Below are 144179 nucleotides of genomic sequence, written 5' to 3' on the forward strand. Positions count from 1 at the left end.
GCTGGCCATGATGATCTCCCTCGCCTTGAGCCCTGAGGAATGGAGCCTGCTGTCCATGGATTAAAACTGTGAGCCCCAAAATAAACTTTTCCTTCTCTGCAGTTGTTCTGGTCAGGTCTTTAAATCACAGCAGTGAAAAAGCTGAGTAAAACACACCCAAATTGATGTACAGGTTCAACCACAATTCCTATCAGAATCTCAGGTCTATTTTTGCAGAAATTGAAGGGCTAATCCTAAAATTAAAATAGAATATCAGAAGATACAGAGTATTCAAAGCAAACTGAAAAAGAACAAAGTAGAAACACTAACACTTCCCAATTGCAAATCTTATAAAGCAATAGGGTTTTAGTCAACTCTTTCTTGCTGTAATCAAAATACCTGACATGAACCACTTAGAGAAGGGAAAGTTTATTGGCTCACAGTTTTTAGAGGTTTAGTCCATGGTGGGCCAACGCCATTACTTTGAGCCCAGGGTGAGGCACAACATTATGGTGGAAGTTCATGGTGGCAGAATACTTCTCCATATTTGGTGGCCAGGAAACAGGAAGAGAAAGGGTAAGGGGCTGTAGGGAAGATGAATACTTCCAGGGCATGCCCCAAGTGACCCACCTCCTCCAGCCATGCCCCACTTGCCTACAGTTACCATCAAGTTCATTTAAACGAGGACACACTGATTAGCTACATATCTCACAATTTAAACATTCACCTCCTGCACTAATCATGCCCATCTCACAATACAAAGTTCATCTCCAAGAGTCCTGACAGTTCCAGCAATACACAAAAGTCCAAGTCCAAAGTCTCATCTGAGACTCAAGGTAGAATCTTGACAGGGATCTCCTGTCAAAATCTAAAGCAAGTTACATATATTCCAAATACAATGAATGGCACAGAGTAAACACTCCCATTCCAAAAGGGAGGAAGAGAACACACAAAGAAAGAATGGGATCCATGCATGGCTGAAACCCAGACAGGCAAACCGTTCCTATGAATCTGCATATAGCATCTAGGACTTAGGGTGTTGAGATGTGCTCTCCAAAGGGCTCAAGCAGTACTGTTTAGCCTTGTCTGTGGCATCTTTCATGGTATATTTCAATCTGGATTTCTCTGAAGTCAGCAGTTTCAGCAGACTGTCCACATATCTCCTAATTCCTGGAATCTTCATTTCAGCTTCACATATCGCCCTCTCAGGGGCAGTCCACAGGGATTTGGACCCTGCTACACTTTCTACAGGCCTTCTTTTAAAATCTTAGTGGAAGCCTCCATGAGCCTTTAACTCCAGCATCCTGCATTCCTGCAGAATCAGCACTATGTGGATGGCACCAGGATCAACCACCAACTCAGGTAGTAGCTGGACCCCCCTTGGATCATAGCTGCAGTGCCCTCTGAGGGCTCAGGTGATTGAGTATGATGAAACTTCCTAGACCTCTCTATTCAACTCCATGATCTCTTCTCAAATGAATTTTCCATTCTACATCCTTGAACCTGCAGTGGGTGTGGTCCCACAAATTCCTGATATGCTTTTAAGCCATTTTTTTCTATCTGTGCAAAATACTTAGCATCTCTTTGGGGGCTGTAATCTCTTCAACAACCACATCTTTTTGGTTCCAGTTTTACATAGACTTTTCTGGTCAAATTGCAAGTTTTTCAAACCCTGTTTCAGCTCTGTTTTTCAATTCCTGATTGTCACAGTAAACCTGGCTAAAAGATGCCAGCAATATTCATACCACTGCCTGAATGCTGGGATGCCTTGAAATTGCTTCTGCCAGATTAGTTAGTTCATCATCTCTAAGTCCAGCTTTACACAAAGTTCCAGTACATGGACAAAACGTAGACAAGTTCTATGGCCAAATATGAGTGGCTTCTAGTCCAATTCCCCATAGAATCCTCATTCCACTCTGAAACTCCATGAGGACAGTCTTTACTGTCTTCATTCTAGTCTTTTGAGCTCTTACCAGAACCATCCATGAAGTTCCACTTACAACATTCTAAGACTTATGCAACCTTCGTTTCCAGACTTTTCCAAATCCTTCCTGTTAATCAGTTCCAGATTCTGAACCACATGGTCAGACTAGTCACAACAATCAACCCACTTCTTGGTACCAATTCCTGTGCTAGGCAGCTTTTTGTCACTGTGACCAAAATACCTGACACAAACAACGGTAAAGAATGAAAAGTATTTGGGCTCTTGGTTTTCAGAGGTTTAGTCCATGGTGGGCCAACTCCATTGCTTTGTGCCCAAGGTGAGGCAGAATATCATGGCAGTAGAACTGTTTCTGGTGGTGGAGGAGCACGGCACCATTCACGGTGGCTAAGAAGCAGGAGTACCACACACACAAAAAAAAGATAATTCCTTTCAGGGCATGGCCCAAGGTCATGCTCCTCCAGCTGTGTCCCACCTGCCTACGGTTAACACTGAGTCAGTCCATGCAAAACGGGATGGACTGATTAGGTTACATATCTCAAAAGCTAATAATTTAATCTCTGAATATTCCTGAACTGACACAGGAACTTTGGGGGAACACCTCATACCCAAACAATAACATTGGCTGAGTTTATTTCTAAGTATTTTATGCTCTTTCATGCGATATAAGTGGAATTTCTTTGGGGATTATTCACCAGTAACATACAACAACACAACTGACTTATGTTGACTTTATATCCAACAACATTACTGAATTCATTATTTTGTTCTGATATTTTTTGGATTCATTGGGATTTTCTACATTTAAGATAACATCATCTGTGAAAAGAGAGAACTTTTAAAAAAATTTTTCCATTTGGACACTTTTTATTTCTTTTTTTCTACCTCATTTTCCTGGCCAGAACTCCCAGTACCACGTTGAATAGCGGTGATAAAGTGGGCATCCTTGTCTTGTTCCTGATCTTAAGCTTTTAGGTTTTTATTATTGAGTATGAAGTTAGCTGTGGATTTTTCACATATGGCCTTTATCATGTAGAGAACATTCCTTTCTATTCCAAGTGTGAGTATTTTCATCATAGATTTTATCAACTACTTTAATTCAATCGAGATGAGCACATAGTATTTTTCCTTCATTCTATTAACGTGAAATGTTTATTAAAATGAATTATTTTTGTATGTTAAACTTCCCTGGTTCTGGAAAGAAACAGCTCTTGCTCATGGTATATAATAGGACTTAATATGCTTCAGAATTTGGCTTGATAGTGTTTTGTTGAGAATTTTTCATCTTCCAAGGTATATTGGCCTCCAGTTTTCTAGTAGAAGTCTTGTCCAGCTTTGGTATCAGTGCAACGTCAGCCTCATTGGTATAGTTGGAAGTTAAATGTCACCCAGATGCCCATGTGTTACACACTTTCCCCCCAGAGTGGTACTATTGGAGGTAGAACATTCCAGAAGTGGGGCCTATTTAAAGTTTTTTTAGGTCATTGGGGGAATGCCCTTGAGAGGGATCCAGGTCCCTTCCTCTTCCTCTTTTTTACTTTCTGGTTGTGAAGTAATTTTCTCCATCATGTGCAATCTGTCATTGCCATCCAGAGAGAAACACCAGAGACTTAAAACTATGAACCAAAATAACCTTTTCCTCTTTATAAATTGATTTTTATCAGGCATTTGTCATAGTAACAGAAAGCTGACCAACACTCATAGATGAATTAGAAAGTGTTCCCTCCTCTTTTTTAGGTATTTAAGGATTGGTGTAGGTTCATCTTTAAATATTTGGTATAGTTTACCAGTGAAGCCATCTAGTCTTGGGATTTTCTTTGTTGATAAGATTTTTTTTTAATTATTTTATTTTATGGTATAGGGGATTAAATTAAGAAGCGCTCTACTACTGAACTATATACCCAACCCTTTAATTTTTTGTTTTGAGACATGGTTTTGCTAAGTTGCCAAGACTGGCCTTGAACTTGTGATCCTCCTTCCTCATCCTTCTGAGTTGCTGGGATTGAGTTGCTGCCAGATTATGTGTCCCCATGACTGGCCAGGAGGCTTTTAGTTACTAGTTTAACCTCCTTACTTATTATAGGTCTGGTCTGATTTTTCTATTCCTTCTAGTGTCAATTTTAGTGACTAGTATAATTATAGGAATTTCCCTTTCAATGCTGATTACCCAACTTAATGGCATAAATTGTTCATAGCATTCTCTTATAATACAGTTTATTTCTACAAAACAGGTGGTAATGTTCCATTACCACTTCCATTTTTTCATTTTGATTATTTGAGTTCTATTTTCTTTGGCAACCTTCTCAATATTGTTGATGTTTTCAAAGAACCAACTTTTGGTTTCACTGATGGTCTCTGTTGTCTTTATTATCCTCTATTTAATTTATCTCTGCTCTAATAAGCATGATTCCTTTCAATTTTCTAGTTGTATTTAATGTACTCTTCTTTTTCCAGTTCTTTAAAATGTACAGTTAGATTATTAGAATGTTAATTTTCACTTTTTTGGTGAAAGTTCCAGTTCTCCTTCTAATAGTGATTGAAAGATACTTTGCATGATTTCAATTTTTAAATGTATCAAGATTTATTTTAGAGCCTAACACATGGTGTGCCCTGGAGAATGTTCTATATGAGCTTGAAAAAGAACACATGTATTCTGCTGCTGTGTTGGGTGCTCTGTAGGTATCTTTTAGGTCTAATTGGTTTAAATGGTTGTTCAATTCTTCTATTACACCCTTATTGATTTTCTGTCTGGATATCCTATCAATTTTGAAAATAGGATATTGAAGTATCCAACTATTATTGTACAACTATTTCTCCCATCAATTCTGTATATTTTGGGGTCACATGTTTTAGGTCTCTGTTGTTAGTTGTGTGCATAATTTTTCCTAGATTGACCTCTTTTTTTTAGAGTTTTATGTTTAGTATATAATATTCTTTTTTTGGTTGAGGGGATTTTTTTTTCTTTCAGAACACAAATATGTGATTGCACTGCCTTCAGATCTCCAAGATTTCTGATGAACATTCAGTTGTTAAATTATTTGTATGGGATGAGTGTCTCTCAACACTTTCAAAATTCTTTGAGTCTCAACAGTTTGGCCATGTGTCTTAATGTAGATCTCTTTCAATTTGTGCTTTGAATTCATTGAGCTTCTTGGATATATAGATTCATGTCCCCCATCAGATTTGGAGAGTTTTCGGCTATTATCTCTTCAAATAGTTTTTCTGTTCTTCTGTCATGGTCTCCTCTTTTACAACTCCTATGATGCACGTGACTTGGTGGTGTCCCATAAGTCCCTCAGACTCTGCTCATTTTTCTTTACTCATCTTCTGTTCTGCTTTCCAGACTGGATAATTTCAATTATCTTGTTTTCAGGTTCTCTGATCCATTTTGTTCTGCCTGCCCAAATCTGCTGTTGGAATAAATATTTCATGTCAGTTATTATACTTTTCAGTTCTGGATTTTCTGTTTGGTTCCTTTTTTGTAACTTCTCTCTTTTATATCTTCACTTGTTCATGCATCATTATTCTGCTTTATGTTAATTCTTTGTGTTTTCTTTTATTTCACTGAATATATTTAATGCAGTTGATTTAATTTCTTTTTCTAATAATTTCCATGTCTGGACTTTTTCAGAGATGGCTCAAATTATTATTTTTTTCCTGTAATGGTGCCATACTCTTCTGTTTTCTAGTATGTTTTGTAATTTTTTATTGAAAAAATGGACATCCGGGTATTATTGTATGTTAACTCCGGAAACCTGATTTTCCCAGAATTTTTTGCTTATTGAGGGTGGAGCCAAATAAGCATAACTTTTCCAAACTACTTTTTAAATTTTTTTGCAAAGTATGTATTTCTTGTTGTGTGTGGTGGTCTTGAAGTTTCTGTTTTGTTAGCTCTATAGTCAGTCAGCAACCTGAGGACAATTTCCCCAAATGCCTGGCTCCAACATTAAAAAAAAAAAAAATGGTGCAGAGGGTGGGGGTCATACCTCTTTAAATCTTCTGATAGATAGCACCAAAGTAGCCCATTGCCACCACTGCCAAGAGGAAACAAACAAATGTCCATGTCAGTTTCTCAGGGTAGCCAAAATGCACAAACCTAAAATTCTGGAGATCACCACTGCCTACCCTGGTATCAAACAGGTGTTCCAAGAATGCAGGCTGCTATCCCTGTACCAAGGAGGCACCCAGGAAAGCGGGTGGTAGTTAATTCATGCCTCTTCCTTCATGAGGCACCCCCTACAGGTTCTAAGTTTCTGAAGAGGTTCCAGTGTTCCCAAACAGTTGATTCCAATTGATCTTGCCAGATCAGTAGATGATTCAGAGCAGTGATCACCGTAGACTTTTGTGGAATTTTGCAAGCCATCATTCCTGCTTCATACATTCTTAAGTTATATAATTAGGTACATACCCACAAACACATCATAAAGGCATTTTGGTCAATGACAGACTGCATATGTGATGGAGGTTGCATATTCTACTACCCAGGGATGTCTTGTCCGTCTGTCTTAGATGTGCAAGTATGCTTTCTGATGTTCACGCAATGATGAAATCACCTAATGACACATTTCTCACAATGCATCCTCATTGTAAAGCAACACAGAACTGCTTAGGTTATTGATTTATTGATTAATTAACTTTTATCACTAAAGGATGCCCTTTTTTTTCCTCTCGTAATATTGTCTTGAAGTTCATTTCATCTGATATTAACATAGTCACACCAACTTTCTTACTGTTAATATTGGAGTCATGTATTTCTTGATTTCAACCTATTTCCACTTAATATGCATCTCTGGTAAACTGCTTCTTGAATGTCAATCTGAAAACCTTAGTCTTTTATTTAATTTATGATGTAATCATTGATATCTTTCAATCTAATGGCTACTAGTTAGCTATTTGATTTTTCTATTTATCTTCTCTAAACTTCTTTGTTCTTTTTCTTTTCCTGCCTTGAGTTGATTGAGCTTTATGTTTTGGGTTTGTTGTTGTTGTTATTTTAAAATTAGCATTGCATTCTACCTTTTCTGCTTTGGGGTAATTATCGTGTGTGTGTGCATTATGATTTAACCGTTCACACATAATTTAAGTATCTTACAATTCAAATTCCTTTATGCAATTGTCATATATTTGTTATAAACCCCACAATATACATATCATTTTTGCTTTATGCAATCAATGGTCTCTTTAAGAACTGAAGAAAAGAATAGTATATTTACCCATATATCTACTATTTTTAGGACTCTTCTTTCCTTCCTGTAGATATGAATTTAATTTTGGCATCAATTTCTTTTTATCCTAAAGAACATTTTGCATTTTTTTGTAGTGTCCATCTCCTGCAATGAATTCTGTAAGTATTTACTTGCCCCTGAAACAGTTCTATTTCACCTTCATATTTGAAGAATATTTTTCCTGCATATGGAAAACGATTAGCTTTTTTTTTTTCAGTATTTTAAAGATGCTATTACACTGTCATCTGTTCTCCATTTTTCCTAATGAAATGTCAATTATCGTTCTCATTGTTGTATCAGGTATTTTTTGTTTCCCCAGCTCCCACTTTTTAAGGCTGCCCGCCAGCCCACCCCGCCACCTGCTGTACTGGAGATTGAACCCAGGGGCCCTCTACCACTGAGCTATGTCCCCAGTCCTTTTTTATTTTGAGGCAGGGTCTAGCTAAGTTGCTTTTTTTCTTCTTGGTTTTGTGTCATACTGGTCTCAAACTTGCAATCCTCCTGCCTCAGGTTCATGAAGAGCTAGGGTCACAGGTGTGTGCCACCATGCCCAACGTTTTAAAGATGTTCTTTCTCTTTCAGCGTTTGGCTACAATGTGACTAGGTGTTTCTTCTTTATACTCATGCATATCCTGCTTTAAGGAGAAGGGGATGCTGGAGGTGTAACTCAGTGGTAGAAAAGATGGTTACATGGTTGAGGCCCTAATTTAACCCTAATGCTGGTGTGTGCGCGCACGTACACACACACACACACACACACACACACACAAAGAGGTGTTAATAAAGGCGATGAGAAACAGTTTTACAACTTTATTATTTATGCTCATAGTCCCCTGGGGAGAAACAGCATGCCAATGCAGGGCCACTCAGGGGAAGTGAGGGAATTGGCTGGGCATAGAGGAAATGTGTGCAGGATCCTTTTTTTTTTTTTTTTCAGGAGGGAGCGGTCTCTGGTCTCTGATCATCTACACCTGGCCACGGGATGGCCGGGGTGGATGGCAGGGTGAACACCCAGTATAGGAGGTGGCTGAGGGTGTGAACTTAACTGGTCCTCTGGCCTCTAGCCAGGGCCTCAAAACTGGGTCAAGACAGCATAAAAAAAATACAAACTATTACAGGGAGTTACCGAGATGCTTGGATTCCTAAGTTTGATACTTTAAATCTTAACTTTAAAAAAAAAAATGGCCATATTTCTCTAAATACATTTTTTTCTTCTGCCACATTTTCCCTCCTTTCCTGGGACTCTGGTTACATATTTGTTATATTTTCTCACAAGTTATTGAATCCCTGCTCATTAATTATTTTTAATCTTTTTAAAAATTCTTTGTTCTTCAATTTGGATAATTTCTATTAAACTGCCATCAAGTTTATCCATCTTTTTTTCTGTAGTGTTTTCTTTTTCTTTTTTCTTTTTTTTTGAGTTCAAAGCCAGCCTCAGCAACATAGGCCCTAAGCAACTCTGGCAAGACCCTTCTCTAATATATATAAAAAAAAAGGTGTGTGTGGAGGGGGGGATGAGGATGTGACTCGGATTGAACCCCCAAGTTCAATCCCTGGTACCCTCTCCCACAAAAAAAATTCTTAGTCAACAATTTCAACATTTTGGTTGTCTGTGTTTTGTTCTTTCTTTCTTCTTGATTTTGTGTCATACATTCTTGCTTCTTCTATCTACTGACTTATAATCATATACTGGAAATTCTGAATACATTGTAGACTTTGGATTCAGTCATTTTTTTCATAAAAGCTGTTTTAGCAGGCAGTTACTGGTGGATCATCCTGATATCAGCCTTAGAGTGGGTCTATTTATTTTGTCTCCAGTCCTAGGGCCTTAGAACCCAAGTTCTAAGATACGGTATTTAAGAATAAGTACACAGGAATAAAACAGAATATGCTGAAGGTCCACATCTGGGTTTTCAGTAAAAAGCCTGAAATATTTATCAAGTCCCTCTAACTTAATGGGATACAAATTCCCAACTTTTCCTCCCCCGTGCCCAGCACTTACTGGAATCTTGGCTTGGTTTTTCCAGCCTTCCCAGTGTTGCTTTCCACTGGACCTTTTAGAATCCTGCTGTTTGTGCCCAGTGAAGGCAGCTGAGGGCTCCAGGGGAACATGTAAGGCAAATTCTGGGAGTCTGGGGCTTCTCCTTCTGGGATTTCCCCCTTCAGCTTCCAGCTACTCAGCCAGCCCTGACCTACCTTGGTCCCTCATTTTATGTCCTATTTCCTGTGGGCTACAGGAGGTACATTACTTTAAATGGGAATTTTGCCCAATGTATTTCTCTTCTTTTGATAGTTGAAAATTCAAATGTGGTCTTTAGGATAGCCAGGCACAGTGGCACACGCCTGTAATCTTAGCAGCTTGGGAGGCTGAGGCAGGAGAATGGCGAGTTTAAAGCCAGTCCCAGCAAAAGTGAGACACTAAGCAACTAAATGAAATACAAAAAAAGGGCTGGGGGCTGGGAATCAGTGGTCAAGTGCCCCTGAATTCAATCCCTGGTACACCGCCGCCCCCACCTCCGAAAATTTTTCTTTTAAATTTTTTTCTTAGTTGTAGTTGGATAAAATACCTTTATTTTATTTATTTTTATGTGGTACTGAGGATCGAACCCTGCGCCTTGCCCGTGCTAGGCGCTCTACCGCTAAGCCATAACCCCAGCCCCAAATATTCTTGTGGACCTATACAAAGTAGGAGCTCAGAGAACTGGTAGAATAAACAAAGCCCATGCCACCCTCTGAAGAACTCAGCAAGAAGGCAAGGCCCAGCTATTTCTGATGCCACCTTGTCTTAAGGCTTGGCTCCCTCTCTACCAAAGTTGGAGCTGTCAGGGCGCTTGCCTGCTAGATTCTGCCTGGGGCAGCTCCTAGAGGTTTGGGGCCTGGGTGCTACCCAGAGAATCCATAGCGTTGGCTGCAACCAGAACCCAGCTCCGAAGTGAGACAAGACTTCAGGTAGAGTCCTCCATCCCATCACTTCCTGTGCAACTTCTTTCACATGAAGGAGTTTGACTTTATAGATTTGCCCTTCCTGGACATAAAAACTGAATGACTGGCCAAACAGTTTGAAAGAAGAGAGGAAAAAGTTTATTGTGTTGAGCAGACCTTATTTTCATTACAGTATCAGGAAATTCTTTCTCAATTCCCTTTGGATGCAGAGATTCTGCAGACATTTAAAACCCCAATGCTGTTCCCAAGCAAGGGGCAGGCAGCACCTGAGCATGATGTTGCATTTAAAGGAACAGGATTACAGCAAAGTAGCATGATTTAAAAAGATTTTTTAAAACTACATGATTTCTTTAAAAATTCTAAGCTTTACCTCCATTTTCCCTGTTTACCTTATTTCCATGGATAATTGGTGGGAAAACATGGTAGTTGATACTCTTTTGTTCCAAATTGTCAACCTTGGTAATTTGCCTTTTTGTTTTTGTTAAGAGGAATTGTGCCCATTTCTTTGGAAAATCTAAATTGTGACAAGTAAGGCAATGCATAAATACAGTTAACCCTTCCCCCATCTGGCCTCAGCACTGCTAAGGAATGGGAAAGCTCAGGAGAGGGCCTCTTGCTTGCAAAACATCACTGCAGAGTTTAAACTTTATGGACTACTTCTGGGAAGCATGCAGCTGCTTGAAGCTAATTTTGTGGTTTGTTCTGGTAAGTTCTTAGCATTCAGTGACACCCTGGGGGAGAGAAATCCTGTACTCAACTCACTGACTCACTACCACTATATGATACACAAGTGCTGTTTCTGTACTATGCGGAGGAATCACAAACCAAATAATGAGAAATGTGTATCCGCCAGATACTTTGAAATACCAGCAACAGCCTGAGCTAATGATGTCTAACTCGCCTGAATTAAATCAGATAATTACCAAAGTCCTCATTAAGATCTTTTTCTCACTACATTAAGGCAGAAAACATATGAATTTAAATAAAAAACCATTACCCTACAAAAGTAGGCATATGACAAGCTATATTTCAGTTGATTAACTCAGATTGTCCCCAAAATTCCCTCTAAAAATCAAGTACTTAAAACACTAATTATTAAAATTACATAACAATGGAATATATATTTAAATAACTTTGCACATAATACATCCTCCATTTTTTGTTATCAAGACAAAGTTCATCAGGTGGCTGGACATTTCCACTTGTATTTCCATGAAATTCTACCTAGAAAAATGAACCAGCTCTCATAACTCCTAAATTGAACTATTTTTTAACTTAGGTCAAATTAGGAAGAGCAATGAACAGCAATCTTAGAAAAGGACTGCTTTCATGTAAGTAAAATTTATTCATGGGGGAGATGGGAGTTAGGGAGTCACTTTTTTGTGGGTAGAATTCAGGTAGTGTCCAAATTAAGGTGTCAGAGAAGTATACTTCTTACCTAAATTAAACTTAGGATTTCTTTCCTCCCTATCACCTGGGCCAGTCTTTCAATAACTGACTTCCATCCCCAGCCCTCAGCCTTCATTCAGGGGCCCAGTCCCCCAAACCAGGTAAAAGTTATTCAAGCAGAGTTTTAACAAAACTCAGAACAGGACAGGATGTAAGAACAGAAGAGATTAAGCTCCATTTATGCAAATTGTTTCTTAATATACATAATTCATGTAATCTGCATCTCCCAGGAATCAAACACAATGCATAGGCCTATCAGATAGCTTAGATAGGCACACATCAGTATGTTCAACTTGAAATGCAACATTCTGACAGACTCACAGTCAATCTTATAGAAAACCAACATGCTATCACTGTCCATGTGGGTAAGTATTCAGAATATTTTTAACCAAACCCAGGAGTCCAGAGACTCTGATGGTGGCATGCCCCCCAGCCCAGAAGTAGGCAGTGATGTCAACCACATATCACTGTTCACAGAACATAAAAACAGGCTCACAGTCCTGCATGTCACATTATTTCATATTACTCTGCCAACTGATTCATAAAGGAAACTCTCTACTATGGCATGATGAAAAAGAAAGAAAAAACAAAACCATTACATACAAATGTTTTCTAAGAACAATGTGCTGTGATCAGTTCCCTGAAGCTTGAACATTCTGCACAATCAGCTCTTGCTTCTTGGAAAATAAAATTTCTTATCTGTTTTTTTAGTCACAGGATGCTTTCTCACAGTAGAGACAACAGCAAAGCTGATTAGGATCCCATTTTAGTGGCAACATCCTTTCCTGGAGCATTTGTTTAATTTGGAGAAGTGATTATGCCACATGCAGCCAGGAAAGAAACTGGCAGAAGGAAGGTCTAGACCACTCTAGAAGCTGGGCCTCACATAATCAGCATGAGTTATTAATAAGACAGATGTCAGGATGGTGACAAAAGAGAGGCAACGAATGACATTAGGACACACACCCTACAGAGAATACATTTTACTCTGTATCTTTCTTCCATGCAGAATAAGCATAAGACAGAGAGCTGGGAGAAGGCTGGCTGGTGGGAACAGCATTTAAAAGCATGTCCCAGTGACTGAAGCATTTCCTGCTCAACCTTCCAGACGACACAATGGGAAAATGCACATTTCTTCCCACAGTTGTAGACAGCAGCTGCAGCAGTCTCTCTGAAAGCTTAACTAAATGTGAAGATGACGCCTGGACAAATGTTTCTTGATTCCACTGATCCTATTCCTTCAGCTGCTCGGACCAGGCGAGAGGTGGGGCAGGGTGAAATCATGCCACAGCCTTCGTCACAGCAGCCACTCTGAGTGACCTTTCCAGTCTCAGACAAACTTATCTACCCAACTTTTAATGAAATAATGAAACCAGAGTCAAAAAAAGCTTCTCCAGACTGACTAGGAGGCTCCTAAGCTAACTTCTGCATTTGAAAACAGAAAAAATTAAGTTGCCTGTATTTGTGGTAAGATTGTGATTTTTTTAAAAAGACTGCCCGTCAGCGTGTTACCTGGCTTAGAAGGGTGAGGATGTGGCTATGCACTTGTGCCGACTCATTTTTAAAATTTCTTGGTGGTGCTGGGGCCTTGCTCGTGTTAGGCCAACACTCTACCACTGAGTTCCTTAGCCTTTTTCATATTTTAAAAAAGCAGGCAAAAGAGGAAAGAACAAGCCTGTGTGAACTGGTAGGCAGATGTGGTGCCCATCAATGCACAAACTGCTGAACTCCACGCCTGGGCAGAGATGGCACCTCACACCTGCTCAGGCCAACACCACATCCAGGAACCTAACGGCCCATCGGTTAGGAAAGGCTGCTCCCATGGGGCGACACTGAGCCACTGCAGTGAAGACACACAAAATAGACTAAAGGGCTGACAGTGCTTTGTGATGCAGTCAAATCATGTCAGAACTAGTGTGGACTCAGTCATTTTCTGGAAGTCGAAGGTAACCAAAAGATCTAAAGTAAAAGGGATATGGGACAGTGTAGAGAAAAATACAAGTTCTTAAGTCAGAATCCTTCCTGGACTTAGAAGCAGGAGCATTTTGGTAAGAAAAGTCCAAGCCAAATGTCCCCTGGGTCTGAGAGAAGAGTAAGCAGGAAAGGGCAAACAATACAGTGACCATCCTGAGGGAGCCCAAGCCCTCAGAGATGGATCACTAGAGGGACTTACTATGGCTGTGTCCAGTCAGGAAACTGATAACAGATGTTCTTTTAAGAAAGTGGGAGGAAAAAGTAAGGATTTTCAAAAGTACAAAAACTGTTTACAAAATAATTACCTAGAAAGTTCACTGGGATTGGGTAGAGAACAGGAATAATGTTTTCATTTCAAATTAGCCACGATACTACTGATGGTTTATAAAAGAGGATGGCCAATTTCTAGTCTTCCTCCCCCAACACACAGAGCCATTCTACTGTGCTATCTTCCCTATCATCTCCCCAACCCACACCCATCCAGCTCCCAGATTAATTTGCTTAGCCACTGCACCAAGCCAACCTTAAAGATACATGATTGTTGGATGGGTTTCAATTAAACAATGATGCTAACACTTGGGAAAACAATGTGGGGTTGGTAGGGTGTGGGGAGAAGGGGGCTAGGAAGGAACATGTTGGCATAAACCTCCAGGTATGTAGACCTTGGATAAGGCTTCTGCTGGCCTGAACCAGAACAGGTGGGCATATGCAGTGCAGCCTGAGCTACAGGTAAGCTGAGGTAAGGAAGAACATGGCATCTCTGCTGGTCTCCTTCCCATGACAGTACAGCATGTACGTGATCTTGGGTGTGGACACCAAAGGACTTATTTTCTTCCAGTTGCTGCTGCCATTTCTTCTTCTAGTGAGAAGATTGCTCTTTACAGAGTCCCAAAAGATCAGCCACTTGTCTTCCTCTGAGGTACAAATCCAATAGAGCCTTAACCCCCAAAATCCAGCATCCACTGGATGTCAAAGTCAAATGCTCAGAATCAAAAGGTGTGGCACACCTGCCCAGTCAATTACCAGCAGTTGTATAGACAGATCAGAAAAAACTAGCATTTAGTATAAAACTGTTTTTCAAATGATGTCATTTCTTAACTTCTCCAGAGATCATAATTCTTCATGTTTCTGATATTCTATAGAGAAGGAAAACAATGAAAAATAAAACAGATTATCCTCTAGTTATAAAAATACAGAGTGGGCATCTTTTATAACCTATGATTTGTACCCCCACCTCCACTGTATCTCTTTTTCTTTAATTTTAGGAGCCTTTAGTTTGATGTTTTTGAAAGCAAAATAAAATAAAGGACACTTTTATTTTTAAAAACATTGAAACTACCTGCAAACCCCATTCCAAATGAATTGTCTTCACAGTATAGCGTTAACTTTCAGTACATGAGCAGTGTTTTCAGTCAGCTACCTTCTTTTCCCACTTATTATCATATAAATATTTCCCTACATATCAGCGTAGCTCACTTTTGGATGTTTAAACAGTTTTTATTGCTTTTGGTTTACAAGTAATAATAAATTTCTTTATGAATATAATTTTTTCTTGTGCTGAATTATTTCTTTAAGATAGATTCTCAACCAAGAATCTGGGGGCACAGCACTGCTTTTTAACAAGGGTGTCCTAATACACAAAGCCTTGGGAAAGCACACACACAGTTCATCACCATCTTCCCCAACAAATGTGTCAATATGTCTACTTTTTACTAATGACAGACTACTTCAACTTGATTACTGTTTGCTAAAATCCACTTAGTATTTGTGTTCTTCTCTTATTGGAACAGTGTATTCACATTCTTTTTCCATTTGTCTATGGAAATCCTTGAGGTTTTATAAATGAATTTGAATTATTTTTATAATAACTATGTAACATTTCAGTGTCATAGTACAGTTTTCAGGATGTATAGGCAAATCATTCAGGTCCATGTTCTGCATTTGCTTTTATATATTAGTTTAAAGCAGAATAAATCTTAACTTCCCGAGCCTGGTTTATTAATATATTTTTTTTTTAAAGTCACTTTTGTATTCAAATGAATATTTTTCAAGTGACTACCATTCAATATAACAGGGAGAACATAGTATAAAGACTTAAGTCCTTTTTATCCTTAGCTTGAATTAAATAGAAACATTTCACCCCCACCTCCGAGAACTATTTAAAAAAATCCATTTCCATATGCCTATTTTAAATAAATAATATATTTTTCAAATCAAAACAATATTTTGTCTTGACCTAAGTTTGTTCATTCACTAGTGCCTAAACTAAAAAAAATGGGAATCTGAGAAGAGCTTCCCAAAATATCAGGCTTGGCTTCAATGGCACAAAACTCCTAAAGCTAAATAATAATCATGATTAAAGCATCTTTTTTCCCCCTCAACCAAAAGAAAGGAAAGAAAGGAGGAAGGAAGACAGGCAGGGAGGTGAGCAAATGAATTAATAAACATTGCTTAGAAGGCAAAATGAAAAATAGACATTGATTGATGGAAGGATTAAAGGGAGATTTATCTTTTCCTTTCATTCATCATTCTGTCATTTTTGCTTCAAATCAGAAACACAGAAGAGCACTTACCCAAAGCCAAATGTCTGCACTTACCTTCTTGGCTCTGATTTTTTGTCTTCCCCTTATATAGTATTCCTATTTCTTTCTCCTTCTGAAAACGGGTCTGTAGCTGTTTGATCTCTTGATCATAGTCCTGCCACTCTGGGACAATCCGCACAGCAGCCTCCAGCTTGGGCTCTTTGGTCATTGGATTATTACACTGTAAAAACCAACAAACACAATTCAGCTGAGTTGAAGAAAGGGTGCATTAATATACAGAATCCAAATAAGTCTCTATTCTTGGGTTAAAAGTCCTAACTGGACAAAATGAACAATACTGAGAATCTCAATGATATAGTCAGCAGAAGCAATATGGGAGTGGGCTATATAAAGCTGTAGTTACTTCTTCTATGAAGAAGTTGTGGAGAGCTGCCAGAAGGCAACAAAAGCAAAAGTCCAGTAGGAAAATTAAAAGGCACAGAAATGAGCCAGAAGACAAGAGTGACTCAGCAGTAGGTAAGTCCTGAAAACAGTCCCATCTGATGCTAGGGGAGTTAGCTTCCTGGGCGGGTGTAGAAGAACATCATAGACAGCTCACCAGATCAATGGTTTTTGCCCTTTTCTTAGAAGCATCATCACACCATGTTTCACACCAAAGCCATTCTTGAGGGAGGGATTTGATTGGCACCTGATGGATCATGTTATTGGGCAAATCCTGTTTGGTAAAGAAAATAAAACACAAGAATCTAAAGTTCTGGAGGAAATTTAAATAAATGCATTGCAAAGCAGTGATGTTAGCTGTTCACTATGCATCACATACCAATCATAAATGTTTAGAATTAAAGGGGTCCTCACCAAAAGACTAAGAGAAATTAAGGAATTTATTTATGGCATTTTTTTGAAACTTCAAAATCTAGAGAATCCATGAGCAACTGAAAACTGTACCCATAATAAACAAGAGAAAAATGCTGGCTTATACCCACACTTCCTTCTATGGAGGCGATAATAAGAAAAATACTCCTGCTCACTTTTGAAAGTGAGTATAGAGAGGTGGTTCTTAAAATTTATAGTTTTCAAAAAAGAGAAGCTTTTTTTTTGTGTTGAGCTCAGCTCCCAAAAAGACGAGGCCCACATTTTTCAAGTTTGTCACAATAAAAATGTTCCATTGCCCTAAGACTTACACAGAACAAAACACTGATGGAATAAAGTAAGGCTCTGGATTCAATCTTTAGCAGAAATGAAAAGAAAGGAAGAAGAAGGCACTTGAAGGCATGGGAGAGCTAAAGGGACACTAAGAATTATGGGGACACAGGAGAAAAGAGACCCACAGAGATAACTCTAGAACCTGGGGTTTTCCACTCAGGGCTACATAGTTTAATAAGGTTCCCTGAGGCTTTTAACAGCAACTCAGGCCTAAGGTAACAAATATTTATATATAAGGCCTGTGGTGGCTGAGGGGAGTTCTGGTGAGACCAGCTTTGGGCTGGTGTACTAAAGGAACACACCCTATGATTAGAGACAGAATCAGCTCCACTAGAGACTGTCTAACTTCAAATCATCAAAATCCTAAACCTGGATTAAAATCATCCTGGACAACTGTGCCCCCAAGTTTCTGACAGAATAAAACATAAATTCTGTTGAATGATACCATTAATCTAGACCTCAAATTATCTCCATAAATAATTGGGCAAAAACAATGACTGACACACTAAAAAAAAAAAAAAAAAAAAAGATATATGAGAGATGAGAACAGGAATGGCAGACAAGAAAATAAGATCCATGGTAGCTCCATAATTGATACACACCAGATATCACACAAAGACTTTAAAGATATTCACTATGTACAAGATTTAAAAATTTTAAAATGAGAATTTCAGCACAGAACTGAAAACAAAGATATCTAAATGAGAACACACAGCCAAAATATCATAACCAAAAACAAAGTTAAATAAATTAGACAGCAAATAACAAAAATGAAGCACAGAAAGAAAATAAGGGAATAGAAAAAAGGATGTTAGAGAAATTCAGAGTTCAATAACAGAAGTTTAGCTTATGTGTAACTAGAATGTTAGAAAGTAGAGAACAGGACAGGAGCATTACAAGGAACCCTAAGACCATGTAAGAAAAATCAAAGTGAAAAAGTAGGTATATATTGTAAGGAAATCTGCTGAAAGCCAATACAAATGTTAAACAGAGTCAGAAGAAAAACAAATAATCTCCAAAGGAAAAACAATTAGAGCAGTAAATAATGTATAACGGAAACATTTGAAAAAGATAATAGAAAGTAAATTGTATTTAAAGTTCTGAAATACTAAATAACTGCCAAGCTGCAATTTTAAAGTCAGTGAATGTTCTTCAAGAATAATTGCAGGGCTGGGGACTTAACTCAGTTGGTAGAGTGCTTGCCTTGCATGCACAAGACTTGGGTTCAATCCCCAGCACCACAAAAAAAAAAAAAAAAAGAATAAGTGAAAAAGAATGAAGCTGGATGGACCCTTACCTTGTATGATATATAAAATTAACCAAAAAATGTTTAAAAGACCTAACTGTAAGAACTAAAACCAAAAAAATCTTAGAAGAAAACACAGGGGAAATCTTCACGACACTGGACTTGGCAAGATTTTTTTAGATGTGACAGCAAAAACACAGTGGGGTTAGAGGTGGTAGGGATTAAACTAGGACTTAGCATATACTAAGCACTACCACTGAGCTACACCGCTAGCCATGCAACTCACAATTGATAATGGGTTAATATACAGAACATAAAGAACTCCAACTCAACAACAGCAAAATCAATTAAAAATGGGCAAGATACTTCAACAGATATTTCTCCAAAGATCATAAACAAATGGCTAACATAAATGGCACACAAAAAGACAACCAATATTTTTACCACTAGAGAAATAAAAATCAAAACTACAATAAGATCTCATTTTAGGATGATTTTGTTCACTGAAAACTTTAAAGAAAAAATAATGCTTTCAAAGACAATTTAAATTCATTCAATGAATGAAAACAGACTTTAGGTATTCAGGTAAAGTAAGCATTTTTCTACAGAAATTTTTATAATTTTAAAAGAAAAAGGTAATTGGATCATCAGAGTACAGCTTTGGCCCAAATATTTAATATTTGGGTGAAAAATCAGTGAATACTTTCAAACTTTGAAAGTTTGAACACTTCTCAGGAGAAGATAAAATACCTTTCTCTAAATTATTATAAACTGCTCTTATTACAGAAAAGTCAGTGATGTAATAGAAAATAATTTGTTTTTTATTTGTTTGTTTTTAGTTCTGTTCCTAGCAAAACAATGTAAGGCCTCTCACTAGACCCTGGACATGTATGGCTTGTTGTATAAGAAAAAAAATTAAACAAATAATCAAACAACAAAAAAAGATCTCATTTTATACCCAATAGGATGGCAATTATTTTTTTTAAAAAATTGGGTGGGGAAAGGGGTGGAGAATAAGAAGTTTTGGCAACTGTATGGAGAAAATGGAACATTTATTTGTACATTTCTGGTAAGAATGTAAAATAATGCAGCTACTGTAGAAAACATTTGGCAGTTCCTCAAGAAGTTAAACAGAGAACTACCAAATGATTCAGCAATTACACTTCTTGGTATATTCCCCAAATTGAAAGCAGAAATTCAAATAGATATTTGCATATCAATGTTCATTAACAGCCTTGTAGACAATATTCAGAGGTAGAAATAAGTCAATTATCTATGAATAGATGAATAAATAAACAAAATGTATACACATATACAAAAGAATATTATTCAGACTAAATAGAAAGGAAATTCTGACATGCTACACAACACAGAGGACATTTTGCAAAGCAAAATAATCCAGACAAAAAAAGACAAATGTTACATGATTCCACTCATATGAGGGACACAGAAGTAAGCAAATTCATAGAGACATAAAGTAGAAAAGAATTTACAGTGGCAGAGGGTTACAGACAAGAGGATTATTTAATGGCTACAGAATTTTAGTTTGGGAACATGAAAAAGTTCTAGAGATGAATGATAGTGATGGTTGCATGACTATGAATGTACCTGATGTTACTGAACTGTACTTCCAAAAGTGGAAAAGATGGTATTTTATGTATATTTTCCCATGATTAAAAATAATATTAGGGCTGGGGTTGTGGCTCAGCGATAGAGTGCTCACCTCGCATGTGCGAGACCCTGGGTTCAATCCTCAGCACCACATAAAAATATATGAATAAAATAAAGGTATTGTGTCCAACTATAACTAAAAAATAAACATCAAAAGATAATAATAATATTAAAGGTAAAATAAAGACACATAGATAACAAAACTAAAAAAAACTGATACTAGTTGAACAGACACAAAGAAAAATTTAAAAATATTTTTCATCAAGTCTACTGGCATACAAATAATGGGAGTCCTAGAAGAAGGAGGAACTAGAGGGAGGAAGGAAGAAGGAAGAAGGGAAGAGGAGAAGAAGAACGAGGTGTAAAAAGAATAGAAGAAATAATGAAAACTTCCCAGATGTAATGAAAAAAAATCTACACATATCCAAGAAGTTCAACATACTCCAAGTAGGACAGATTGAAATAGACTCACACCTCAACATATTAAACGATCAATAGAGAGACATAGAGAGAGGGTATCTTAAAACCATCATTAGAGATGCAACATGTCATGTACAAGGGATCTCACTAAGACTACATCTAATTTCTTATCAAAAACCACGGAGGCCAGAAGTCTTTGGAGGCCAAGATATTCAAGGGGTTCAAAGAAATACTGTCAAGCAAAAATTCTATGCCCAGCAAAACTCATCAAAAATAAAGGAGAAATTTCCACGCCCTATGAAAGTTTGCAAATAGTGAAGTCACGCTGTCAAAAATACTAAAGAGGGTCCTTTAGGATGAAATGGAATGACACTCGAGAGTAACTGGGATCCACATGAAGAAATAAAAAGAGCACACCAGTAAATATTAGAGATAGTACCAATGCATTTCTTGTTTGGAACTTTTCCCCCTCCTATCTGGTTTAAAAAACAACTATGAAAAGAAATAATTATAAATCTGTTGATGGGCGCATAATACATATAGACTATATAAAAATACAAAGGGTTAGCTCCCGCTGCCCCCAGTGGGTTGGGGGTGGGTACAGGGATTAAACCCAGAGGCACTTTATCACTGAGCAAGATTGCCAGTCCTTTTTATTTTTTAAAGTTGCTTAGGGCCTCACTAAATTGCTGAGACTAACCTCAAACTTGCGATCCTCCTGCCTCAGTCTCCCAAATCACTGGGATTACTAAATGAGGTTGTTGTTTATGCTTTGAAATAATTCCTTGGTGTATTTGAATATGCATACTTTTGTTTTGTACACTCCATGGACACTGTATAGCACAATAAAGGTGTCCACTCCATGGACACTGTATAGCACAATTATTTTTTTCTTTTTTTTATACTGGGGATTGAACCAGAGGTACTTAACCACTGAGCAATATCCTAGCCTTTTTTAATATTTTATTTAGAGACAGGGTCTTGCTACGTTGCTTAGGGACTCACTAAGATGCTGAGGCTGGCTTTGAACCCGTGATCCTCCTGCCCCAGCCTCCCAAGCCTCTGGGATTACAGGCATGTGCCACAGTGCCCAGCCAAGGTTAAAAAAAAATTGGGGGGGTTGGTAGGGGGTGGTTACTGAGAATTGAACTCAGGGGCACTCAACCACTAAGCCACATCCCAGCCCTGTTTTAGAGACAGGGTCTCACTGAGTTGCTTAGCACCACACTTTTGCTGAGGATGGCTTTAAACTAGAGATCCTCCTGCCTCAGGTGTGTGCCACCATACCTGGCAAAATTTTTAAGGCAACTTAAGCAAAACAAGTAGGTGAAACTATGTATTTAAAACACAGCTTTTGGGGCTGGGGTTGTGGCTCAGCGGCAGAGCACTCGCCTCTCACGTGTGAGACCCTGGGTTTGATCCTCAGCACCACATAAAAATAAGTAAACAAAATAAAGATATTGTGCCCATGTATAAATAAATAAATAAATCACAGCTTTTTAAAACTCCAATATCAACTCTGAAAAATGCTTAGCATTAATAAACAATAATTCAGCTAACTTTCTTGCAACATATCATGGTTTCTAACAGAAAAAAGGGAAACTGCAATACTACACTTAATTATGTGAATCCTAAGCTATTTAGTTCCTAAACTAGGGGGGCAGGGAATTGACCCTACTGGGAGAGAAACAAATTTATCAGATGAGGTTAAATACAAAATTAAAAGATAAGGTAATGGTTCCAAAAGACAACTCCCTCCTTCCATGTCAACCGACATCAGGTCTCTGACATTTTTTACTCTTGCTATGCCTTCTCTTGAGGTCAGATGTAAATGTCAAACACACACACACACACCTTTTCACGAAGAAATAAGACACAGCTCTGAGAGTAGAGATTTGAGACACAAATAATACTTTGTTTTTCTGACACAACACACTATACCCACCACTGAAACTATTTATTAACCATAAAAAAATGGCCACTTACTTGGTCAAGATTTGAAAGGCTGTTAGGATCTTGACTCAGACCTTGGTACTGTCCCCTGAGTCTGTCACCAGCTGCTATTTTCCTAAATTTCTTCAGATCCACAACATAGAGTGCACTAAACAGAGAAGACCTATTTGTTAAAACGAACCATGGATTTATGGCAGAAAAAGAAACCCCACTGAATAATGGAATAGCCAAACATTCTGGTTTCTCTGTGAAAAGGTGGATTACAGCATTATAGTAGAGTTAAATGTCAGTATATGATACCACGAAGATGAATAAGAAAGTCACTGCAAAGTTCCTACTCTGTCCCAGTAGCTCACCTTGGTCACTCTTCCTTATTTGCCTTCCAAGGAAATAATTTCTGGCAAAAGACTTCTACAAATATAACATATTTGGTAGTAAAGCTACAACTGATAAAGAACCTTTAGTCAAAGATATCCTAATGATGTCCCATATGTACAAAGGAAAATACCTACAGTATTATAGTATTTTTGGACCAGGACCTAAAGACTGAAACTAGTCACCATATCGCATCAATCACCTGTAGGTGCCACTTCCTACAGGTAGGTCCCTGCCCTCCAAATAGTCTAAATCACACTTTTCCCAGAGAAAACAATGAAGAATTTATTAGAAATGCAATGAATGTATACAATGATTAAATTAAGAAGTCTCCTATAATAGGAGTAATCTATCCTATAAATCTATCCTATAAATATATCTGAAATATGCAAAATAATATATTTAAGAGATTATTCATTGCATTATGGTATGTCATAGGAAGAGACTACAAGTAACACACATATGCGAATAATATACAGCTTAAAAAGGGGAAAAAGGTCCCTCTCTATATAATGATACAGGATCTACAGGTAAGGTATTTAGTTTTAAAAAAAAAAGTAACAAAATAGTATTTAAAAAGACGGTATATTTTGTATAAAAAAAAGGACATACATTTATAGTTATTCATATAAAAATTAGACTCCAGAAGAACAGATAGTAAATTTAGGGGAGGTTATCTGTTGCAGGGGTGGGAACTCGGTAAAAGAGAGAAATAGGAAGGTTTTTTCCCCCAACAATTTTCATTTTTTTAACCATATTAACGTATCACCTATTTGCAATTTTAAATACACATAATTAAGTTTAAAGAACAAAAACTACAAAACATTATTAGGCGTTTTCTTTTTTCAGTACCTGATATGATACTTTCGCCCAGCTAAGTGACTAGCCCAGTACCCTGACTTCCAGAATCTGTAGCCATCCATTTCTCTTCGGCTATCACAGAAAGGAGTATAACCATAAGGGGCACCATCCAAATTGAAATCTCTTAACTCTTTCAGATCTGTTCGTACAATCTGGAGAAAAAAGTATCAAAAGTCATTTGTTAAGCCACCATGCAGACATCTCTAATGCAGTTTCCTTAGAATACAGAGTGCCTCACATAGGTGACAGGGAGGGCAGTTAGGTGAGTGATGGCACAGGCTCTAACAGACACACTTCAAGCCTAGATTCCTCCACTTCGTAGCAGGATGCTCTCACTAACATGGAAGACACTTAGCCTAGTATGTGGCAAATAATATTTTAACTATTCAAAAGAAGTAGAATAAACTTAAAATGCTTAGGTTTACTGTGCGTCCGTTTCCTCATCTATAAACTGGAGATGATGATAGTCCCCATCTCACAGTGTTGTTGGGGGAATGACATGAGTTAACATACGGAAAGCTATGGAACAATGCCTTCTCCAATATAAGTGCTCACAAGGACAGAATATGGCCATATTACAATCAGGAAAACGTATTTCAGGTTGAGCCACCTAAGACAGGAGGTTCCAAAGAGGTAGTGAAACTTTTTGTCCACATGACTTTTGCACACATTATATCACTTTCATTCAGGTAACTCAGGTTTCAAGCTGAGGGTAAGACAGAAGGCTGGAGGGCATAAGTGCATTTATGCTATTTGAGTTTGTATGCTTTAAAATGTGTTCCTTGTGATTAAGTAAAATCCTGATAACTGGAAGAATATCTGTAGCAGTCCTAATTATCAAGGCCAAGCATCCACTTGAGCTTTTTCTATCACCCAGACCAATAACACCTTATCTTTGGGGCAGAATAATGGAGATGGTGGCAAATACTGTTAAAACTTTATTTCCTAATTTTTCATTTTTTTGTTAAATGAATTACGATAATAAGACTACATTCATGATGTTATCATAATTACTGTTAAAAAGACACAGAAAAAGATAAAAGGACATATAATAAATGCAAATTAAAGTTAAAAATTGATCACACCTGGGTGATACCTTCTATATTTTCTTAATAGTGTAAACATAAGCAGGCACTTTTTCATAACTGGAAAATAACATTTTAAAAACAAAAAGAAGTCTATTGCCTTTAAGACAAATTATTACAATCTGGACTTTCAGAGCTTACCTGATCAGCATCCACAAACAGAAATTTGTCAACAACTAGTGGGAAAAGTACATCCAGGAAAAGAATCTTGTAGCCCCATATGATACGCTGTTTTTCAGTCTGTTGATGAAGCCACCGAGGCCATTTGTACTGAACAAGTTCATATTGGAAATTGTATTCATTTGCCATGTAAGGTATAAACTCCTTTTTTTAGACAAAGGGAACAACAATCATTCATTATGATTAAGAAAATTGACTTCATAATATAAGTCAACCACTGTGATTATGGTACAAGTAAAACACATTTACCAAAACAGTAGTCTAACAAAAAAATTGGAAACCAACTGACTTGAGATTACTTTAAAGAACATATGTAAACCTCTTGTCAAAACCCTTTCTTTTTGACTTTTAGTTACCACATGAAATGACAGAATCTGCAGGTGAAGGCTTTAGATCTAAAACCGAACAGGCAGGCACATGCATGCATACATGCACACACTTAAAGACATATGAACTTCAAGTTCATTTGTCTAAATCTGATTTCAGTAAAAATATTTTTTCAGTAAATTATTTTTTAAGACATATGAACTTCAAGTTCATTTGTCTAAATCTGATTTCAGTAAAAATATTTTTTTAAAAATAAAAGTATTTGTTTTTTTGGTGATGCTAGGGATTGAACCCAGGCCCTTGGGCATTCCAGGCAAGCATTCTGCCTCTGAGCTATACTCCCAGCTCCCAGTTAAATATTTTTTGAGCTTGATTATAAGCTTTTCTCAAGGTTAGTTCTAACCAGGGAATAAGATGGCAAAGCCAAAATCACACATAAATTTATTGTCATTAATAAATAAAACTTTTAGATTCTAAATACAAATACGTTTAGGGAACCAGAATTATTTCTTTATAAGTGATGTTACTGAATATATTAAAAGGTGTTTAATGTGATAAAAGGGGAAAAATTAATTTAGGTGACAAATCCTAACTGATACAAATAAAGCAGAAAACTTCCCAGGTGTGTTTTTGTTTTGCACAGATGAAGCATTACTCCACATATCATCTGGCAGTGGTTCAGGAGAAAACTAATCCTTCTCCTCCACACAAATCATCACTGACTTTTCTAATTAAAGTCAGACATGCATGTTTCAGAGGAAGGGAATGCTATTTCATTAAAACACTGCTTCTTAAAAAGATTAGACTCTCCTATATTATCTAAGTTTCAAACAGGTCATAGTTTTGTAACATGTTCACCCCATAGAACAATCTGTAGTAAGGAAAATCAACATAGACATACACAACTAAATTAGGGTAGTCAAATAAAAGGAAAAATTTTAAAATATAAAGATAAAACAAAAGCAGTAAAAAAAAATATTGTAAATATCTCCCTAATAAGAACAGTTTTCTTTTTCCTATGAAACAAACCTTAAATGTGGGGGACAAATAATTCTTCAAGAACCAGAACTTCACAGGAGTCTTAGTATTCTTTAGCACTGATAGCATCATTATGCTGCCAAACAAAAACAAATAATAATAATAATAATAATGTTTCAATGCTTTTTAACTCAATAACATTAAGCAAAATCAATAACAAGGCAGCACAGCAAACAGAGACCCTTAGTAATGGAAAATGTACTTATTCTTATTTATAAAGTTATCACTGAATGGGAGAGAAGGGGCATTTCTCTATAAAAATATACCTAGCTAACTGAGGAAAATGTTAATTCTGCTGTACCTTTAAGTAAACTGCTTCATGAACTGATATATCAATTATAGTACAAGTAAACACTAGAGGTTGTGGTAACTGAATATATCATTCCTCAACACCCCTGTCAAGGCACAGCAGCATTGGTCCTGAGAACATATACATACATGCATTACCTCCCTCAGACTGGACAGAGAGCCCTGCCAAGGAGAACAAGGAAGAGCAAGGGGAGGACAGTGTGTACAGGCTCAAGATTCCTCAATCAAGGCATTTAATTAAATAAATCATTACCATTGTCATTATTTTAGGTCAGAGGTTTTTTAGAAACTAAAGGATAAAAATGACATTTTGATTATTTTCTATACTAGATTTGCAGTGAAAAAAAGAAAAAAGAGACCTGATTATCAGGCAAAGGGATGTCTTCAGAACAGAGTCTCTCAAGTGCCTTCCTCTCTGGTGGCCCCAATGTCAACAAGTCGAAGCCTATAGTCCCTCTTGCCTCTGGTTATGTGACCTAGGCAAGTCCCTTCCAGCTCTGGGTCTTAGTTTGTATAAAACAGAAGTTTTCTTACCTATGAACTAAGATTCCTCTTGACTCTGTAGAAGGTGAAGTGTTCATGGTCCTATTCTATTCTCTATGTCTATCTCCTAACATTTAGTAGCCAAGTAAACAATACTATCTATAAAGTGTGCACATGATATTCAAAATCTATAGTCTTACAATATACATAGAGGTATTCACTACTAGGCTTCATGGAGTTGACCAGATCAAAAAAAAAAAGGACTGCATATAGTAAGCTACTCAAAGTCCTCAGAGTGCTCTAAATACACTTAAGTACAATAGGCAGAATCCCAAAAAACCTCTAAATAGGAATACCATGACAAATTCACTTACAGACACCAAAATAATCAACAAGACTAACCGAAGAAATCTTTCATAGAGATGACCAGATGCAACAGAGAAAATGTTAATTATGTCATCTTTATCTTGTTTCACTTCCTCCGCCTTCTGGCCTCCTGAAAAGCCCCTGTAACAAGAGATTAAAAACAGGATTCCATTACTCTACTGTTATGTATATCTAAAAAGAACAAATAAAATACTTATTAAAAACAAAACAACAACAACAAAACAAGACTCCATGAGATGCTGGAAAGAGAGTGCCTTCCCATTCCTATTCTTGCCCAAGAGGGTAAGAAGGGGCAGGAGTCACAAAGCACCCAGCACTCTGGGAACAGGCACAAGGCTGAGAAGTCCACCCAGAGGCTAACAAGGAGGATGCTCAGGGTAACAAGGAGGATGCACGTGTTAACAAGGCATTATGTTGCTTTAGGAATAGGTGGTGCATGGGCACCACAGACACAGTCTGTACAATCAGAAGTAAACTAAGCAATTATCAATCACTTCTCCAAAGAGCAGGCACAGCCCAACAAAAGTTAAGAAGCATGGAACAGAAGTAAGTCCATTAGGAGACACTAACCTCCTTTGGTTAATTAATTGGAAAATACCCATCTATTCCAAAGTAAGAATACTCACCTATTCCAAATCTGGCTACGAGAAAGAGAACGGAAAGTCCCAAATACTAACTCAAAAGGAGGGATGGATGGTGCTTATATCTGTTTTTCCTTAAAAACATTATTTTATGATGCCAATTTACCATTTGAATGAGTCCCAAAATCCAGATTCATTCTCATTTGTCCCGTCACTCAGCAAGTCTTCGTTCACCATGTCTGCCTTCTTCTGAACCTGCAATGTACATGGCAGATTATATTCCTCCGAGTATGTCCAGGAGATGTAAAACTAACTTACACTGGATGTATGCTGTGAATTCTCTCATAAGCAGTTACAGCCCCAGATGGAGCCTATCAGAATTCAACATAAATGCCTTCATCTGATGTTCACATTAGAGCCTTAAGTGAGAAGACAGTCATCTCTTTTAATGAAATAACCATTTTTAACTTGTATAATGAGCAAAGAACCTCAAATTCAGATGCATTGAAAATGTAGTCTAAATAAAACTAGAGGCACAAGTCACCAAGCTAACAGTGGATTCTAGGAAAGAGACATTTAGGTCATGACCTGTTTTCAAGTTTTACTAACACAAACATGGGGTGAATTTTCTCAACAGCATGGTTTTCTGCTCAACCATGCAGGCTGACTCTATGTTTTCCTGTGTGTAATGATTATTTATTCCAAAATACATTTTACTTTAATTGAAGGCACAAAGAACTTCAAAATGCTGAGGAAGAACTACCATTTCATTGTTCAATTTTCAACGTCATTTTCCCCGAATATTCTGAGAATGAAAACATGAATAATACAATTGTGACTACATAGCAACAGAGCCTCTACTGAAAACATTTTATATAAAATCGGAATGATTGCTCACTGAGACTACCCAAAAGGTACGATCTCTTGGTTAAAGAAAATCACCAGTTCACATTTACAAAGACATTGTGGCTTAAAGCAACATTCCTAATATTGCTACAGTAAATTCCAAAGAGAATCCTTGGGCTGGTTTCAGCACTCATTCCTCCCCCCCATCTATGGGAGACATGTTCAATGAATCAAGTCTCTTTGTGGAGCCTGAAACCTCAAGCCCTGTATATACTATCTTTTTCCTTATACACACCCAACTGTGATAAAGTTTAATTTACAAGTAAGACACAGTAAGAGATTCACAATAATAAAAAAAACAGAACAATTACAGCGATATATTATAATGAAACTAAAGTGAATGTGGGGTCTCTCTCTCTCTCTCTCTCTCTCTCTCTCTCTCTCTCTCTCTCTCTCTCAAATCAAGAAAAACAATAGTATTTTCAGACCATGGCTGACCGTGGGTGACTGAATCCTAGGGTTAAGGAGGAACTGCTGTCTGTATTTTTACATGTTATCTTCTGAACACAAAGTACTACTACTTTGACCAACTATAAAGAGGGCTGCCTTTCATACAGCAAACTCACCTTCACTTTAATAATTTTGCTTTTGAAGTTGTTGAGGACGACAACCACCTCATCAGCATCGGGAGGAGAATCTGTACCGTCGTGGCTTAGACAGAAAAGCAATAGACATTACAAACCATAATTCTCAAAATGCAGTAGATGGTCAGCCAACAATATGCCCTATTTTTTCATCACCTTTATCGTAAAGGAGTTTTTCAGAACCAGTAATTTCCTTACAACCTGAAGGAAACCCCTTCGAGCTGCACAGAAGCACCTGTTGAGCTCTCTATATGGTGAGTACCCAAACTTCCTTTACAAGTTCTCCTCCGAATCTCTTGTCATAGACTGAGAGGTTCCCAGGCATGGAACATGCACGTGCTGAGCACTGAACAAGGGCATGTACTCACAGGTCTGACCCACGCAAGGCACTTTGAGTAAAGAACCACAAAGGGCTTGGCTACTTTGAACCATCATGAGAACTACCTCACTTCTACTCTTTAATTGGAACAGCTTTATAAAGAATTCTACTCTCCCTCTGTCTGGAGGTATATAAACTGCCAAGTCAAGGCCCTGAACTCAATTTGGTGCCTCCAGTAAAAAGAACTATGATCAGGAAGAACTATAATTAATTTATAGGCAGATACAACAGTGGAAGAAAAAATTTACATAAGGTTTTCCTACCAACCAATTGTAATGCTTAAAACTTCCAAACACCAAATTTCAAGGTGCAGAGGTCACAATAATAATGTGAATGCACTACATTTGCTGCCATACAGCAGAGAACAGAGTTCTCTGATAAAAATAAGGTTTTGACAGGGAAAAACCTGAAGTATGAAACACTCCAGCGTCAGAGAATATCTACCCAGAGGAAAATGCTAGACAGCCAGGAAGAAAGGGGACGCCATAACCCTAAGGAAGAGGGAAGACAGGAAAGTCACACACAGAAGGGAAAGAATTTAGAAACACAATTAAAATTCTGTAAGACCATTATCTGGAGAAAACATTATTTGGAGAAAAATCCACTATTTAAGATAAAATGTTATTATAATACAAATTTCTATTTCCCGGGTAAGAAATATGAACTAATCTACATTGCTTTCATGTGTGTTAGTAATGCTATGGAGCCAAGGCAACACACAAGAGAGTATTTCAAATAAACTCTAATGAAAACCATTCTGTAAATAAATCGGCAGGAATTTTTTTCATAATCTAAAACTAATTTAAATCATGTTAAGCTGAATTTAGACCAAACTTACTTAAAGGAAGTATAATATTTTTAAACTAATAGATATGAGACATAAACCTTAAAGGCAAAAACCCAGCTACTGACAAAATGTTCTAGAACAGTTACTTCTTCCACACCACCACAGGGAAGAAATGGAGCAGACAGAATGGCTGAGGTTCATATGGCCTATGTATTTGCAAATCTCTCAGGTCGGATATACTCTCCAGGCAGAGAAGTTTGAATTTCTTTTTTTCTCCCTTCTTCAAATGACTAAATTTCTCATCTGCCTATAGAGTGCATCATAGTGATAAAATGATTTCATCCTGAGATAGTGCTGGCACAAAGGAATCACTGAAGCATAATACCTGCCTATTACTCTCTATGCCTCTTATTATTCAATTCTCTCTTAATAATTATAGCACATTTACTTTCCTGGAAAAGTATCACACATATGACTATAGATTAAATTGGTGATGCCTGGCAAAATGCCAGGGTAGTATCCAATTAGAGCTGATTCTCATTTCAAAATGCTTACGAAAAATGTACCTGCATCACATAATCCTACCTGTAGATTCTATAAATATCTTCGGACCGTCCCTTTCTAAGTCTGAGAAGCCAAGCTCCTGGGTTGGCTTTTAGCTGAAAGTAGCCCTAGGAGAAGAAAAACAAAAGCCAAATTTTAGTTCCTTTTTAAAACATCAAAATGCTGTTTCTTAGGAACAGTTACTCCTTTGGGTGTCTAAAATATGATATTTATCTTATAAATAAGATAGTTAACAAATTGGGCAATGCAAAAAAAAAAAAAAAAAAAAAAACCCAAATAATTCAACTACACATTAGAAACTCTAGAAAATATAGTTCAGTCAAGCCAAGAAGTCTGCCCTTAGCTGTGCTTCAGGGAAGAGTCAATGTTAGATGACTAAATAAGCTGCAAACTTCCTAAAGAAAAGAACAAGGTTGACAGCTCATGAATAATGCATTTCCAGGATCCAATTCAGCTACAGCATTGTATTGCAGCATGTTGATTTTTTGCTTTATTTTAAAAACTTGACATGTAATTCTAATTTCCAAATTTAACCAAACTAATGATATTTATGTTTGCTTGTTTTGTTTTCCTTTCAGTGCTGGGGATTAAGCCCAGGAAGGCCTTACACATGCTAGACAAACATTCTACCACTGAGCTACCTCCCATCTCCAACCCTTAGCAATGTTGTATTTTTAATATTTTATTTTTAAATTTCTATTTATTTATTTTTGCAATGGGGGATTGAACCCAAGACTTTGTGGCAAACTAATGATTTTTATATTAACCAAATTCTGTCAATTATGAATCGCATTCTCACTTTATGGTTCAGAAAGCTGATTGTTCCATCGTAAATGACAGTGCCCAACTCAATGTGACTGCCACATCACCACCTGATTCTCTGATTATTTACCAGATTGGCCATAACAATGGTGTCCACAATAACTGGGTCAGCTGAAGTTCCTAATGTGAACTGCAGTCCTCGTGGGGGTTGGCCTGTGGTGATGTCATAGCAGTGGCCTTCTAGTAACAGGTACTCCAGCTCATACTCAGCAGCCACTATGCTGTCCACCTGCAATATCAAAATCAAACTACCTGAGTCTATTCAGCAACAACATGGATGAGTCAAAAATGCATTTTTACAAAGTAATGAAGAAGTCAAAAAGACTTACATATTACATGATCATATTGAATGAAATTCAAGAAAATGCAAAACTGCAGTGACAGAAAGCAAATCAGTATTGCCTGAGGCCAAGGTGGGGGACTGCCTGCAAAGGGGAATAAGGACCTTTTGGCAATGAAGAAAGGTTCTGTATCTTGATCCTGGTGATTACTGATTGTGTATAATTATAAAAATTGGGTTGAAAGGAAAAAAAATAACATGGAAGTCATTCCAAAAAGAGAATAATACTCCTAATATTATAGAAAAAATTTAAAAACCTAAATAAATGGAAAGGCATCCTACAGCCATGGATCAGTAAAAAACTTGTACACAACATTCATAGCAACGTTACCCATAATAGCTCAAAGTAGAAACAACCCAAATGTCCATCTGTGAATGAATAGAGTGTGGTATACATATACAAAGGAATATTATCTGGCAATATAAAAGAATGAAGTACCAACACATGTGATAACATGGATGAATCTTTGAAGCCATTTTTCAGTGAAAGAAGCCAGTCACAAAAGGCCATGTGTTACATGACTCTATATAGACAAAATGTCAGAATAGGTACATGCACAGTAATAGAAAATAGATTAATAGTTGCCTAGACTAAGGGAACAGGGATTGACTGCTAATGAGTATGGAGCTTCTTCTGTGGGTGATAAAACATTATCTGGAATTAGTGGTAACGGCTGCACAGCTGTGTGAAACCTTTGGCCTGTACTCTTCAAAGGGTAAATCTGAGGGCATGAGAATTCATCTGAATAAAGCTATGACTTTTTTTTGTTTTTTTAATACTTATTTTTTAGTTTTAGGTGGACACAATATCTTTATTTTACATTTAGGTGGTTCTGAGGATCAAACCCAGTGCCTTGTGAATGCTAGGTGAGCACTCTATCACTGAGCCACAATCCCAGCCAAGCTATGGCTTTTTAAAAACTACATTTTACTCAGATACTAATTTCTCAAAGGCCCCTTGATTCATTTTATTCAGTCAACCACCACTAGTAACATCATAAATGGGTTTTATACATGATTAAATATTTGGAAGCAATGACATTCTTACCTCTTCTAAGTAAATGTTATCAAGGTCATATGGTGTTCTGACAGATTCTACCATCCAACTTTCAGGTGTGTTCAAGTTCAGAGTGAACAGTGGAGATTGTGGCATATCCAAAAACTTTGCTATTGGACCCTTAGCAAAGCTATTATCTGAAGTGAAAGAAATCTCTGGTTCTAAGACATAACGGTAAAAGCTGAAATTGAAAAGAAGAGTGTTAGATTTTTCTTTCTAGGCAACCACAGTCCTTGAGTTTGCAAGCATCAGTACAAGTAAACACAGATTAAAACAAAGTAGATGTGGAGGAATATCCTTCCAGATTGGGAGAAGTACTTCCTAAACTATCGTTTAAGTTAATGATGCTTCCAGTTATAGATGCAGAAGAAGGGAAGGAGAAGTAGGATTGAGGAGGGAGCCATTCCTTCATGTGGGTGACTGCAGCCAAGCATTTCCTGAGCACTTTTTTCCCTTGGGAAGCATCCAGTTTCCCCTTAAAAACCAAGTTCTGAACCAGGTGTGGTGGCACACATGCCTATAAGCCCAGCAGCTTAGGAGATTGAGGCAGAGGATCGTGAGTTCAAAGCCAGCCTCAGAAACTCAGTGAAATCCTGTCTCTAAATAAAATACAAAAAAAAGGGCTGTGCATGAGGCTCAGTGGTTGAGAGTCCCTGAGTTCAATCCCTGGTACACAAACAAACAAACAAGTTCTAAATGGTGATTGAGTTCTCAGGCTAGCCCTAAAAAAACACTACCTATAATAATTTAAACATTTCTTTATGGGAGGACAATGGTGAAAGCTGGGAACCCTTTGGTCACTTGCTAAGACTCTTTCAAAAGGCTCAGAATTTAACCTATAGAACATAGCACATTTGCAATTGAGGAATGTATGCTACACTATTAACTTCTTTTTATATTACTTTTTCCATAAATAACCATTCCAAAGCCCTTGACAATAGAGAGCTAAGCCTGTTCTCTTTTTCAAGATACATGTAAACTAACCTAAGCAAGTTTCCTCTAATATATCCATTGCAACCTGAAGTGACCACTCCTTCAAGATGAAAAGCACAAGTACAAGTAACCTGGTTTTTCACTAGCACCTAAATACTCCCAAGCCCACACTGTGTTCTTAGAAGTTCAGATTAGAGCTAAGATTTGGCACAACTGAACATTTATTAAATGACCCTTTCAAGCATGAAGTCTACCTAAAACCCACTAAACTCCTTAATATTTAATCCTCCTATTGGATTTGGTTCCATTTTTCCAATTGTTGTCTTAAATAGTATGTTTTACCTTTTTAAAGGCATGTCCGAAAGTTTCGATTGGCAGTTCATAAATATCCTTAGGTTCATGTTTATAAGCTGAGTTAAAACCTAAAAGAACAAATCAAATGACAAAATATTAAAATTTTCTCTTCAGAGATTTTGTTCTTCAAGAACATTTCTTAATATCTCAAGAAAAATATAAAGCTGGGTGCAGTGGTGCATGCCTGTAATCCTAGCAACTTGAGAGGCTGAGACAGGAGGACTGTGAGTTCAAAGCCAGCCTCAGCAACTTAACGAGGACCTAAGCAATTCAGCAAGACCCTGTCTCAAAATAAAAAGTAAAAAGGGTTGGGAATATGGCTCAGTTGTTAAGTGACCCTGAGTTCAATCCCTCATACCAAAGGGGGGAAAAAAAAAAGATAACTGACATAATGTCTATAGTGAGGAAATTTCTGGAAATCACAACTCCTGTACAAAATTTACATCACACATACATATAACTTGGGTAGAGGGGGAAATAAGCTATCACATATCACTGCTCCTTTTATAAAGAAGTTTAACACAAAGTCATAGGGAAGCAGCAGATACATGACAAATATCAGATACATGATAAATATCTATCTACACAAGGAAAACGTAAGGGCTAGGTGATAGCCGGGCACAGCAGCACAGCCCTATAATCCCAATGGCTCAGGAGGCTGAGGCAGGAGGATTGTGAGTTCAAAGCCAGCCTCAGCAACTTAGCAAGGCTAAGTTTTATTCATCTCTAAATAAAATACTAAAAAGGCTGGGGATATGACTCAGTAGTTAAGTGTCCCCGGGTTCAATCCCCAACATCCCTCACACACACACACACACACACACACACACGGTTAGGTAATTATACTTCAAAAAAATTATTACCTTAAAAAAATCCAAACAAATAAAATATTGAAGTGTTTTGGTTAGTGCCTTCAAAACGTATTTAAAATTATAACATCTTTATAATAAAAGCTAAAAGACAGCTACAACAAAAAGTCCATGGTAATTATAAAAAAGGATAGTGAAAGCAAAATTCTTTTACCTTATTTATGATTTTGCTACTAGAAATTAAAATATAGCATAAATTAATTTAAAAATAGTTTGCTCTGAATGAGGATGCTACTAAATTTTTTAATTATATGAAATAGCCAACAAAACTTGTACCAACTTCCTAAAGTTATAAAGTTGTTTTCCAAGCCATTACAAACTTTATGATGAATACTCTGCTGAAGATGCCTGTAGCATTTTCCAATGCCCCTTGAAGATGACAAAGGGATAAAGGAAATTTTCAGAGAATTCAAGAGTACAAGACTACTTCAGATAAAAATGGTATGAAATGATGGAAGTGGTCCTTACCAAGAGCAATGGGGCAAGCCTCTGTGCTTCTCTGGTGACAGGGTCAACGACAGCCATAACATCAAAGTACGTCTCCCCTTCCTTTGGCCTCAGTTTAATTGCACTATGAAACATACAAATGATAAAACATTAACATGGAGGAAACAGGAAACAACTTTAAGTTATTGTGATGTTTTTGATTTGGTTCAACATAACCTATTACCCTTCCAGCCCTCTTAACATTTCAAAAAAACTTTAGATCTGGAAAAACTATACTACGATGGTGGCCAACCATAAGATTAATCTATTACTAAAGTTTATAAAACCCTGATAACTCAGGCTTACTCAAAATGTTTTAAAGATGTATATGAAGAGAAGAAAACCAGCTTGAAACAGTATTTTTCCCCAAACTGTTAAAAGCTACTAATGTTAGGTTCTACAACTATTGGAACATCACGCTGATTTTTACTTCCTGGCAAAAAGAGTATGAGGAAAGAAGAAATAAATCATTTTTAAAAGTAATAGAGCTGGGGATGTAGTTCAGTGGTAAAGTACTTGCCTAACATATGTGAGGCCCTGGGTTCCATCTCTACTATCACAAAAACAAATTAATTAAAAAGAATATAAGAAGATTCCAAAAATCTACAAAACCGAGAAAAAGAAAAAAATGCAATCACAAAAACCTTATTATCCCAATGGACTAGCTGCATTTCTATGTCATCCTTTTTAGATACTTATATTAAAATTAGTTCTAAATATAGACTTAGGAAATTTAAAATAATTTCCTCCAACCCCCACCACTTCAACATAAACATTTCCACATATTGTTACACACCAAGCATCCTGAATAAGAAATGATATTTTATTTACCAAGTGAAACTGCCACAGTTTACTACTCTTTAATGCTGAAAATTTAGACAGCTTTCAACCTATGAACAGTCTGTATAGACAGCTTCTCCATATCTGCAAAGTTCTTTAAAGAATCAAAGAAGATCTAGACAGAAGATTATGGGGTCATGGGATACAAATATCTTTGTGACTAATATGCGTTGTTAACTGCTTTTCCTGAAGATCTATAGTAATATGCAAGGCAAAACAATGAATCACACCACATCTTTGTTAGAATTACATATTTTGTCTGTTCTTATAGCTGGTCACTCTTTGGTTTTCTAGAAAGAATATACATTTATCCACATAAAGCTTCCTGTTACAACGTTTCCCTCTGAAGTCACACTGACTTAGGTGACTCAAGAGAAGCAGGGCCCTCTAATGAAGTTTAAAATTTTGAATAGATTTAAACTTCACCCAATTTTTCAAAATGACTGGTTTTGTTTTGTTTAACCTGGTAAGTATATTCTTGTGGTTCAATGCTGATCTCTACTCTTCTATGCAAGAGCATTTACTCAGTGGGATGAAAACAAAAGTATAACAAAAAGCAGAACATAATTATTACAATTGGGAAATAATTAGATGCTGATGAAGTTATTTCAAATTTTAAGTGATTTGGAAATAATAATCACTTTAGAATAGCTTGTTATGCAGCAGATGCTTGCAATCTCATAATATTAACAACTTCAGATTCAATCACCTACAATGATTATTCCAACACAACAACACATTTTTACCTTAATGTAGTTATTCTCAAAATGTGGCTCCAAACCAGTCGCATCAGCCCCACCTGGACATTTGCTAGAATCAAACTTTCTGGCTCCCACTCAGATTTACTCAGTTAGAAACTCTGGGGGCAAGTCTAACAATCGGCATTTTTAAAAGCTTCTGAGTAAAAGCCAAAATTTGAGTGCTACTGCACTAATATAATTTGCAATTCTGTGCTACTTTGGAATCCTAGCAGAAAAGCTCATTAGAAAATAGCATTCTAGGGCTGAGATTGTGGCTCAGTGGCAGAGTGCTTGCCTCGAATGTGTGAGGCATTGGATTCAATCCTCAGCACCACATAAAAATAAATTAATAAATAAAAGTATTGTGTTCATCTACAACTAAAAGAATATTTAAAAAGAAAATAGCATTATATAAACTCTTATAAAGGGAACAAAAAGTGGATATCTAATAGGACTCCACACTGGAACACAGCACCTTATTGGGCCTGCTGTGCCAGGGTTAGTAGTTTTGCAGGATCTCACCAGCACAAATATCTGCAACAGTCATGCCCAGCCAATGATCCTGTGAGGGCCTTTAGCCACCCCCACACTATACAACAAGAGCAAGAGAAAACGAAAGAAGAGAGGAATGTTGGTGTGCAAATGGGAACAATATAAACTAATGATATTACATTTAAATATATTTGCAGTATTAGTAAGAGAAAAGCCAGGAAAAAAGCCAAACATGATAGAGGAACAAGATTTCGAGATTATATATATATATACTTACTTAGAGTGAGTAAAGCAAATATCAAAGAATACTGTGTTTCACTAATGATGATATTCACAAGCATGGATCACACTGTGACAGTAAGGGTGTACAAACTTATGGTTCAGACCTTTTTATTCTAGCATAAATGAGAAATTTCTGATTTAAATATGAAAAAAACATTCATTTAGCTAAGACAACCCCAATAAGAATTTCTCTAATTATAATTTGTATTGTAATAAAATTTGTAATTAGGGCACTTTAATTATATAAAACTCATGGAGAAAAGGATATAGATAATATATTATTATCAAGAAGTATGCAGTGTTGAAAAGATGGGTGCAAAGTGGGTACAATCTGGCTGCTAGTGGCAAAATTCCATGAGGGTTAGATGGGAGCTGCAGAAGTCTCCACCCACAATTAGGAGGCACATCCAATGCAAGCAGAGGGAATCAGTCCCAACCTGCCATCATCAGACAGTCTAACCCCCACCAGAATTGGCTGTGAGAAATCACAAGTGACTACACCAACCAATCCATGCCAGGTAAATCAGGTCAGAATCACACAAGAGAAGCACACACAGAGTCATATTTAAAGCCTTCCTGGGATTCTAAGATGCAATCAAATTACATACTTTCCAGGCAATTGTACAGTTCTCCCCAAAAACAATTTAGTCTAAGTGGAATCACAAGGGAACAACCAGACTCTAGAACATTCCACAAAACAAAAGACTTGGATTCTTAAAAAATGTCAATGTTGGGGCTGGGGTTGCGGTTCAGCAGTAGAGTGCTCGTCTAGCACATGTGGGACACTGGGTTCGATTCTCAGCATCACATATAATAAAATAAAGGTACTATGTCCACTTATAACTAATATAAAAAAAAAAGCCAATGTCATAAAAGACAATAGACCCCTCCCCCCCAAAAAAGGGAGAAGGGACTCTTCTGGACTAAAAGAGACTAAAGGGAGAACTAACTGCAACGTGTGTAATTAAGATCAAAACAACAACAACAACAAAAGCACTTGTGAAAGGTCATTACTGAGACACTATAGAAATGTAAATAAGGATTGTGTATTAACATTACTGCATCAAAGTTAAATTTCTGAGGTAGCTATCAGTACTGTGGAAGACATTCCTGTATTCAGGAGATTCATGCACACACACATATGCCTATATGAACAAAAAAATAACATGGTCACAAATATATATATATATATATATAGGTGTTCACATGAATCTGTTTATATGAAAACTGTACACCAAATCTTCCATTTCTATAACTTAAACACAAACCTGATATAGAAAAATAAAGGTAAAGGTAAGCCTAAGAGTTTAATATGCAAGAACATGTACAAATTCAACATTAATTCTATACCTGTGTCTGTCTTCAAAAAACCGGTACTCAATTCTTGCATCTCCTTTGGGTTGAGCTGACAGGAGAGCATCCACCTTCATTACCAAGTCACTTGCCCTGAAAGAAGAGATTAAGGAAATCTTACCATTAGTTTAACCATAGGTTTTCTAATCATTGTTAAACACATCACCAGCCCAATACTGAATGCCGACCAGGATGGTTTAAAGAAGACATGAGGGGCTGGGGTTGTGGCTCAGAGGTAGAGCACTCGCCTAGCATGCGTGAGGCACTGGGTTCAATCCTCAGCACCACATAAAAATAAAATAAAGGTATTGTGTCCACCTACAACTAAAAAATAAAGAAGGCATGAACTCATACCAACATGCATTAAAAAACAGTACTGATTTTGTAAGTGATTAGGTGGATGGCCTTGAGGACATTACTTATTTTTTGCATATATGAAGCACAGAGCCCTACTCTGCAGGACTCTTGTAAATACTGTGCTGACTAAACATATCAAGCACTTTTCACAGTGCCTGATTCATGACAGGTTGTCAATATTATTTACAAAACAAAAAAAAGCTCCTTCACTAGCTTTTAAATGATGTTATTACTTTCTGTGAATATTAGAGTAATAATTCACTGGAAAAACATTGAGAGAAATACAAAGGAGAACATGAGATTACACATAATAATCACCATCAAAAAATTAGCTATGATACTGTAACTCATAATTCTTTTTAAATATATATGAACAAAAGTGGGATTATATTTGATAACCTAACTTTTCCTTAAAAATTCATCATAAAACCTTTTTATTCGTTAATAAATACAAGGATATATTTTTATTTCAAAAACTATATTATAATATAATCTAGAAGATTACATGAGACTTGAAAAATAGACTACTCTGGCAGTTATCAAAGTCAAATGTCACTAAAATGTGGATCTTGAACTCTGCAGCAAGATGGTAAATGAAAAAGATGAAGGAAAAATAAGACAACTTTAAAATCTTATATCATCCAACTATGAATCAAAGAATACTACCAAGAGAGTGAAAAAGCAACCCATAAAATGGAGAGAAGGGCTGGGGATGTGGCTCAAGTGGTAGCGTGCTCGCCTGGCATGCATGCGGCCCGGGTTCGATCCTCACCACAACATACAAACAAAGATGTTGTGTCCGCCGAAAACTAAAAAATAAATATTATAAAAAAAAATAAAAGGGCTGGGATGTGGCTCAGTGGTCGAATGCCCCTGAATTCACTCCCTGGTACAAAAAAAATAAATTAAAATGGAGAGAAAATATCTGCAATACATGTACCTAATAAGGAACTGACATCAGAATATATCAAGAATTCCTACAACTAAACAATAACAAAAAACCAAACAGCCCAATTAAAAATAAGCAAAGAATTTAAGTGACATTTTCCCAAAGATATGCAAATGGTCAATCTACATGTGAAAAGACATCCAACATCATTAAAGATTACAGAAATGCAACTCAAACTACTAGGAAATACCACTTCAAACCTCTAAGATGGCTATTAAACCACACACACACATTAAAAAAAAAAAGGACTAACAAGGGTTAATGAGGACTCCGAGAAACCCTTATGTGTAGGAATATAAAATGGTGCAGCCACTGAGGGAAAAGGTAGCTGAGGATATAGCTCAGTTGGTTGAGTGCTTGCCTTACATGCACAAGGCCCTGGGTTCAATCCCAAGCAACACACACACACAATAATAATAATAAATATAAGACTTATATTAAAACAATTAAATATAGAGCTATATCCTCAAAATACACATAGATGTGATATTTAGTGTACAAATCAGGTTTGTATGACTACAAGCTCCAGTTATATAGCAGGTACATGGTCCTTTCAAATACTTAATTTTCTTTCATTAAGAGAAATAACCCACTAAAATACATTAGTTAATAAGCATTAAAATAATCAAAATAAAAAGCCAACAATAACCAACATCACTTTTGGAGGATGCAAGAACAACAACTCTGTATTCTGTACTGGGGGGGAGGGGAGGAAAAGAAGTATTTAACCTGCCTTTCCTCTCCTGAACAAAATAAAACTGAAGGAAAATAAAACAAGATTAAATAAGAAAGTCTCTCTTTCTGTAGATATTCCAGAGAATAAATAAGCTATGTCTACATATCAAAAGTTTCACAACATACCAGAATCAAAAATAAATAAAACTGGGAGAATTCAGTTCTTTAAATAGCAGCCTGTGAAATAAATTAGCTATTTTAACAGAAAGATAAATTAAAACATGAGGATTATTACAATTTAAAGCCAGAAATAAAACATCTTGGACTAGGTAGTGAACAATATATAGTGAGAAAAGTCTAATTAATATAAACTCTATAGCATGAACTAATTTCTCTATGACTAAACTTACACATCTTCTTCTACTCGAAGCTGCTGAATATGAGATTTTATTTTCTGCCCAGAAGTTTTCAAAATGATATTTTCTAGGAGATGGAAATCATCTTGGTTAAAAAGCTCACTGTCCTCCAGAGGCCCAATGATCTATGAGGAAAAGAAGAGTAGGTGGTCAGAGCAGACAAGCCATTCATCAGCAGCAGCTAAGAAGCCTCTCTGCTGGCCTCAGGCTATCTCATACACCAAATGCCTTAGACCCAAGGCAGGTACAAACAAACAAACAAAAAAAAAAAGTGAAAAAATAAAAAGAAAAGCCTGAATCATGAATCAACTCATAGTTATGTGTTTACTTATTAATGTCTCAGGCACATAGATTATACATGTATGTGTTTCACATTATTTTACAGTAAGCAAATTCCAGAGTAAAGTAGTAATGTAATGTAGTCTTCACTCATTCTCACCAAATATCAGTAATAAAGCCTACTTCTATGTATCAAAGTTGTACTGAGTTGGGTTCTGAGAGCCACCACACTCTCACTACTTCCCACAGTCAAGACACAAACAGCAGAAGGTTCTATATCCAAAAGCACACTTCCCTGAAAACAGGAGCAGAAATATCACTGGCACTTCAGAAGCCCTAATCACCTTTGGAAAGAAGGTGGCTCTATTGGAAGAGTTTACTAGGTCAGAGTAGCATGCTGCAAAGAGTGTTCATGGACCTAATGTGAAGTCAAGCTTGTCTCAGCTTGACAGATCCTCACCCTTCCATTGCTGATCACTGCCCTCTGTCCCTTCTTCAGCTTCAGAACATCCCTGCAGTACACGGCGTGAGACAAAATGAAATCCATTTTGGAAGACTCAAAGACCTCTTTAAAAAGACTGAAATCCATGCCCTAGGGAAGTAATCATTTTTAAGGAAAAGTCATTGTTACTAAGCAAACCATAATGAGTAATCAATGAATAAACCATAAAATGCTCTTTTATGCCAACTGAATTTCAAAATTAACATTATGTCTCAATTCTCCACTCCCCCCCAATAAAATACCCATTCCTTTCTCCTATTCTATCATGTAATTTCTTCAATTGGCAGTCTGTTTTCCATACCTTTACTTTGCATTTTTAAATCTTGTTAATTTCAAGAGAGAGCTATTTTCTCTAACTGAAACTCAGTATATCTAGCATCTTATAAGAAATTTCAAAACCACAAACACTGTCAAAAATAAGTAACATTAACTAAATGAATAAATGCTGGCTTTTATTAGAAATATATCAAGAACAGAGAAGCCTGTAACTCATAAGTGGCTCAAATCTCCGTGTTTTTTTTTTTTACTTTATAAACAAATCAAATATTGTCTGTCTTTCAAACTGAATAAAAGGCATTGTCTTTGAAACATAGGCAAGTTTAAAAGCTAAAGGGAGGAGATGTAGCTCAGTGGCAGAGTGCTTGCCTAGCCTATTCAAGGCCCTGGGATTGATACTCAGAACAGGGGGGGAAAACAACAGTAGGGTAGCATCAGAATCATTTCTTAGAAAGATTCTAAAGGAAAAAAAAAAAGTCCTTTGAGACACGAGCTAATCACAAATCCTGATATTGAATAGGACACATCAGCCCAAGGGAGTGAACAGCTATGGCAGAACAGGGAACGCATGGAGCCTTACCCCAACAGAGAACTCCCCAATGTCAGCTCCTATGGCTAGGGCCTCTGCTGTCTCCTCCTTGGCCATTTTGGTGATGAAGTTCTTAGCAGAGTTGGAGGTCTGAGTCTGGAGAGCTGCCCAGATTGCTCTGGCGATCTGAGTGTTCTCATAATTTATCTCTTCACTTGGATTATTGATCATGCTTATCCTAACATTGTTACTAGATTTCTATTCACAAAATGGAATAAAGAAGTATGAGGCAGATGTTTCAGATTTAAAAAGCAGCATTAACACCAATCATATTTCATAAGTTCTCTAAGAGCAAAATAACTGCTCCCTTAAATGTCTTCAGTAGTTCTCCTCCGTGTTCAGAATGAGATTCGGATGCTACAGTCACATCTTCAAAACCCTACATGAACTGGCCCAAACCTTCCTTTCAAACCTAATTTCTTACCACCCCTGTAATACAGCAGACATTACAGTCCATCAGAGCCTGATTTTCCCCAACACATTTTACATTCTTCTAACAAACATCATGCCTCAGGCTGGCCTGTGGACCTCAACTACATTCCATCTTTTCTCCCATAAGTTCCAACCACTCTTCAGGGCCCTGCTCAAATCTGTCTTCATGCATATGGTCTTTCTACCTGCCTACTAAAAATTAATCTTGCCTTGAGTGAAAAGATAGGAGTCCACGTGGAAGAAGATATCTGGAACCCATAAAACCTAAAATAGGCTTGTATCAAGAATGTATGCAACATAAATGTATACTAATATGTATCAAAAGACACACATAAGAATATTCATAGCTTCATTCTTCACAATGGCCCCAACTAAAAACTCAGTTGTCCCTTAAACCGTTTACACAAAGAACAAAATTTTGTGGTACAGCCATTAAGATATAATACTACACAGAGAAAAAGAACTAAATATCACTGAGCAAAGAAACCAAATATAAACAAATCCATACACTAGGATTCCAGTTAAATAAAGAAAAACACAGACAGATGTTCTGTGATGTGAGAAGAGGGAAGAGAGTGGGTAGTGACCGGGGAATAGGTGGGGGAAGGATTTCAGGAATTCAAGAATTCTCTATTTCTTGATCTGAGTAGAGGTCACATGGGTGACACAGTATCCTATGATTTGAGTACTTATTAATCTTTATTTTACCTCAATAAAAATATATTTTGAAATGGTATTCTCCTTCCCAGTTCTCCCACTCAAACACCATCTGAGTGGTTCATCAGCTTGTTAGAGTGCCTCATATATAAATCACCTTTCACTAGAACTGCCTCTGACTTAACCTTGCACAATAGATGTACTTGGCACCATAATAACATTGAAATCATCTATGTAATTCCTTATTTCAGTAAGCCTTTCTGAGGGCATGGGATGGAAAGGAGACACAAAGAGGGTAGTGAAGTTTGAATGAAGCTGCAAATTCAAATAGCTTAGGAAAAATAATTTTGACCCCTCATCCTCTAACAACAGTACTCTCTAGAAGAAAGCTTCTTGTCAACCACTCAGCATTGTCATTCACTCAAGTCCTTCTACTCATATGCAACATCTTTCAGAGCATCTCTGTGAATATTCCTCTGTGTAACTTGGCCTCTCTTGAATCTCTTTCTGTGATACACAAGATCTCCGTAGCATCTCTGGAGCAAGAACACAATCACCCAAGAGAAACTTGTCTGATATGGTCTCACTACTTTTTTTTCCCCCCTAAAAGAATCTATTCCTTTAAATAAAGCCAGGAAACTACAGTCTTTGATCTCATTTCTTAGGAGCTAACAGACCTCTGAAGACCCAACACTCTTTCCCCTCAAGCACTAAGCAAGCAGGGCTCCCAATACCCATCTGAATGATCAGAGACACCTAGGAGGACAACTGCAGTCTCAAACAAAATTACAAAATGAAGTCCTAGGTACTTGCCTGATGTTTGATAGCATCATACAATAACTGCCTTCCAGAAGGAGTACCAAAATCTCCAACAATCCAAAAAGTTACTGGCCTGATAAAAGAATCATCTGTAAAAACAAACAAACAAACAAACAAACAAAAAATAGCAAACTGAATTGAAAGAGAAAAGCACATCTTAGCATATTGTTATGAAGCCAAATAATTTCTAAAAACCATGCAAAAAGTAAGAAAACGACCAGTTTAATGAAGACACAAAGCAAAAGTAATGAAACTTCTCTACTAAAATGAAAGCAGAGTAAACTTCCAAGTGGCTTAATTAGAAATGAGGAACATGCACTGATTAATTCGGAGGTCTGGGGATCTGTTAACATATAGAATGAAACATGTGAGTAACACAGAATAGACTTTAATCACATCAACTGATAACTAGAAACTATTATGCTCTGCAAAAACTTTTGCAAAATTTCTCTGCGTTAATATAGCCTATTGTTACCCACAGGTTCCAGCAACATCATATAAAGTGTCAATAAATTTTGAATAACAATAGTCTCTGAAGATAATTAAGAAAAAGAATAGAACATTCTGAAGTTTTGAGTTACCATAGATTTCCTTGGAGGACATTCCTGGACAAAGGTGAAGGAAAAAGAGTAGAAGAAAAACAAAATGTCATTTCTATAATTAACGCCCACTATAAGAGTCAAAAGATTAAATGATGGCTAACACGATCTCTGCTTTTTTCAGTTCTTTAATCTCATCAGTGCTACAGCACTGTCCCAGGACCACTGAAACAATTTCTTGGAGGAACCTAATAGGGTAGTTGCCTATACTCATATATACCCGAGGAACCAGAAATCCTCCCTGGGAGAAGATCATCACAGGGATAAATATGGAGCTATGTTAAATGACAGGCATTGCTTTTTTGAAAGCATAGTAAATATGAACAGAGAGGGAAAAAAATCTCCCTGCTACTGAAAGAGCATTATTTTACACAATCTTAGCTTAATTAAGCAACTCTACATTTTCTTTTTTTTTTTTTCCAAGTATGAGTGCATTTATTAATGAAATTGACAGAATTGACTAGTTTGTAGATTTAAATCTGCTTTTCTCTCTGCAAAATCTACAGTCACTCCCTCTTGCCTACAGCTTTGTATTATATAAAAGGCCTTCATGGGCTGTCTCAAAGTACCTTGGAAGCACTGTTTTCCAGGCCTCCCAGGATTCAGCCTAAGCCCATGATTGAGTATTGCTCTTACACTCATTAGTTGCCTTTGTTTGCACATGCTTTGAGCATGGCATGTGTCAAATGATTTTTTCATGACACCCCCCCCCCCCCCGCCAAAAAAATCCCTATGATGCTGATCTAATTGATTCTTTGTCTGGATAAGCAACTCTACATTTTCAAAAAAATCAGTTTAAAAAATTTACACCAGTCTTTCTAGAACCTAGTTTATCTTATAAACTCTAAAATAAAATTACCCTATGGTGTCACTGAAGAGGCAAGTAAAAACCTATTTTCAATCCATTAACCCATTTTTATATCATATTTTCCCATTTTGAACCTTAAAGGATTTTTCCCTTTTAACTTTAATAGCTAATATAAAATTTATAAAGACAACATTTGAATTTTTAAACATACATAAAGAATTAAATTTTAAATAGGCATTTTCTATAGACTCAAAAAGTTAAAAGAAATTGTGAAATCTCTTTCCCCAGATATTAAGATTAAATTATGTTTGTAAATACCAAAACAACAAGAAAAAATATTAAATCCAGATAAGCCCCAAATAAATTACCTTTCTTTGTCAGATAGTTCATACTATTAGCTAGAGCAGCAGTCTTGCCTTGGGAATCCAAGACAGAAAATCTAGCATAATCATCCACAAAGAAATTATCTGGGAAAAGAAAAAATTGAAATAGATGTATAATTAATACACTTCAGTTCAATATACTGCTAATATTCAACTTATTACCTGCTTTGATCATAATAAGATGTATAAAAATACACGAGTGAAACATATTAAGTTCCACGTGTACTGAACAAGTTCACAGCATGATCCCTACCCCATTAATCAAACTTCAAGGCACAAGGTTAATGAGTCATGAACATGCCTCACAAATCTATCATGTATGCATATGCATCAGTTTAATGGTTTAAATGTATCCTGTTAACACTGTCACTTTGCAACTCTTAGAGATCTCTTAAAGATCCTCTCAATTCATCTCTCCTTATTCTAGTTCATCACTAGAGTATACTCCTCTCTAGATCACAGGGGGAAGATATAAGAAGAATCTGATTTTTACTTTCCATGTCTAAGAAAATAACACTTTTTCTCTAACCTTAACGGAAACAAAAAGTCATTTTCACTATTTTTAAGTAAGTATTTTCTTCAATTACTTCCCAAAGGTAGCATTCTTATTATCATGGTTAATGAGATCACTCCTTCTAAGACCTCAGTTTCATCAAGTTATTCCCTTGCTGTAAACTACCCAGTAATTTCTTCCCATAAAATGGTCTGCAGTCTACTATGATAAAAAGACTGCCTCAAGCAATCTACCCCACCTTAATTCCTATTACAACATAATACACACACCTTTCCCCATTACTGTTCAAGAACACCTGCTTGCCCGCCTACCTATCTACTTGTCTGTGCACCCACTAACCCATCTATTTTTTCACTCAAGAAAGTACTCTGAAATGAGATGGACATCATTACTCTAGGTACATGTATGATGGCACATATAGTACAACGTTACATCATACACTACTAGAGAAATGAGAAGCTATGCTCTGTTTGTGTACAATGAACCAAAATGCATTCTGCTATCATGTATAAATAATTAAAACAAGTTTAAAAAAAGAAAGAAAGAAAGAAAAGAAAGTACCTTGATAGTCACTTTCACCACTTCTATTCAACATAGTTCTGGGAACTGTAGTCAGAGCAATAGAAGAAAGAAATTTAAGGGATACGAAGAGGAAAAGAAGAACTCAAACCATCACTATTTGGGGGTGACGTAATTCTATGTTTAGAAGACCCAAAAAACCCCACCAGAAAACTTCTAGAACTCATAAATGAATTCAGCAAAGTAGCAGGATATAAAATTAACACCCATCAATCAATTATGTTCCTATAAAACAGTGATAAATCAACTAAAAGAGAAATTAGGAAGACTATTCTCATTCACAGTAGCCTTAAAAAATAAAATATTTGGGAATCGATCTAACAAAAGAGATGAAGGACCTCTACAATGAAAACAACAGAACACTAAAGTAATTGAAGAGGACAAGGGAATATGGAAAGATCTCCCATGTTCTTGGATAAACAGAATTAATATTGTCAAAATGGCCACAGTACCAAAAGCACTATACAGATTTAAAGCAATTCTATTAAGGTTCCAATGACATTCTTCATAGAAATAGAAAAAACAGTCATAAAATTCATTTGGAAAATAAGAGGCCCAGAATACCCAAAGCACTCCTCAGCAAGAAAAGTGAGGCAGGAGGCATCACAATACCAGACCTTAAATTATAATACAGAGCTAGCCTAACAAAAACAGCATGGTATTGGCACCAAAACAGACATGAAGACAATTGGTACAGAATAGAAGACAGAGAGACAAACCCACATAAATACAGTTATCTCATACTAGACAAAGGAGCCACAAACTTGCACTGAAGGAAAGATAGCCTCTTCAACAAATGGTGCTAGGAAAGCTGGAAATTCATATGAAACAAAATGAAACTAGACCCCTATCTCTCACCCTACACAAAACAACTCAAAGTGGATCAAGGACCTAAGCATTAGACCAAAGACCCTGAACCTATTAGAAGAAAAAAGTAAGCCCAAATCTCACCATATTGGATTAGGTACTAAATTTTTCAACAAGACTCCTAAAGCACAAGAAGTAAAATCGAGAATCAATAAATGGGATTTTATCAAACTAAAAAGCTTCTTCATAGCAAAGGAAACAATCAAGAACGTGAAGAGAGAGCCTCCAGAATGGAAAAAAATTTTTTTGTCACCTGCACCTCAGATAGAGCATTAATCTCCAGGATATATAAAGAACTCAGAAACCTTAGCCCCCTGCACCCCAAGACAAATAACCCAATCAATAAATGGGCAAAGAAACTTAACAGGCACTTCACAAAAGCAGAAATATGACTGGTCAACAAATATATGAAAAAAATGTTCAACATCAGTAGCAATTAGAGAAATACAAATTAAAACTACAATGAAATTTCATCTCACTCCAGTCAGAATGACAACTATCAAGAATACGAGTAACAACAACTATTGGTGAGGATGGGGAAATAGTTACACTCCTACATTGCTGGTGGAACTGCAAATTGCTGCAGCCACTACGGAAAGCAGTATGGAGATTCCTCAGAAAACTTGGAATGGAAACATCATCTGACCCAGTTATCCCACTCCTGGTCATATACCCAAAGGACTTAAAATCAGCATACTACTGTGATACAGCCACATCAATGTTTTATAGCAGCTCAATTCACAATAGCTAAGCTATGGAACTAACCTAGGTGCCTTTCAACAGATGAATGGATAAAGAAGATGCAGCATATATACACAATGGAATATTACTCCCCCATAAAGAAGAATGAAATGCTGACATTTGCCTGTAAATGGACAGAACTGGAGAACATCATGCTAAGTGAAATAAACCAATCCCAAAAAACCAAAGGCCAAATATTCTCTCTGATATTTGGATGCTAACACAATAAGTGGGCAGTGGAGTGTGGGTGAGATAGAAGTTCACAGGATTAGACAAAAGGGAATGAAGTGAAGGGAGGATGGGAAAGACAGTAGAATGAATCAGACATAACTTTTCTATGTTCATATATAAATACACAACAATGTAACTCCACATTATGTAGAACCACATAAATGGGAAGTTGTATTATATGTTTGTATGATGTTAAAATACATTCTACTGTAATGTAAATTTTTTAAAAATATTTATTTATTTATTAGTTATCGGTGGACACAACATCTTTGTTTGTATGTGGTGCTGAGGATCAAACCGGGGCCGCACGCATGCCAGGCGAGCGCGCTACCGCTTGAGCCACATCCCCAGCCCTGTAATGTAAATTTAAGAGGAACAAATTTAAAAAAAATTTTTGAAGCATCCTGATTGTCTTATACTGGCAAACGTGTCGCATGACATCACACATCAGGGTAGAGAAAGAACACCACAGTCTTAAAGCAAGGATCCTTTTTGTTATGGTTTGAATCTTAAAAATGTACTCCAAAGGCTTCTATGTTAAAGACTTGGTTGTCAACCTGTGGTGCATCTGGGAGGTGGTAGAACTTTTAGGAGATGGAGCCAAGTAAAAGGAAGTTAGATGATTGGGACACTAGAAGGCAATATTGGGACCCCAGGCCTTTCCCATCTCATTTTGCTTCCTGCCACTAGGAAATGATCAGTGTTGCTCCACCATTCACTTCCCAATAGAGTGTTGCTTGTTACAGGTCCAAGAACAACAGAGCTAACTGACCACGGAATACAACTTTTGAAACCGTGAGCCAAAATAAACCATTCCTCCTTTTTAATTTGGTTTTCTTAGGTATTTGGTCACAGTTGACAGAAATCTGACTAATACTCTTCTTCAAAGGTCCCAGTCAGTAAAGACCAGAGAAGATTAGGTGAAGGTCAGGAGGATGCCAGTGCCTGCTCACTCATATCTGCGCTTGCTTCAAAGTGCAAATTGCAGCTATGCCATTACAGACCAGCACTCTTTCACAGCTCATCACTACATCCTTTGGTGGAAAAGGAAATCCCCAAACCCCCAACTGCTACCATGCTCCTTATGCATAGATACTCCAAACACTGCCCTTCAAATCTAATTAAAAATGATAAAACAACAAAGGTCAGGACAAAGAATGGTAGGTAATACTGCTTGCCTTGCTCTACTAAAACTTGTGGTAAAAGCCAGGCACAGTGGCACATGCTTGTATTCTCAGGGGCTTGGGATCCTGAGTTCAAAGCCAGCCTCTGCCAAAGCAAGGCGCTAAGCAACTCAGTGAGGCCCTGTCTATAAATAAAATACAAAATAGGGCTGGGGATGTGGCTCAGTGGTCAAGTGCCCTGAGTTCAATCCCTGGTACCACACACAACCCCCCACCCAAAAAAAAAACCTTCTAATAAGAAGCTAACACAGTTCACTTTTTGAGCAGTTTCTTTTTAACATATAAGCATATGTTTATTTTTCCTCTGTGTGTTATGTTTATGCATATAAATACATTATATTTTTCAAATAAGCATAAATTTACATTTTTTTTACCTAAAAGGAAAGAAATTCAGTCTCAAGTAGATTAGTCATAAGAACTATAAATATATTTGCATTTTAATTATACCCAAATACACCAACAAATACACTTGGTTATGATTTCACCTATCTTTCCTTCCCCAGCGATGATGACAGCTTCACCTTACTTATAGGTGTTTGCTGAAGTGGCCTGCAGAATCCCAGTGGAAAGAATAAGAAACAAACTGCATGACGGCATAACCAAGTTCTTAAAAGGTATTGTTATGGAAAACATCTAATATCTATCAACTGAGGAAAGGGTGGAATAGTCCACAAAATGGAATATTTAAGCCACTAAAAAGGAATGAAATATTTACTGATATGCTACAATATAGAAGAACTACAGAAATATGCTAAAGGAAAAATGCCAAGCACAAAAGGCTTCCAATAATAAAATGTCCAGAATAGGAAAAATAGGAACTGGGCTGCCGGGGGATAGGAGGAGTGGGGGGTGGACAGTGGCCCATGGGTTCTTCTCGGGTGATGATAACGTTCCAAAGTTAGATAGTGGTGATGACTGCACAGCTTTGAGAATGAACTAAAAACCATAAAGTTGTGCACTCCAAAAGGCTAAATTGTGGGATGGGGATATAGCTCAATGGTAAGGAATAGCCTAGCAAGTGTTAGAACCTGGGTTCCATCTTTAGGAAGACCAAAAAAAAGGTTGAGTTTTACAGCATGTACATTATACCTCAATGAAGCTACTATATTTTTTAAAGGTATTCTTATGTTCTCAGAGTAAAATCTTTGGAGATATTTTTTGACATTACAAATGACTAATCTAGAGAATTAAGAAACCTCAACTGCTATTTGACTGTAAGAATGCCAATAAGTTGGTATTTAAGTGGCACTGAATGTTTTCCAAAGATAAACTTTCTGGTTTTACCTAGGAAGAATTCATCTTCTTTAGAAGGGAATTCTTATGAATTTGAAAGCTCATATTATGAACTCAAGGTGCAATGAGTTTTAAAAATCAAATTGTGTTATAACCTTGGGTTATCTTATTAACATTATAGTCTAATAAATGAAAAGAATTTGAAGCACAAATCAAAAATCCAAAAGTTGTTCCTGAAATGCTCCTTACTACTTGCTGTTAAATCCAGGTACTCTCGCTCAGCTGTCAAAATCCTGGAATTGATTCGTGGAACAACATTCGGCTGATTCATGATATACTCTACCACATCTTGATCGTGGGACAGTTCACCCTACAGTAAAAAAATAAACAGAGGGGACAGGGGTGTTATGTAAATATCTCCGATAATAATTCACTAGGAAGTAAAAAACTATCAGCTTGATAATAGCTTCTTTGTGTTGATAACAGCTAAAGACAGAAGTTACATGTCATTGCCAAGCATAGATAGATAGGTGTTTTATGTGCAGAATCTCTAACTACATCACCAATGTGAGGTAGATGTTATTAACATTCATTTTAAAGATCAGAAGGCTAAGGCACAGAAAAGTTAAGCAACTTACTAAAAGTTACAGAGCTAATAAGAAGAGAGTATGAAATGCAAACGTTCTCTCTACATACTACTGTGCTTCCTCAGAGAAAAAGCAAACACTTCAAATCAGTTAAGAGTTAACATAAGCAGGCCCAGTGCAGTGGCTCACACCTGTAATTCCAGCAACTTAGGAGGCTGAGGGAAAGGGATCATAAGTTTGAGGCCAGCCTCAGCAATTTATTAAGACCCTGTCTCAAAATAAAAAATAAAAAAGACTGGGAACATAGTTAAGTGGTAGAGCATCCCTAGGTTCAATCCATAGCACCAAGTAGACACACAATAGAATGAACACAAGCAGAAATTCACTGAGATCTACTAATAGCTACCTTTTTTCTAAAGGGAAAGTCAAAGCACTATTATCAATCAGATAATATGCTTTGTAATAAAATCACTCGTAGCTTTTTTCAATCTCAGGAATTCAAGTAACCCTGCATCTCTTAAGTCATGATTACACTGCAGGGAGGAGAAATCATCTGTCATTTAGTCAACTCTTTTGTGCACCTCATATTATAGAAATAATTGTACTTCTTAAAAGTGATCTTAGAGTTAGTAACTGTAAATCTGCAAAATTTATCATACTTAAAATATTTAATATAAAAGCACTTTTTAAAAAATTATTAATTGAATATAAACAAATCTAAAAACTCCCAATTAGATGTTGTTTGTGACTATATATCCTTACATTTATTTATGTATTTTGATGTTCATACCATCTATATTGCATATCTTTTTGAACAGTGAGTTTAGACCAAAATTTAAAATGTGCACTACTCTGACACAGAGTTCTAATTCTTGGTATTCATTTTTAAAAATGTACAAAGATATACATTTAGAGTATTCACTGTAGCACTGTGAAAATCTAGAAGCACTGTCCAATATTAGGAGACAAAATAGATGATTATTCTTAAAATTGGGATGTACATGGCTAAAGTGTTCTGTGAATTGAAGGATGATATAAGAGAGAAAATACAGGCAGCAAAAGATCATTTCAAGAAAGAGCTAAATAAGCAATACAGGAAGCAAAAGATTACTCCAACAAGAAACAGAAATTCTTGAAATGAAAGAAACAATAAACCAAATTAAAAGCTTAACAGAAGCATCACCAACAGATTAGATAACTTGGAAGACAGGCCCTCAGACAAAGAAGACAAAATATATAATCTTGAAAAGAATGTTGACCACACAGCGAAGATGGTAAGAAACCATGAGCAGAACATTCAAGAATTATGGAATAGCATAAAAAGACCAAATTTAAGAATTACTGGGATAGAGGAAGGCACAGAGTTACAAACCAAAGGAATGAACAACCTATTCAATGAAATACTATCAGGAAATTTTCCAAACATGAAAAATGAAATGGAAAAATCAAATACGTAGAGGCTTACAGGATACCAAATGTACAAAATCAAAACAGATCCACGCCAAGGCACATTATAATGAAAATACTTAGCATACAGAATAAAGAGATAATTTTAAAAGTCACAAGAGAAAGGAGTAAGATTACATACAGGGGAAAGCCAATTAAGATATCTACAGATTGTTCAACCCAGACCCTGAAAGCTAGAAGATCCTGGAACAACATATACCAAGCTCTGGAAGAAAATGGATGCCAATCAAGAATCTTATATCCAGCAAAATTAAGCTTTAGATTTGATGAAATAAAAACCCTCCATGATTAAAAGTTAAAAGAATTTACAACAAGAAAGCCTGCACTATAGAACATCCTTGGCAAAATATTCTGTGAGGAGAAAACGAAAAACAACAATGAAAATTAGCAAAGGGAGGTATTACACCAAAGGAAATACTAAACAAAGTCAAGTTAAATACCAAAAATAAATAAATATGACCAGGAATACAAATCATGTCTCAATAATAATACTGAATAATGGCCTAAACTCACCAATCAAAAGACATAGACTGGCAGATTGGATTCAAAAAAAGAAAAAAGACCCAACAATATGCTGCCTTCAAGAGACTCATCTCATAAGACAAGACAAAGACTAAAGGTGAAAGGTTGAGAAAAATCATACCACTCACAGGGACTGCACGAACAAGCAGGGATTTCCATCCTCATATCAAATAAAGTAGACTTCAAGATAAAGTTAAGCAAAAGAGATAAAGAAGGATACTTTGTACTGCTCAAGGCAACCATACATCAACAAGACATAACAATTATAAATATATATGCCCCAAACAATGGAGCATCTATACCTTCATCAAACAAACTCTTCTCAAGTTCAAGAGTCAAACATACCACAACACAATAATTCTAAGTGACTTTAACACACCTCTTTCATCACTAGATAGATCTTCCAAATAAAAGCTGAACAAAGAAACTATAGAACTCAATAATACAATCAATGACTCAGACTTAATTAACATGTATAGAATATTTTATCCATCAATGAGTCAGTACATTTTTTTCTCAGCAGCACTTGGATCCTTCTCTAAAATAGACCATATTTTATGCCACAAAGCAACTCTAAACAAATACAAAAAAAATAGAGATACTAACCTGCATTACATCAAATCATAATGGAATGATATTAGAAATCAATGATAAAAGAAAAAATAGAAGCTTCTTGACACCTGGAGACTAAATAATATGCTATTAAATGAATAATGGGTTGCAAAAGATATCAAAGAGGATATTAAAAAATTCTTAGAGGTAAATGAGAACACTGATACAACATATCAAAATCTCTAGGACACTATGAAGACAGTACTAAGAGGAAAGTTCATTCCACTGAGCTCATTCCTTAGAAGAAAAAAAGTCAACAAATAAATGACCCAACATTCCACATCAAAGTCCTAGAAAACAGAAGAACAAATCAACACCAAAAGCAGTAGAAGATAGGAAATAATTAAAATCAGAGCCGAAATCAATAATATTAAAACAAAAGAAACAACTGAAAAAATTGACAAAAACAGAAAGTTGGTTCTTTGAATAAATAAATAAAATTGATAAACCCTTAGCCATGCTAATGAAGAGGAGACACAAAACTCAAGTTACAAACATCCATGATATGAAGGAAATATGATAGACACTAAAGAAATACAGAAGACAATTAGAAATTATTTTGAAAATTTGTACTCCAATAAAATAGAAAATATCAAAGCATCGCCAAATTTCTAGAGTCATATGATTTGTCCAAACTGAATCAGGATGATATACACAAGTTAAACAGATCAATTTCAAGCACTGAAATAGAACACACCATCAGAATCCTACCAACCAAGAAAAGCCCAGGACCAGATGGATGCACAACTGAGTTCTACAACACCTTCAAAGAAGAATACCAATGAAGAGAGACTTCCAAACTCATTCTATGAGACCAATATCACCCTGATTCCAAAACCAGGCAAAGACATATCAAAGAAAGAAAACTTAAGAGAATATCTCTAATGAACATAGATGTAAAAATCCTCAATAAAATTCTGACAAATCAAATACAAAAATATATCAAAAAGATAGTGCACCATGATCAAGTGGGGCTCATCCAAAGGATAAAAGGTTGGTTCAACATACGGAAATCAATAAATGTAATTCATCACATCAATAGACTCAAAGATAAGAATCATATGATCATCTCAATAGATGCAGAAAAAGCATTCAACAAAATACAGCACCGCTTCATGTCCAAAACACTAGAAAAACTAGGGATAACAGGCACATACATTATCTGAACATCGTAAAGGCTATCTATGCTAAGCCCCAGGCCAGTATCATTCTAAATGGAGAAAATTGAAAGCATTCCCTCTAAAAACTGGAACAAGACAGGGATGCCCTCTTTCATCATTTCTATTTAACATAGATAGGTCTTGAAACACTGGCCAGAACAATTAGACAGATGAAAGAAATTAAAGGGACACAGATAGGAAAAGAAGAATTCAAATTAGTATTTGCCTATCATATGGTCTATACATATAAGACCCATAAAATTCTACCAGAAAACTTCTAGAACTACTAGATGAATTCAGCAGAGTAGCAGGACACAAAATCAACACCCATAAATAAAAGGCATTCCTGTATACCAGTTACAAATCCTCTAAAACGGAAACTAGGAAAACTACCCCATTTATAATAGCATCAAAAAAATAAATAAATAAAATACTTGGGAATCAACCTAACAAAAGAGGTGAGAGACCTCCAAAACGAAAACTACAGAATGATTAAGAAAGAAATTAAAGAAGATCTTAGAAGATGGAAAGATCATCCTTGTTCTTGGATAGGCAGAATTAATAGTGTCAAAATGACCATACTACCAAAAGCACTATACAGATTTAATGCAATTCCAATCAAAATCCCAATGACATTCCTCATAGAAACAGAAAGAGCAGTCATGAAATTCATCTGGAAAAATAAGAGATCCAGAATAGCTAAAGCCATCCTTAGCAAGAAGAGTGAAGCAGGTGGCATAGGAAAAGTAACAAAAATAGCATGGTATTGGCACCAAAATAGACTTGTAGACCCATGGTACAGAATAGAGGACACAGAGACAAACCCACATAATTACAGTTATCTCATATTAGACAAAGGTGCTAAAAACATATATTGGAGAAAGGATAGCCTCTTCAACAAATGGTGCTAGGAAAACTCAAAATCCATATGCAACAAAATGAAATTAAGGCCCTATCTCTCACCATGCACAAAACTCAACTCAAAGTGGATGAAGGACCTACAAATTAAACCAGAGACACTGCATCTAATACAAGAAAAAGTAGGCCCAAAACTCATCATGTCGGATTAGGCCCTGACATGTCTTATAACACAAGAATGTCCTATAGCACAAGAAATAAAATCAAGAATCAATAAATGGAACAGATTCAAACTAACAAGCTTCTTTTCAGCAAAAGAAACAATCAGTGAGGTGAACAGAAAGCCTACAGAATGGGAGCAAATTTTTACCACATACACATCAGATAGATCACTAATCTCTAGGATATATAAAGAACTCAAAAATCTTAGCACCAAAAAAAAAATAATAATAATAATAATAATCCAGTCAATAAATGGACCAAGGAACTGAACAGACACTTCTCAGAATATGACATACAATCAATCAACAAACATATGAAAAAATGTTCAACATCTCTAGCAATTAAAGAAATGCAAATCAAAACTACTCTGAGATTTCATGTCACACCAGTCAGAATGGCAACTATTAAGAATACAAACAACAGGGGCTGGGGTTGTGGCTCAGCGGTAGAGTGCTTACTTCACCCCTGTGAGGCACTGGGTTCGATCCTCAGCACCACATAAAAATAAATAAACAAAATAAAAGTATTTTTAAAAAGAATACAAACAACAATAAGTGTTAGCAAGGATGTAGGGAGAAAGGCACACTCATACATTGCTGGTGGGACTGCAAATTAGTGCAACCAATATGGAAAGCAGTATGGAGACTCCTTGGAAAACTTGGAATGGAATCACCATTTGACCCAGTTATCCCATTCCTCAATTTATACCCAAAGGACTTAAAAACAGCAGACTACAGGGACACAGCCACATCAATGTTTATAGCAGCATAATTCACAATAGCTAAATTGTGGAACCAACCTAGATGCCCTTCAGTAGATGAATGAATAAAGAAACTTTGGAATATATACACAATGGAATGTTACTCAGCATTATTTTGAGAATAAAATCATGGCATTTGCAGGCAAATGGATGGAGTTGGAGAATATTATGATAAGTAAGCCAATCCCAAGAAACCAAATGCTGATCCATAATGCAAATGGGGCAGAGAGCATGGGAGGAATGAAGGAACTTTAGGTAGGGAGGGGAAGGGAAGGGCAGGGGAATAGGAAGGATGGTGGAATGAGATGGATATTATTACCCCAAGTACATGTATGAAGACATGAATGGTGTGACTCTACTTTGTGTACAACCAGACACATGAAAATTTGTGCTGAATATGTGTACTATGAATTGAAATTCATTCTGCTGTCATATGATACAAATTAGAATAAATGAATAATGTAAAACAATTTTAAAAAACAGAGTAGATCTTTGTTGTTGTGTTAAGGAATTGTTCTTCATGGAGCTACTGGAATGGGTATATGAAAACAAAGTTTTCATTTGAATGAATTTGGCATAGTTGCTTAAAGTTATGAACCTCTAGGAGAAATGGTAATTATTTTTCTTTATTTAAGTGATATAAACAGATAAAACATTTTCCAGCCTCCTTTTTAGAAATTTAAATTTTTTCTTCAGTGTTAGTTATAAAAATTCAGAAGAGTGTTGGGGACATAGCACAGTGGTAGAATGCTTACCCAGCATGGGCAACGTCTTGGGATTGAACTACATACAGCACCACAAAAAGAAAAAAAGAAAAAAAAATCAGAAGAGCTTTTGTTTTCTGTTTTTCAGATACCAGTATATCTTTTGTTTATAAGAGTAACCATGTAAAAATATCCCCTTGGTGATTACTGATTTTCCTCTGCTTCCACTTGTTTGGTTGGTGAGAAGCTTGCTTGGGCAAATAGGAAATTTTTTTCTTTATTATGACAAAAGCCATATATGCTTATACATATATTTAAAAATGGCTAAATTTAGGAAAAATGAAGTATATAAAGTAAAAAGTAGAAATTCTTCCCTTCATCAGTCCCTTTAAACATGTATGTGTATCTGCATGTATATTGGAATGATTCTATATATGTGTGTGTAGTGTATGTGAGTGTGTGTGTGTGTGTATATATATATGTGTGTATATATATATATATATATATATATATATATATATATATATATATATGATCCAGCAACTCCACTTCTAGGTATATGACCAAAATAACTGAAAGCAGAATTTAAACAGACATTTGTACACCAATGTTGATTATATATCTCCTTTTTTCTGAGAATCAAACTCAGGACCTGTGCATCCTAGAAAAGTGCTCCACAACTGAGGTACATCCCCAGCCCAAATTTACTTCTTTAAAAGTTTATTTCTCAGGGGGAGCTGGGGTTGTGGCTCGGTGGTAGAGCGATTGCCTAGCATGTGTGAGGCACTGGGTTCAATCCTCAGCACCACCTAAAAATAAATAAAGTATCCATTACAAGTAAAAAAAATTTTTAAGTGTATTTCTGTTCTTTTTACACATGGTGCTAGAAAAATCCTACATCAACATGCAAAAAGAGTGAAGTTGGACCTTTAAATTACAAAAATTAACTCAAAAATCAAATACCTAAACTAAAAAGCTAAAAGTATAAAGCTCTTAGAAGAAATACTAGGAAAGAGATCTTTATGACAATGGATTTAGCAATGATTTCTTATATAAAACACCACAAGCACAGACAATGAAAGTCACAGAATGGAAGAATACATTTGCAGATCATATAGTTGATAAGGGATTAATATCCAAAATAAATAAAAAGTCCTATAACTTAATTACAATTAAAAAACTCTATTCAAAAATGGATAATAATTTGAATAGACATTTCTCCAAAGAAGATATACAAATGGCAAATGATTACATGAAAAGATACTCAACATCAGCAGTCATTAGGAAATGCAAATAAATCAAGGTCACAATGGAATACTACTTCACATCCATTAGAATGGCTATTATTAAAAACAACAACAACAATAACAAGTATTAGCAAGGATATGAGAATTGCAACACTTTCACATTTTAGGTGGGAATATACTCAGCTGTGGAAAATAGTATGGCAGTTTCTGTAAATGTTTAACAGAATGATCATATAATTCAGCAACTCCACTTCTAAGTATATGACCAAAATAACTGAAAGCAAAATTTAAACAGACATTTGTACACCAATGTTGATAGCAGGATTAGTCAGAATAGCCAGCCAAAGGAAGGTAATGATCCACATATCTACCAACAGATGAATGAATAATCAAAATATGGTATGCTACAAACAAAATTTGGTACAAACACAAACTCACAGGAATTCTGATATATGCTACAATGTAGATAAACGCTGAAACAGACTAAACACAAAAGGGCATACATTATATAATTTCACTTGTATGAGAAATAGGCAAATTCAAAGAGATAGAAAGTAGAACACTGGTTACCAGTGGCTGGGGGAAGAGAATGTGGGTATTGATTGTTTAATGGGTAGATGGTTTCTACTTGGAATGATAAAAAGTTCTGGAGATAAACAGAGGGGAAAGTTGCACAGGATTGCGACTATACTAAATGTCATTGACTTGAACACTTAAAAGTGGTAAAATTTTGTAACTTTTACTTCAATAACAAATTTAAATACATTTATTTTTACTTAGGGTTACTGTTATATCAACATCACTTGATATTTAAAATATTTGAGACAATTTGCAGAAATGACAAAGTAAAGACCTCTGACAAGTCTCTCTTCCAAAAAAAATTCTTTTGACAATGCTAGAAAACATAGTTAAGCCAGGCATGGTGGCACAGATCTATAATCCCTGCAACTCAGCGGTTGAAGCATGAGGATTGCAAGTTTGAGGACAACAGCAACCCTGTCTCAAAATAAAAGGGACTGGGGTGTAGCTCAATGTTAAAACACCGTGGGTTCACTCTCCAGTACCAAAAAATGTCAACCACCTTTCCCAAAACTGGAAATTAACTGAAGGCTTGCAAAACTCAAAGGAACTTTTATTGAAGAAAAACTGAATCTCGGTAGGAAAGTGACCTTTGTGACCCCACCGCCCCCAACACACTCAATCCTGGGTATAGAACTCGGCGCCTCACACATGCTAGGCAAGCACTCAGCTACATCCAAGCCCTTTTAATTTCTTATTTTGGGACGGGGTCTCACTAAATTGCCCAGACTGGTCTCAAGCTTGTGATACTCTTGTCTCGGTATCCACAGTAGCCTGGGATTACAGGTGTATGCCACCATGCTTGGCTGCCTTTGTGACATTTTATCTATCCTATTACTTGAACACCAACAGCCCAATAATAAAGGCAACAACAACTAAAATATGTGAATTTGCAGGAGGTTCTCTTTATATATTACTTTACTCAGTACCAACAGCCTTTGCCCAGGGGATATTTATCCAAAAGAATCAGGAGCAATTGTTTAACATCTCAGCTGCCTAGGTGATAATAGATGGGGTAATATTAAGCTGGAAAAAAATTAAAAGCTGAAAAATGACATATCCATAAGTGGATATGAAAAATTCTGACATATTATTCCCTATAATATAAAAGACCCCATACATGATACCTGGAAGTATGTGAATACCGAAGAAAAATTACAAAAAGCCCTAAACTCTCATAATCTTAAAACTGTGCAAGCAAGAACTGAAGGCTAACAACAATGTTGTCAATAGCCTAAGTGGTGAAAGAATACGTGACACAAAAACAAACTCTTGGGGAAAACGGGGACTTTTAGATCTATGCATCCTATTTAAGAAAATCTCCATTGCTTCATTAGCTGATCAATAAACCAAACAAGCAAAAACTTCAGAGGCCACACATGACAAAGAATTTATTCAGATAAGTCACTAGACAAAAAACAGCCACTCCAACAAACAATAGCAAATAGCACAACAAAATTAGTGAGCTTGAAGATAAATCAAATAAGGTTGTCTAAGAAACATAAGGAAAAAGACATACAGGACACAACAGAATATTAATATCCACACATCTTCAGAAGGAGAGAAAACTGCCAGTACATAGCAAATAATTTAGATGGTCTATATTCCTGATTCCAGGTAAGAACCTCTTAATCCAATGATAGAAGTGTCTTTGTTGTTCATAGATGGCCCCTCAGATCACATCTGATACTCTGTATATATATCCAAAACCATTGACTTACACGTGTTAGAAAGTTGAGTTTTTATGATATGTGAATTATATCAACAACTAGAATCAATAATTATGTATAAGTAATAATGTTTGAGTCTTTCCAAAGTCAAAATTTCTTACAAATAGAATAAAAAGTCCCTTAAGAATTCTTACAATTTAAATATTTAATGCCAGAGATATAGCTCAGTGATAGAATGCTTGCCCAGCATGCATGAGGCACTGGGTTCAATTCCCAGCATTGTAAATAAATAATAAAAATAATAATAATAAAAATAAATATTTAATCCCGAAACCAATAAAAATTGTTATTTCAATTATACTATACAGAAGTTTTATGAATATTTTTCTTTATAGCAGGAGTTTCTAGGAGTCTGCAAACCAATTAGTGGCACACAGAAAACAGTGCTGCTTAAAGAGTTTTACTGCATACTACAGAAGCTACAAAAATGCAAGCTAACTGTTCTCTTGAAAGAGAGTTTTATTGCCAACTACAGAAGCAACAAAAACATAAGCAAACTCTTTTCTTTCAAAGTCAGCCCTGAAATGCTACTCACCAAGTACACAGCTCTTTGGAAGAAGGTAGTGGTCTCCAGGATTTTGTGCATTGTGATGGTTTCCAGCTCATCAGGATCTAGCTGTTCTTTTTCAAAGGGCATTCCATTGAACAGAACGACAGGCAGCGGACCGACACCAGTCTGCTCATAGTAGCCTCTTCCTTCCTAGAACACAAGGGAGCACAAAACCGTACATTTTTTGCCCATCATGACACAAATGGACAAAGCTTATTTTTCTTACATCCCTCTTCTAATAGGAATAAATGAGTTTGAAGTATAAAACCCCCAAAAAATCAAATTAGAAAGTGGTTATACATGTTATGTGTGTATTGCAGGCTACACATTGCATATACTATGGTTAACATTATAAGTACAACAGAGCTTCCTGTAATGATGTAAATACTCTGTGTTGTCCAGTGTAGTAGTTACTAACTGCATGTGGCTACTGAGCACTTCAAATATTGCTACAATGACTAAGTAACTAAATCTTCAATTTTAGTTAATTTCCATTTAAAAGGCCACATATAGCTGGGGGGTTCCCATAACCACTCAGCACAGCTAGCTGCTACCATAAATTAATAATGCTCTTGGGCAGAATGCCCTGAAATATTTACACCCAATTCAAAATAAATAAGGGTCCATAAAACTATCAAAAAATTACACCTGTAGAAAACAAAATAAGGTTTGTGGGAAAACAGGGTTCAAAAATTGCTCTAAGAAATACTAAGTCAAATCTTTCACCTTTTCTAGTACAAAAGAAGTTTCTTAATAAGAAAATACCAAGGCAACAAAATGGTAAATCTAAAATGAACACTTCTCCTATCAACAAGGGTACTGTTCCCTCAAACTAACTTTTCTGACTAAAAACTACATTACCACCTAAGATGTAACAAATACCTTGTAAGTGGATCTTTTCTGAAAGTTGCACAATTTATTTATAACTTGTTCTTAGATAGGCCAAACAAAAAACTAATAATTAATATTAGTCATCAATAATAGATTTATTTGACTCTAGTCAGATCTAGCCCAGTAATAAGTAACAGATGGAGTATAATACAGTACAGTAAAAAGGGCTTTCTAGGTTGATTTCAGTGTGTATGTATTTATTTATTTAGTGCAGTACTGGGGATTGAACCAACAGGCACTCTACCACTGGGCTACTGATGTAGGGATCCAACCCTAAGTTGCCCAGGCTGGCCTTATACTTGCGATATTCCTGCCTCAGCCTCTAGAATCGACAGAATTACTTACAGGCATGAGCCACCATTCATTGTTTAAAATGTTTAAATTAACACTTCCAAACTCATACCATGTTAATTCTATTTTAAAACCTAAACTATATCACAGAAGTCCTTAAAAACTCAATTTTAATATAACTTGAGCTTTGATACCATCCTCCTCTACCAATTAAAACAAAAAAGTTAGGTGAGGTGTTGCACACCTATAGTCCCAGCACTCAGAAGGCTGAGGTGGGAAGATCACTTGAGCCCACGTTAGAAACCAGCAGGCATGGGGCTGGGGATGTGGCTCAAGCGGTAGTGCGCTCACCAGGCACGCGTGCGGCCCGGGTTCGATCCTCAGCACCACATACAAACAAAGATGTTGTGTCCGCCGAAAACTAAAAAAATAAATAAATAAATATTAAAATTCTCTCTCTCTCTCTCTCTCTCTCTCTCCCTCCCTGTTTAAAAAAAAAAAAAAGAAAAGAAACCAGCAGGCACAACACAACAAGATCCCATCTCAAATTTTGAAAATAAAGCAAAACAAAAAACCTCACATTATAATTCCAAGAGATAATAATAAATAAGTAACATGGATCTTATATATAGAAAGGTATTGGAGTCACATTCAGGAATGGAAGGAGGCAATTTAACTAATTTACTTTCCTTTTTCACCTCTTGTATATAGTTTATAATACAAATAACAAAACATCCCAGTTAGCAAAGTAGGATTTAAGCATGACAAGTGAGATTTTTCTATAAACAGATCACTGGAAATGTTAATGATAAATTATTAACAAACATTAATTACTGTCAAAGTCTTGTAATGAGCCACTCACAAATGACAAATGAGATTAATAAGGGCTCATGGTTATATATGTCAAAAATAAAATGTTTGCATGTACAGAAAAAACTTCTCCTAATGGCTTTGAAAGATATAAATATACACCTAATCAGACAAAAAAAAATATATGTTCAGCTAAAAAGTTCTACTTAAATTGTATCGTCTACTTATTACACACAAAAGATATTATTACTTCAGATTTGTTAACAAAAGGCACAGATATATTCATAAGTACAATTATATAGGATAAAAGCAGTCATTTTTTCCTAAAACTAATTATTTCAGAAGAACCTGTTCGCGTGCTTGTGTGTGTGTGTGTGTGTGTGTGTGTAGGTAAAGCTCTTGCAGTTTAAAAACTCTTATTAATCATTAGATTCTTAGGACTTCTGAGATCTTCTCAACATCCTTGCTTTGAGAGAACTTTACCTAAATAGTTAGGAAACTAAGCAGCTTAAATCTGTTGATACAGATGAGGAAAATGGCCAAGTCTGGGAAAGTACTTAAGAGCCTGGTCTGTGATATTCTCTTCAGATCTTTAGCAGAAGCAAGATTTAAACACAAGTAAAAATAACCTTTCTCCCAATTTGTCTCTTCTATTCAAAAATTTTCAAGCAAATACTTTTTCTCTTTTTAATGCGATGTTAGAGATTAAATACAGGACCTCATATACTCTGCATGTACACCCCAACCCCAAAGCAAATACTTTTGATAAAGCAGTCATCGGAAATTTAAAAAAAAAAAAGCCACTTGTACTTTTTCTTCAATAGGTGCAGAGAAAATGAAAGTTAAACATTTCTAAGTATTATGAATGAGAAAATTCCATAAATTCTCTCAAATTTTTGATATTCCCAAAGTGATCCCACTTTTCCTTTACTTCACTTACTCTTTTTCTACAGAATATTATTCCTGCTGTTTTTGTATGAATATGGAAAAAAAATTACTAGGTTTTATTGTTTCATTTTGAAAAAAAAAAAAAACAGAAAAGGGGCTGGAGGTGTAGTTTGGCAGCAGAATGCTTGCCTTGCACACTGGAGGCACTGGGTTCAATCCTCAGTTCCCAAGGGAGGAAAAAAAAAAGACAGAAAAGTAAGTAACTGAACACAAGGTTGCCATCCTCAGGCTACTTTACAACCTCATTTACCAGGGCTCCCAAGAGACCTTCAGGCTTCCTCTTGCCCCAAAGTGACAGAACTGCCCTCTTCTGCACTGGGCCTTCACAAACAAGGAGCGAACACTCAGAACATCACCATCATCAAAACAATACTGTTCTCATCTGTTTGTCTTTTCCAATGAAACTGTGTGAATTCCCCCAAAGTAGAACCACATTGTATTATCAGGGCTGATAGCAGGAGGTTACCCAGTATTATTACTGTTTTAGAATTCAAACTTTATTCCTTACTCCAAAACAGTTCTGAAATTTCTCTAGTTATGATCTTGTGTCTTGTTCTTACTAAATAGTATTTTGTGCAATCCCTCTAAAACTTGAATCACCTTATAGTAGCATATCTCCTAACAAATCTCAATTAACTAAATTACCTGATTAATAAACACTTGCTACTATAGTATGGTGAGGTGGTCCTCTTAGAGCCTTGGATCCCCAGCAGCTTTGCAGAACACTTAAGTATTAATTTCATTTAAGGAAACCCACAGACCATTAATGGACAGAATATGAATCAATTTGATTTTGGCATTCAAATTCTAGCACTTTGGGAAAGCACAAAGTTTTTGAAGATCATGGCCTACCATAATAATGCACTTAAAAATTTGAGTTTAAATTACCTCATCAAGGTTTACATTCTCTCCAAAAGTTTCTACATTAAAGTTCTGCACTGAACTCTCTCACCAAAGAAAAAAATTAAAGAACTAAAGTTCACTAATATTTTATGTCCCTTCCTCTGACTTCTCTTCAATTTCCTTGGCCTTTAAAGTCTCTTTCTTAAAAACATTTTTGGAATTTTTCTTAGTTATTTTGTTTATTTTTATGTGGTGCTGAGAATCGAACCCAGTGCCGCACATATGCAAGGCAAGCGCTCTGCCAGAGAGCCACAACTCCAGCCCTATGGTCTTTAATATCACCAATGTTCCTTTAGACTAAAGCCACAGAAAGAGTGTCTCCCAAAAAAATATATGATTTGTGGCCATGAGTATTCATTGGTAGAGAAGCATAAATTTGAGATCTAAATTTAGAATTAGGTCTTTGGTTATATCCTGCAAAAAGTTGAATAAATAATAAGAAAATGAGGGTGAGGTACTAAAAAAAATTGAGTTTAGATTATACCCAAGATGCTTAAATCACTTACCTTCTGGGACCAGGAGTTGAAGGAATAACATACAACTATGTAATTGGAACCTATGTCTATACTGCACATTTTACCAAAACTATTTTTATGCATATTATTTCATTTGATCCTCAAATAATCCCATGAAGTAAGTAGGGAAAATATCAGATTCACTTCAGAGATTATGAAATTACAATTCAGAGAGGTATAGTGACTTACCTAGTTATAACATTCCCACTAAGAGACAGAAAACTTTAAGGTTCAGGGATCTTTTCTCTAAGTCATTCCCTCAATTCTTGGGTCCAGAAGATAAGTGATAAAAACACATCAAAACTAAGTACTGGGGCTAGGGTTGTGGCTCAGTGGTAGAGAACTCACCTAGCACATGCGAGGTGCTGGGTTTGATCCTCAGCACCACATAAAAATAAACAAATAAAATAAAGGTATTGTGTCCAACTACAAATATTAAAAAAAAAAAAAAGTAAGTACCATGTGCAGGCTGAATACGTGGTAATAAAACTGTATTATGGGATTTTTTTTTGGGGGGTGTGTGTGTGTGTGTGTGTGTGTGTGTGTGTGTGTGTGTTCTCTCTCTCTCTCTGAATAGATAGAACACTGTCATGAGATAATTCTAAGGAGAAGGAAGACTACATGTTCTCTAAAATTACATATCACCATTGATAATGCTCTGGAGCACTTATGGGTTGCAACATTAGTGATTTACAAAATTTACTTACTAAGTTGTGACAAGCACTTATTTTAAATCAAAGAACATCAAGTAGAATACATCACAATGCATCCCATACAGTAACACTAAACACTGTCTTACTCAAAACACTAACACTAGTAAAGAACTCTCTAGAAGGCCCATGCTTAGTAACCATTAGTTGTTTCTGTTCCCAAATCAACTATCTCATTAGTGAAATAACAAAATTTAATGCTACATAAACCAATAAATGAGTACAGAAAGAAAAGGTTGTTCTACCTACAAACTGAATGACTGGAAAACTCAAAAAGATAAGCATAAAACTATGAGGCTAAACTGAGTATGGGTCAGACAAGTTAAAATGCTTGGGAAGGAGATTATAAAAATCTAGAAGGATTCTGTACTCAAATAAAAAAAATTATAAATAATTCATTGAGTGTGGTTCATAAAGGAATGATAGCTCAAAGAAATCAAAGAATTTGTTCTTCATTGAAAAAAAGTTGGTAAAAACTTCTTCTTTTTTTTATTTTTTTTATTAGTTCTAATCAGTTATACATGACAATAGAAAGCTATGGAGCAGAATTTTTCACTTCTCAGCCGTACAGGACATAAAGTCACACCATTCGTGCAATCATACATGTACCTAGGGTAATGATGTCCATTTCATTCCACCATCTTTCCTACCCTCTTGCTTCCTCCCCACCTCATATATTTTAAATTAAAATGTTTCAGAAATGCATTTTGATTTCTTGCCTTAACATACATTTTCAATAAGCTGACCAAATTGTTCCTGCTTATAATAGGTAAAGGTCGTTTATTGTATTTAATGTTTCATAAGAAAAATAATTATCTTTAAATTTAAAAATTTTAAATTCCCTTATTATATCCTTACTACCGCTTTGTCACTCCTGTTTATGACATTTCTTAATATAATACCATCTCTAGCCCAAACAATTAAAGCCAATATGATATATATTAAGCTGTATATCATCTCCCAGCTGGACATTTCAAAGTTTTTGTCTAGAACATAGTTCATACAAGCACTACTACTAAATTATAAAAAGTATTTATTCTGCAATTTAATAGTTAATATGCAAGTTAAAATCAGTGATAGCTTCACAAAACTGAAGTATAAACTACTTTTTCAAACACTAAAAAGTGATCTGGTTTCTAAGGGTTTTTTATTTTAAATTTTTTGCACATTTTTAATTGGTGCATTATAGTTGTACATATTAATGGATTTGTTGTTACATATTCCTACATGCACACAATATAATGACATAATTTGGCCAATATCACTCCCCAGCATTACCACCTTTCCTCCCCGTCTTCCACACCATTGTCTCTTCCTTCTACAAATCTCCCTTTGAATTTTTTGGAGATCCAACCCCATTTTTGTTTTTCTTTTTCCTCTCTAGCTTCTGCATATATGAAAGGAAAACATACAACACTTAACCTTCTGAGTTTGACTTATTTCACTTAAAATGATGGTCTCTAGTTCCATCCGTTTTTCTGCAAATGCCATCATTTCAATTTTATTTATAAATGAATAAAATTCCACTGTGTGTGTATATATATATATATACCACATTTCTAATTTTTTAAAAGCTAGACAGTCAAGTGTTATGTGCCTGCAGTATCTGACTTAGGAGGATCTTGAGTTTGAGGCCAACCAGGACAACATGGTGAGGCCATGGCTCAAAAAAAAACCCAAAAGCTATTAAATTTTTAAATGTTAAGTACGGAACACTTCAACTACACTCCCACCATTAACAACCCTCCCCAAAAGAAGACAGTACAATATTGCAGTTAAATGAGATGTATCAAAGAATTTATTACCTTCCGATTCTGATCGTAAGCAGAATCAATCCCCAAAATGCTATTCACTTCCACATATGGATATTTCTTCTCCAGGACACTGATCACATGTTCAACTTTTACTTTTTCTCCAGTTCTCACCTTGTTATAGATCTGAACAAAGAAACCAACAGGTAACCACACTTTTAAACCCAAATTTCAAAATGTTCATTATGAAAGATTTCTGAATGTAGAAAAAAAAAAAAACATTTTTCTTAAGAGGTCAAATTGGAACACAGTAGGAATTCTCCCTTTTCTAAATACTTCATTAAAATGCCTTCCTAGATGAGAAACTAAATAATTTTGAAATGGCACAAAGAGTTTAAATTTAAAAAGTTAAGTGCTTCAATCAATTCATAATCACATTAAGTTCCAAATGCAAAATTCATTAAGGAAAATCCGACCACTTATAAGTAATCACTGAGATGAGGATGCATTCCCATGATGTTTAGGGTAAAAAAAGGTAGAAATTATATATGGCTAAATCCCTGTGTTTAAAAAGCAGATAAAGCTGGGCGATGTGGTGCACGCCTATATCTCAGGGGGCAGAGGCAGGAATATGGTGAGTTCAAAGCCAGCCTCAGACAAGACAAGCAAGTCAGTGAGACCCTATCTCTAAATAAAATACAAAATAGGGCTGGGACTATGGCTCAGTGGTCGAGTGCCGGAAAAAAAAAAGCAGATAAAAAATAAATAGCAAATTGTGTCTATATGTGTACAGTTCAACATCTAAAAGGCTGCAAGGCAACCCTTTAATGATACCTACTTTTAAAGAGGATCAGGGAAGGGAAAGGGGTGAGACTGAGAAATTTTAAGCTGATACAAATATTATTTGAAATTTTTAATAATAAACATGTATTATTTTTATAATAAAAATTAAACAAAAAAAATAAAATTTGTATTATCCTTTCCTTAACATGCCTATCCAGGAAGGTGGGGGAGAGGGGCTTTGAAAAGCAGACTTTTAAAACATTTGTTATTCTGAGTGGTCTGTTTTTCTATTTCATTCTCCACAACCCCACTGCTAACTATCTTCCTCATCATTTCTCATGGAAATAACAGAGCAGCTTATCAACTAGAATCCCAGTTACTCCCTTTGCCCTGCATGAGATCCATCTCCACATTGCAGCAGAATTGAGTTTTTAAATCTGCCTGCCATGTTCCACACACCCCAGCTGCCTACACTACACAGGCCCTGAGGAATAGCTCCCCCTTCCACTTTGCTCTCACAATCCCCCCAGCTCACACTAACAACTTGGAATAGCAACTGCTTAACTGACTACCACTTTTCCTCCTAGACTCTGCTGGGACAACTTCCCACTCCACAAAAACACCCAAGACCTTCCCAGCTGGAACAAAGGCCCTGTGCCACATAGCCAGCTATGTTCTCCACACTGTAGAACACTCTCTCTCTGTATCTGTCCTCCAGGAAGTTGTAATGTCATTGAAGACAAGGGTGAAGTCTTATGTCTTTGTATTCGCCACAGATAGTACCAGGCCTGGCACATTCTGGGTCTTCAATAAATGTTTGCCAAAAAAGTAAGTGAACATTCTAATGAACAAAAAATGTCTCAAATGAAACTCAAAACAATAAATATAATAACATGCAGATTAACATCATGTATTTGGATAGAAGTGGTGGGATTAAATGCTTTAATGTATTATTTAAGGTTATCATTAATCTGAAAACAAAAGAAGTTACTTACAAAGTTGTTTATATTCAAAAATTTTTAAAAAAAGAAATAACAAGAAAACAGAGAATTTCGATTGAACTTGTATAAGTAAATCCTTTGACTATACATACAAGTAAGAGCATTTCAGATTTTCTAACAAACATAGAAAAACAAGACTAGGATCAATAAGAATTTTATGAGTTATATGTTACGCTAAATCCTAATTTTAAAAATTCATGACAGTCTTAAAGAAAAAAAGTAAACATTTTTTTAAACAAGTAGAGACTATCACATTTGATAGAAGATATTAACCAGTGATTTCAAAGCACCAAAGGGCAGATGACTAAGATGCTCTGGCAGGGCTCCTAAAGAATCTCATCTTGGATGAAATCTTAGCAATCTATTATTGATGTTAGCAAATCAATACAGTAAAAGCAATCCCTGAAATACAAAACACATAGTTTATGTGAATAATTTACAGAAAAACAAAATCCTTCTTACCACATTTTATGCTTTACACCAAGTTAAATCTTAAAAAACTATATGTCATTTTGAACAAAAACATACATGTGTCAGAGTTTGAAAGGCATGATAATCATCCACTTCTTGGACAACGTAATTATATGCTCTAAGAACAGCCACTCCGGCATCTTGCATCCCATCAACATCTTCAGAGTCATTAACCACAAATACAAAACCAATTCTAGAGGGAAAAGAAGAAGAAACATCTCAAAGAATGAAAAACAGCTGAAAAGAACAGCATCCTGAGGTACTGCAGATAATATAAGAACACAATTACTAAGTGAAAAGCACAGTTCACACCCCACTCTAACCCAGTTGACAGAGGCAGTCACACTTCACATACAAAATAAGAGTAGGTTCTCAAAATGACGTAGGCTTTTCCAATGTAAAAGCAAGCTGTTTCTAATCATACAGAGATTCCGTTACTGACATGAAGGGAATTACTTAGTTCTAGATGGAAATTTTATTCTGCTTTTAAACAAAAAATTGGGGAAATGAAAGCTTTTGGACACTAAAAGTAAACAAGGATAGCTTCTGAGATTTAACACAAGCAACATCAGAAATATAGATAAAAGGAAAATATGGATAAAAATTTATAATTGGCCTATACCAAACAACCACAACCAAGGTTAAGTTTATAACATTTTAAAATAAAGGCATAAACCACTAGAAAAATGCTATTGTGAAACTACAGATGGGATTAGGAAAAATACTAGAATGAATCAGATGTAACTTTCCTATGTTCATACATGAATACACGACCAGTGTAACTCCACATCATGTATAATCACAAGAATGGGAAGTTATACGCCATTGCATACATAATATGTCAAAATACATTCTATTTGTCATATATAACTAAAAAGAACAAATAAAAATGAAATTAAATTTTAAAAAATTAAAAACTTTTGCTCTATAAAAAGCAGAAGGAAAAGCCACAAACTGGCAGAAAATCTTAGCAAAATACCCATTTGATAAAGGACTGGTAGCTAAAATATAAAAACAACTCTGAAAACAACATTAGGAAAGCAACCAAATTTTATAATGGACAAATAATCTATACAGACACTTTACCAAAAAAGATATGCGGAACATCCTATGTCATTGCAGAACAATAATGTTATATTACTACATGTCTATTAGAATGGCCAAACACAAAAACACTGACAATACGAAACACTGGCATGGAGTGGAACCACAGGAACTCTCATTCACTGCCAGTAGAAGTGCAGCTACTTTGTAAGACAACTAATCATACACTTTTGTTTTATTTATTGTTGTTGTTTTTATTTCTTCACTCCTGTCCTTTTCTTCTCTCCTTGGCCCCATCCTAAAGTAATACCCATGAAGGGAGCCTCTAGCACAGCAATCCCTACATTTCCCATCAAATATCTCTTTAATTCTAATGAAGTATTTTAATGGAGGAACACTGGTGTTTCACTGGGAGCAAAATAAATGTTAACAGTGGCCACAATATTGTTTCTGTGATCTCTGTATAGGTTTCAGAGCAGAGAGTCAACTGGGGGCTAGTTTTAGAACCCTTGAGAGTGAGGTTGGCAATAAAAGAGGAAAAAGTTTGGAGATGGGATAAAGAGAAGACAGTGGCCAAAACAAGGTGTCACACTGCTCTTCTGTGAAAAGCATCCCAGAAGAGTTTTATGTGACTGGAGACCAACAGAGGCACCAGCCCTTTGATTTGAGTTGTACAGGCACTTGAATAAATAGTGAATTCTGGCTAACTGCTTTTACCTAAAGTCATCTCAGGCACTAAATGAAAGATTTGAAACAAGGAACACTAATATTTATCTGCATATTAACAAATTAAAATGAGCCAAAAATGTTCTCTTCCTCTGGAAAATACACAATACATTCATACAAACTTAAGTACCTGCCCACAGAAATGATTTTGCCAGATGCCCTTTTAATATTAAGGTTAATAACATCGGTGTTCTTTAGTACTCATGTGGAATTAAATCATGATTTGCGGGCTGGGGATGTGGCTCAAGCAGTAGCGCGCTTGCCTGGCATGCGTGCAGCCCGGGTTCGATCCTCAGCACCACATACAAACAAAGATGTTGTGTCCGCCAATAACTAAAAAATAAATATTAAAAAAAAAAATTCTCTCTCTCTCTCTTTTAAAAAAAAAAAAAAAATCATGATTTGCCTTGGATAAGTGGATTTGTGCTCATTTCCCAGTCAAATAAGATAGAAGACTTGAATACTGAGATCAAAGCTACATATACCAAAAAACCCACTTGGATTTAGCGCCTAAGGGATGTTGCATAGGGACAAATGGCCATAACAAGTTGTATCTCTGATGGTGTACAAAGTGGTGATGAGTCAGCCTTGATGATAAGCAATGAGAGGGCACAAAATTAAGCATACGCTTATCACACAATCCAGAAATTTTGCTTGGTATTTAGCCAATATTAGCAATGTTATCTGTGTCCACACAAATACCTGCATACAGACGTTTTCAGAAGCTTTATTCATAATTGCCCAAATTTGGAAGCACAAAGATGTCCTTCAACAGGTGAACAGATAAACTGTGATATATCCATAAAAGGGATTAAAAGACATGAAATTATCAACCCACAAAGAAATGGAGGCCAGGAACAGTGGACCATGCCTGTAATCCCAATGGCTCAGGAAGCTGAGGCAGGTGGATTGCAAGTTCAAAGCCAGCCTCAGCAACTCAGCGAGACCCTGTCTCTAAATAAAATATATAAAAAAGGGTTGGGGATGTAGCTCAGTAGGTTCAAACCCAGGCACCAAAAAAAAAAGCTACAGAAGAATCTTCAATGCAAGGAAGCTCATTCAAAAAAGACTATATACTATATACTGCATGACTAAAACTATGTGCCATTCTATAAAGGGCGAAACTATGAAGACTGTTAAAAGATAAATAGTTGCCAAGGCTCTGGGGATAATGGAGGAAGAAACAAACAGGTGGAGCACAGTAGATTTTTAGGGCAGTGACTTGAACTCATATGATACTATAATAGAGATACGTGACATTCCACATTTGTCCTTTATCAAAACCCCTTAGCATGTACCACACAAACAGTAAATCTTAATAGAAGCTTTGGAGTTTAGTTAATATTAGTGTACCAATATTAATTAATTAATCAACATAGTTCTAAAAAAGCGATCTATTAATTTTAGAATAGAGGGGTTACAGCTTAAAAACAGAGGAAAATATAAAGTTATATATCAAATTGTTAAAATTGATTAGCTCTTCCCTACAGCATGATCATTGTAAAGAGTTAAGCAAATACAGGAGATCATATATATATATATACACACACACACACACACACACACACACACACATATATATATATATATATATATATATATATATATATATATATATATATATATATCCCCTATGGAAATGGCTCATGGGACTACATGGAACTGAGTTGGGGCTGAAGCAGGAGCTGTGAGCTGCACAGGGGCTATTGGTGCCTCTGAATAAAGAATGTCTACCATCCCCCCCAAAAAAAAATTGATTGGCTCTGCTGAGGTGGATGTTTATGCGGACAGAGATAGAAAGATTTTTTTGTTGAAAACCGTCTTTTTTTTTTTAATCCCACTTCTGATTGAAATCATGAAAAGCAGTCTAATATTCTTATATAAGCAAACCTATGAGCTAACACCAAGTTAGAGCAGCAGAACCTTATTATCTCCTTATAACTAATTCCTCATTTCCGAGTTTCCAATTTGGAGTACAGGATTCAAAGGTTTTTTTGTTGGCTTGGCCAGGAATTATCTTCTGGGCCCTCCCTCCACAGATATCAGGAGGGAGTCTGAAAACATGTAGGCACCTCTCCCCTGCCAAAACCTTAGTGCAGGACCACATTCACCCACAACAAGAGCAAAAGTAAAAAAAAAAAAAAGTAAAAAAAAAAAAAAACAGCAAAAGTAAAGCCTGCCTGCTCAGGTTTCCCCCAAAACTGTTCACAACACACTTTTCTGTTGCCTCAGAGTCTGGGTGGCTTATTCTTATCTACCTTTGTCAACTGAAGATCACAGTCCTTTTTCCTGTCCCTCAGTACAATCAATAAATATTTCATCAGTGCCCACTGTGTACCATGAGTCCACTTCCATATTCTTAGATGTCACTTTTAATCAAAATATAGCTCTGGTTGTGATTCAGTACTTTATTCCTCCATCTTACCAAGTACATTCGCGTTTTATATGAAATGTTTTACTGCTTTTTTAGCATTTGAAATTCTGTTTTCTTCAAAGTCTCTCTGAAAAACAACTTCTTCCACAGATTGAGATATCTGAGCATGCCAAACTTCTCAGTCTATTGTTTGTTTCCCTGAATTCTAAAGCACTTATAGCTAGTATGATATAATCTAGCACTTGATCTTCTAGAAGTCTTAAGTGTTTGAAATACACTTGAAGATTTCTTCCAAGAAGGTAGGAATATAGCTTTTAAAACATCCACAACAGTTTGGTGTTGGATACGAAACACATGCTAATACTTGCTGGCTAAACAGTGCTTTCCATCTTTATTTTCTTGATTTTCTAAGAATACAAATTTCATCACATGTAAAATTATCAGAAGCATTCAGAATAAAAGTAAAAATATCTTAACACTTAAATGTAAAACCTTAAACATTTTTTGTTCTTGAAAAAAACTAGAAATTTGGAAAATTTGGCAATGTGACTGAAATAAATGTGTCTGTCTGCACTATAAAAGGCTGTGTTACATTTTGTAACATTTAGTCCCTGATGGTCTGACAGCAACTACAGCATAGCTCTATATGTTTGCCGAAAGTGGAAATTAGCTTTGTGATGTGGTCACTCACCTAGGAAAACTCTCCTGCACTGGAAAGCAAACTGAAACCATGAACTATTTTTAAATAGGTATTTATTAATAATTCAATGGTGGTAAGCTCCTATTCATTGAAAATCAAATTCTGAGCCCCAAAAGATACTGGCTTCAATTCCAAGTAGAAGGTAAAATTGCCATTAATGATCCTCACTATTAATTATCCTACAATTCAGTAGCACCCAGATTTATACTTTAGAATGACAAACAAAACCTCAGCTAAATTAGAGAGATTATCAAATCAATACTAGTGTTACCTTAATGGTATATGATTACTGAGGAACATTTCAGCTGTGTTAATCAACTCTGCTGTGGCCTCATGTGCAGGATCAACTATGATAACCTGTAGGGGGAGGGTAAGGAAAAGAACCCATGAAATGACATTTATTCAAATGTTTCTGGGCCAATAGAAATTAGTCATCTTACATGAAGCCAAGATTTTTGTATCTACTACTGAACCACATAAAAGAGGAATTAGACAACCAGCAGCTGTATCCATCTTTGTCAAAGAATGTGGTTAGTAAAGAGCAAAGATTTCCTCATGGATTTCTACTGGTAACATGGGAACAGTATTCTAGACAGCTGACCGCTATTCTTCTACTACATCAAACCAAAAATGTTGTATCAATGCTCTCACCCTAGAAAAGAGTCCTTCTTTGTATGTTTATTTCTAAAGATCTCTCTCTCTCTCTCTCTCTCTCTCTCTCTCTCTCTCTCTCTCTCTCTCTCTCTCTCCTTGTTGTTTGTTTGGTTGTTTTTTGTTGTTTGTGATGGGGTTTTTCTATGCTGCCCAAGCTGATCTCAAGTGATCCTCTTGCCTAAATTTCCCCAGCAGCTGGGCATGCCCTGCCACATCAGCTTAGGATCTCTGAATTAAGAATTTGTTTAGAACTCAAGTCTTAGACCACAATAACAGCTATTGCATAAACATTGAGCACTTAGGTGCTAAGCAACTTACACATACTCTATTATTTAATAAAGTTCTTTCTCCATAAAAAAGGAAGAACAAAATTTTGGAAGGAAAAATATAGTTTAAAGAGTGAGAAAAGTACAACAGGCAGTTTCCCCAAAGGCTCTAAATAAGCCCACTCTAGCACCAACTGGCCCCACTTTCAAAGAAAAAAATGAAAGGGAAAAAGAGGACCAGCTAAGTACCCTCTAGCTCAATTTCTCTAAAGTAGTGAAATGAGGAACAATAAGAAGAAGCTGATGAAAGGACCTATTTAAGGAATTACACTGAATCACTAAATTTAAGAAATTAATATACTTAAAAAAAAAAAAAGCAGTAGGGTGTGATGGCACACACCTGTAATCCTGGTGCACTCAGGACGCTGAGGCAGAAGGATTGTAAGTTCAAGGCCAGCCTGGTCAACTTAACAAGACCCTGTTTCAGAATAAAATAAAAGGGGCTGGGTGTGTAGCTCAGTTATTGAGCAATCCTGCGTTCAATCGAAAGTACTTCCAGGAAAAAAAAAAAAAAAAAAGACATTAAAGAAAACCAGTAGTAATATGCATCTACTAAGTGAAAAGGAGAACTGTCTTAAAACTTAAATTGCCATGAACCTAAAACCGCTCTTAACTAAACCAGAGGCTGGAGCTGGAGCTCAATGGCAGAATGTATGACTCATATATGTGAGGTCTGGTTCAATCCCCAGCACTGCAAAAACAAATACAAACAAAAAACTAAAATGATGTAGCCTAAATCTAAAGCTTTGTGTTACACATGAGGAGCATTTCCTCACACACTGATACAGGCTGCAATGCTGATGTAGCATCTCAGCACAATAAAAGATCCATACATTCCAAAGCCCTTTCTGTTTGAACAAGAAGTTGAACTGGTGATGGTAGTAGTTGTGGGGAAGCAACTAGTAAAGGACAAAAAAATAGGAAGAGGGGAAGGGAGAAACAGTTCACAGGCAAACAATAAGTAGAAGTTTCATTTACCATGTTATGCAAGTTTTTCCTAATCTGCCGAATAACACCAGGAAAGGTAGGTCGAAGCAACTCCTGTAGACTAGAAGGCCATGAATTATATCTGCTATCAGCCTCCAGGTTGTTGACCCACTAGAAAAAAATAACACAACATGGCACATATATTTTAGTCACTAGTTACTAAAATTGCAATTAAGACTTTATTTTGAGAAGAATTACACGGAACAAGACCCTTTTCAAAGACATAAGAATCAAGTAGAAAAATAAGTGCCTAAAAGACAAGCCACAGAATAAATAAAATTATTTCAGCCAATAAAAACAATAAAGGACTAGAGTCATGAAATACCAGTAAAAAAAAAAAAGAGGCAAGCAATTCAAAGAAAATGTGTCAAGAATATGAAAGAAATTTACAAAAGAAATCCAAATGGGCAATAAATACAAAGAAAGCATATACCCTCAATTGTAATCTGGGAAATATAAACTAAAACAACAATGAAATTTCATTCATTAAACTGAAAACAAATTCAAAGTTTGTCAATATCCAAAAACAGGCAAAAATGTACAGCAATATGAACTCTCACCCAATGCTGACGTCTGGAACATTTACTTTAGAGAAACAGACCTAATAAAGCTGAAGATTTGATTCGTACCCTACCCCTAATTACTCCAGATCTAGGTATCTACCCCAAAGACATTTCATATGCACATGGCCAAGGGAAGATGTACAAAAAGAGCCATTAAAGCACTGTTTCAATAGTAAAATTAGAAATGACTTAATGTCCATAGAGAAAACAATGAACAAACAGTATGTATCTATGTACCTATCATTTCTTTCAAAAGAGTAGGGGTGAAGGAATTATGTGTTTATTTCCTTGTTCATGGATGCATAGAGTATTTCTGGAAGGATGTAAGTTAAATGCTGATCCTTGCTGACTCTGAGGAGAAAACTGATGGCTGGATAATGATTTGCACTACATAAAGCTTTTATATCTTAAAACTAAAAATGTATAAAAGATTTTCTTTAAAAAAGTAAAACATAAAATATGATATAAAAAACTATGTATCAACATCAACCTACAAGTCTTGAAAAAACCTGCTTAAAAAAGGAAGCTGATGAAGGACAATGATAGGGGAAGACTATCCAAATATTTAAAATATTTAGTAGGAAATAACATAATAAAATACGGGACAGGGGAATGCATATCAACTACAGAGAATAATTACTTTCATGGAGGAAACAAGTGAAACTGGGAAGGGAAATACTGAAATATTTTTTCCCAGAGATTTGACACAAAATGATTATTTAGAAAGTATATAGATGGCTCATATAGTTGTTAACCCCTTTATTAACAAATGTCATATTTATGTTATTCTGTTTACTCTTTACAAGTAAAACATTTTAATCATAAAAACAAATGCCATAACAGTATTCATGAAAATACATAACAGTTTAATCACCCATAAAAATTCATATGTGATCATCTCCATTCTACATTATTTTTCTATCAAAATTCCTAGGGTGCTAAGATGTACTAGCCATATGAGGCTACTCCAATCTTATTATTACCATGACCACCTACGATGACACTACTCCCCACATTCTTTCTTAAAGGTGACAAAGGCTCAGAGAGATCACATAGTAGGTAATAAAGTACTAGAAAGGAAGGTTATTAACTAACCATCATACTATTTTTTTTTTTAGTTTTTATAATTTGTTCTAATTATATATGACACTAGAGTGCACTTTGATACATCATACATAAATGGAGTATAATTTCTCATTCTTCTGGTTGTACATGATGTAGAATTACACCAGTCATATAGTCATATATGTACATAGGGAAATAATGTCTGATTCATTCTACTATCTTTCATGCTTCCATACTCCCTCCCCTCCCTTCACTCCCTTCTACCTAATCTAAAGTAACTCTATTCTTCCCTAGCCCTCCCCCCCTCCAAAATTGTGAATTATTTAGCAGTTTTAAATCACACACATTGCCACAAAATCTCATAGGACTGTATGTAGCTGATAAAATACCAACTAGACCCTCCTTCCTGAGAGGTGCTCAGTTGAATCCTAGGGATACAATGTAGACAGAGATCATTATCAACCAAAGCAGTGACAATAGCTCAACTTTTAGGAGCATTTAAGAGCTACTTTGTAGTATATGCATAGTTCCACATAAACAGTTGCAAATCCATGATGGCAACACAAAAGATGGTGGGAATTGCTGAACTCTCAGAAAAGACAAATTGGAAAGCTATAATTAAGATGCCTGACTAGAATGCCCCTTGATACCTCAAAGGAATACTCACTGAAATAGCAGAACTCCTGATGTCTACAGCATAGTCAGCCTCAGAAGGCTGGATGTTCAGCTTCAAAATATTATGCAGAGCGATGCCTTCTATTCCCAGTCTGTGCAGACCCTCCATTACCCGGGCTTCATTCCTCAATACATCAAACAAACTAGGGGGAAAAATTAATTAAAAAAGCAAACCTAGGTATTTAGTAAGAAAAATTTAGATCCTTGCTGTGGGGGGAAAAAAAGAAAAGAAGATTCATCAGGTCAAACTCAGTGCCAAATTAAATTCAGAAACTCAACAAGGGAACTTTTCCCCTTGTTTTATCCCATCAAAGTGTGCAGGACAGGAGGGGTAGAACATGCTTCTTGGCTCCTATTTATTTACACTTCTCAGTGTATATATAGATTATCTCTAAGTATGAATACAATTTGAGGATGAAATAACTCTAAATCTACAGTACACTGCATGTTTTTAAAAACAGTACACTAGCCTCCGTGCATTATTTCTAACAACTGCATGTGAGTCTACAATTATCTCAAAATAAAGTTTAAAATCACAAAGATACTAAATTATATATCTTTAATGTTTATATCAATATTAATTGACACAGGCATGTATACAAACACACACTCACACACACACACACACACACACACACGACCACAGAAAAAAAGTCTGGAGAATTGCTGGGGAAGAAGAAAGGGAACTGGATGAAATAAGATGGGATGAAACTTTACTTTTTAGTTCCCTTATCTCTGTATTATTTTGCATTGGTTTTAGTGAACAAGTACACCATTTTAATACACTAAAAAGGACTGTATATGTTTTTAATAAACCATTCAATAAAAGCACATGGACAATTTTTTTAAAGTATTCACATCCATTTAACTGACTTATCATCACTAGCTCCATAATGCAATAAATGGGTATAAATGTTTAATTAAAATAACTAATATGAAAATATTTTATTGTGTAAACTATTTCTGAAGTATTAACAATTATTTTTATTTTTGCAATTAGGAAGCCAGTGACAACTGTCTTGATTTTAATTCTAAGGAAAAAATCTGAATTCTACCTGACTATCCACTCCCCTCCCACCAAAATCATAAAGATAATTTGGGGCTAAATAGTTTTAAACTACATTTTAAGAATAACAAAAAGTAGGTTTTCAAATAATAATGCCTTCAGAGACAGCATTTTGAATAAACCCCTTCGCCCTATCCCAAAAGCAAGAGGTCTTTTCTGATGCTATCCTTAACAGGTAAACTTCAGCTCTAAAAGGGCATCCTTGAAAAACACTGAGTCCTTGAACATGCATTGTGTTACAAGATGGCACTAGATCACAATGTCCACCCCAGGGACAGCATGGGCCCACCTCCACACCCTTGGGGTTGGGGAGTACAGCCTGGTAAATTGTCTTTGCCTCATGCCACAGTAAGAAGGGACAACAATCTGAACACATCACAAGGAATTACATACACATTATAAAAACTTACAAAATGAGAAAAAAAAATCATCTGTACCTGAATATATCCTGTGTATCTAAATCAATATGAAGCCCATTGATGAAGAGAGCAGAGTCTCCAGGCTGTATTCCTAAAGTTCCCTTAAAATACTGAAAAAGAAAAAGAAAATTATTAGAGAATGGTGAGAGAGTGTTGAACAAAACCTTCTGCATTGCTGGGGTTTACTGTCTGTACAAATCTTGATATTCTAAGGCGGGGTTAAGATTTCCTTCCATATACTCTCACACATCTTCTTTGAATTCAATATAATAAATGAAAGTGCTGATACATAGGACATACACCTTTCTTCCCTTTCCTCCATCCCTCATTCTAATGATGATAAGGGAAATTCTAAAACCTGTCTGAAAAAAAAGTCAACAAGAAACCCAAGTTACCCTGTGGAGCACCCAAAGACTCTTACTTTTGTTCACCAATGCCAGACAATAGTGGGCAAGCTTTCTACCCTTATCTTTTTTTACATTTCTGTTGTTTTCCCTATTTGTGATATCAATTAAGGCTGTGACAGCAGTCAATAATAACAGCTGAACCCTCTTGATGAAGTTCAGGGATCACACCAAAAAGGGTTTCCTTCAAACCAAGGCACAACAAAAAACTAAGCTGCTGTGCTGGGGACAACAATGCCTCCTACTGCCTAGCCCTGCAAGATCTGGCCTCCTGCCAGTCCCCAGATGCTGATGGCCCTGCACTCAGGTGGCTATGCAGTCCCTGAGATTTGCCTGAGCCAATGGAAATTGCTCTGATTTCATGTTGAAGTGTCTGTTAATAATGACCTTTCCATTCAATTTCTCTTTCTCTCAAAAGAAACTATTATTGGTATATTCTATACCACAGGAAACTGAGCCACGTAGTGGAAACCAGAAGAAATTAGATACCAGAAGCAAAACTTAATCCCTTAGGAACCTACAGCTGGACTGGGAACCACTGAGCTCCCTTCACCCACTAGTTGTTAGCAGACTAAGAAAAAATATACTTTTAAGATCTAGTGTCCAAATGGGACTTACTCAAACTAAAAAGTTTTTTCTCAGCAAAAGAAACAATAAGAGAGGTAAATAGAGAGCCTACATCCTGGGAACAAATCTTTACTCCTCACACTTCAGATAGAGCCCTAATATCCAGAGTATATAAAGAACTCAAAAAATTAGACAATAAGAGAACAAACAACCCAATCAACAAATGGGCCAAGGACCTGAACAGACACTTCTCAGAGGAGGACATACAATCAATTAACAAGTACATGAAAAAATGCTCACCATCTCTAGCTGTCAGAGAAATGCAAATCAAAACCACCCTAAGATACCATCTCACTCCAGTTAGATTGGCAGCCATTATGAAGTCAAACAACAACAAGTGCTGGCGAGGATGTGGGGAAAAGGGTACACTTGTACATTGCTGGTGGGACTGCAAATTGGTGCAGCCAATTTGGAAAGCAGTATGGAGATTTCTTGGAAAGCTGGGAATGGAGCCACCATTTGACCCAGCTATTCCCCTTCTCGGTCTATTCCCTAAAGACCTAAAAAGAGCATGCTACAGGGACACTGCTACATCGATGTTCATAGCAGCACAATTCACAATAGCAAGACTGTGGAACCAACCTAGATGCCCTTCAATAGATGAATGGATAAAAAAAATGTGGCATTTATACACAATGGAGTATTACTCTGCATTAAAAAATGACAAAATCATAGAATTTACAGGGAAATGGATGGCATTAGAGCAGATTATGCTAAGTGAAGCTAGCCAATCCCTAAAAAACAAATGCCAAATGTCTTCTTTGATATAAGGAGAGTAACTAAGAACAGAGTAGGGTCGAAGAGCATGAGAAGAAGATTAACATTAAACAGGGATGAGAGGTGGGAGGGAAAGGGAGAGAGAAGGGAAATTGCATGGAAATGGAAGGAGACCCTCAGAGTTATACAAAAGTACATACAAGAGGAAGTGAGGGGAAAGGGAAAAATAATACAATGGGGACAAATGAATGTCAGTAGAGGGGGCAGAGAGAGAAGAAGGGAGGGGAGGGGAGGGGAGGGGGGATAGTAGAGGATAGGAAAGGCAGCAGAACACAACAGACACTAGTATGGCAATATGTAAATCAATGGATGTGTAACTGATGTGACTCTGCAATCTGTATATGGGGTAAAAATGGGAGCTCATAACCCACTTGAATCAAAGTGTGAAATATGATATATCAAGAACTATGTAATGTTTTGAACAGCCAACAATAAAAAATTAAAAAAAAAAAAAAAGAAAGAAAATGGTTCAACTCAGGGGTGTAGATGACTCTTTCTTGGTATTTTAATATGCACATCCATGATTGCTAGTGAAGTTGAGATTTTTCTTATGTATGTGTTAGCTACTTGGGTTGATTTTTGTATTGAATTTGAGAGCAAACATATTGTTCAAGATCATAAGAACTGGGGTCAGACTCGTAGGTTTTAAACTCAGCTTCATGATTTACTAGCTGTGTAATCTTCAACAAGTTATCAAAACCTTTCTCTGCCTGTTTCTTCATCTGTAAAATAGGGATAATAAACACCTATCTCATAAGAATGTAGGAAATATTAAACGAGTTGATATATATATCAAGGGCTCAGAATAGTAGCACTGAACCACCACCATCATTGGTGTATAGGAGTTCTTTCTACATTTTATTTCTTTTTTCTATATTATTTCTTTGTTAGATTTTATACTTTATCTTTTTCCCAAATGTCTACAATTGGTCTTTTTTCTTTATTTATGATACATTTTATTACAGTAATAAAATTTTATCTTCATTTTTCCTTCAAAAAAAAAAAAAAAAGATCTAGTGTCACATGGGAAAAGAACAAAACAATGAGGAAGCCATAGCTGTTGCTTCATGGCCATCAGGATTAAGTAGTAAGCAAGATAAGGGGATAATATTAAAATACACATATATTTCAAAATATTGAGTTGTATACCACGAATATATACTTGCCAATTAAAAATAAAAAAGGGTAAGGGGACCATGCAGAGTTGCATCAATTGAGAATTCGCATTTCTTCCATGGGAGAGAAGAACTACACACATCCACTTATTCCGGAGCCTTAGAAAAACTGACTCTCAGCTGGTAAATACAGTTTATATCTATTTCTAGATCTGGACACTAGTAACACAGGTGAGTTTACTTTGGGAAAATTAATCAAACTAAAGATTTGGGATCTGGGCACATTTTTGTATGTTTTATACTTTGGGATGCATTTTTTATGTACTTTATGTTTTAATAAAATGTTTTACTCAAAAGAAGTAAGAACCCAGGAAACACCAATATAGCCTGCACAATTTAATGTTCTGTCTTCTTGGTGGGGGAAAGCCTAAGTAATATTTGATATTATTATTCTGGAAATTTGAATTAAATAGTTTTGTCAATTCAGTCAATATTTGAGAAATACTCAGTTTGCTTGTTTCTCAGAACTATTTAATTAATTAGTATCTTACACATAAAAGTTAAGGAAATTTGGTATAAAGGCAGTGAATTGAACACAAGTATTTTTTTCCCTCCTGAAACTGTATTGAAAAGTCAGGAAAAGAACCTTTTTTAGTTATGAGTTCACAGGGCAAAAAGAACAGAAAAGAAAAAGGCCAAAAAATTTTGGAAGCAGAAGGGAAAGGGGCGAGTAAAAACTGGACTAGCAATTCCAAGAAAGCTTATTGCTAGGTAGAAGGTAGGAAAAGTCAACAAGAAACCCAAGTTACTCTGTGGAGCACCCAAAGACTCAGGAATTCACAGCCCAAAGGACACATGTACAAAAGAGGCTGGCAGAAAACCTCTTTAAGACATGGCCCTCCTGTTGATCCCACACAGCCAGGTGACTATTGTCACTGAACCCTATACTCCAGAAAAATGGAGGCTCATGGCCCAGAAAGAGCAAAACAGAGAATCTGTGGGCTGTGGGAAATTAGATAAGCACAGGGGTCCCTGCTGAAAATGGGAGATTGAGGATGTTTCCAAATGCTCTTCCCTACCAGGTTTCTATAACCCTGGCAGCCAGACTGTACCCTCCAGGCAGAAGATTCACAAATCTTCTGGAGACTGATCAGTCTCTTTGATGAGAGTTTTCCTACAGCTGTCAAATTTTTAAATTCCAGGAGTTTTCCATGCTCTTGAATTCTTCTTTGCTGATATTCTCATGGCTCTCTGAGGATTTAAAGAGTGCCTTTGTTTTCTTCTCTTTGTGATGCCTACTTCCTCTTCTTTTTGTTGTTTTTGTTTCCACCCCCACTTCTTCCAGAAAGGGCCTTGCTATGTTGTCTAGTCTCGCCTTGAATTTCTGGGCTCAAATGAACTTCCTGCCTCAGCCTCTCTAGTGGCTGGACTACAGTGCCCAGCTCACTTCCTCTAAAGCAGCCTGTTTGGGATGTCAGTCTCTTTGTCTTTGGGATTGGAGGCTTTCCTCAGGTGTCTAGTGATAAGTGGCTAACTGCTCATATTGAAGTGCAAAGCACTAAGAATCTGATAGGCCTGGGCAGTCTCTACAAATCAGGGTACCCTAGGAAATGGCCACACCAGAACACCCTATAGTAAAAAAGTCTCATCCTTAAGGCTTCCAATCAGTTTCTTCAAATTACTAGGGTCAAAAAAAAGGTTCCAAATAATTCCAGGAAGCATAAAGAGTTCTCATATAAAGGCTTCAAACTTCTCGACGACCACAATGGACATCAAAATTTCAAGAAGTAATCCTTCAAACTTCTAAATTGACTCCCAATCTAAAGCCATATACCTAGCAACCGATCAATATAAACAAGTGAAAAATTTATGTTACAAAGGTTAAAATTGACCTCCCTTGCAACTTTCTCACATAGAAGGATGTATTGCATCAAAATAAGAGAGGAAAAACAAAGAAGACATGGAATCCAAGAAAGGCGGTTAAAGGAAAGCCCCAGGATGCCTTGTACACATTTGACATAAAAAGCAACTTATCCAAATTTGAGTGATCAAAACTGGATAAAATTGCAATAGGGAAGGCTGACGAAATGGGACAAGTACCAATGTGGAGAAATAATGGCACACTAAGGGGTTGACAGTGGAAGAAAGATAAATATCATCCTTGAAATAGAAAGCTGAAAAATAAAATACCAACTTAGGCATACTAGAAATCTGAAGAAAACTATCTGAAGAATCAGCTAAAAGTTGAAAGTGGATGCTCTAAGAAAGGTAAACATAGTATGAAATGCTGTTAGGGAACATGTTAGGAACTCAACAGGGTGAAACATCAGATAATGCTGTTTTTTAAACAATGTGGTAGAACCACTTGATCTTTCAAGTACATTCATATTCAATTTTGGTCAAAAACTAAAAACATAAAATAGAAATGAACAAAATATCACCATCCTTGATAAATGAAAAGTAGCAGTATTAAATGCTACTGATTAAACTCAGACTTCTTCTTCTTGAAAGGTACAATACAAAACAGTCAATATTTTCCAATGGTTAATACCTTCTGATTCTCTTCCACTTCAGTTCTAAGTTCCGAACTCACAGCTGTTTTCGTTATTGCTCTAAGGAACAAAATCATTATCAGCGCTCACAATAGACAAATCTTCAGTTTCTATTTTTCTCATTATAAAACATATTGTTCAATAAATTACAAAAACTGAACAAAATTTTAAACCTATACAATTGATAAACATATTTCTCCTCTCATAGATGTCCAATTTTAAATCACTATATATCACCTGCCTAGCATGCACAAAGCCCTGGGTTCAATCTCCAGTACTGCAAAAAACAAATAATTAATAAATAAATAAATAAATAAAGCAAATAGCAGTACTTTAAAACAAGTGGAGTTGTTTCCAAGTTCTTACTTAAATGAGTACCATGTTCCTATATATGATTTCTACTGCTCACAGACTAAAAGATAATATTAAATAACTAAGGCAGCAGATTGTGCATCCTTTTTAAGCACTTATGGTGAAGGTGGAATTCTCCATCTTTATCTTCAAGTAGGATGCTAGACCAATAACACTTAAGTAAAAAACAAATTTATTTATAAAACATCTCACATCAAAAGTCAAAACACTGCAGTGACTCAAGAAAGAAGCAGGCAACCATTTATTTCAATGCTTTCTAAAAATTTGGCTTGGGCTGAGGATGTGGCTCAAGCTGTAGCGCGCTCGCCTGGCATGCGTGCAGCCCGGGTTCGATTCTCAGCACCACATACAAACAAAGATGTTGTGTCCGCCGATAACTAAAAAATAAATATTAAAATTCTCTCTCTCTCTCTCTCTCTCTCTCTCTCTCTCTCTCTCTCTCTCCTCCCTCTCTCTTTAAAAAATAAAATAAAAATTTGGCTTTTAAAACAATTTTAAATAATCTTAAATAATAGAAAGCAATGTTAACAAAAAATCAAAATGTTATTCTTGGGCGGTAGCTCAGTGTTAGAGCACCTGGTTGGCATGCATAAGGCTCTGGGTTTGATCCTCAGCACAATCTAAAAAAAAAAAAAAAAAACTTATTCTGTCACCATTAACAAGTCAATTCATCTCCCTGACTCAGTTTCTTCTTCAAGATTCGATGAGATGACACACGTACAACCCCTGAGAAAGCCATGGTCTGTGGCACACTCTAGATTAGTAACATCAGCATATGCTATACTCTGTGACTCACTCAATTCTAAAAGGCAGGTATTGTTATTCCCACTCTATCATTGAGATAGTGAAGAGAAATTGTTCATTTGCAAAGTCACTTCAACTAGTAAATAGCCAAGAATGTTGCCTACATCTGTCAACCACACCATGCATGATCTTGTCCTCTTCTCACAAAGAGGGTTCCACTCACAACAGTGATGATGAATAAAAATTTATATTTTCTAAGCATTTTCATATTTTACTTATGTCATTTAGCATGTAAATATGAAGATAATTGGTATATCACTTAGAAGAAGAAGAACATATCAAAGTCTTACTCGATGTTACCTGGCTTTGGTAGGAAAATTCTGACTAAGATCTTTCATCACCACTAAAGCCAACTCCACAGGAGCAGACAAGATTCGGGCAGCAGCCTGGAAACTGAGGTCTGCAACAATGCCAGATACAAGTTAGAAGGTATTAGCCTAACACAATGAGAAGCACATAAAAACTACCTTTTCTTCCCACTATTTTCTTGATAATAAAGAATGTCATAGAATGCAACCATTCCAAAAAGTGCCCATGGTGCAATTTTAGGTTTCCCACCTCATGGATCCCCAGAGTGTTCACTGAGCCAATCCTGATCTTTCTGTAATAAAACACTAGGACACATACTAACACCTTTAGAAGAAGCTAAATTAAGCCCAAATTCCTTTCCTTCTTCTGAATTTACAATATAGCACACAATATAACATTAAAACATTTAGCAAATTACATTGGGGGGGTGGGACTTTGTAACTTGCTCTTCAGAACAGAAAAGTACACACGCACGTTCTACCCCTACATGCCTTCACATTATATAGTTATATATTTTAAGAAATGAATGGGGAATGAGAGTTGTAGTTCAATGATAGAGTCCTTGCGTAGCAAGTACCAGATTCAATCCTCTGTATCACCAAAAACAAAAAAGTATACATATAAGAACATAAAGGCAAGATACATATTTTATACATATTTTGACATTCAAGCTTATACGTCTGGTCACTGAAAGATCTGGCATTCATTTATGTTGTACTTAAGGCCTAATGTTCTCTGTCTACAAAAGGACTTGCTTTCTTGTCAATTAATCATACCTGCTTGGTCTTTAAAATCTTAGAATTATGTGAATACATTCAAATTCAAATTCTGCATTTAATACAACAAAATTTATAAAATAAGGACAGAAATGATCTCTCTAAATTTTCATCACCTTGCAACTGCCAAACTTTCAAAGGTGCCATTTCATTGGTACTCTCTACAAGATGCTTTCTGAGTTCTTTCAACTGTTCCTTCAGGTCAGGGTGTAAGTCTCTGAAAGAAATATAAAATCAGTCCTTTGCTCTCAAAGTACACTTGTACTAGGACTCCAACATCACAATTTCCCCCTCTAAACCCTAAAAAACCTTCTTGGATTCAGGAAAAAAAATTACAGTACAATTATTTTCCTCTAAAAATAAGATAGGAAATCAGTTAGTTCAAACACCATAAAATTTACACACTGAAATATAAAGCACTATAATAGGGATTCCCAACTAAAGCAGAAGTTAGTGAAACTAGGAGTTTCTTTTTTGAAGAAAACAATGGGGCCTTCAACTTTACCTGTAGTTTTTTACTGGAACTGTTTTATTTTTAAGTAAAAGAAGTCTTATATTAGGATTTGGAAAAAAAGAAAACTTTACAAAGTAGTTCTCTGGAATACAAAAACAAGTATACCAACAATCAATTCTGGGTGGTGAGTTGTATGGGTATATATTACTCTATACTTTTCTAGATCTTTTTAATTTCTCAAAAAAAATTGGGTAAAAATTTCTTCCAGTCCCAAGATGAATTTCCTCCAGCCTATATATAGTGATAAGTTGTCTAATCAGTTATGAATTCTTATACTGAAATACAGTACAATCCGTTTAAAGCTACTGAAATAGTTATCAGAGACAGAGATGTAACATTTATGTCAGACAGACTTATGGCTGGGAGATTATGTTCTGTTAAGTGCTAAAAACTCAATTCCCCTAACCAAGAGGTACTCTAGCCTTCTCTAATCACCAAGATAAAAGCTCAACTCTTTTTTTTTAATTTTTTTATTTTGAGAGAGGGTCTTCCTTAAATCCCCAAGGTAGAACTTGAACTTGTGATCGATCCTCCTGACTCAGTTCTCCTGAAGAGCTGGAATTACATGAGTGAGTCCAGCTAGAAACTCAAAATTTCTTACATGCAAAATGAAGAAATTAAAATATTCTCTCAGATTCCTCACCTTCCAAACAACCCAAGGGATCCTCTTGACCCAGCCTCCGTAGTGTTAGGACTATCGGTATACACCACCATATCCAGTTGGAGTTTTTTTTGTTTTTTTAAAGATATTTATATTTTAGTTGTAATTGGACACATTACCTTTATTTTATTTATTTTCACGTGGTGCTGAGGATCCAACCCAGGGCCTCATATGTGCTAGGCGAGTGCTCTATTGCTGAGCCACAATCCCAGCCCCACCATATCCAGTTTTGATATACCTTTTTTTTTTTTTGGGGGGGGGGGGTTATTTTCTTCACTTTTTTCTGTAGTGTAATTTTTTTTTATTAGTTGCTCAAGACAATACAATGATCTTGACATATCATACATTTGATTCAAATAAGGTATGAATTCTCATTTTTCCACATGTACAGATTGCAGGATCACACTGGTTATACATCCATGTGTATACATACAGCAATCCTAGTGTCAGTTGTATTCTGCTGCCCTCCCTATCCCCCGCCTCCCCTTCCCTCCCCTCCCATCACCTCTCTCTACCCATTCTACTGTGACACTTATCTCTCTCTCTTTTTTTTTTCTTCAAAAAAGAGAGAGATAATTGATTATGCCTTTTTAATCTTGAATCTATAGATGATGCCTACAGACTGATGGACTGTTCCCACCACACCCTTAGTTCATGTTGAAATCTTAACCCCTAATGTGACAGTATTAGCAGATGGGCCATTGGAAGGTGATTGAATCATGTGGGCAGAACTTTCATAAATGGGATTTATTCCCTTGAAAGAGGTTCTAAAAGATGGGCACTGTGGCACATGGGTGAAATCCCAATGACTTGGGAAACTAAAGGAGGATCCCAAGTTCAAGGCCTGCCTGGGCAACTTAGTGAGAGCCTGTCTTAAAATAAAAAGTTAAAAAAAGCAGGCGGGGGATGTAGTTGAGTAGTAGAATGCCCTTGGATTCAATTCCCAGAACCAAAATAAATAAATAGTAGGATAAAATAATGTCTAAGAAGACTTTTCTTTATAAAATACTACGATGTTTTCATAAAAATGGTTTGGAATTATGAAACTTTAAATAGTATCATTAAGAATATTTTCTAGGGGCTGGGGCTGTGGTTCAGCAGTAGAGCATTTGCCTAGCACATGAAAGGCCCTGGGTTTGATCCTTAGCACCACATAAAAAAATAATAATAATTAAGTAAATAAATAAAGATATTATGTCCTACTACAACTAAAAAAATAAACAAAAAAAATTTTTTTGTTTGTTTTAAAGAATATTTTCTAGGAGGCGCTGAAGCTGTAGCTCAGTGGTAGAGGGCTTGCCTCCCACACGTGAGGCACTGGGTTTGATCCTCAGCACCACATAAAAATAAAGATACTGTGTCTGTCTACAACTAAAAAAAAGAAGAATGTTTTCTATGAGCTGGGGCTGTGGCTCAGTGGTAGAGCGTTTGCCTAGCACATGCGAGGCAGTGGGTTCAATACTCAGAACCACATAAAAAATAAACAACAGGGCTAGGGTTGTGGCTCAGCGGTAGAATGCTTGCCTCGCACTGTGAGACCCTGGGTTCGATCCTCAACACCACATAAAAATAAATAAATAAAATAAAGGTATATTTTTTAAAAAGCTTACATTTATTTAAAAAATAAATAAACAATAAAATAAAGATATTGTGTCCATCTACAACTAAAAAAATGTTTTAAAAAATTGCTTACATTTCTTTAAAAAAAAAAAGGGGGGGGGGGGATATTTTCTTGCTGGGCACATGCCTGTAAAACTCAGTGGCTTAGGAGGCTGAGGCAGTAGGATCACAAGTTCAAAGCCAGCCTCAACAAAAGTGAGGTGCTAAGCAAATAAAATACAAAATAGGGCTGAGGATGTGGCTCAGTGGTTGAGTGCCCCTGAGTTCAATCCCCATTACGAAAAAAAAAAGAGAATATTTTCTAGCTGGAAATGGTGGTGCAAGCCTTATCCCAAATACTCTGGAGACAGAGACGGGAAGATACCAAGTTCCAGGCCAGCCTCAGCAATTTAGCAAGTTCCTAAGAACTCAGTGAGACCTTGTCTCAAAATAAAATTTTTTTTTTAAAAAAAAAAGGGGGCTAAGGATGTGTCTCAATGATTAAGCACCCCTGGGTTCAATCCTCAGTACAAAAAAATAAAATAAATAAAAAATTTCTCTCCCCTTTCATAAAGCCTAGTCTAATAAAATGTATTTTAATTGAGCAAGTACAAAATCTATTATACATCTTTTACTTTTTTTCAGATTATGTTTAGGATAAGCAAATAGCTACAATCACTCCAAGTTAAACACCCATCCATGAGAAAAAATTAAATGAAACAATTTGGTTCACCCTATTAATCAATCAAAAACTGGTTTTTAACTTTATTCCATTAACTGAGAGGGAAAGAAAATTAACTAAAGCTACAGGCAGGTCATTTAAGAAAAAAGAGATTTAGTCAGGTGTGGTGGGACACACCTGTCATTCCAGCTACTCAGGAGGCTGAGGCAGGAAAATTTCCAGTTCAAGGCCAGCCTCAGGAACTTGCTGAGCCATATCTCAAAATAAAACAAAGAAGTAGCTCAATAGTAGGGCACTTCTGGGTTCAATCCCCAGTAATGGAAAATAAATAAATAGAACAAATTTCACAATAACTGAAAATTGCTCACTTTTAATTAGAAGCAAAGTGGGCATCTCTCCAGTTTAGACTACAAATATAAAGTGCTATTAGACCTGTACTTAGATAATCATGAAAGAGATGACACTAGGAATGCAGGAAACTCTGAAGATTTAAAGAGAATAAAGGACATTTTAGAAATAAATAGAATATACATACATACCTTAATTTTCCAAAGAGGAATCCCTGAACTTCATCAATAGGATCATTTTCACCAATTACTGTAGTGTTTACCTCAGTTCCTATAAAAACAGTAAATATATGTCTAATGGTTAAAATTAGAAATACAAATGGTATTAATTTGATAAAATTTGAGTAATGTAAAAATAAAAGTCAGAAACACCTGAAATAAAACCATTTAAAATGTAAACTACCCCAATTAACATTTTGCAATGTCTTTTAAAAATGTGTTTAACATTTCCTGTGATCAAAAAGAATATTTTTCCCATAAACTGTAAAAAAATTTCAGATGCTAAAATTTCAAAATTAACAGCTTTTAATATTATGAACAAAGGGTTCTTCAAAATCAAAATTCTGAAGAACCTACAATTAGGCAACTTAATTCTAAATATAATTATTAATATAATTAAAAACCAAAATGAGTATGAGGCTATTTTCTACTTGCTTCACTACCCAAACTGGTAACTTTTATGTTTAAAAAGAAGAAAAAGACAGCATGTAAAACTTGTGGTTGAAATAATGATTTCAAAAATCCCACAAAATTAGAACAAGAAAAATTCAGAGTAAACCATTTAAGTTGAGAAAATAATAAAGAACATAAAACTGTTCATTAAAGTATATTTAAATTTTCACATTGTAATCACAAATTAACGGTTATTTGCAAATCATATAACATCAAAAAAAAAAAAACAGCTACTACTACTACTTATTAAACTTTCTGTGCAAAAAACTATGCTAAGTTCTTATTTATTCATCCAAAATACTTAAAGAAGAATATTATCATCACCTGCATTTATAGTGGGAGAAAATTAGGACCTAGAGAAGTTGTTTTAAGGTCAACCTCCAAAGAATTATTGGACAAAGAAAATAGCAGTAATGACTCCTAAATCTGTTCTTTTTCATATGGAAACAAATTCCCTTTTAGTTCATATTTAAAGAAAACACATTGGTCTTAATTTTACAAATTCACCTTTCACCTGAGTATCATCCTTGGCCTTGTACTCAGTGCTCTTAATGGCCAATTCCACACCATAACCAGAGAGATGAACGGGCTCCCTTCTGGGATTCTGCAGATAAAGCAAGTATTCCATCATTACTACCTAGCTTGTTATAAGCCAGGTGCAGTGGCACACGCCTGTAATTCTAGCAACTCGGGAAGCTAAAGCAGGAAGATAGTAAATTGGAGAGCAGCCTCAGCAACTTAGCAAGACCCTTCTCAAATAAAAATTTAAAAGGCTGGTGATATAGCACAGTGGTAGAGTGGCAGAGTTCAACCCCCAGTACAGCCCCCCACCCCCAAAAAAAAAGTTTGTTATGGGTCACAGCACACTTGACTGTACATCATTAACATTGCATCTATTAGATATCACTTAAGATCATGTACTCAAAATATCTTTAGCTTATTTTTTAAGGATATTAACTGTTGTTTGCTACATACCAACAGTAACAAAAGCACTTATCTACCATTAAAATATTCATTCTATTTTTGGGAAAAAAAAAATCAATTACAACTTTATGTTTCTCTCTCTAGAAAATCCTAGCCTCCTTTACATATTGCATCTCCAGGACTGTGAGAATTAAAATTCCAATGTAGAAGCAAAAATCAGATGAATGGACAGTTGAAAGGGCAAAGATTCTAAACCATGTGAGAAAATGGAGAATGAGAACAAGTAGCTCTAGAACCTACATACAGAGCAGGGTTGAAAACTGGTGAGGTCTCAAACCCAGAGGGGCTTTGTTAGTACTATATGTGTATATGTATGTTTTTTACTGAATTTTTTTTTCTTTTTGGTAATGGGACTGAATTCAAGGGCACGCAACCACTGAGCCAGATCCTTAGCCCTATTTTGTATTTTATCTAGAGACAGCATCTCACTGAGTTTAGTTTAGCGCCTTGCTTTTTGCTGAGGCTGGCTTTGAACTGGAGATCCTCCTGCCTCAGCCTCCTGAGCCACTGGGATTACAGGCATGCACCACCACACCCGGCCTTTTTTTTTTTTTTTTTTTTACTAAATTTAAATGCTTCTGGCAGGGCATGAGCTAACAAAATGCCACAGGCTCACCACCATCCTAATAAATGATGGTCCTTTTAGACTTGTTTTGTTTTGTACTAAGGTTTGAACATAGGACATTGCACAGGGCTATGTAAGCCCTGAGTTACATCCCTAGCTCTTTTAATTTCATTTTGAAACAAGGTCTTACTAAGTTACACAAACTAGCCTCAAACTTGAAATCCTCCTGCCCAACCTCCACATAAGCTAGGATTATAGGCTTGCAGAACCATGCCTGGCCCCTTCAGACGTTTAAACTTCAAAACCAACAAGGGTCTAACAAGAAGAAAGAGGGAAAAAAGTTGTTAAAAACTCAACTTTGATAAATTTGTTTCTGCTCATTTAAAATTTTATTTTACTTGTACAGATTTAGCACCCAATGCTCACCAAACTCATCATTACACACAAACCTTGAAGGCTAACAATCTTAACATAAAAATATTTTAAATGCTAAATGTTACAAAAAGCTTAATTTTAAATCAATTCTGCCTGATTTCATCTCTTTAGAAATCTTCCTTTTCCTACAAATGAAAAGGTGCCAAAAAGGAAAATAAAAAAGGTATGTAAAGGAACTGAATTCAAGAATCAATTTCATAGTATGACAGCAATATTAAATTTAACAAAGATCATTTACATGATTAATTCTGAAATAAAATGCACACTTTATTAAGCCACTTTTTTAGTAAAATTGTTTTATATTTCTTCAAAAAGTTAAGCCAGGCAATGTCTATGCACAAATAATAGATCTGATAAAAACTATTTGATTTTTCAAAAAGAAGTTCAAATAACTAAATTATTTTTAAAATATTTTTTTAGTTGCAGATGAACACAAAACCTTTATTTTGTTTATTTATTTTTATGTGCTGCTGAGGATTGAACCCAGTGCCTCACATGTTGCAAGCACTCTACCAGTGAGCCATAACCCCAGCTCCTAAGTTATTTCATAAAAAAGGAAATTATGAGCTTATGTTCTATGGTCATGGAAGGCAAATTAATATACAAAAGTTAAAAAATAATTCAATACTTACAGATAAATAATGTCTGAATACATAATTGATTTTGCCTAAATTACTTTTTGATATAAGTTGGTGGTGGAAATTAGAAAAGTTCTCATAGCCAATTTCAGAGTAGAAAATCACCACTGGGCTTTCAGGATTGGATGAGGGATATCTGTGATCTCCTTTGAACAACAAAGGTTTGGGTCTGGAAATAAATATTGAAAGCTCAAAATTATCAAGTTAAAAAAGATTTTAAACATTAAAAAAGGTACAAAATGTAAAGTATAGCTAAATGACTTAAGTAAAGATTATAAGAATCTTTATATAAATGGTATCACAGTCTTAGTCTTCACTTGGTAAGAATATTGTCAGGTGCAAGCCTGACTTGTTCATGATTACAAAAAATAAAAATACATTATATAAATACTAACTATAAATACAAACACAGATTAATAATTGTACCAATTACTAGAGAAGGGGTAAAGGCAAGAAAAATAATACATATCCAAATCTCTCAATACTAACTCTGCAGGATATTTTTTACCATATAAAAATGATCATTCTTTTGTCTGAAAACCTAAGTACAAATACTGCAAAAAGCTTCAAAGTTGATGCCAATTATAGCAAGTCTCTCCTGTACCACTGCAACTATTATAGTCTTTCCACTAATGGATCTAACATTTCTGTTTTCCTCACAAGTTTTAAAATTTAAAAAAAAAAAAAAAATCTCTAAGGGTGATCATGATACTAACAGATCTTAATGTATTACCTTCTAATCCCTACTATAATGCATTCAACAGAATGAAAAGACATATGAATGAAGTTGTTCACTGTAGCCTTTTTAGAAGAGCAGAAAGAAATAAAAACAAAAAATGGAAAAACCATCAGTAAGAAATTTTTACAAAAGTTTTATGCCTGTGTTTAAAACACTGAGGTACACCTAAATGTACCAAATGGAAAGATGCCTCTTACAAAAATAAACATATCTACTTGTATAAATTTAAAACCATGAAATAATGGATAAATGCCAAATTATGAAAAGTACTTATAGCCTCTCAGAAGAGGAGACACCATTGCTCTCTTTATAAAGGTCTGCATTATGGTTATAACAAATTAAAGTTTTTTTAAAGAATTTTAAGTTATTAATTTTATTTGCTCAAGAAAGCACCATTTTACTATGCAGCCATTCTTGAATGTTCTTGACTTGACCCTGAGCTACCTAAAACATACACTGTATACAGTGGTTGTCACCTCAATAAGAGCACTAATGTCATTTGGTGGGCAGACACAGCTGGGCACACAATGTCCATAAGGAGATTCACACCACCAAAAATGCCATTAGCATTTCTATTAGAGTAGACCACCACTATGTTATATTTACAGCAGCATTAGAGGAGGTACTCAGGGTTTGCTGCTACAGTCAGACAGCAAAGTAGGTACTTATTATTGCTGTTTACTACAGAAACCTAAACCTCTTTAGGCAAAGAAGCCTAATTTGGTGGGGTAGAGGTTGGTTTTGCTTTTTTTTTTTTTACAGTACCAGGGATCAAACCTATAGCCTTGTACATATACACAAGAGCTCTACCACTGAGCTGTGCTATACCTCCAGACCAATTTCATTTAAAATCAGTTTGCAATTATCTTTTACTTTGTCTTAAGCTAATAATATCATGAGAGATCATTATTATTAATATTATTACTTTAGGCACTAGATTTTATACACACAGTATTCCTGCTAAGCTAATGACAAAGCCTAGTTAATATAGCTCAGACAGTAGTACTAAATTAACAGGAATATTTATACTGTTATTATCTCCATTTTGAAGTGAGAATAGGAAAGATAGCACTTTGCTTCATTTTGCAAAATTATTTTAAGTGATGGAAACAAGATTCACATCCAGTCACTTTGGGTTCAGAATCCATACTATAAACTATTACACCTATAGACTATAAAATAGATAAGAAAAATCAGAAGGAAGACTTAGTACAGGGGAAAAAAAAAAAATACATGACACTTAAATTAAAAAACACAAAATCTACCTCTCAGATGCTGTAAGTAGAAGAGTCTCCAAAGTATGAAAATCACAGGTCTTCTTTCCATGCACTGAAAAAAATGAATCACATCCTTCTGGTGGAGGTTCATTAGCTGCTATCTGTTGTAGAAGACAATATAGATAATTTTTTTAGAGCTTCTTACCAAAGTCAAGTTAAAAACATGTATGTTCTAAATATGTGATTAAATTATAAAAAGATATCACCAATAAAGGCAAAACTAACATCTACTCAACACCCACGCTGGGCCAGGCAAGTAAGAGCTTTCTAGGCCAGTGCTCTTCATGTATCACTCAGTTCCTCCCACATCAGGAGGTAGGTGCCAGTAGTTCTCCAAAATAAATGTTAAAATTACATCTTGGAAGACACTGAAAGATATCTATGGAATGAATATAGAATATAGCATGTAAAAAATGAAGCTCAAAATGTCAATTTTAAGTGCCAAGGTATAACTATGCTGTTCTAATTAAAGATAATATGTAAATTAACATTAAGCCCCTCATTGAATAGGAAGAATTACAGACTCTAAAAATCAATTGAGTAAAAAAAAAAAAAAGCCATGCAGATGGAAAGGAAAATTATATGCACTGCACAAAGACATTCAAGAACAAGGCTGAATGAGACATGAGTTTTTGTATGGAGTGAGTGAAACACATTTAACACCAAAGGAATAAAAGAGACAATGAACTGCAACTTTAAGGAGAAGAACTCTGAAGAGGAGTATGACAGATAGGAAAAGGAAAAGATATAATGACAAGCCCTGGTGTGTGCACTCATATCATCTATGTAACATATTAATGTTAAGATGTCCTTTTCTATATATGTAATACAAATAATTGAGAAAGACCGGGAGAAATGGAAAGTCTGTTATAATAAACTGAAAATATTAACATTTTCATTACGTTCTTCTATTTTTTATTAATTATTTAAAAAAAGTACAAACCAAAAAAAGAAGAATATAACAAATCCTCACATTCCCATCACCTAAATTCAGAAAATATCAACTGGTTGTCAATCTTATTTCATACACCTTTCCACCATACTCCACTGAATCACTTTGACACAATTCCCAAATAACTTAATTATAATGTTTTGTTTATAAAGTCTCTTATTTATATTAATAAGAGAGATATTTTTTAAAAATATACCACTATCACACTTTTTCTTAAAATCTTCTGCAAAGATGACAAATGGCTTCATAGTTGTTCAATCTTCCTAATTTACTCCATAAAAACAGAGTAACTAAACAGCAAAGCTCCATGAGAAGACATTTCTATGACACAAAATACAATAAGACCTGCAAACATGCAGAGGTCATGTAGTGAGAAGTAACAGAGGATGTAAAGATCCTTGGAACAAGAAAACTCCAAAACAGACAATAGTTTCTCAATGGAAAGGAAGGTGGCCCAATGATTTCTGTCCAACTAAGCAGCAGGTGAGCATGAAGCATCGGTAGTAAAGTTGAAAAGGGCTGGGGAGATAGAGCCACTCTGTATAATCTCTCAAAACTCATGAGCCAAGACTCTCTTTCAGGACAGAGCTCCACTGAAAGGAGAAACCGCTGAAAACTTGAGGAGGCCAGATATACAGAAACCATGGAAGAGAAGGTCCAAATAAAGATGCAGGAAGGGGGGCTGGGATTGTGGCTCAGCAGTAGAGTGCTCGCCTAGCATGGGCAGGACCAGGGTTCGATCCTCAGCACCACATAAAAATAAAGGCATGTGTTGTGTCCATCTACAACTAAAAAAATAAATATATATATTTAAAAAAAGAAAATACTAAGGTCATAAAAAAAAAAAAAGATGCAGGAAGGGAACAATAATGAAATCTCAAACAACAAGCCATTGTATTTTCTTAACACTATATAAAATCAACAGCAGGGGGAGCAATGTTAATTTCTAATAGCTAAGAAAAACTAATCTCACAACAAAATGAGCAGAAAAGTCTCTATATCAAATCCCATACAAAACTATTGTAAAGGGCATAAAAAGGAACAGAATAACATTTATAGACGAGCATTATACAACAGAAATCACAGGGATAGAAATCATCCACATCTGCCCAGAACAGTGGCACAAACTTATAATCCCAGAGACTTGGGAGGCTGAGGCACCAAGATCCTAAATTCAAGCCTCTGCAATTTAATGAGACCCTGTCTCAAATTTTAAAAAAAAGGGCTGTGGATGAAGCTCAGTGGTAAAGCATCCCTGGGTTAACTCCTATTACCACAAAAAAGAAGAGAGAGAGATTATCTATATCTGTACTGTCCAAAGTGGTAGCTACTTGCCTTATGCGGCTTCTGAGCACTTGAAATGTGGCAAGTTCAAGTAAAGAGGTAAATTTTTTTTATTTAACTTTAATTGATTTATATTTAAAAGGCCACACATTGCCAGGACCTACCATATTGGACAATATAGCTAGAGGCAATAAAACCATGTTAGAAATATACAGCCAGAAGATAGATTAAAGATGTAATCTATTACAAACAAGTTAAAATGTATTAAGATGATAATACAAGGGATTGTGGCTCAGTGGTAGAATGCTTGCCTCGTACGTGTGAGGCCCTGGGTTTGATCCTTAGCACCATATAAAAATAGATAAATAAAATAAAGGCATTGTGTCAATCTACAACAAAATAATAAAAAAAAAAGATAATACAAGACATAAAAAATAACTTTAAGACAGAATTAGAAAAACTCACAAATGAGGTGATAAAACTCAAGAAAGAATTTTAGAGATTTTAAAAAATCTTTTTAGAAATAAAAACTAAGCTATAAAGAATATGAAAATAAACACAACAAGTAATGATTTAAATTAAAGTAGCTCAGCCAAGCACAGAGGCACATGCCTGTAATCTCAGCAACTTCCAAGGCTAAAGCAGGAGGATCACAAATTCAAGACCAGCCTAGGCTGCTTACTTAGCAAGACCCTGTCTCAAAAATAAAAAGGGCTAGGGATGTAGCTCAGTGGTTGAGTGCCCCTGGGTTCAATCCCCAGTACTGAAAAAAAAAAAAAAAAAAAAGAAGAAGAAAAGAAATTAAGAGTAGCTCAAGGTTACAGCACTTGGCTAGCATGTGTGAAGCCCTATGTCTGATCCCCTAGATTCAATTCCCAACACCACAAAACAAAACCAAAAAAGAAGTGAGAGGGGCTGGGGATGTGGCTCAAGCAGTAGCGCGCTCGCCTGGCATGCATGCGGCCCGGGTTCGATCCTCAGCACCACATACAAACAAAGATGTTGTGTCAGCTAAATACTAAAAAATAAATATTGAAATTCTCTCTCTCCCTCTCTCTTTAAAAAGAAAAAAGAAAGAAAGAAAAAAATGAAGTTAGAGATAATGGCTGGGAGTATAGCTCAGTGCATGCTTAGCATGCATAAGGCCCTGGGTTTGATTCCCAGCACAAGACAGAGAAATAAAGAAGCAAAAGCAATTTTCTTAAATTTAAAAAAGAAAAAAAGCTGGGCACACACAGTAATCACAGAGGCTCAAGAGGCTAAGGAAGGAAGATGACAAGTTCAAAGACTCAGCAATTTAGTGAGAATCCAAGCAACTTAGCAAGACCCTGTCTCAAAATAAAATGTAAAAAAAAGGGCTAGGGTCAGTGGTTAAGCACCCCTAAGTTCAATCGCTGGTACAAAAAAAAAAAAGAAAGAAGACATTCAAGAGAATAGGATGAACAATGAAGATCAGCAAAGAAAAATCAACATATATAATATGAATCACCGGAGAAAATATATAAACAAAAAAAAGGGGAAAGAACAAATTATAATGTAAAAAAAAATTCTGAAATAAAGAAACTATTTGAAATTCTGTACATATTGTATACCAATGTTTATAATACATAAAACAAAATATATAATATATAAACAAAAAAAAGGGGAAAGAACAAATTATAATGTAAAAAAAATTCTGAAATAAAGAAACTATTTGAAATTCTGTACATATTGTATACCAATGTTTATAATACATAAAACAAAATATATAATATATAAACAAAAAAAAGGGGAAAGAACAAATTATAATGTAAAAAAAATTCTGAAATAAAGAAACTATTTGAAATTCTGCACATATTGTATACCAAATAATACTGAACCATAAAAATCACCACTAAGTTATATTCTAGTAAATTATAACTTAAAAGAAAAAAATCCTCTGGACTTATAGACAAAAAGAGGATTGAGAATATAGCTCAGAGGTAAAGAAGCTGACTCATATGAATAAGGCCCTGGCTTTGATTTCAGCACTATTATGGACAAAAGATAGCACAAAAAAACTTTCAAGGGAAAGAAACTGAGATTATTATCACATTATATGTGGAAGACTATGATGAAAGATAAATGAATGGTTAAGATATCCAAGAAATGAAAATATGAACCAAAGTTTTATATCTAGACTTCAAGAGCAAAGGGCACATAGAAACAATTACCTTAACATACAAAAACTGAGTAAATATTGTTCCCATGAGCCATTCTTGAGGAATCTGCCAATAGCAACATCAAAAAAGCTAAATAATTAGACAGTGAGTAATAAAGATATAAGTAATTATAGAACTAAGATGAAATGAGTTAGCCTAAAGTAAGACAATGTAATATGAAACTTCTATGCTCTATCTAGGGAGAATACTTTCAAATTACTTATACTTATCAAATTACTTATACTTATCAAAATACTTTCAAATTACTTATACTTATCAAAACAAAAAGGAAAAGGACTGGGGATGTAGCTCTGTGGCAGGGCAACCCCTGGGTTCAATCTTCAGTATCACACACACACACACACACAAAAAAAAAAAAAACAGTAGAATAGTGGAACATACACACTTCCTGATTTCCAAACTTACTACAAAGGGACAGCAATCAATGTGGTACTGGAAATAAAGATAGAAAAAAAGACTAGAAGAGAGAACCCAGAAATAAATGTTTGCATATATGGTCAACTGATTTATATATCAAATTATGATATGAACTACTATCCAGAATATATAAAGATTCCTACAACTCAACAAAAATCAAACAATCTGATTCAAAAATGGGCAAAGGAGTTAAAAAGACATTTATTTCCCCAGAGAAGATATGCAGAATGACACTAAATAGATAAAAAGATGTTCCACATCATTAGTCTTAAAGAAACACAAATCAAAACCACAAGAACAAACCACTACAAACTCATTAGAATGGCCAATTTAAAAATCAGGAAATACCAAGTGTTGAGGAAGATGTGGAGATTAGAACCCTCATGCATTATTAACGGCAATATAAAATGATGTGGCCAACAGTGAAATAACATCTATTTTTGTGAGGTGAAAAAAGTTCTGAAGATGCATTAATGCACCTAGTATCAATAAATTGTACACTTAAAATTAAGAGCAGCAAAAATCATAAATGTTATATGTATTTTACCAAAATAAAGGAAAAAATAAACAAAAACCTAAATGGTTAAACTAGAAGGATGATATTGAATTCTGGTAAATAAAGGCAAAGAATCAAGTAGGTGTTCTGCCTTTCCTATGTTGAACAATACCACCGAACAATACCAGATTAGGATATAAATCACATTCCAGAAACAAATGAATATGAAATGACAGGATGAATCACCACTTTACAACCCCCAAAGAATTAATAGATTTAGCACAGAGCAATAATGATTGCTAAATCAAAAAAAAAGAAACCAATTATTAGGTGTCTCTAAGAACAGAACATTACCTACAGACTGAACAAAGATCCAATTCTGATCAAGCTTCTGGACTCAACTGCCAATTTGCAGGAAACAGACAACAGAGGAAAAACTTGAACTGTGTCAGAAGTATGTGATCAACAAAATATAGTCCATGAAAAAAAAAAATCTACAGTGCAAACACTCCAAGTCATACAATGGAAAAAGGATGGAAGAAAACCTATAAATTAAGAAAAACCCTTCCAAAGATATCAAATTTTCTAACACTAGGTAAAACCAACTAAATTGAGTCGATGTGCATGCTTACACAATAAAATGATAGAGAACCGTAGGAGAAGATTCCAACAGAACATGACAATGTGGTTCCTTTCAGAAGACAAAAGGTGGCTGTGATGGGGTCAGAGCACATGGAGTGCTTATAGGGTGCCTGGTTAAGTCCTATTTCTCTGACTAGGTGAAAATCACAAGAATGCTCACTTTAAAATAATTCATTTGGGGCTGGGATTGTGGCTCAATGGCAGAATGCTTGCCTCGTATGTGAGAGGCACTGGGTTCAATCCTCAGCACCGCATAAAACATTAAATAAATGAATGAATGAATGAATGAAAGAAAAGAAAAAGAGGTAAAAGAGGTTTTAAAAAAATAATTCTTTATACTATATATGCATTGTGAGTGGTTCTCTATACCTATTTTATTTAATATTACAAAATGGTTTTTAAATGAACTTTTCTTTCATATCAAATGTCCACTTAGTGTACACATATTTGTCTCTTCTGCTCCCCTCTTTGTCAAGATTCAAACAAGATTCCTGCACTACATTAAACATTTTTAAAATTCTCTCCTGAAATTGCTGTCCTTTTTCTTTTCCTTTAATCATTTATTCATTGAAATAACCAGATCATTTGACTGCAAAAAGTTTCCCTAATGATAGATTTTCCTGATTACATCCCTGTGATGCTGCTTGACACTTCCTGTCTCCTGTATTTCCTGTGAACTGCTTTCAGATCTAAAGGCTGTGATTAGATTTAGGTTTATTGGTTTAGCAATATTATACCTCCCAGACAGTGTTACACACACAAAGTCTGGTTCCCTTTTTTGTGCAGATTTTTTTTTCCTTTCTCATGTAAACATAAGTGCAAATTACATCTTTAAGTATCTGTGATTTGAAGACTTAACATCAGCTTTGCTTATTATTTATAAATAAATCACAATCCCAGAAAAAGTCAGGCAAAAAAGTGATAGCTCTGTAATTCAATTCCAGAACAACTGCCATCTATCCAATTATCATGTCATACACCATTCAAAATGCTGTTAGCTAGAAGCACTAGATTTACCTGCTGGAAGGCCTGAATTGTAGCCGAGTAGGAACGAAGAGACAGACAAAATTTCAACAAATTCTGCTGTAGAGGTGACAAAAACTGAAATGCAGCTTCCAAAATCGCATGATAATAGGAATAATCAGTACCTGTTAAGGAAGAAAATTAACCAAAACAGTTGTATTTGACATGAGATATCCAAATAAGATAGTTTTTTTGAACTTCTGTCAAATGCTTAAAAATTCCCTAGAATATACAATGCAGTTGGATTATTCTTCTCTTCATCCTTTGGTTCAAACTATTCCCTCTTCCTGGACTATTTTCCCACTTACCTGGATGACTTACTCTTCCCTACTTTCAAAAGGAGAATTTAACTGTGAAATCACCTACTCTAGGAAGTCACCCAAATCTCTACTCCATGCATCAATGAACTAGTTACAGTATTTCTTGGATCCCAGAATATTTCTTTGCTTTCACATCATTTACTAAATTATTTATTCACTGTCTATCTACCACCAAACTAAACTTCAGGCCTCACAGGCAGAGGCCATGACTTATTTATCTGGGTATCCTGGGTACCTAGCATATGTTTTCTACCTAGCATATGCTATTTACTCAAATAACTAAAACAAATTTTTTAAAAAATAGAAACTGAGCAATGTGATGAGAAAATATAAGGCATTAAAAGAAACTGATAAATTCATAAAGTTTGAAAAACATTTAAACAAAAAGTTGACCCAAATTATTTGAACGGGAATAAAAAATCTATTAGTATGAAAAATTTCCCAGGTAAACAAAAACTACAAGATACTAAACAATGTACATAGTAAACTGTTTTTTTACCAAAAGAATGAGAAATAAGGATATATATCTGTCTTGTCTGTGTGTGTGTATATATATGTATGTGTGTATATATATGTGTCTATATATTGTAAAAAATAAAAAAAATTATTCAATTTTAAAAGGAAAAGTATTAACATTTTTAAACGCTGAATATAAAAGGTTCTATACAATATTAGCATCTTTTATACAGAAAAAGAGAACAGAAAGAAATACCTCAAAATGTTGCCAGAATATTAATGGTGTCAATCTTTGGGTGGTAGAAATATGAATATTTCAAATAAATAACATGTTTAACATACTCTATGATCACTTCCAAGAATTCATACTCCTGAAACTTTAACCAAGAACATATATCAAATATATTGAGGAAATTTCCTTTCAAATGTCAAATTTCAAGTCTCATTATAAAATCAACTTTGATAAATTTGTTCCATGAAATCCTGAAGTAAAATGATTTTTGATAACTTAATTCTAGTTGACTCTAAATTATATAAGAATGCTTATTCAAAACCTTTATATATTTCTATCACAAAAAAAGATTCAGACAACTATTAAAATGTATATTATTCTAATAAAATTGGTGTTATTTTAATGAAATTAAAAAGTTATACTGGGCATGGTGCCACAGGGCTGTAGTTCCAACTACATGGGAGACTAAGGCTTGGGCCCATGAGTTCAAGACCAACCTGGACACATAGCAAGACCCACATCTCAAAAAAAAAAAAAAAAAGAGTTAAAAATCAATTTTAATAATTAACAGCAGTTACATAGTTTTCAAAATTTCTTCTTTAATAAGGACTTATACCTGTAAATGTAATATTCAAGGTATGAGTTGTTTTTGGGTTGTTTGGGGGTTTTTTGGTTTTTGGGTTTTTTTGTTGTTGTTGTTTTTGTACTAGGGATTGAAACCAGAGGCACTTTACCACTGAACCCCATACCCAGCCCTTTTTAATTTTTATTTCGAGACAGAGTCTTGCTAACTTGTTTAGGGCCTTAGTAAATTGCTGAGGCAGGTCTCAAACTTGTTGTTCCTCCTGCCTCAGCTTCCCAAGTTGCTGGGATCACAGGCATGCAGCACCATGCCCAGCTCAAGGTTTGAACTACAGTCATGTATCACTTATCGAAAGGATGTGTTCAGAGAACTGCATCATCATCATTAGGCGATTCAGTCACTGTGTAAACATCAGTGTACTTAACACAAACTAAGACAGCCATGATGTCATTAGGCAATATAATCTTATGGGCCCACCATCATATATGTGGTCCATAATTGACCAAAATATGATTATGCAGTGCACGACTATACTTGTACATCAGCATCTTTGACTGTATAACCTATGTCACTTATATCAAATTAGAGAATGTTTGTGAAAGCATATCATAAACAGTAATGAGTGACCCAGGATATATCACTAATTTGATACCTTGACACTCACGTGGTGGGTGGCTGGCAGGCATAATGGAAAACATTCTGGATGGCAGGAACTTAATGATAAAACTTAATAGATCACTTGTGTAATTAGTTCGTAACAAGAGAGTGAATCAGGTCAGATGGATATTAAATTAACACTAAATGGTTTAAAATAAAATTTTCTTCCACACTCTTAATAAAAGAACAATACAAATACTGGGACAAAAAGTCAAGGCTTATACTCAAATTTATAAACTGCATCAAAAATAATTATTTGGACCAGACGCAGTGGTCCAGGACTATAATCCCAGCAACTGGGAAAGCAAATGCAGGAGTATTGAAAGTTCAAGGCCAGTCTCAGCAACTTAATGAGACTCTCAACAACTTTGTGAGACCCTGTCTCAAAATAAAAAAATAAAAGGGATACAGCTCAGTGCTAAAGTGCCCCTGGATTAAATGCCCAGTCCCAAAAATAATAATTATTATTATTGTTGATATTATTATTATTTGGGCCAATAGTCCCAGCCACTCAGGAGGCTGAGTCAGAGGACTGCTTGAGCTCAGGGGGGTTCAAAGCCTGGGCAACACAGTAAGATCCCATCTCTTAAAAAATAAATAAATAAATAATTGGTATAAGTCTATGGGGATTATGGGTATGGCTAAGTGGTAGAGCATGTACTTAGCATTCACAAGGCCCCAAGTTCAATCCCTAACACCAAAAATAAATAAAATAACTGTGTGTGCTATGATGGCTCTTCCTGCCTACCATCGCAACTCTAGCCCTTACAGATAAAAATGTTTTCCATTAACTGTCATGTCACACATACTATAAAAGAGACCACTTTTTCTAATATTTTCCCAGACACCAAAGTCAAAGAAGCATTTGCTTCAATTTTACCGTGATGATCTGATGATCCAATATTTTGACTGGCTTCTACAAAATTCCAAAATTTCTCTTGACTGTCTTCTGCTAAAAACTCACTGGGAGAAAAGGGGGAAATGTCAGAAAAAAAAAAAAAAAAAAACTTAATAAAATCTTCTAATATAAATATATTACTACAGAGAATAAAAAGAGGTTTAAAAGTTTCCAAATGTCCATGGTTTGGTTTTTAATTTATAATATATGTTAAACATTTTTACACACAATGTATATTTTCTTAACGCTAAGCAAGTCTTACTAGCTCATTAGCTCAATTAATAACTTATTAATAACTTTTCCATTTAATAGGTTAACAGCTATTTCTTAAGAAACCTGGAGTAATAAAAATGTTGTTAACAGGGAAGTCCCAATATAAAGAAAGCTTATGAAACCTCATTAGTAAAAATGCTACTGGTAATGGAAGCAGAATTAGGAATTGATCATTCTAGTACTAGTTCTGCTCAGTGATTTTCTGAAAGACCTTACAAAGAATAAAAAGTTTTGCCTAAGGTTCTCCCACAGAAAACATGAACCCTAAAAAAATTTTAGGAGACTAAAATTTTGTTAACATCCAAAAATCCAAATTTTCAAGATCATCAAACTTGAATCTAAAATTAGCACTGATCTAACAAAATCAGATCTCAGAACTTAATGTTATCTTAATATTTTTTTCAGCCTTAAACTATTACCCTAAAATAATGACCACTCTGAATTTCCCTTTATTAAAGAATCTTAAAATCCCTAAGAGAAAATGCATGTAATAACTGAAAGAATGATTCATGTAAACTGGTTATCTTAGCTTCCAAGCCACAGTACTAATACAGTGGTGATCTTTCAGTGTCTTAAAGCAAACTACAGATCTGTATCTCTGCTTACCTAGCCAAAGGAAGACTTTCCCATTACTTGTCAACACTGGGGTGTACAACTCTCACTCTACTCCACAGCTAGACACAGAAATATGGGAAAAATAAGAAACATTTCCTGGTAATGCACAGCTTCTCTAAAAATAGGTTGCTGAAAACACCTCTTATCATAATGTATTAAATTATTTAGTGCCTCCTGAGAGTACTATTTTTCTCAGCTTTCTAGTAACTGACATAGACATAAGACCAACCATAGAATACCTTACAGTCTAAGAAAATAGGTACTAACATATGTCATGATTTGCAAATAAACACAAAATTCATGAATTATAGCTGCGTTCATAAGTTAGCAGAGGGGTGGTATGTGACATACTCATCAGTTGTGATAAGAACAAAGATTCAGTTAGGCTAATTATGTGCTTTTCATACAATTACAGGAAAACTTCTTGAAATACACATTCTTTTTCATCCCACCACATAAATAAGTCTTAGAAGAGTCTTAAGAAAATGAATTACTGGATCCACTGAAATAATCCAGGAAGGAGGTAAATAGAAGACATTATTAAAAAGAACGCTGCCATTTTTCTACAACATAACTAAGTTCACTTTTTATTTTGTTTCTTATACTCATTTCACTGAATAAATCTGTGGTCTTATAGATGAAAATTATATAATAGCTGAGATTTTGCTTTAAAAATATGCCAGTGGAGAAGGGGACAAGGTGGTAAGGGTGGTGGTAGCTACTGGACTTCAAATAATAATTGCTAAAAGGTCCAGGGAGAGCAGATTATACTGTTCTCTCCATTTGTAAGCATTCTGAAGTCTCAAAATAGGGATAGGGATGTAGTTCAGTGATAGAACACTTGTCTAGCACGCAAGAGGCCATGGGTTTGAGTCCCAGCACCACAAAAACAAAAGTCTGGAAAAATGAAAGAAATGTCCAAGACATGAAAAAAATTACTTACTAAGAAATCTCATAATAAGGGGCTGTGGCGTGGCTCAGCGGTAGAGCGCTCGCCTAGCATGTGTGAGGCTCTGGATTTGATCCTCAGCACCACATATAAAAAAATAAATAAAATGAAGGTATTGTGTCAATCTCATAATAAAAAGCTTTTCACTTATGACAAAAAAAAAGAAAGAAAGAAACACCTGCAAACAACATAACTGTCCATCAGATAGCACAAACTGGTGGTTAATTTGTTTTCTTAGATTTCTAAAGTTATTGTTGGAGATCAGAAGAGGTATTTTCTACACAGGACTAGAAGGAGAAGGGAAAGGACTTAAGTATAAGAAGGGTCTGCTATGCAGCAGTCATTATACTTGGCATATCTAGCAATGTCAACAAATCCTTACAGCTACCAGCAGTTATAAGCATTTTCTAAATAAAGAAACTGTGATTTGAAGACAACAGAAACTTTTTTTAAGGGCACAGAGTTAGTAAATGAAAAAATCCAGAATATAAATTCATGTCTATTTGATTTCTATCTCTATCATGCTACACTCTTGGGCCATTAAAATACTAAGCACCCAATAAATGAGTATTGATTTCAACTTTATTAAAAATATCTGTTTACGGGGCTAAGATTGTAGCTCAGTGGTTGAGCACTTGCCTCGCATACATGAGGCACTGGGTTCGATCCTCAGTCCCACATATATAAATAAATAAAGGTATTAAAAATATATATATTTTAAAGTAATAACTATTTACATAACATTTCTGTTAGTAATTATAGTTGTCAAAACATATTCAGGGGCTGGTGCTAGGGCTCAGTGGTAGAGCGCTTGCCAAGTATGTGTGAGGCACTGGGTTCAATTCTCAGCACCACATATAAATGAATAAAATAAAGGTTCATCAACATCTAAAAATAATTTTTTTTAAAAAACCATATTCAGGGTTTTACTTCAATCAAATACATATAATTACATTAGTGACCATGAAACTACAACCCCTTTCATTAAACACTGGCCATAATCTAAAATATATGCAGAAATATTTTTAGTCCCAAAGGGCTAAAGGCAAAGAAAGCAAAACGGTCTGTAATACCTGCACACCTTGATGTGCAGAAAAAGATTCTGACCCTTCATCCTCAACCAAATGGACAAAGTGCCATAACCCATCATTACACACAGGAGGGAAAAATAGTGGCCTCAGATAGCTCTGGAGGTAAACATGGAGTGGTTTCAGATAAGAAGAGTTCCATTCTGAGTTGCCTATAAGTCCCATTACCTTGGACATCTATTTGCAATTAGCCACAGAAAAGGCCTAAAAATAATGACCCAAAAGGCAAACAACCAGAGGTATCATGAAAAGGGGAGATGTTTGTGATGAGAAAGTTGGTGAAGGAAACATCATATTCTACCTATTTCATAGTGATCAAAAAAACTAAAAAGAAAAAAAAATTAAGCAATTAAGGCTGCAATTTTAGCAGGCATTCCCAAAAATCCATAAGTATATGTCATAAAAATCTTCTAGGACAAAGTATGAATACCAAGAAATTAATTAATATAAAAAAAAGTGAGATGTAAGTCAGTTAAGAATGTTAAGCAGAATATCACAAAACACCTGTTACGGTTAATTTTTTTTTTTTTTTTTAATTTTTATTGTTGGTTACGGTTAATTCTTGAAGATTATTCAGAGAATAACAGCGAATCTCAATGACTTAGATTTATACTAGACAAATGATCCAAAATTAAATTAGCAAAAAGGAAACAAAAAACTTTAGTTACTAGAGTCCTGGCTCAGGTAGTCAAATAACCTTCAGTCACTTCAATTTTATGACTACTAATGAAGTTCTGACATTTGAGGAGCTCAATACATTTATGAAATTAGTTACTGTAATATACTATGAAATACAGTGTATGTTTGGGATTTGTTTTGGTGGGGCTTTTTGTCTTTTTTGCCATTTCACTGCTGGGAAAGGGGACGCAAAGAAATAATGGAAAATCTGTTAAGCAAAGTCTATTAGGCCCTGCACATGTCCAACTCAGCTTCTATGTGCCCCACGCCCCATGGACCCTCTTAGCAATACCAAATGTTGCTTAGAAAGGGCAACTACTCATATAAATAATCAATGGAACAAAATTCTGCTTTCATATTTTTTGAGGAATTAAGGGGAAAATATTAGTAGATAAAATTCTAAGTTGAAGATGACAAAGATAAACCACAAAGGTAACTGAAATATGGTATTTATATTATAAACACTAGCTAAAAAGCACACTAGGAATACAAGATTTCCCAAGAAATTGTTGCCTATATATTTTATTGATTTGAAGACATACTAGAGTTTTGTTGAAAATACTACCAATTTTAATTAAAGATAACTTCCTGATTTGATAAAAACACATCCTGATTTGGGAAATGTTAAAATGTAAACAATGTACATTTTAGAACAGGTAAAGCATGGTCTTTTCCTCTGCTCTTCCTCTCCCCCTGCTCTCCTTTGTCCTGGGGTCTTCTTCCAAGTTCTTAGGAAAAATTTGTCTTCGTTCGGTCCCCTACCTTAACAACCTCTTTTCTATTCTATTTATTAAACATTTCTTCAAATAAACAAAGATTTTTTTTTAAGTATAATACTCTCTTCCATTATTCCCACACTTAAACTTTTCCAAAAAAAAAAAAATCACATGATAATTCAATCACTTCATTATATTTATCTAAGAAAGTTCCTAAATGTCTCTATGAATCAATACAGCCCTGTCCTAGGGAAAGACAGGTTCTGTATCCTAACAGGCTTTCTATGGCAGGTATTATAGTCTACACTGAAAGGGGCGGCTCTTAATAAATGCATCTGAGGATCATAATCTCACTCCCTAAAAAACACCTGAATATTCATGGCAGAGCCTACTTTTACACTCCAATATGTGAAAGAGAAAAATGTCTTTTTACCTGGCTTCTAACAACAGTGGGGTGGAAAACCACTTTGTTGTAAGAGAGGTTGTAATGGCTTTTGAATCTGCCTTTACTGAAGAGAACAGCCACAGTCCAGTGAGTGCAATCAGAAGTTCCATTTTATAGCAAAGCCCTAAAAGGAGAAAAAGAAGGTAAAGTTTAAATCTTAATACTCAGAGACACAAAATAACAATCTTAGTACCTTTAAAAAAAGATAACAATATTAATACTAGGAGCCACAAAATAACATTAAAGTTACAGAAACAAACATTTTTAAAGGTACACAGCACTTCATAGCTACATAGTCTAATAGATATTTTCTGAGTAACTGATACATAACTAAAGGCAGGTAGCATATTTTATTCTTCCCTACTGAGGTTCCAGTTCACTTTCTCCAGTCTATTCTAACAGAAATATAAAAGTCAGTGGGTGGCACAGCAGGTTGCATGTAACCGGATTTTATAAAACATGGCAATAAAGCTGAGACACATGGAACACAAATGATGGATGGTTGTTATGGGTTGAATTTTATCTTCCAAAAAAGATATGTTGAAGTCCTAACCCCCAGTAACCTAACCTCCAAACTATGAACTTACTTGGAGACAAGGTCTTTACACAGTGATCAATAAAGATAAGGTCTTTAGGATGGGCTAATCGAATATAACCAATGTTATAAAAGAGAAACTTGAACACAGAAACAGAAAACAATATGAAGAGACACAGGAAGATTGCCAGGTGAAGACAGGTAGACATTCAATTATACTGCAAGCCAAGGAATGCCTGCTGCTATCAAAGAAAATATGCAAAAAATAAAATCTTTGGAAAATAGAGCTAACCAAAGCAGATATTTGACAATGAAACCTATAGGCAGTGATTACCAGCTACAGGAATCTACTAAAGTTATTGACATATCCCAAAGAAGAGCGAGCAAGGACCCCAACTTATACATACAACTTTAGATCACTCTCAGACTATAAAATAGGAATAACAATCTATCACACAGAATCACTGAGAAAATGAAAAGGCAATATGAAAATCACTTTGTAAAGTGCAAAAACTACTATCCCAGAATCAATCACTGTAGTAAAAACATTTTATCATAAGAAACAAATTGTAAATTATATAATGGCATATCATCAAAAATAGGCCCTGGAAATTTATTCTCTGTGGCTAGGAGGAAAAAAAATTCTCCAAAAAAGTCACTTGAATTTCTAAATTGGAGACAAAGCATATGAAGCATATCGAAGCATTATTATGATTCTGGCTATGTTTACAATTTGTCCTGAAAGGGCCTAGATGCTTAATACCCACAAAGTGGTGATTCCTGATGACAACTGAACACCACTACGCAGTAACCCCAGGCAGACAGCAAGTAGATTGTGGTTAGGGAACTAGGGGCACAATAAAAGCCCGCTGAGAAACCTCAGCCTTTACAGAACAATGACTTTGGGCTAAGCTCAAGTTAGATGTTCTAAATGTATCATGTTACCTAATCTTTACATAATAATCTGGGAACTGAAGTTCCTTGAGGGTAGCAACCTTGTTTGCTTTCTTCAAAACAGTAAACAATACAAGTACCTGGCACATGGTAGGCAGTCCATAAATAAGTTACATGAATGGATAATAACATCCCCACTTCAAGAAAATAAAAGCTCAGAGGGGCTTTTACCTTAGGCATACTGGGCAACTAATAAACAGCACCTTGGAACCCATACCTACCTGTTTTTAAAGTTCTAAAGTACCATCCTGTCTCCCCTTGTTCTCTGGTTTTAGGAGAAAGAAGAATTCATACCGCACAGACTGAGAATAAGCAAAGGCCTCACTGTGAGAACCAAGGCAAATCCAAGGATTTTTCATGAAACAAGAACCTGGGACACAAGTGGCTGAGAGAGGAACAGTTTCAACCCAAAACCAAGGAAGTAGGCCTGAACCTGGAATGAAAGCAAACTGACAAACAAGCCTGACAAATCCATACTTAGACTAGCTTGTGAATGTGAGCTCCCCAAAAGCAGGAAATTCTGTCATGGTCACCGTGCCTAGCATATTGCCTGGAACACAGGAGGTACTCAGCCTGAAATAAACAAGCTTCATTCATTAAAGGAAGAAAAAAAACCAATAGAACAGAAAGAAGTATGGAGCTGGGTTGTTCCCCAGCACCTCCCCCTCCAAATTGCTGTTTGGCAACATCTAAAATTTGCCAGGCACATGGTGATGTACACCTATAGCTCCAGCATTTGGGAAGCTGAGGCAGGAGGACTGCTTGAGCCCAAGAAGTTCAAGACCTCTGCTCAAAATAAAAACAAAATAAAAAAAGAAGGGAGTGTGGCACCAAGAATAAAGCTCATACAAACAGGCTAGGACTATAAGAAAGATGAAAATGAAAATCCTACATATCTATGAGTTACCCAGAGGTCCCCTTGTTCTGTTTAAAGAGAAAGTGTCTGTTTTTGAGAAGGCACAACACCACTAGAGATGAGAACAAGAGAAAAGAAACACATTAAAGAGTTTTGCCTAACCCCACATTGTTTCTACAAGTAACACCACAGGAAAAGGTTGTCCAAAGAAACAGAAGAATCTCACTCAAGTGCTGTTTGTTTGTTTGTGGATGTCTTCATCTTATGAGATCTTTTATTATTCAGAGCCTAATGGCTCTTCAATGTTGCTCATAAAGATGAACAGTGAGTGATAAGAGCTGTCAAACTGCAGTGTGGCACTGCACAATCACAGACACAATGCTTGTACTATGATGGCTAAATAGAAAACACTCTTAGGTTCTAAGTCCAACTGTACCATCAAATATCTGTAAGATACTACTATGCTTAAATTAAAATGATACCTTTTGCTCATTTATCTACAGTAAGATATAGAAAATATAAAAGAAAAATTAGGGCTGGGGTTGTGGTTGAGTGCTCACCTAGCACACGCAGGCCCTGGGTTTGATCCTCAGCACCACATAAAAATAAATAAAATAAAGGTATTAAAATATATGTATATAAAATGAAAAATTATGTATGGTTAATACTTCATTTTTTAGAAAACAACTGGCAGAGTGATGTTAAGTCATCACCAACTTTCTCATCTTCCATTTTTACAGTGGAGAGAACAGCTAACAAACATTTTAAAAATAACCTGCAATCTGCAAGTTTATGTGGTCAACTAAGTTTCAACATAGTTGGTAGTAAAGAGAAAAACTACTAGGAAGCAACTTCTAAGAATTAACTTCTCAACTAATTAGGTTTACATTGATACATGCATATCAATTAGCAAAGCCGTTTGCGGTGAACAACATAAATCTAATTTCAGCTAAAAGTATATTGTATTTGACCTTAAAATGATCAGAGAAGTTTAATTGCAGAAGTAATAACTAAATTTTATCGTAGCTAAACTTATTCCGTTGAAGTTAAACCTGCATTAAGATACAGTGTCGGTGCAGCTGGACACGGTAGCACACGCCTGTAATCCCAGCTGTTCCAGAGGCTGAGGATCACAAGTTCAAAGCCAGCCTCCGTGATTTAGCTCAGTGAGACCCTGTCTCTAAATAAATACAACAAAGGGCAGGGGATATGACTCAGTGGTGTGTGTGTGTGTGTGTGTGTGTGTGTACACACACACACACACACATATATAAAACGTATTATGTTTACTTCTCTTAATAAAAAGTTTCAAATAAGTTCATCAAATGCAAACCTAGCGGAAAGGCTACAATCATCTCCACTTTTGTGGTGTTAAACTATTTAAAATGCCTTCAAGTGTTGCCAGGTACAAGGTATTTCAAGAAAAGAGGGCACTTTATACTAAAATTGTTCAGCAAGTGCACCGATGAATGATTCCAAAGCATAGTAAGGACTAAGAATAAACAAAACATGTCCCTTCACAAATCTGTAAAATACGCCAAACAAGAGAGAGATTTCGGCCAAGGAACAAGAACAGTTAACATTCATAACTTATTGGCGATGCACGCAGATATTCTTCTGGAAGCTCCCACAGTAAAAGTGAAACCGGATCATCCAATTTCCAGCCAACAGAGCATAGCATTAAATGAAAACGGCAACCAATATGCCTCCCCCGAATTCATGGTAAGGAAAACAGAAATCTATAAAAAAAGACCAAATAGTTCACCAACCAGAATCCTGCAAAGTGCTGGTTCTCGACCTACTTAGGGTCAGGCTTGGTCTAGATTCATGTTAGGGCACTTCCTCCATCTGCACTTTCGTATGTGGGTCTGAGAGCTCTTCAAAGAAGGCTTGAGACCGATCAAGAGTCCGCCACCACCCCGGAGCAAGAGCTACCTTGCACCGACGACCACTGCGGACAACCTGGGCTCCTGAGGAGGAGGAAGGCTGAGACGATGGAGGAGAAACTGAGTCAGGGTAAAGGCGGAAGCTCAAGGTGACCTGAGCACAGGGTCGCCTCGCGCCCCAGACCCTCTCCTCATCCACGAGGCCTCCCCACTCCGCCCCTGGGTACCTGTCACTGGTCGCGCAGCCGCGACACACGCGCTGCTCGCGACCCCCTGGCTGCCCACGCACCGGCCGCGTTTAGTCCACTACAGCGCCTGTGACTACGCCGGGGCGGGGCGGCAGCGACAGCGGCAGAGGCTGCGCCAGTGAGAAGCCGACACGCGCCTTTCCCGCGGCTCGGCTCACGAGCCGGTCCCAGAGCAAAAGCCTAGCAGCCAGCCACCCCTCTACTTCCGCTTCCTAAAGGCGAAGACTGGAGGACTTCCGAATACCGAGTTGTGACCAAGGCGGTCCAGAGCGTCGCGCTGCCGCCATCTTGTCTCCAGGCAGACCCCGCCCCTTTCCTTAGTCCCGCCCCGTCCCCTAGCTTGGTGAAGGCGCCCGCGAGTCGGCCAGGTCTTGGGAAGGTTCCTACCCCCGGCGGCCGAGACCTGAAAGCTTAACCCCCCTGGGGAAGCCAGAAAGCGAGTTCGGTCTTCAGTTTTCCCGATCTGGACTCTGTGGCCTACCCAATCTCTCCTAATTAAAATCACTGTTGTACGGGAAGACAAATTGTCTTAATGTTTCTGAGCATCTTAGACTTTATTCGAAAACCTGAAATTTGACAGCTTCGGTTCCAGGGGGACTAGGGTGGGACGTAAGGGACGAAGACTAACTTATTGGAGCCCTTTAGTTTATCTCATAGGGGCAGTGGCAACTTAGTCTACAGGAACGAAAGTTTTTGTCCTATGAATTTTTTTTTTTCAAATATAAGTCAGTGTGGAATTGTTTTAGAATATGTGACCACCGAACAGATCATTTTACGCACGCAGAAGTGAATGCCTCTCTGAAGGGTCTATTTTTAACTATTAAGTCAAAGTGAACTAAAAGCCAAGAACACTTGGAAAAGCACATTAAAAAGTGTACAATTTTCACTGACTATTAATTATATGACACAAAGATGACCTTCCCTGCAAATGTCAGAACAAAGACTAAAAAACTTTTGCTCAACATAATTGTTGTGTATCTACTGTTCTTATGAACTTCTGTAGCTAGCTGTTGGGTTAGCTTTTCTAGAAAAAAAAATGGAGTTTAAAAAATTATTGAATATAAGCGTCTTAAAATTTATTTCCTGCGGGAATTTTTGTGTAAGTAGCTTTCCATAGTGTGTTTTCTACCCCCCTTTAAATCAGGACAGGTGATGCTTTCATAAAAAAGGAATTGTTGCAGGCCAGTGGCACACACCTCTAATCCCTGTGACTCGGTGAGGCTGAGGCAATAAGAGACCAGCCTGAGCAACTTGGTGAAACCCTGTCTCAAAATTTAAAATGAAACCAAAAAGAAATGCTACAGAACAAATACATTGTAACCAGGAGTACAATTGCTAGATTATATGGTAGATATATATTTTTAAACTATTTTCTAGAATGGCTTTGCCATTGTACATTTCTACCACCAATGGTTTTTGTTGTTATCATTGCATATTCTGTTAAAAAAAAATGGATATAATTCTTATTCCTGTTTCTCTATAGACACAAGAGCAATTCCCCTCTGACTATTTTTAACATTTTCTCTTCATCTTTGCTTTTTTGTAGTTTTAATGCAATATGCTTCCATGTACATTTTTATCATTTATTCTATGTATTCTATTTATTATATTTATTATCTGAGCTTCCTAGATTTGTGGATTGAATACCATCATTAAGTTTGGAAAATTCTTAATGGTTACTTCAAATATATTTTTTGCTTCTTTTTTTCTTCTTTATAGTGTTCACATTATGCACATGTTATATCTTTTGTAATTTTCTCACAGTTTTTGAATATTCTGCTCTGGTTTTATCATTTTTTTCTGTTTCAGTTTGAGCTGTTTCTATTGATATGCCTTCTTCAGTTTCACTGATTCTTTCCTTGACCATGTCCAGTAGGTTGCTTAGTCAGTTCATCAAAGGCCTTCTTTATGTTTTGGTAAAAGGGGCTTTGATGTCTATATTTCCTTTTAATACAGTTTCTGTTTGTCTGTCTGTCTGTCTGTTTGTTTGTTTGATAGTAGGGATTGAACTTAGCAATGCTTTGCCAACTAACTATATCCTCAGCCCTTTTCATTTTTTGTTTTGAGACAGGGTCTCACTTAGTTGCACAGGCTGGCCTCAAACCTGAGATTCTACTGCCTCAGCCTTCTGCGGTGCTGGGATCACAAGAGTGGGCCATGGCACCCAGCTCACCCTTGTTTTCTTGCATGTCATTGACTTTGTCCATCAGAGTCCTTAGATTGTTAAAGTTACTTTATATTAATCTAATAATTCTGAAATTTTGGCATATCTGATTGTGATTCAGATGCTTGCTTTTTCTCTTCAGTTGGATTTTTTTCCCCTTGCCTTTTAGATGCCTGTAATTTTATGTTAAAAGAGGGATATGATGTTTGGGTAAAAGAAACTGAGGCAAACAAGGCACAGCGTTGCACACCTGTAACCCTAGGCTTGGGAGGCTGAGGAAAGAACATCATAGGTTCAAAGCCAGCCTTAGGAACTTAGCAAGGTTCTAAGCGACTTAGCAAGACCCTGTCTCATGATTTAAAAAAAAAAAAAAAATTAAAAAGGGCTGGAGATGTGGCTCATTGGTTAAGCACGCCTGGGTTCAATTGCTGGTTCCAAAAAGAAAAGAAAAGAAACTGAGGCAAATAGTCGTTTATGTAAGGTTTTCAGCCTTTGTTATGGAGAATACTGAGTTTATTTCAAAACTGTGACTTTTCGTCATCCCTTGACCAAACATGAAGGGATTTTTTTTTTTTTTTTTTTTTTTTTTTTGCTATCTTCACTGTTAAAACCTGGTAAAGCTCCTAGAGGTAAAACCTACAATAAAGCAGCGGGGCCCCATCAGTCTGGGAACCCCTCCCCCTTGTGGAGTTTTCATCTTTCAAGTTAGTCTACACTCAGGCTCTGGAAATTTGCCAACTTATTAAATGTTCCAGTCCATTACTGAACCCAGGGCACCTGCTTCAAGTGAGCTAATCTTTATTCAGTGTGTCTGCTCTGTGGATTTGGAATGGTAATTGGTCCTTCAACTTCAGTTCTCTATTGGTTTTCGGGGTGATTAGTTTTTCTTGTTGTGAAGGCAGGAGGGATGATGGCAAGCTCTTTATAGATAGAATAGAAGCTAGAAGTCCAAGACTCAGACCATCTAAGATGAATCAGTGGCAGAACCCAGGCCTCTAGACCAGTGCTGTTCAATAAAAACAATATGTGGAGCCCATACACAATATTATTGGGTTTTATTTATCATCATCATCATCATCATTTCGGTATCAGGATGGAATCCAGGAGTGCTCAACCACTGAGCCACATGCTTAGTCATTTTTTATTTTTTAATTTGAGACAGGGTCTCAATAAGTTCCTTAGTGCCTCAATAAATCGCTGAGATTGACTTTGAACTTGCAATCCTCCTGCCTCAGCCTTCTGAGCTGCTGGGATTATAGGCCTCTTTGTCCAGCTCCATCATTTTGCAGTTGGGATTGAACCCAGGGTCTCTCTCATGCTACCATGTGCTTTACCTCTGAGGTATATCCCCAACCCACATATACAATCTTAAGTTTCCCAGTAGCCACATTAAGAAAGTACAAAGTAATAGGTAAAATTAACTTTGAGAACATTTTATTTAACCCAATACATCTGATATCTTGTCATTTAAACATATAATTACAAAATATTGTTAAGATATTTTACTCTTTGTGTGTGTGTGTGTGCGCGCGTGTGTGCACATCTTTGAAATCTAGTATACACTGTAAGCTTACATTTCTTATTTATATATTTACTTTGGTACTGGGAATTAAACCAGGGGTGCTTTACCACTGAACTATATCCCTGTCACGATGGCAAAAGGTGAGACTTATGCAGCTCAGGGGGAGAAATAAAGAAGGTCCACACGCTTCTGCCCTACCCTAGTCAATGCTTTATTCACTCAGATTACTCAATACAATTTCTTAATCAAGAAAATGACAATCCTTAATGCTAGGCACTGCAATAGACATAATCAATTCATAGCAAACAATTCTAAGCACTGCAAACACACTTAATCATGACAGACATTCCCTCTGCTTGCTACATTCAAGTGTCAGATCGAAAGTCTCATGCCTTAGGCTCTAAGTCCAGCAGATGCACACTCACTCAGACCTCAGTGATCAGGTTAGGAACCAAGGCAAGCTTATCCTGGGATGGAGCTGATGGCTGGTTGAGGGGAGGGTCATTGTGAGAAGTTGCAGCTCTCCCCAGGGTCAAGAAGTGGCTGTAGAGTTTGAGAGTGGTGAGGAAAATGCAGAGGATCAGCAAATGATGATAAGTGTTGGGATGTCAGTCCAGGTCCTCATCAGGCCTTCAATGTGAGGGCATCAGTATCAGCTGGCTGAATGTCTGTTCATTTGCTCTATTATTTATACCAAATTTGGGGGCTTTTGACCCCCCCTTTCAGTCCCTATCAGCTGTCACCTGATCTCTCAGTGACATCATTTACTCTGGAGTTCAAACTTCTGGGCTGGTGGTCCCCACCCAGATCTTTTCACCTTTCCCTCTTATGGGGAAGTACAGCCTGCCAGGGGCTTCACTCTGAGTTTATCAGGGTAGGGAGAAGTGACTTGTTTGTGCCTGAGGGCTACACTGGTGGGCTCCATTAGGCGTGTCTGGTGAGACTGTGGGTTTCAAACTGGAGTTTTTAAAATGGAGTTGCTAAGGCTCAGGCCTAAGGCCATCTTCACAATCCCAGCCCTTTCTAATTTTGAAATTTTATTTTGAAACAGGGTCTTTCTAAGTTGCTGAGGGTGGCCTCAAATCCTCCTGCCTCAGCCTCCAGAGCTGCTGGGATTACAGGTATGTGCCACCACGTCTGGCTCTTAGAGTATATTTCAATTCATCCCTCAATAGTTTCTCAATAACCACTGTTCCTTTTCCTACTGCCTGAAGGGTCCTCCCATTTTACCCACAAAATTTTCTCAACTCTTCCTCCCAGTCTATGTCAACATATGTCTTCCTGACGGCTCCACAAAAGTCCACCTTCTTTTTGCCATTCTATCATTTTTTTTTATAGTATGCATTTCCCCCCTTAGGTGTCACTCCATGAGAACAGGGACATCATTTAGTTCAGTGCTACATATTCATCCCCTAGAATGGTGCTCAGCCAATGAGCACTATATATCTGTGGTAACCTGCTCCATCCACGGAGACACGGTCAACTGAGATGTCCTGCTGCTGTTCTTGTGCCACTGGCCTGTGAACAAGGGAAATGCCCATGGTAGGGACAGCCCTGGAGCTGCTGGCAAGATAGAGCATTGAATCCTCCAGGTTTATAAGCTGTTTCCTTCTTTCTTTCTTTCAGAAAGGGTATTGCTGAATTGCTTAGGACCTTACTAACTTGCTAGCTGGCTTTGAACTTGTGATCCTCTTGCCTCAGTTTCCCCACTGAGATTATATCATGTGCTACCATGCCCAACTTGTAAGCTGTTTCTTATTCAGAAAACTAACACTTGGGCTAGGGATATAGCTCAGTTAGCAGAGTGCTTGCCTTGCATGCATGAGGCCATGGGTTCAATCCCTAGCACCACCACAAAAAAAAAGAAAACTAACACTTAAATTGACTAGTGTCTTTTAAAAGTGAAGTTAGGATTAGATGGACCCCATGGAAGAGTTAGGTCCTTCAGGGCTACTGGGCAGTCAGGTCCAGCCCATCGACACTTTAAGCCAACTAAGCTCTTGCTAGAGTTTCTCAGGAAGAAAATTCTGGCAAGTAACTTTATAAGCATAGTAAATATAGAGTATCTAAAGATAGACATCTATGTTAATCATAAATACGTATTATAATATTTCACACTGTTTTTTCTATGACTACACTAATTTGACTTTCCTCCCTGCAATTTAGCCATTCATGTTTTTCTACCAAAAAAATTCCAGTGCCTCACTCTTTCATCTTTGGTGATTGGTTCCATAATGGCTCCTAATGTAGAAAAAGGAACTGAACTCTCTTGAGGATTTCCAGTTGTTCATCTTAACATTTAAAGTGCTAGGCAGCATCTGGCCTGTCTCTGCCATATAATCTCTCTTTTCACCCTTGTGCCTCCTTTTATAACTGCTGGTTCCTTGCACAAATACACACACACATTTACTGTAACATCCCAAAGCCCCTGCAGGACAGTGCCCACTTATTCCTGAGGAAGTCTAGTCCACATTATCTTCTAAACCCTCAGCATTCATTGTGTCTGCCCCATCTCTTTTTCCTTTTTTTGGTACTGAGGATTGAACCCAGGAGCCATTTACCACTGAGATTATCTCCCAGATCTTTTTCACCTTTTGTTTTGAGACATATCTTGCTAGTGTGCTGAAGCTGGCCTTGAACTTGTGACCCTCCTATCTCAGCTTCCTAGGTTGCCTGAATGAATACAACTTGGGAGGCTGCAACAGGAGAAATGAAAGTTCAAGGCCAGTCTCAGCAACTTACAGAGACTTTTCCTCAAAAAATAAAATAAAATAAATAAATAAAAAGGACTGGGGATGTAGCTCAGGGATAAAGTACCCCTGGGTTCAATCCTCAGTACCAAAAAAAAAAAGAAATTACTTCTGGGGTTACAGGAATAGACCACCACACCCAGTTTATTTCTACCACTTATTTAACTACCACTATATAGTACCACAGAGCTTCATAATTTTACCAAATTGTTAGAGAATTATATGAGACTGGTTTAAAAGTATAAATGAATTAAATATTTGAGCTTCAATGATGAAAAAAATGGTAATGGGAAAAAAAGAACATGCTTAAGAAAAAGAGAGATGAGCAATATTCATACAGATGGTAAGGCCAGAAACCTGGTTCCAAAGGGAGTCATGGCTGGGATTCCCAATTTGCATAAATGGTGGAGAGTTTTTATAATATTGGCTGTAGAGCAAGTGCTATGGCTTGGATATGGTTTTGGATCTGTTCTCAAAAGTTTCATGCTGAAGCTTGGTCCCCAGTGCTGAGGTGATGGACCTTGAAGAGGTGGGACCTAATGGAAAGTAATTAGGTCTTTGGGGCCATCACCCTTGGAGGGGATTGCTGCTGGTATCACAGAGGGAATTAGTTCTCCCAAAAGCTAGTTATAAAAAGAGTAAGCCTGGGGCTGGGATGTGGCTCAAGCCGTATCGCGCTCGCCTGGCTGCATGCGGCCCGGGTTCTATCCTCAGCACCACATACAAACAAAGATATTGTGTCTGCCGAAAACTAATTAATAAGTATTAAAAAATTTTCTCTCTCTCTCAAAAAAAAATGAGCAAGCCTGGCCTCTGAGTCTCACTGGCTTCCTGTCTCACCATGTGATCTCTTCTCCAGGCAATTCCTCTATTGTGATGCCATTTGTCATGAGCCCTTCATCAGAGGCCACACGAATGGGGCCACCCAATCTTGAATCTCTGGCCTCTAAAACCAAGCTAAAGAAACCTTTCCTTTATAAAGTACCCAGCCTCTATCATTTTGTATTATTTCTGTTATAGCAACAAAAAATGGAGTAATACAAGTCTGAAGCAAACTGAATTCACTGATGAGGGGACTTTTATGTAAGCCCCAAACCTTAAGGAGTCTTGTGGTTACCACTTTTGATCTCAGGACCCAACCCCCATGTAAACAACTCAACACCTCCCCTGCTGAAGAGAGATACCATGTTTTGGGTTTGTTTGTTTGTTTTTGCTTCTAGGTGCTGGGAATGTATTTTATGTATTTTATTTTTATGAAAATTGAGAGGAACTATGAGATCATCAAAGAAACTGGTTGTAGAGAGAAAAAAAAAGTTGTATTTTAATGCTTGTTGTCCAAATGGAAGGTGTGAGTCAACAGATGTTTATAGCGATATACAATATTTCTTAAATAAAGAGAAAGAAAAAAAAAGAGAGAGGGAGATATGTTACAAGGTTATCACTTGCACTTTAAGTTTGTGAGACAAAATTTTCTGAAAGGGCAACATGATCACTAAATTTCTGCTCTCATCAGATTGTAATCTCAGGGAAACTTGTCCTACATTAAGAGCAAAGACTGGCCAGGCATGGTGGTGCATGCCTGTAATCCCAGCTACTCAGGAGGCTAAAGCAAGAGGATTGCAAGTTTAAGGTCAGACTGGGCAATTAAGCAAGCCATTAGAAACTTAGCAAGTCTCTATTTTGAGGATTGAATTCAGGGGCGCTTTACCACTGAGCTACATCACCAGATCTTTTATATTTTTTTATATTGAGAAAGGGTCTGGATAAGTTGCTAAGGCTGGCCTTGAACTTGATATACTCCTGCCTCAACTTCCCAAATCACTGGGATTACAGGAATGCCCCACCACACCCAGCTGTAAAACCCTAAATGAAAAGGACTGGGATGGAGCTCAGTGGTAGAATGCCCCTGGGTTCAATCCCTAATAGAAAGGAAGGAAGAGAAAGAGAGAGACAGAAGCAGAAACTACTCCAAAGGGAGCTGAGTCCATCAAGAAGGTATAGAAGAGAAATCACTGAGGTCAGGATTTGGGGATTGGAATTCTTCCAGTACTTAAGATTTGAGAGAGAGGGAGAAAACTGCAAGAAAACAGGCTGTCTTACCAAAGTGGATGGATTCCCTTACAAGAGCCAAATACCAGAGTTCCTGTGGCACAATTGGTTAGTAGGCAGTACTTAGAAGAGAAGCAAAATGCTTCCTAGCTAACAGGACAACCTCCCAGAAACTTTCTCTCACCTGTCCCCAAACCCTTTTATATTCATTGATAGGCACCTTGTGTATATGTCTTGGATTAGCATCAGAGACCTAGTATATCAGTCTCATGTGCTGTGGCACCCGGTGAATCATGCCTCCCTATTGCTGAGTGATTTTTTAGTTTCTGCCATCAAGAAGTAGTCTGTCTCGTGGGGCACGATGGTGCATATCCGTAATCCCAGTGTCTCAGGAGGCTGAGGCAGGAGGATTACAAGTTCAAAGCCAGCCTTAGTAACAGTGAGGTGCTAAGTGACTCAGTGAGTCCATGTCTCTAAATAAAATACAAAATAGGCCCAAGGATGTGACTCAGTGGACTAGTGCCCCTGAGTTCAATCCCGGGTACCCTCTTCCTACCCCCAAAAAAGAAGTAGTCTGTCTCCTCATCCCTTGAGTCTAGACTGGCCTTGGGATTTGATTTTTTTCCTTCTTTCTTTTCCTTTCTTTCTTCGTGTGTGTGTTTCTGTGTGTGTGTCTGTCTGTCTGTTTGTAGGTCCTGGGGATTGAACCCAAGAATGCTTTGCTATTGATCTACCATCCCCAGGCATTTTTATTTTTTATTTCAAAACAGGGTCTGAGTTGTCCAGGCTGGCCTTGAGATTGTGATTCTTCTGCCTCAGGCTTCCAAACTGCTGGGATTACATGTGGGCAATACAGAACCAACAGGGTACTTATCCTTTGGGACTTCCCAACCCAAAACCTTAAGGAGTCTTGTGATTATCACTTTTCATCTCAGGACCCAACCCCAATGTAAAAAAGTCAACACCTCTCCTGCTGAAGAGAGATACCATGTTTTTTTTTTGTTGTTGTTCACCTGTCTGAAAACAGAAAATGAACTTATTTTTAAAACATATTTTAAACATGTGGCCAAATAGAGAAAAATAAAATGAGGCAGAAAGAATATGTTGATGAAGGTTCAGGGAGAAGAGAAGGCACACCTATACCTACATCTATCTGTTACAGTTCAACTATGGATAGTGTCCCCCAAAGGTCTAGGTATAAAAGTCTGTTCCCTGGAGCTGCAGTACTGGGAGGTGCTGCAGACCTTTAAGGGGTTCTTAGATAATCAGGGGCATGCCCCTGAAGGGGAATGTGTTACCCCAGTGCAAGGCTTCCCAATCTTGAACTTGAACCTTCAGAACCATGAATCATAATAAACTTATCTTTACTTCGTAAGTATCCTGTGTCAGGTATTTTGTTATAGAGATGCAAAGCTACCTATCACATCTGTGAGACCAGGCATAAGCCTGACTGGTCTGCAGCCAGCAATGCTGAGTGATAAATTCCACATATACTGGTTTCCTCCTCTAGAAGCCCTGATTATACAATCTGACTAGCCATCAGCCCCTCAGGGCTGCTTTTGATCAAGCCTGACCTTTAGGATAATCACAGAGCCAAGGTGAACCAGTTCTCCCATTTCTAAGGATTCAGGGATCAACCTCCATGTGCACCAGTCTGTTAGAATGCATTTCATGCTGGTGCTCCTGAGTTAAGCAAGCTTTCCAGGTATAGAATGGACTCACCAAAATGACATCCAGTTACTAATTCAGCAGGAGATTAATCTACTGATGAGGTTAGACCCTTCATGGTTCATTCATTTCTCCAAATCCCCACTTCTGAACATTGCCTCACTGGGGAACAGGGCTTCAACACACGAGTGTTTGGGGGACATGCCATCTCCAATCATAATGATCTCTCCATTTTCTCTAAACCATCTCTATCAGGACACAGGTACAGCAATCAACCTCAAAGTTCTCCCATCACAGGAAGTAAGGCCATCACTTGATACTTTTCAGATAGCCACTGGACACATAATTCCCAACTATCACCCTCACAGAACTTTTGAATTTGCTGTAGCTCTCCCGTTTCCACCTGGAAATCTTCTCCTCTTTCGAGGACTCATGTGTTTATATTGTGCCCACTTGGATTATGTCCCTATCTGAAGCTCCATACCCTTAAATCTCACAAGGAGTCACTTTTGTCATGTAAGGTCATATTCAAAGATTCCAAGAGTTAGAGCATGGACAACTTTGGGCACCATTATTCTGCAGAACACAGTGCCATATAAATGTAGGCTTATGGGGCTGGCAGAAAGGGGCATAGCTCTTGCTTAGCATGTGCAAGGCCCTGGGTTCAGTCCCCAACGTTGAAAAACAACAATAATGATTTTTTCCTTTGTTTTTAGATGTAAGCTTACATATGCACATTTTATTGATAACAAAGACTAGGATTACTGAATGGATTTTTTTTTTTATCACACTTGAGGATGTTTTAGATCCAGGACTTTGAAGAACAAGAGCCTTAGAAACCTCCATCTGGCACTTTCTCCATAGGCTTCAAAGAGTCCTTTGCTCTTCCAGATGGTGTTTTAATGTCTATGCATAAATCTGGGTACACACAATAACACACAGGACTCATGTTTAGGTGTAAACACAGAGGAATACCAAAGATAAAAAAGAGCCAAACCTCAACCAGTCTTTACTTATAATTTAGTAGACGTGAAAAGGAAAACCCTCAAGTGGCAGACAGAAAATCTGTGGTCTAATGCTGGGACTCGGTTACATTTTATTCCCAGGCAACTGTGACTGAGCTCTATACTGTGTTGATGTTGTGCGTTTTTCTCAGTGTTCTGTAATGGAATAAAGACATGTTCACACAGAATTAAAATAATGTAGCCGTTTTGGTCAGAGGGCCATTGTTGTGGTTTGGATCTTGAATGTCCCCCCAAGGCTCATGTGTTGGGGTTTTGTCCCCAGTCTATGAAGCTATTGGGAGGTGATGGAACATTTAGGTGGGGCCTTATTATGGTTTGGATGTGAGTGTCCCCCAAAAACGCATGTATGAGACAATGCAAGAGGGCGTAGGGGTGAAATGATTGGGTTATGAGATTCTTAACCAATCAGTGAATTAATCCCCTGGTAAGGATTAACTGAGTGATAACTGAAGGCAGGTAGGGTGTGGCTAGAAGAAGCAGGTTATTGGAGGCATATCTTTTGGGCATACATTTTGTATTTGGGGCTGGGGATGTGGCTCAAGCGGTAGCACGCTTGCCTGGCATGCGTGCGGCCTGGGTTCGATCCTCAGCACCACATACAAACAAAGATGTTGTGTCTGCCGAAAACTAAAAAGTAAATATTAAAATTCTCTCTCTCTCTCTCTCTCTCTCTCTCTCTCTCTTAAAAAAAAAATTGTATTTGGAGAGTGGAGTATTTTTTTCTCTCTCTCTGCTTCCTGATCATGTCCTGAGGCACTTTACTCTGCTAGCAAGATGCTCTGCCTCACCTCAAGCCCTGGGGAGTGAAGTTGGCCTTCTGAGGGTTGAGACCTCTGAAACCATGAGCCCCAAATAAACATTTCCTCCTCTAATTGTTCTTGGCAGGTCGTTTAGTCACAGTGTTGTAGGGACAAATGAGGCAAGGCACCGAAGATAGCAGGAAACAGTTTTATTTGGCTGCAGCCAGGTTCAGAGGGCACAGCTTTTGCTGTAATCTATCAATCCCCTGAACCCTGAGTTCAGGTAGTTTCAGCGTTTTATACCCAACATGTAAGGGGAGGGGCTCAGAAGTTCACAATCTGCAGAAGTTCACATAAAAGCAGCTTTTTCTCTCACTGTTTGGGGCAAGTTAATTCTTCAAGGACAACACCTGAGAAGGGGAGAGCTTCTTCTCTCCTTTCTTTCCCCCCCGCCCCCTGCCAGCTGTTACCATGAAGCCCAATTGGTAACTTCTCTTAAAAAATGTAGACATCTCTGTGAAGCCCAGCTCAAGGCCAGAGGCCTTGTTTGCACATTTCCACAAACTACTATACTGGATATGTTTGTGAAAAACTAGTCAGGGGGTGTCCAGCTATGGTAAAGTTTTCTGGAGAAGCCCAGTTAAGACTTTTTTTGTGGAGAAAGGGGGGGCCACTTCCACAGCAGTGAAAAATCTGACTACAACAGGCTAGTGGAAGAAAGTTGGGACACTGGAGATGTGCACATTGGGACCCTGTCCTCTTCCTAGTTCTCTCTGCTTCCTGGCCCTATGCTATAAAAAGCTTCTTTCACCATCTCTCCTGTCATTGTGCCCTGTGCTCCCACAGGCCCAAAGGCAATGGGATCAAGTTGCCTTGGACTGAAACCTCTGACTTGTGAGCCAAAATAAGCCTTTCTTCCTTTTAAGTTGTTTAACTCAGGTAGTTAGTTTTGCTAACTGTGAATCTAACCATAAATCTTCCTGGATGTGGCCCCAGGTTATGGCATCAGACTGGGCTGAATTTCCTCTCTACCACCTAGTCATATTGAGAGGCTTAGTCTCCTGAATGGGAAAGTTGGGGTTTGGGGGCAGGGGGAGGTTGTGTGTTTTTCAGTAGTTTTACAACTTTGATAATAAGCAGTTAGTTCTTCACCCCATGGACTGTGGATTTTTGGAAATGAAAATTGTGAAGGGAACATACAGCTTATTTAGTGAATCTTCATACTTATTACATTTTCTGGACAACCACACACATGGAAACCATATGAAACATTTCTTAATCATTTGGCCCAGATAGTTTTCCTGAGCCTGATATCATTGTACACATCTGGAGTCTCCATCACCCTCCTGGTAGATTTCCAGATCTTTTTCAGATCTGAGTGCCTGAAGGATACACTTTTGACTTTGTTTTGTTTGGCAATGTGAGGATGGAAACCCAGGACTTCCTGCATGCTAGGGAAGCACTCTAACCCTGAGCCCAGCCCACAGACTTCTGGAAGCCCATTCCATGGATGCATTTTTGAATATTGATGATATATTCTCGAGTCACCACCTCATCGAGGACAGTTGGCATTTCTTCTTACTTGTGCCTTTGCAGGAGCCATTCTGCTGAGTCCAGTTTAGAAAGGAAGAACCTGAGGGATGTCAAAAAGTCAGCTACTTAGTACACAAAGAATCTTCTTTGGGGCCCCAAGCCATCTTGTACAGAAACTTTCTACAGAATTTCTAGCATTGGTGACTCATGTTCCTCAAACCCTTTGTTTAGAGATCAACCCAATCACTGGCCAATTGTTACAAGGTAGGTTAAGTGAGGCTTCCTCATAGTCTTTTGGCCTCTGTGACCACCACTAACATGCAGAAGCAGTATCACTGGCTCCTACTCCAAATCCATTGTCACCACAGAATTATCCCACTTTTCTAGTTTTTTGGTAGAAGGATGGTATTTCTAGTTTTTTCATTCATGTAGTAAACTGATGCTTACTCTGTGTCAGAAACAATGCTTGCCTTCAAGGAGCCAAGGTTATAGGGAGAGAGATACAGATACTATCAAATAGAAGGCCAGGATAAAGGCTACCTTGGACTCTGGTGGCCCATTGAGGAGGAGCGTTGGCCAGCTAGTAGAGGCAGGGAGGGCTTTGGGAAGAACTGAATGCCCGCACTGAAAGCTACTAAGCAGTTCACTGTGTACCTTTCTTTTATATGGTAATGCTTTTCATTATAAAAAAAATTAACTCACTGGTAAAAAAAAAATTGGAAAAATTAGATATAGAAAACATTATCTACAACTCAAATTTAGAAGAGGTAACAGCTGCAGCAGATGGAATGTCAGATAAAGAATTCAGGATATACATGCTTCAGATGATCTGGAGTATCAAGGAAGACATTAGACAGCAAAATCAGACAATGAAAGATCACTTCAAAAATGAATTACACAAACAAATCCAGGAAGCAAAGGATCAACTATACAGGGAGATAGAGGTTATAAAAAACAAACAAACAGAAATCCTAGAAATGCAGGAAGCAATAAACCAACTTAAAAACTCAATTGAGAATACTACCAGCAGAGTAGAACACTTAGAAGATAGAACATCAGACAATGAAGATAAAGTATTTCAACTTAAAAAGAACATAGACAGCTCAGCAAGACTGTTAAGAAACCATGAGCAGAACATCCAAGAAATATGGGATAACATCAAGAGACCAAATTTAAGAGTCACTGGGATACAGGAAGGGATAGAGTTTCAAACCAAAGGAATGAGCAATCTATTCAATGAAATAATACGAGAAAACTTCCCAGACTTGAAGAATGAGACAGAATCCCAAATCCTAGAAGCCTACAGGACGCCGAATGTGCAAAATCATAAGAGATCCACACCTAGACACATTATAATGAAGATGCCCAACATACAGAATAAGGAGAGAATTTTAAAAGCTACAAGAGAAAGGAAGCAGATTACATTTAGGGGTAAGCCAATCAGGATAACAGCTGATCTTTCAACACAGACTCTGAAAGCTAGAAGATCCTGGAATAACATATTTCAAACACTGAAAGAAAATGGGTTCCAACCAAGAATTGTGTATCCAGCGAAATTAAGCTTCAGGATGGAAGATGAAATTAAAACCTTCCACGATAAACAAAAGTTAAAAGAATTTGCAGCTAGAAAACCATCTCTTCAAAACATCCTCGGCAAAACATTACAGGAAGAGGAAATGGAAAATAACAATGAAAACCAACAGTGGGGGGGGGAGGACAGTAAAGGGGGGGGAATAATCAAAGAGGAAAACAAACCATGTTTAGTAACAGAAATAAACAAATATTGGTGGAAGAACAACCCATATCTCAATAATAACCCTAAATGTTAATGGCTTAAACTCACCAATTAAGAGACACAGGCTAGTAGAATGGATCACAAAACAAGACCCAACAATATGCTGCCTATAGGAGATGCATTTGATAGGAAAAGACATACATAGGCTGAAGGTGAAAGGTTGGGAAAAATCATATCACTCATATGGACTTCGGAAACAAGCAGGAGTGTCCATACTCATATCAAATAAAATAGATTTCAAGCCAAAGTTAATCAAAAGGGATAAAGAGGGACACTACATACTGCTTAAGGGAACCATACACCAACAAGACATAACAATCATAAATATATATGCCCCAAACAATGGTGCAGCTATGTTCATCAAACAAACTCTTCTCAAGTTCAAGAGTCTAATAGACCACCATACAATAATCATGGGAGACTTCAACACACCTCTCTCGCCACTGGACAGATCTTCCAAACAAAAGTTGAATAAGGAAACTATAGAACTCAATAACACAATTAATAACCTAGACTTAATTGACATATATAGAATATACCACCCAACATCAAGCAGTTACACTTTTTTCTCAGCAGCACATGGATCCTTCTCAAAAATAGATCATATATTATGTCACAGGGCAACTCTTAGACAATATAAAGGAGTAGAGATAATATCATGCATCTTATCTGATCATAATGGAATGAAACTGAAAATCAACGATAAAAGAAGGAAGGAAAAAGCATACATCACTTGGAGAATGAACAATAGGTTACTGAATGATCAATGGGTTATAGAAGACATCAAGGAGGAAATTAAAAAATTCTTAGAGATAAATGAAAACACAGACACAACATATCGGAATCTATGGGACACATTGAAAGCAGTTCTAAGAGGAAAATTCATTGCTTGGAGTTCATTCCTTAAAAAAAGAAAACAACAACAAATAAATGATCTCATCCTTCATCTCAAAATCCTAGAAAAAGAAGAGCAAAACAACAGCAAAAGAAGTAGAAGGCAAGAAATAATTAAAATCAGAGCTAAAATTAATGAAATCGAAACAAAAGAAACAATTGAAAAAATTGACAAAACTAAAAGTTGGTTCTTTGAAAAAATAAACAAAATCGACAGACCCTTAGCCATGCTAGCGAAGAGAAAAAGAGAGAGAACTCAAATTACTAGCATACGGGATGAAAAAGGCAATATCACAACAGACACTTCAGAAATACAGAAGATAATCAAAAATTATTTTGAATCCTTATACTCCAATAAATTAGAAGATAGTGAAGGCATAGATAAATTTCTTAAGTCATATGATCTGCCCAGATTGAGTCAGGAGGATATAGACAACCTAAACAGACCAATATCAATTGAGGAAATAGAAGAAACCATCAAAAGACTACCAACTAAGAAAAGCCCAGGACCGGATGGGTATACAGCAGAATTTTACAAAACCTTTAAAGAGGAACTAATACCAATACTTTTCAAGCTACTTCAGGAAATAGAAAAAGAGGGAGAACTTCCAAATTCATTCTACGAGGCCAACATCACCCTGATACCTAAACCAGACAAAGACACTTCAAAGAAAGAAAACTACAGACCAATATCTCTAATGAACCTAGATGCAAAAATCCTCAATAAAATTCTGGTGAATCGGATACAAAAACATATCAAAAAAATTGTGCACCATGATCAAGTAGGATTCATCCCTGGGATGCAAGGCTGGTTCAATATACGGAAATCAATAAATGTTATTCACCACATCAATAGACTTAAAAATAAGAACCAAATGATCATCTCGATAGAAGCAGAAAAAGCATTTGACAAAGTACAGCATCCCGTTATGTTCAAAACTCTAGAAAAACTAGGGATAACAGGAACATACCTCAATATTGTAAAAGCAATCTATGCTAAGCCTCAGGCTAGCATCATTCTGAATGGAGAAAAATTGAAGGCATTCCCTCTAAAATCTGGAACAAGACAGGGATGCCCTCTCTCACCACTTCTGTTCAACATAGTTCTCGAAACACTGGCCAGAGCAATTAGACAGACGAAAGAAATTAAATGCATAAAAATAGGAAAAGAAGAACTTAAATTATCACTATTTGCAGGTGACATGATTCTATACCTAGCAGACCCAAAAGGGTCTATAAAGAAACTATTAGAGCTAATAAATGAATCCAGCAAAGTGGCAGGATATAAAATCAACACGCATAAATCAAAGGCATTCCTGTATATCAGCGACAAATCCTCTGAAATGGAAATGAGGACAACCACTCCATTCACAATAACTTCAAAAAAAATAAAATACTTGGGAATCAACCTAACAAAAGAGGTGAAAGACTTGTACAATGAAAACTACAGAACCCTAAAGAGAGAAATAGAAGAAGATCTTAGAAGATGGAAAAATATACCCTGTTCATGGATAGGCAGAACTAACATCATCAAAATGGCGATATTACCAAAAGTTCTCTATAGGTTTAACGCAATGCCAATCAAAATCCCAACGGCATTTCTTGTAGAAATAGATAAAGCAATCATGAAATTCATATGGAAAAATAAAAGACCCAGAATAGCAAAAACAATGCTAAGCAGGAAGTGTGAATCAAGCGGTATAGCGATACCAGACCTCAAACTATACTACAGAGCAATAGTAACAAAAACAGCATGGTACTGGTACCAAAACAGGTGGGTGGACCAATGGTACAGAATAGAGGACACAGAAACCAATTCACAAAACTACAACTATCTTATATTTGATAAAGGGGCTAAAAGCATGCAATGGAAGAAGGATAGCATCTTCAACAGATGGTGCTGGGAAAACTGGAAATCCATATGCAACAAAATGAAACTGAATCCCTTTCTCTCGCCATGCACAAAAGTTAATTCAAAATGGATCAAGGAGCTTGATATCAAATCAGAGACACACCGTCTGATAGAAGAAAAAGTTGGCTACGATCTACATACGGTGGGGTCGGGCTCCAAATTCCTCAATAGGACACCCATAGCACAAAAGTTAATAACTAGAATCAACAAATGGGACTTACTCAAACTAAAAAGTTTTTTCTCAGCAAAAGAAACAATAAGAGAGGTAAATAGGGAGCCTACATCCTGGGAACAAATCTTTACTCCTCACACTTCAGATAGAGCCCTAATATCCAGAGTATACAAAGAACTCAAAAAATTAGACAATAAGATAACAAACAACCCAATCAACAAATGGGCCAAGGACCTGAACAGACACTTCTCAGAGGAGGACATACAGTCAATCAACAAGTACATGAAAAAATGCTCACCATCTCTAGCAGTCAGAGAAATGCAAATCAAAACCACCCTAAGATACCATCTCACTCCAGTAAGATTGGCAGCCATTATGAAGTCAAACAACAACAAGTGCTGGCGAGGATGTGGGGAAAAGGGTACACTTGTACATTGCTGGTGGGACTGCAAATTGGTGCAGCCAATTTGGAAAGCAGTATGGAGATTTCTTGGAAAGCTGGGAATGGAGCCACCATTTGACCCAGCTATTCCCCTTCTCAGTCTATTCCCTAAAGACCTAAAAAGAGCATGCTACAGGGACACTGCTACATCGATGTTCATAGCAGCACAATTCACAATAGCAAGACTGTGGAACCAACCTAGATGCCCTTCAATAGATGAATGGATTAAAAAAAAATGTGGCATTTATACACAATGGAGTATTACTCTGCATTAAAAAATGACAAAATCATGGAATTTGCAGGGAAATGGATGACATTAGAGCAGATTATGCTAAGTGAAGCTAGCCAATCCCTAAAAAACAAATGCCAAATGTCTTCTTTGATATAAGGAGTGTAACTAAGAACAGAGTAGGGACGAAGAGCAGGAGAAGAAGATTAACATTAAACAGGGATGAGAGGTGGGAGGGAAAGGGAGAGAGAAGGGAAATTGCATGGAAATGGAAGGAGACCCTCAGGGTTATAGAAAAGTACATACAAGAGGAAGTGAGGGGAAAGGGAAAAATAATACAAGGGGGACAAATGAATGTCAGTAGAGGGGGCAGAGAGAGAAGAGGGGAGGGGAGGGGAGGGGAGGGGGGATAGTAGAGGATAGGAAAGGCAGCAGAACACAACAGACACTAGTATGGCAATATGTAAATCAATGGATGTGTAACTGATGTGACTCTGCAATCTGTATATGGGGTAAAAATGGGAGCTCATAACCCACTTGAATCAAAGTGTGAAATATGATATATCAAGAAATATATAATGTTTTGAACAACCAACAATAAAAAATTTTTTAAAAAAAGCAATAGAATAATAAACCCAAACTCTGGAAGGGATTTGGAGAGGGAGGGCTAGAGAAAGGATGGCTAACATGTACAGGGAAGTAGTCAGATATAAAGAATAATTTCTAATATTTTTTAGTGCAGATGGGTAACTATGATTGACAACATTAATTGATATTGCAAAGTAGCTAGTAGGGAGGATCTGGATTTTCCCAAAGACATGACATGTGTCTCAGATGATAGATATACCAATTACCCTGATGTGATCATTACACACTATATTCATGTTTTGAAATGCCCTACTGTAACACATAAATATGGATAATTACTATGGATCAATTAAAATATATTAAAAATAAATTAAATTAAATTAAAATAGTATAGTAAAAAAAAAGAAAGAAAACATTATCTATGCCTTCCTTGTCCAAATATATCTTTGATTTTTGTTTATTTTAATGCTGTATTTTATTTAACCCAGTACATCAAAATTATCATTTCAGTAGGTCATCCCATAAAAGTAATCTCATTATTAATAAGATATCCATGCTATGTCTTATAAATCTGGTATGTATCCCACGCTTATGGCACAACTCAATTAAGACTAGCCACAAGTCATTTTAAATTTTCAAGACACTTCCCTCTTTTTTCCTTATTCTATACTTCTATTCTTTTTTCTATGTATAGACATTTTTTCTCTTGGGGATATTTCATTTTAACATGCAAATTTTACATGCAAACCCCATCTTCCAATCCTTAAAACTTTAGCTGATCATCAGTATATAGATTTGGAAATCCATGTGACATCACTACTTCATACAAATTCCTTGACTATTTGTTTTATTGTAGTGGTGGTGGTGGTGGTCATATAGGGGATTGAATCCAGGGGCACTCTACTACGAAGGTACATCCTCAGCATCCCCTTTTTTTTAATGCTTTTATTTATTTATTTTTATGTGGGACTGAGGATCAAACCCAGGGCCTCGCACGTGCTAGGCTCAGCCCTTTTTATTTTTTCTTTTGATACAAGGTCTCACTAAGTTACTGAGGCTGGTCTCAAACTTGCATTCCTTTTTTCCTGCCTCAGCCTCTCAAATCGCTGGGATTTGCACTGCCATGTCTGGTTAATTCATTGTTTTTAATGAACAACTCTGTGTATTTTGAAAAATACATTTAGTTATATAATGACCACTTTAAGTAAGATGCATATCAGTCCCATCAATTTCCATGCCTGTTTGTATTCAAATCTTTTGACCATCCTTACCCACTCTTCTGTCTGTATAATTTTGTTTTTTTCAGAATGTCATAAAAATAAAATCTTTCAATATGTAGTCTTTTGAATCTGGCTCCTTTCATTTAGAAAAATAAATGTGAGATTCATATGTGTTGCATGTGTTGCATCATCATTGAATGTATGCGTTGCAATTTGTTTATCAATTCACCAGTTTTTGAATATTTGAGTTGTTTTAGTGATTTTAAATAGAGCTATGATAAGCATTCATTTATATTTTGTTTTAAGTATTTGTTTTCATACGTAATAAATGTAAAGTCCAGCTGGAGAGTGTAGCTCAGTGTTTAAGCATGGGTTTAGCATGCATGAGGCTCTGAGTTCATTCCCCATATTGGAAAGAAAAGGAAGAAAAAAGAAAAGAAAGGGAGGAAGAAAGGAAAGAAATCCAAAAAAACCATTTTTAGTTCATGATCTCCATTGGCCCATGGGACATAATCTGGTGATTCCTGTCCTAAATAATTTTTTTGGCATAAATTTCATAATATTTCTTTTTTGTCTTTTTAATGCCTGTCGATTCTATAAAGACGTTGCCTTCCTGGTATTGGTAATTTGTATATTCTCTCTTTTTTCCTACTCAGTCTACTTAGAGATTTATCAATTTTTTTATTGCTTTTCTCAAAGAAGCAGCTTTGTTTTTTTATTGGCTTTCTCGATTGATTTTCAGTTTTCATTTTCAAATTTGCTTTTATATTCATTTTCTTCTTTCTGCATGCTTTGGATTTAATATGCCTTTCTTTTTCTGGTTTATGAAGGAGATCATTAATTTGATCATTAATTTGAGACCTTTCTTCTTAGTTCTCTGAATTTCCCCCTGAGTTGTGCTACTCCACCTCTTGAGTAGCTGGAACTACAGGCACAAGTGGCCGTGCTGGGTTAAACTATTTTGATTCCCATTTTCTGTTCTCTTTCTGTAATAGCTATATACAGATTTAGTTTATTTTTGTCTGTCCATTTCATCCATTTAGGGTGATTTACAAGATTCTTAGTCCAAGGACATTCCCTCCTATCAGTTTAATATGGTATAATTTCTTTAATAGATAACTTTTTTCCTCAGTGTTCCTCTGAATTTTTTTGTTGTCTTTGTCTCTCATTATTGTAAAATTTTCCTTCGGTTCTTTTTCCCCTCACCACCCAATCATCAATAATAACTGCCTCCCTCCACCCCTATTATACACACACACACACACACACACACACACACACACTCACACACCTTATTTATTTTCCCCCTAGGTGCTGGGGATAGAATGCAAGTGCTCTACCACTGAGCCTCTCTACAGCCCCAGAGCTTTTTGGTTTGTTGTAATTTTGTTTTTGTTTTGGGTGGGGGGTGCTGGGGAATTATCAAGACCTTGCCTGTGCTAACTAAGAGCTATATCATTGAGCTGCACCCTCAACCCCCTATTCTTTTTTTTTTGTTGTTGTTGTTATTTTTTAACTTCTTTCTTCCTTCTCCTAAAATGGTACTCTGTGAAGACAGCTACCACAAAAAGCATCCGACCTTTAATTCTCTTTCTTGACTCTGACACTCTGGCACACACCTATAACTCCAGTAACTGAAGATGTAAGGGTCCCGCAAAACGTCGGAGAAAGAGACCACCAAGTGACCACTCATGCAATTGGCAGAAGGGGGATTTATTGAACCAGCATGCTGGGGCTCCATGCCCACTCAAGAAGGGAAAGCAGCCCAGAGCCCCGAGCAGGGGCTGAGCACTGCTTAAGTACACTTTTTGGGGAGGGCGGAGGGCTTTGTATACATCAGAACAAATCATCATGAGGCGCGGGAAAATTGAACAACAACTCCTAAACATGATTAGTTCATTCATTGGCGGGACAGGTCAGGCTAGAGTGATAGGTCATTCCTAAGGAGGGGGTTACATTTAAACTGATTGGTCCAGGCCCTGCAATGCCTACGTGTGACCACACAGAGCCCTTATTAAACAACCAAATAGTCAGGGGAAATATTTACTGGGCAGTTCCAAGCATTGTCTTAACAGCTACAGAAATTTCAGGTTTTGCAGGTAGCATAGAAACCTAACAATACCTAATCCTTTACATTTTAACTCAGACCTTGCAGCTTAGAAACTTTACAACACCCGGTCTTTTACCCTTTAACTTTTACGCTTTAACTTCAATTTCTTTTACCCTTACATGAGAAACACATTTAATGACTTGAGTGCCAAATATATTCTTTCCTGAGCTCACAATGTGACAGCCGCTCTTATCTCCTCCTGATGGTATCAATTACTTCAGCCAGGATTATTATTCCTATCTTTGCCTGCTGGTCTCTTGCATGAAGAGCTGGAAGCAACCAGGTGGCAATCACTGCTTAAACACTAACCTCATTTAAGAGAACTCTGGAGTAAGGATATTCTTCAGATGATCTCAACTTGAGGCAAGGGGACCAGGCCTTTGTGTTCAACACAAATCAGTCATCAGAAGCATGCTCTCCTAAGAGACCTTGAAGAAAGTTCTGTTTTCAGATAAGAGCAATTTCTGAAGGGAAACTTCATGAAAGTTGTTAGCCACTAACACTCCCAACAGCTAGGAAGAAGGAGTGCCTCCATTCTGAAGGGGGATCTGGCTGTTACATCACAGCATCTGCTACACTTACTCATGATTTATTTCATCTGTACATAAAGGCTACACTGCTAGGAATCCTTTTTTTAAAAAAAAGTATTTGCTGTTTTTCTTCTTGCCACAAAACTCCTCATTCAATATAGGGCTTTCCATATTCTTTTTTAAATATATATTTATTTTTTAGTTGTATTTGAACAAATACCTTTATTTTATTTATTTTCATGTGGTGCCCAGTTTCCAAGATGGAGCCTTGTGGCTGCAGCCTCTGCAGAGAGGAATACATTATCCTCACATGGCAAAAAGGGACAGATCCTGCATCCTCACATGGCAGAGAGATGGGCAAAGGGAAAGAAACACAGTTCCCACATAGCAGAAGGGCAACACCACAGGAGAGGCAAACTTTGAAGCTTCTTTTATAAAGGCATTAAATTCATTTCTGAAGCCAAGAGCCCTCATGACTTAACCACATCTCCACACCTCTAAATACTGATGCTGCAGATTTTTTTTCATTTGTTCTAATTAGTTATATATGAAGGTAAAATGCATTTTGACACATTATACATGCATGGAGTAACTTCTCATTCATCTGGTTGTACATGATGTAGAGTTACACAGGTCATATAATCATACATACATATAGAGTAGTAATATCTGATTCATTTGACTATCCTACCCGGTCCCCCACCTTCACTCCCCTCTGTCTAGTCCAAAATACCTCTATTCAACCTTATTGTGAATTAACATCTGCATATCAGAGAAAACATTCAGCCTTTGGTTCCCTGGTATTGCCTTATTTTGCTTAGCATACTATTCTCCAATTCCATCCATTTACCTGTGATGCC

General features: G+C 36.4%; 1 protein-coding gene across 5 annotated transcripts; it reads right to left on the reverse strand.

The window, feature by feature from the left end:
* Nucleotides 1-10204: 10204 nt before the first annotated feature.
* Nucleotides 10205-120168, reverse strand: Uggt1 (UDP-glucose glycoprotein glucosyltransferase 1). Of its 5 annotated transcripts, none has more exons than XM_071619240.1 (42): nt 120018-120168; nt 115486-115621; nt 110716-110798; nt 107582-107712; nt 100561-100673; nt 98551-98725; nt 96442-96538; nt 95455-95533; nt 91576-91676; nt 90675-90774; nt 89198-89258; nt 83742-83833; nt 82231-82381; nt 79927-80046; nt 78240-78325; nt 73182-73317; nt 70924-71055; nt 64036-64200; nt 53302-53422; nt 48779-48823; nt 47689-47787; nt 46495-46518; nt 45908-46002; nt 43997-44203; nt 43099-43230; nt 42354-42484; nt 39960-40055; nt 36238-36340; nt 34889-34968; nt 33605-33794; nt 32287-32445; nt 31416-31501; nt 29647-29731; nt 28341-28429; nt 27609-27713; nt 26406-26490; nt 25011-25193; nt 23776-23936; nt 22582-22696; nt 16654-16770; nt 16110-16275; nt 10205-14648 (listed from the first exon to the last, which is right to left on the reverse strand). In XM_071619240.1, exons 2-42 carry the CDS (start codon nt 115605-115607, stop codon nt 14623-14625), a joined length of 4644 nt encoding a protein of 1547 aa, XP_071475341.1. In that variant the 5' UTR covers nt 115608-115621; nt 120018-120168; the 3' UTR covers nt 10205-14622. The 5 variants fall into 5 exon arrangements, with proteins under 5 accessions (XP_071475341.1, XP_071475340.1, XP_071475343.1 ...); XM_071619239.1 differs by having other exon boundaries at nt 119956-120168; XM_071619242.1 differs by lacking the exon at nt 48779-48823 and having other exon boundaries at nt 119956-120168.
* Nucleotides 120169-144179: the final 24011 nt, after the last annotated feature.

Source organism: Marmota flaviventris, chromosome 11, assembly GCF_047511675.1.
Source record: "Marmota flaviventris isolate mMarFla1 chromosome 11, mMarFla1.hap1, whole genome shotgun sequence".
Classification (NCBI taxonomy): Eukaryota; Metazoa; Chordata; class Mammalia; order Rodentia; family Sciuridae; genus Marmota; species Marmota flaviventris.

Bases quoted from the DNA above. Each gene is read 5' to 3' on its own strand.
- Uggt1 (XM_071619240.1), bottom strand. From the start codon at position 115,607: ATGGAACTTCTGATTGCACTCACTGGACTGTGGCTGTTCTCTTCAGTA. The intron at 83,834-89,197 runs GTATTAACCATT...TTTCTTTTTCAG, and splicing joins AAGTGGAAGAGAATCAGAAG to TATTTTAAGGGAACTTTAGG. The intron at 80,047-82,230 runs GTGAGTATTCCT...ATTTTTTTCTAG, and splicing joins TCAGGAGTTCTGCTATTTCA to TGGGTCAACAACCTGGAGGC.